Below are 144,179 nucleotides of genomic sequence, written 5' to 3'. Positions count from 1 at the left end.
CAATAAGAAGTCCTATCTCAGAAAGGTAACTAGATATGAAACTATCCATTATAGCCTGATGGGCTCTTCCAAACTCATGGCCATGCTAGTAATTCTGGATAGACTCAATGGGCTTCAAAAAAGAATAAAAGAGGAAGGAAAGAAGGATGGAAGGGAAGGAGGGAGGGAAAAAAAGAGATGTATGAAACTGTCAAAGAACACTTTCTATTAAAATTTCAAAAATTAGGTTGAGAGCAATTGGAGAAGACTTGTGATGTCAATCCCTGAATCACATAGTCAGGCACACACACATTCACATGTACCTACCCCCTACACACACGCACATAAGTGCACACACACACACACACACACACACACACACACACGCATACACCAAGATGTCATAAGTAGAAAACACCAAAAACCCCACTCCTGACTTCACTGAACAGATTGGAATCAAAATGCAGACTAAAAATATTGTTTAACTTTGTGTCAGATTATTTGCATGGGTGTCTAAGAAATCTGAAGAATTTGTTTCCTCTTGTGCCCCAACATCCACAATATCTCATTATATAAATGCAAATATTTAAAAATAAAGAAATCTGAAATACTTCTGATTGAAACATTGAATAAAATGTACTTGACATGTCTTAAAACAGGTAGACAGCTGAACATTACAAGAAAATATGAGCCAGTGGTGATATGGATTCTCAAAGATGGGGAACAGTTCCCAAAGCTCGTGCTTGTCTATGTGGTCAGCAGCAACTTATTTCCCACAATGTCTGTCTTTTAATAGTCAATATTATGAATGCACTTCATTAAGCTAAAGCCTGTACTTCCCACTGAAATAAATACAATAAAAGCTAAGATCTATTGGCAAGAACATCAGCCAATTGTCTACTATGTATTCTGGGGTAAGTATAAAGAACCAAAGACAGTTGCTAACAATGTTTATCTGTAATGCTTCAACAGCAACAGATACGCAAACAGCAAGCAAGCTCAAAAATGACAAAATGTGTCACTGTTTGCCCTGAACTTTGTTCATCTAATTTACCACCTCCCAACGGCCCTTCAAACACAAATAAATATTTCTCTCTGATGGAAAGCTAATTTATTTTGAACTCATCTGGTACAAAAACAATGCTATTTCCATTTTCACTTCAAATTGTTTGCTTAAAACGCAAATCTAAGACAACAGCTTTAAAGGTAAGCTTGTGTGGACCGCATAGAGACGCGAACAGTCCTAAGTGAAAAGTCCAGGTCTACGTACATTAATTACACAGAGTAGATATTAGGAAGCCAGCCCAGTAGGTGGATATCTCAGAACATATAACATGACTTGCTGACCACGCTGTCAGACGGGTTCTAAGCTCCCTGTAAAACAATAACAATTGTTCCACCAACAAAATTATCGCTTACAGAAAGAGCGATCTGATGAATGTCACCTCAAATAAACAATAGCAACAAATCAGATACTAAGACACTGGTACAACTTGAGCTATGAGAGTCAAGGCTATTTGTATACTTTCGTCTCATCCTGTATCTCTGGAACTAGAACATTCCTGACCCAGCAAAAGTGCTTCAGAAACGCTGAATGGGCTAATGAAGAGCTTTGGGGAAGTCGCTTTCAAACAGCTCCCTTCAGAAATACCATGATTTCCCTTTCCTTCCTGGGAGTCACACCTGCCGCTTGAGCAATTTGCATGAGAAAGAATGTCCTGCTCGGTGAGAGCCCTTCAGTCAAGGATCCTGTGAGTCCCTTCAATCAGTTAAACACAAACTATTTCTGTCTTTTCAGGAGGAAAGGGAAGTCAGCTCCAGGACCAAAGAACATCAGTACTAAATAGTAAGCTCCGGAATCCTCCTGCTTTCCCCAGCTGTGTGGCCTTGAGGTCTCAGAAATAACCAACTGCTAATAGACCTCAAGCATTTCTGTAGCTATAGGAGGTCAGAGATAGAGTCAACAAGGAAGGGAAATAAAGTTGAGAAACGGTATGTGTGTTTTTCCCTTCCACAGAAAGAAGAAATCGCCTTTAATTTGCCCACACACTATATTGTGCCTTAAAAGATCAAATCAAAGTACTTGAGAATGGTTGCCACATAAAACAGCCGATAGCATCTTTATGCAGCCAGGCTCATGCCACTCTATTTCAGTAAATCTGCAGCTTATGAAAAAGAATGTGCAAAAAGCACTGGGGGAGAAGAGAGAGACGGGAACGCCCAGCCGCTAATAAAGAAGCATCTGACATGGAAGACAGGAAGAAAGTGGCCAAGGGTTTTAAAATGTGATCCAATTCAGAACGCTCCTCCGGGACGTCACTTTAAAGTTGAATCAATGTAGAAGCTACTGGTTTTTGTACTTGAGCCCCCAAATTTATACATACAAATAAAAAAAATCCTTCTGCTCAATTTTTAGCTGGTAGAGAAGAAAACAAAATGGTGGTGTGGAGGGGAGGAGTGGGTCAGTTTTAATTCCATTCTTTTGGGGATGGGAAAAGATTATAAACACGAGCTGTCGGCTAATCATTTGTTCTGAACAAACAGAAATGAGTGTTTCAAAGAGTTCAAAGCATCTTGTTTCATCAAAAGGAAAAACAGGCTGAAAAAAATACACTGAATTCAGACAACAGCACAAATGCTCAGGGGATCAACAGGTTGGACCATCCCCCTCTGTGTATCCAGTGACCCTGTCTTCAAGGTCGACTAGCCCGAAGGATTCACCAAAGGGTAACAAATGTTACTGAAGACTGGCTTTTTTTTTTTTTTTCAAAAAAGGAACAGAAAACAAAGCTGGACAGCTGGATTAGAAGCCCATGTTGGAGCAAAATGCCCAGAAACAGCACAGTCTAATAATAAAGGTATACACCGGCTCAGGAGAATAGAAGAGAGAGGGCTGCCAGCTATGCGCTAGGACACAAAATCACAATTCTCCCCTGCAGGCTCTTTGGTAGTATGTCCTGTAATAAGCTAAAATGATTGCAATGAGAAATAGGTAAAAGACAATAACATTTAAAAACCATATGTCAGTGTATTAGTAAGACTTTCGTACACAGAACTTCAATTTTCTGGTTAAGAAACTCCTTGCCTGCTTAGACCATTTATTAATCTATTGATCCGACTGTTGGCCACAAACTCCTCAGATTCTACCACGGATCTTGAAAGACCTCTTTAGGCTGCCGACCTTCCCACCATGATTCAGAGCCTGCTTTAAATGCGGAGGCAGGTGCATTGCTGCCATCTGCCTCTGCGAATGAGGACCGTATTGGTGAAGAGCACAGCCTCCAAAGCCTTGCGAGCTGGCTTGAAAGGTGAAATGTCTGCTGCCCAAGCCTGGTGGCCTGTGTTGGATCCCCAAAACTAACACAAAAGTAGAAGGAGAGAATTTACTCCAAAATGTGGTCCTCCGATTACAACACATGTGTTGCAGCAATGTGATACATCCCACCCACCCACCCCCCGGCTCCACTTAATTCCAATAATTTTTCAAACATTCTCTTAAAGGATTACAGCATCCACTCCATAAATGTGAATACATATGCCAAAAGGTGTGGATAGTAACGCAGGTCACAGGTTTGGTGAAAACAGGGGAAGTGTTTTAACACATTCTGTTTGCCTCTCCTTAAAATCCTTGCAGTTCTGTCCCAGGTGTCATGAAGGCTTGCAGGAGCCAAGAACTCATTCTTCTACCTGCTGAGTTTTACCATTCAATGTAATTTCAAGAAATAGTAGTAAAAAGGGGGAATGTGAAGTCTTTACTAATTCTAGAAATTGTATAAGAACCAGTCACCTGGGGTTTCTTGATAAAACCAATTTGGAGACTATTACACAGACCTGAGAACCAATGAGTGTCCTTCTCAAGTTCTTTCTCATAATGGGGTCTATAGACAAACTTCCGTGGTTTCTTATCCACTCACAGGCGGCATACCATGTGAGGACAGTGGATAAATGGAGTATTATCCCGCTAGCTTCCCTTTCACTGATTGGCGCACCAAGAAGAGAAAGAGAAACACAGCTCTCAGCAGCCATAAGAGTAGGGGCCCAAAGAAAGTTTTAGAAAAAGAAAAAAGAAAGAAAGAAACAGGCGTTTCTGCACACAGTGTTCTCTGTTCGCAGGGAAGAGAGCATGCCTTCTCCGTCATAGGAAGAAAAGCCCCCTCTCTCATTTCCAGATTCTCTTAAACTATTACGTCAAAGACCAGGAAGTTGGTCAGCAGGCATACCTAGAGAAGAAGACTACTGGTGCCCTTGTTCTCCTCCCTATGACATAAACAATTCAAGCATTTACCCAGAAGTCCTTACAATGAGCCAGAATAGAACATTAGCTAAATAAGCCTCACCGAAGCTGAGAATTCATCATGATTCTATAACTCATTTCAAGTTAGGTTCTAGCCACGCCATCTGAGTACTGCATGACAAGGTGTACATTGCACACAGATATGAAAATGCCCCATTTCAACGTGGATCTTCCCATTCCTGCATTCCAGAGGATGGGAAATCAAAACAAATCTTCCACTGAAAGGCTAGAGAATGGAAATCAAAGTTCTCTGGGGCCTGTGTTAGAGAAATAGTGATTCCCCCAAACTCTCTGGAGCCTGTGTGAGAGATATAGTGATCCTCCAAAGTTTCTGGAGCCTGACATGGAAAAGAAACTTTGAAATTTTAAGTAGAATTGGAGTATAATAGAAATTATCCTTAATTTCCTGAGTGGACCCAATGTAATAGTCACAGTCTGTGGGTGGGAAGGAGGAATCTGAAGCAGGGGAATGACAGTGTAGGAAGGACTTAGCCTTATGTAGCTGGTTTGGATAACAGAGGAAGAAAATAAGAGGTAGTGAGTATAGGCAGTCTCTTTGAAGCTACGGAAGGTAAAGAATTCTCCCCGCAGCCAACTCTAGGCAATGGTAAACCTGCTAAAACCTGAATTCCAGCATATTGAGACCCATTTCAGGCATATAGAAACAAAAGATAAACGTGGCTGCTTAAAGCCATGGCATATGTAATTATGTCTTAGGTCTGCCCAAACATGATTAAACTTTTTTCCATTTCACATCTTCTGTCTCAGCCAGATGCTGCACACTGGGAGGTAGGGGCCACCTTATTCTAAACAGTTATAGCTGTTTGCCCCTCTCTGGCATGGTGTGTCAGGAAATCCAACTTTCTTAGCTCCATTTCCATGAGATTTGGAAAAGAGTTACAGCAGCACATCAGTTCCTACACAGAGTTGGCAGATGACATAGGCCACCATTCTGAGGTAGCTCTCGTGTACAGAGCTGCTCCCAGCTCTTCAGACGTGAGCCAGAGAGTACACAGTCCACTGTGCTATCTTCCTCCAACAGTCACAAAGGCAGGCTCACTTTTATAGATGCCTATACTGTCTACATAGTGTGGCAGGAAAATAGGACAGAGAGAGATTTCAGAGACATCAAGGTTAATGTACGAAAGAAATCAGTGCCTGGCAGTGATGGCACACGTCCTTAATCCCAGCACTGGGCAGGTAGAGGCCAGCCTGGCCTACAGAGCTAGTTCCAGAGCAGCTAGGTCTGTTACACAGAGTCTCTGTCTCAAAAACAAAACAATACAAAACAGTGACCGAAGACTGATGCCTCTCCCCTCGCTTCAAACTACCAGTAAGAGAACACATCATGCTCAAGACAAGCTTACATCTCTAGATACGGGAGGGTAAATGACTCATAAAAGCTAACCATACTTGTGGCTGAGGGACCATCCAAGTTCTTAACCTTACATTTCTAGCTCTGTCCTATTTCCTTTCTCCAGACTACTTCTCTCTTTCTTAATAAACTAACTCGGCTTCTAGCACTGTACACATGTCCCTGGTCCAATTCTTTGTTCTGGGACATAAAAACCTGGAAATCTCAGCTCATGCCCTCTGGGTCCAGATCCCTGCTTGTAACAGCAGGGTCGAGATCTAATGCCAGTGAAGACATCTCCTGCTGAGAGCAGAACTATGACTTTCTGATTTCTTGAAAGAAAAATAAATGTCTGTTGCAAGCCTCTCCAGGAGGGACAAGTGCCATATCCTGCCCTCTTCCAAGTCTCAGACACTCTCTTTAGCATAGCCCCTCTGAAAGTTTCTCTCCATTGTTGAACTGTGCATTCCAGAACCAAAGAGTGAACTGTGTGGTCTCTGTCCAGAGACTCTGTCTCTTATGAGGCTTACCCACATTTATACGTCAGATCTACCTCCATCCCTTGTTTCCTTGAGACTGTTTAGTCTCCACTCACAGCAAGAATCCCAAGCACATTTTCCCCTCCACATTCATGGCTTCCGATCCTTCCTCTCACAGTCTGTAGATTTAAGGGACTTTTGTCTTATGGTCATCTTGCCCATCGTCTCCATCGGTCTCTGTTTAAAAAATCCCCTTCAGCAAATTCCCAGATGTCAAAGCATGCATGGGTACAGCAGACAGGTCGAATCAACATGCCCAGACCGCATGCTCCTGGCCACGCCTCCCATCCTTCGATGCTAGTGGTTTTTTCCAGACTTTAAATAGCTTTTCTTTCTGCAACCAAATTTATTTCTTCTATCTCTTCTCTATCATAGTCTCTAAGTCTCTGAGGGATCTCTTTTCTCTTTTTTCATTTTCTTTCTCAGTAGCTGGATGAAGGTGAACAGACTTTAACCCACTTTCAAAGTTCCCTCTGTCTCTTCTACACTCGTGTGGAACCAAGCGTGGCAGCTGGATCATTAGCTTTGCTTCCTTTCATCTTGCTCTTGGGCCAATCGTACATGCCTCCGGGTCCTCTCTTTGTGCAGGCAGATATTGCTTCCCCAAGGGTGAGCAGGGCCACTTAAGGTGAGTTTGATCTCCTGGAATGGAAAGCAAAACGTAGAACCCATCATCCTCCAACTCACTTGAAAATCCAAAGAGGAAGAAAATTTTGCCGAAAGCACTGAGGTCCATGCTGTGGTCTCCCACTAAACAGGGATACCTGTCAGACATATGCAGCTATCGTGCCTCCACCAGATCCACTAAATCAGATCCTCTGAGGGCGGATCTCCAGCCGTCACTCTTTTTTTTTTTTCAACAAACCTCCAGGCAATCCGCACTAACGTTAAAATGAAAGAGGCACCGGCCTCAAACTCATGAAATACTAATGGAGCCAATGGCTTCTGCACTAGAAGGGAACACAAATGTCAGAAGGGAGGAGACACACTCCAAGCCTTTCCCTTTATGGAAAGAGAAAAAAACAGCACCCATATCCATATCCTGTGTCAGCTATCACATGCACTACACATTTTCCATCCCATAGGATGATCCTATAGAGTGAAAAGATGGATGAGAAATTTAGAAACAATTCCAAATTGTTGAATCCCTCTCCTCGCTGCTCTCTATTTCCCCATTGCTACCAAAGCTGTTATTCTGAATATTTTACTGGCTCGGAGGTTGTAGTTAGCTATTCTATAGGGTGAAGTCTAAGATACCTAGAACCTTCTCAGCTTAATGTACAGTCTTCCTGGATTCTGTGCCTCAAATGAGGATGGGGGCTTTGAGAAATAAAAGCAAAAGGACCTCTCTCATGCTTCCTTAAAACGGAAGCCCAAGGAAGGAGTTACAGAACAACTGTTGAGCTACTTTACCAGATGTACATGCATAACAGCCCTGAAGTGGCCTGTGCATCTGCTTTTGCCAAGGGCCACATGCAGGGCAGATACAGGAGTCGCTTGCCGATCTCCTGTTGACTAATCCTTCCCTATATACCTGTCGATCACCTGTTGACTAATCCTGCCCTATATACCTGTCGATCACCTGTTGACTAATCCTGCCCTCTATACCTGTCGATCACCTGTTGGGTAATCCTGCCCTGCATACTTAAGAGCGTGAAGCCCAGCATGTGCTGGAATGTAAGCAAGTACTGACTAATTAAGGAATGATGTCCTGATGCCGTGGTCGTAGTTTCCATTGTCAAACATTGCCACTGCAAAAAACTTCCGTGCCTCTCTCCTCAAAACATTCCAACGTGTCCCACCATGATAATATTTTCTTTTCCCATTTCAAACGCAATGACGTCCACAGTTGTTTTTAGGGAAGTATCTAACTCTTCCGTGATGTCATCCTTGAAAGGTGGAGCCCAGAGGTGACTCAGCATTGCACCTGGAGGAACGAGGCCAGGGAGACTCTAAACTCATGGATAGATATATCTTCTTTCATTATCGTCCTGCCCGAGCCTTTTTTCAAAGGACGGGCTTCTGTCTCTAACAGCAGATGGCCTCTTAGCTGTGTCATGTAAAGGCATAGACACAATCATGTCATTTCTAAATTTTACCAATTTTTTTTTTCTCCTTCTGAGTCTCAAAAAAAAAAAAAACCCAAATTCTGTTTAAATGACTTATTACCTTATTTCCAGATACTGTGATAGAAACTGTGCCTGGACAATGGCAAAATGAAGATGACCAGGACCCACTCAGACATTTTACCTGCATCAAAGAGTTTAGGAGCCCTTTGGAGAAAGCATTTGTGTTAACTTTACTAACCTTTAGAAATGGCTTTCCTTCCATGCACAGTGGTTTTTTTTTTTTTTTGTTTTGTTTTGTTTTGTTTTTGTTGAGTACAACAAAAATGAAATGAAACATAGACATTTCCTAATACACTGAAGTCAAAAGACAGCATTCCAATTCGGGTTTGCTACTAGCTGCTCCATGGCTTTAGGTAAAATAATCGACCCTGTTAAGTCCCGAATTTCTTCTAGCGAAAAAGGAGACAAGAAAGTAGAAATGTCTGGTCTTTAGCTGCCTTTGCTCTACATAGTGAAGAAGGGAGTGAGTAAATGCTGCACTGAACTCTGGAGACTGAAATATGCGTTAGTCTAAGGTATATGGTTTTCGTGCTGGGCATTTCACAGTTCCAAGATATTTTGCACACACACAATTTTCTTTCTCTCCTTCCATTCTCACACGTGTGTGATGCACTTGTGTGTTTGTGTGTTTGTCTTTGAGTGGACACATGTTACTGGTGAACATAAATACATGTGTGTGCATGTGGAGACCTGGGTCTTAAGATGAGGATTCTTCCTGTCTCTCCTCTACTTCATTCACTGAGGCAGGGGCTCTCCGTCAAGCCGAGAGCTCACCAGTACGAAACTGGGGCTTACTTTCGATCTGGGAACTGTGTCAGCTTGGGCGAAAACATGGCCCTGATTTAAAACACCCTAGAGTTCGTGGCTGTTGACCAGCACGATGAGTGTTTGACTGTCTGACTATGCACGTCACAGACAATGACAGACAGCATGCAGAAACTCTCTCATTTTATTTTGCAGCTTCAGCTAATGCTGGTAATTAAGATTCACTGCCTAATTAACTTCAAATGGCTATATAGGGAGCAACATGATTCTGTTATTTTCTAAATATCAAGGTTTATTCTTACACTAAAAACCAAATTACGCATAATGGAAGGTCTCTTTGTTCTTATCACATTGTCTGTGAAGTGACATCCTTATAGAATTATACAATATCAGTGCCCTACCCTCTGTTTACAAGGCAGAGCTAAGAGGGTCCCACAGGTTAATGATGGTACAGGCCTCACATGTACTTGGTGATGGAGACCTGCCTTGAGGACGTTCTCACGGTAGCTTAGCTCTCTTTCAAATCAGCCATTGAATGTACATCTAATCAATCCTGTATGCGTCTTACAGACAGGTTTTATTTCTGTTTTTATTATTCATGATTTATTGATTCTAAGTTAAGGGTCTTCTTCACACTGTGGCAAGGTTGATAGAAAAGAAAGAAGATTCCTTCTTTTAAATTTTTTCCTCAAATATTTGTTTATTTTTCATAATCTACCAATAAGTCAAGCTAACACCCTGTCCTATTGCTTAGGAAGTAATGAGTTATTGAGGCACTGGGATGGCATACATTAACTCGGCTATCTTTTTCCCGGGGTTCATGACACTCGGAACAATTTATAACACAGCATGACCAGGCAAGCACTGTCCTCCCTAGATCACTGAAGGGGCCGGGCTAGCCCCAAGTGATGTTCTGAGACCTGAGACTGATGGAGATCAGGGAAGGGAATTCAAGAGGAGTCAAGAGTATCAAGGACCAGGGAAATTGAATCTGAGCTATGTCCCAACATCACTGGAGAGAAACCAAGTGGGAGGGCTGTTCCCTCAAGAATAAATTTTAAGTGTTAAACACTGTGTAGATTCTGGAGAATGAAGTGTGAAGAAATGGTAAGTCCCTCTCTGTCATGTTTAGAGCTTTCTGATTTGTTTACTACATCCTGGTCCCTTGAGTTTACCTTTTGAACAGATAGAAGAGAGGTGGAGGTTGAGTAGCTATCTGCATGTTTTTCTCTTCATTCTTTTGCAAGAGATCAATCGCAAAGCAGTCACACTGTTGACAGAGATGCATGCAGGAGCCATGCTGGTATCCTAAAGGTGGCCTACACAGATGATGGTCCTCAGATTCACTCTTACAAAAGAATATTTAGTTGAATCCTTAGTATTTCAAAGTTTCCCAAGGAAAAGCTCATTTTCCTACAGGAAAGGGGAAAGATCCTAGGTTCCTGAAAGTGGGTGTTGTCTGAACCTGCCTGGGCCACTGGAAAGTGTAGCTACACTGCAAAGTCCCAAAGCTCACACCTAGTATTGTGAGACATAGCATATTATAAAGTTAGCCTGGGCCCAGCGGTAGACACACCTTCAATGCTCCTACTCATGGAAGCCCAGGCTTTTGGCTTCAAAGACCTGGCCACCACCTCCTGCACAGTGCCCAGCTCACACTAGCATCCCACGCCCGGTAAGTAGCAGCGCCACTTTTGCTTGGCTGAGCCTAAACTTCTAACAAGCTTCCTTAAATCAAAGTAGTTTCTCCAATGGACCAATGTCTCTCCCTAAGTACAATATTAGGAGCAGGAAGCCCCAAACTAGGCCCTCTACTACAGAGACTGTTGATATATTGGCCTGTGTCCATTGAGAAAGTAAGACTTGCTCCAGGTATTTTCTCTGGATACAATTAACCAAGGTCTTATTCTTCTCAACTTCGACTTTACCAAAGCAGAAATAAAACTCCTTTCCCTCCCATCAGTATCACAAACTTAGAATGGAGAAAAAGATACTGAGAAGATTGAAAAATCAGCATTGTTATGGCTCCATGTGATTTTAAATGTATAGTAGAGGGTGTTTGAACCATGTGTTTGAAGATTTGAATTGCAGAGGCAGAAAAGGCAAAAATGAGTGAATTACCTGATTACATGGAAGTGATCAGTTTCAGAAGGAAGACAGTAATTAATGTATTTATTAATCAATTAATCAACATACTAATTAACAAATTAATGAGTGTATTATCAATTAATTAATTATGACATCTTCTAAGGGTATTTGTTTAACCATTGCTAACCTTTAAGAAGCGCCATTCCCACACCAGCTGCCTAACCGCAGGTCATTCTCAGTTGGTGGGAGGAAAGCAAGCATGATGGCCGCTCAGCGGATCAAAGTCACCATTTATACTCCGTAGGAGTAAACAGAGCTGGTCACAGCAATGAGTTCTAGGATGGGAGTATAATTGTCTGGGAGGTACAAAGGGGGTGGTTATTTGTGGGCGGTGAGATTCATAAGCAGGCCACAGTCTTCAGGCCTAACTATGTTTATGCCTCCAATTAATCTTTAAAGATAAAGAGCTTTAAAGAGCTTTCTTTCAGCTCTAGGCAAAATACTCAAATAGGGAAAAAAAAAACCAGATTATAAAGCTTTCTGTCTGACTCAAATAATGGCTTTGGTTTTATCTAGCTCTTAACTTCCGTCAGCCATTTAACTTGTCTATAGATGCAGGGGTGACCAAAGTCTGTGGATGCTAACAGGGACATACATCAACAGAGTGGTGAGGGGACAAGGGAGATGGCTCTGTGGGTCGGGCCACTTGCTTGGTCAGCATGAGGACCAGTTTGCATACCCATCACCTATGGAAAAACCTGGCATGGATAAGGCTGCAGAGCCAAAGTAACTCTGTGCTAGTAGCTAGAGACCAGCAGATCCTCAGAGCTCCCTGGCTAGCCAGTCATGCCGAAAGAGCAAACGCCTTGTGTAGTGAGTGGCATTGCCTCTGGACAAGAAGGTGGAAAGCCTGTAGAGTAAGACACCTAACACACCTAACATCCTCCTCTGACCTTCCTGGGAATTTAAAAAGGTATGTACATCTGCACAATTACAGCAGCATACTACAGAGAGAGGAGGAGAGAGACAGAGACAGAGAAAGAAACAGACAGAGAGAGAGAAGGAAAGATAGGAGGAAGGGAGGGAGGGAGGGAGGGAGGGAGAGAGGGGGGAGGGAGGGAGGAAGGAAGGGAGGAAGGGAGGAAGGGAGGAAGAAAGAGAAAGTGCCTTCTCATGAGTCTGATCCACTATGCCCAGGGTAAACCCTCAAATTCAGAGCAAGTTGTTGCAATGGAGTAGACTTCTGCTAAGCATCTTTCTGTGTGTGGAATGGCATGCTTAAGTGTCAGTCTGTCGGTGGATTGGCATGCCATCTCTTCGTCTGTCTGTCTGTCTGTCAGCAGACTGGCATGCTGTCTCATCTCTTACAGATCACTTGCATGATAACACTGTAAAGAGTGAATTACTTCCCCAGTGTGGAGATGAGGACAGAAATTCTGCCTGCTGATCATGGTGACAGACGCTAAGGTCTGAAGCCACCTTGGCTTGTTTTTTGGAAAGCATCACAAAGAAGAGCCATGCTTGCTAACACAGAGATTCATATCACAAAGATCAACGTGGAAAACAGGGTCATTTTGAGAGAGGTATAAGCATGACTCCTTAGCAGTCTGGAAGTGTAGGAAGGACACAACATGAAACCATCCATACAGAGGCTTGCCTGTACAGGCACAAGGCAGGGAAGCTGAAGACACAGAGTTCTTAGACAAATTTAAAATGTTGCTCTTTATCCTTAATTAAAGAGAAAAGTTAACAGCTCAAGCATGTTCTATTTTTAAATGCCCTTCACACCTCGCCAACTGATCTGGAGAAATCTCCAACTCAAAAACCCTCAAAATAACCTTCCATGTGAGATGGTTGTATTTTTTTATTAAAAGGCAGGTGAGGAAGAATCCAGCCTGAGAGGAAGGTTTGATGAAGCCTTGTGAACCCGGTACCACACAAGAAAAGAGCACCAGCAAAGACTATCCCCCTTCCTCAAACATATCAGATGTAGACATCGTGTCTTGGGAAACTCGGGGAAGAAGCACTGTGACGCTGCGTTAATTGTTGAGCCTTATCTGCTCATCACTGGCTTCTCCAGCAAACTCTCCAATGTCAAAGGAAGAGGTATTTTCATCCCATGTTTTATAAGTTTCTTAACTTGTAGAGAACTGGTTCAAGAAATAATATTTGAGCTCTCTAGGCTAAAAACAAGTCACTAGAAGCCTTTATTTAATTTAATAGGGAAGAAACATTGCTAAGAGCACTCGATGAAGCTAGTCTTTGAAAGAGTAGAAAATTATGAGAACATATTAGAAATGAACAACTAAAATTTAACCTGTATAAACATTACACAGCACTCGCTGAACATAGCGGACAATGAGGACTACTGAGAACTCAAGAACAATGGCAAAGGGTTTTTGATCCTACTGCACATACTGGCTTTGTGGGAGCCTAGGCAGTTTGGATGCTCTAGACCTGGATGGAGGTGGGTGGTCCTTGGACTTCCCACAGCTCAGGGAACCCTGATTGCTCTTCGGGCTGATGAGGGAGGGGGACTTGATCAGAGGAGGGGGGGAATGGGAGGCGTTGGCGGGGAAGAGACAGAAATCTTTAATAAATAAATAAATAAAATTACACAGCAAAGGGAAAATTATGGAAACAAATCCCTGGAGTTTATTTATGTACAGACGCACATGCTGTGTAGAGTATGTGTGGAGTCCAGGGGTCAAGGTCTTCACTTGTACCCCACCTCTTTGTAGAAACAGTCTCTCACTGAGCTTGGAGCTCACCAATTCAGGCAGACTGCCTGGAGAGCAAGTCCCAGGGACATTCCTGTCCCATTCTCCCCAGCCCTCTCACTCACAGGTGCCTTTTGCCATACCTGGCTTTTTACAGAGGTGACTAAGAATTTTTTTCAACTAAGTCATCTCCTCAGTCCCAAACTCAAGTTTAATGACAGAAAAATTGCTAAGTAAATTATGTTCACTCTACATGATTTGAGGATAAGACAGGGCAACCGTTATGGTTTGTTTGTCTGGTGTTGTTACAGATAATATTCTTACTCTGTGGCTAACACTGAAGTAAAATTTACTATGTGGCCTTGGCTGGCCTCAGACTCATGGTGACTCGCCCCCTGCATGCTGGGATTTTAGGCAAGAGCCATCATACCTGGCTTCTGATTTTTTTTTAATCATGGAAGAAAATATTTACAAGCTAATATTACAGGAAAGACACAAATCACATATCTTCAGGTAAGGGAGATGAGTGAGTGGACAGATGGATGATGGAGGGAGAGATAGTTCCATGGGAGAAGGAGCAGAAAAGGAAATTACAAAGATCTTGGAGTAGGATTTACCTTAGAGTTGATGCTTCCAAGATCAGTTTTTATGTTTTACTCTTTTATTTCTTTAGTTCTGCTGTGCCTTGATCTAAAAGCAATTTGAAGTTGCTTACAAAATATATACAAGATAAAATTAAATTTGAGAAAATGTAAGCAGGTGGGGAATGAATATAAGAAAGATAAGATATAGCCGGCAGGGTGGCTGGTATATGAAATGCATTCTGTGAAGCCCTACAAATCAGAGAGGGATCAGTCATAAATTCACTCCTAAGCTTCCTAGCCACCAGTACAGAAATGGAGACACAATAGCCTATGTAACTCTGGAAGACAAAACAAGGCATTAAAAGGACAGTAACAACAATAAACCGTGTTATTACATTTTAGAAAACAAGGAGCAAGTGTTTCCCATGATGCTCTTGCTCAAGAGGACATTGCAGACAGTGATGAATGGCAGGGGTAGCGCTTGTTGACCTCTCTAGCCTAGCCAATAGCTTACAACATCTTCAGTCAGTAAGTCCTTTGTGTATCTGAAGGCAAAGGGCCAGACTGCAAGAAAACACAATAGCATCTACACGGTGGATGGTTCTTAATCGTTAGGCCCTCTGCTAAGTGACTTCCTGAATTCCCTTGTTTCATCCTCTCAGACTCTTCTCAACATCATGGCTATCCCTTATAAACATAAATATAGGCGTGGAGAATAATTCAAGTTCAATTAGCAATCAAGTGGCTGGTCCACATACCCATCCTGGTTTACCATTCTGTTCTATTGCTTCACAGTCCAGGGGAGAAAAAAGGGAGGGGTGATTTTTCCCTACAAACCAATATCACAATGTTGAATGAAGCTCAATGAAAAGAGCTCATGAGCAATCATTTTCCTCTTTCTATTTTTGTGATTTTTCCAGTCATTTGCCAATATCTACAGTCACTTTAAATTACCCAACTTTAGGACCCTATGGCTGCCCAAGTCCACTTGTCTCACTTGATTTTGAATTGATTCTCAGAGTTCCTGAAGCATGTCTTTCTTTCCACCTTACAGTGGGCATGGGTACACAGAGGTGAACCTGGTCCTTATCATAAAATTCCTACAAATCACGTGGAAAGACTGTCAGTCACATAAGGATATCTGTGAGCTCACTGCTCACCATGAACTTAAGCTCCCCCCACTGAGGGCCTGCATGTGTGTCTATGTGTCTCTGTGTAGCTGTGTAGGCAGAGACTGCTTTCTCATTTCCTGGTCACTCCGATCCGATTAATCACACAGAAACTATATTAATTACAATATTGTTTGGCCTATTAGCTCAGGTTTCTTATTAACTAACTCTTACATCTTAAATTAACCCATTTCTAGTTATTCTGTGTGCTGCCACAAGGCTGTGGCTTACTGGGTAAAGTTCCAGCATCTGTCTCCTTTGGCAGCTACACAGTGTCACTTTGACTCTGCCTACTCTCCCTCTATGTCCCTTCCAAATTGGCTATGTTATGCTCTGCCATAGGCCAAAGCAGCTTTACTCACTAGCCAATAAAAGCAACACATATACAGAAGAACTTCCCACATCATCTGTGTGTGAGCATATTGCATGTCCATTAGAGTCCTATTGTGTATATCCACACATTTTCATGTGGAAGCCAGAGGAGAAATTTGGGTGCCCACATTCCCCTGTCTGGTCTCTATTTGAATGCTTTGAGATAGAGTCTGTCACTGAATCACAAGCTCAGGTTTCTTCAGGGCTCGCTGGCCAGAAAGTTCTACAGATCTGCTTACTTGAAACCCCATGTACTGAGGTTCCAGGCACATGAAGTCTTTGAACTCAGGCTTTGAACTCAGGTTATCTCACTTGCAGAACAAGCTCTCTTACCCACTGAGAGCCATTTTCCCAGGCCCATTTACATCAGGACTCTTACTATGGAGGAGGTGCCTCTGCCTCCCTTAAAGGACTTAATCCTAACCATACTGTAACCTTAATCTATATCATATTATACCCAGTATATAAAGGGAAATAGCAAATCCCAAGAATTTTAAACAAACTAGCCAAAACAAGTTAGTAGAACTGGTCATGTTGGTTGGAATTAAGCACTCTTGGGAACTTACACCTGCAATGCAAACAAGAATGTGTTTATTGGGGTATTTCCCAAAGCATGTCAAAAGCAAGAGGAAGTATGAGCAGCATTTGACCAAGAAATTCCCTTTGGTAGGCCATTTTAAGAAGTCAAATTTAATTCAAAGTAGAATATAGTGAGTAGGGTATTTCCTGCAATTTTGTTTACAATATGGCAAGAATGGAAACCAAATACCCAAAAGTAATATTTGATTTAAGTATATTGGGATCTATCTTTATAATGAAATAGCATACATCTATGTACATTTTGTCTGTCAGAAATGTTTATTAACTTCACAATATTTTTATTTTAGACATTTAAAATGAGAAAGTTGGGCTTCAAAATAATTTTTATAACATAATCTCATTTCTTCAGTATTGCAAAATGTGTAAGAGAAAAAAAATCATATAATATAATTGCTGAATGTTGATGTTTTTCAGGAGTAAGACCTCCCTGGGAACTTTAGTTTCTTCTCCTTACCTGTCTATATTCTCTGTGTGTCTGTAATGAGCATTCATTGCTTTGTAGAGGAAAAAAAGAGAAACAATTTCTATGTGATGGAGTTATGATCATGCATATCAGAAATTTGGTTTTTCAAGTCTATCTCTACAAGTGAGAAGAGTCAATATGTGACTGAAAAGGCTGATCGAGCTGGTCAGTGTGATCAATTACATTTGTCCATGGCAATGACAGAGAAGAGCTAAAGATTCGAATGTCTATTTCACTATGTTGCAGTTTACAGAAATCTTCCCCCCCCCTCCTATATGTGTGTGCTGTATGTATATGTTTACAATTGTGTATGTTGTATGTATATATTTACAAATGTGTGGGGGTGTGCTTAAATATGCAGAAGCCAGAGGACAATGCCAGTGTGATTTTTTTTTTTAAACAGAAAGGAGGAGGAGGTATGAGATTCCCCCTTTGCATGTTGTGAATATGATTGGTTAATTAATAAAGAAAACTGGCTTGGCCTGATAGGGCACAAGAATAGAGGTAGGCAGGGAAAACTAAACTGAATGCTGGGAGAAAAAAAGAGCAGAGTCAAGGAAAAGCCGTGTAGCCCAGCCAGAGACAGACACCGGAATTTTAGCCAGGAAGTCACAGCCATGTGGTCAAACACAGATTAATAGAAATGAGTTAAATTAATATGTAAGAGTTAGCCAATAAGAAGCTAGGGCTAATGGGCTAAGCAGTGATTTAATTAATACAGTTTCTGTGTGATTATTTCGGGAGTCTGGGAAGCCAGGAAACAAGCAAGCAGCCTACTTCTTACACCAGTGTCCTGCTTGATCACTAGCCAGCTTATTCCCTTGAGACAGGGTCTATGACTGAACCCAAACCCTACCATGTATTTAGTGAGATGGACTAACCAGCCAGTGATTCCCCAGCAATCATCCTCTCTCCACCTCCATTGCCCACCAAGCACAGACAGCTACATCCAGCTTTTCTATGGGTGCTTGGGATTCACACTCAGGGCCTCCTGATTGCACAGCAAGTACTTTGGGAGGCTGACCCATCTCTCTTAAACTCCAGACAACCACCTATGTAAGTGTGGGTCTATCCCTCCGGAAAGGCCCACTTAGAGGTTCAACGGCAACAACAAAAGTAACTCCAAGGTTTCCCTCTAAATGGCTGCATGTTAAAAATTAAAGCCAGGACTGAAGAGAGATGTGGGAATAAGTGCACTTTTTATGCTTGCAGGAAATTTCCTTTCTTCTAACTGTTCCCCCTCTTTCCTTTCGCAAGAACACACCTACTCCAACACACGCAAAAAGTGGTTTATTATAGCTTTTATGCACACAGAAAGCATTTGGTAATCAAAGATAATTCTTCTCCCACATGAATAAATGCAATCCGGACTTGTCTGTCACTAAAAGGCCTCAAAGGAATGGGAGACATAAATGGGCATGATTTTAGTTCTAAACTGTTTTTAAAATATGTTCCAGCACGTTTAATAACCGAGGGAGCGAATGCCTGTCAGCACATCTCTTTCCTGAAAGCTCGTGCATGCCTTGCTGAATATGAAGATGAATCCTGGCCTTTCATCTAAAACAGCATCTGATAAAGTAAATGTTTTCAGTTATCCCCTTTCTCTGGGTCTGAGGAAGTCTCATCCTTTCATGTCCGTAATAGAAAGGCTTGTCACTGGAAACCACAAATATGAACTCCTTTGCTTGGACTCCCATTCACAAGGTGCCAGGTAGTTCTTTCCTCTTGGTCCAGAAAGAGAAAGGAAAGAAATGCTAGCTCCCAGGGAAAATGTCAAATGCTGGGAAGTCACTGCCCAAAGGCTACTGGGGGTGTGATTCCCACTTCACAGTTTCCACTAAGTATTGAAGGATTTGAATGTCCCAGTTCAGGGTTGCCACTTCTCCCACTGCAGTTGGCCATGAGCCCTCTGTGCTGGAAGCTGCTTACTGGACTTCCTGTATACCGGCCCTCCTTTGCCCTGGTCAGTGGCACATTCCAGAAACACTTCTCTTCCCACCTTCCCCAGAAAAGTCACTACTCCATCTCTAGGGGGGCTTCCAGTAATTTCCAGAGGATTCGCTTCTTTCATGATCACTCTTATCTCAGTTTATATGGATTATCTCTACCAGAAAGCAACATTTCTGAAAGCTAAGTCTAAACAGTAATTCTTCTCCAACCAAACATTTGGCGTGGGTCTTGTCTCAAAAAATAAGAATTCTATGGAAGCTGCTTATCCAGCTCAGAAGATTATTTTAGATGATTGGAAATAGTGAGGAAAAAGCAAAAGAGAAATTAGGATACAGAAAGGGAATGGACACGGTGGAAAGGGATTCATGAAGGGATAGACCCACACTGATGGATCAGTCAGTGTAATCGTGAGGACCCGAGTTCATATCCTCAGCAACCAATTGGGCTGCTCCCAGATAAGATGGGAGATTACCATCTTAAAATAAGAATTTTGTGGCCAAAGTTTTCTTCTACATTACATGCATTATTATTGACAATAATGAAGAAGTAAAGAGGATGGTGGCATTAAAATTTCTATGCCCCTAGAAGAAAGTACAGTGCTGAAACATCTATAGACTAATCTATAAACATCTATATAATTTCATATATATTATAAAGAAGCTGCTAGTTAGTTCCCGGCTGCTTAGCCCTAAAATAATTGCACAGATATAAAACATTGCTTGGCCCGTTAGCTCTACCTTCTTATTGGCTAACTCTTACATCTTAATTTAACCCATTTCTAGTAATCTGTGTATCATCATGTGGCTGTGGCTTATTGTGTAAAGTTCTATCCAGCTCCAGTGGGGCTACATGGCTTCTCTCTAACTCCACCTCCTTTCTCCCAGCATTCCGTTTAGTTTTCCCCACCTAGCTTTGTTTCCCCACAGCTCTGTTACAGGCCCAAAGCAGTTCTTTTATTCATTAATGGTAATCACAGCATATAGAGGGGACTCCCACATCATATGTAAAATAGTAAGATAAACTTGAAATGCTGACAATTAGTGTGTTAGCCTAAGTTTGATAATCATTTACAAACATCAATATAGTTTTCCTCACCTTGAATACAAACGCACTGTGATGTTTCTCTAAGTATATTCCATGGAGTAGGTAGTGGGAGAGAACAAAATGAAACAGTCCCCTAGTCAAAAGATTTTTAAATGAGGTATTTAGAAAATTGCTCCTTTGCCATACTGTCAATGTCTTTAAAATACTGTTGTATATTTGAATACCTACTACTGTAGATTATTTCCCAAATCAGATGACTATAAAACCTCTTTTTGGTACTTATCTCCTAGGAGTAGTGTTCTTAGAAACCATTTTAGAAAATGAAGTTCCACACACTAGAGGCGCTATCACGTCTCTCGCTGATGGAGAAAGACTGCCAAAACAATGAAGAGCAGTTCCACAGGGACCTCGTGCCACCAACGCCAAGCAAGGCATCCGGCGTTTGCTCTTTGCTTTCCAATCTATTTTAAAATAGTCACATACAGTAAGTTAATGCTTCACCTGTAGCTCCAGATGATCCTAGGTACAGAGCAGATATCAACTCTTTTTTAATATGAAAATATGAATTGTTTACCAAGAAATTTATGCTGGATAAATAGAAATTAAAATATTCTGGATGTGTTGAGTTTATCATAAAGTATATTTAAGGTAATCTCCCTCTTTTTATCATCATCATTTTTATTTTGGTTCTAGAAGATTTAAAATTATAGATACAATTTGTTTTGTATTTTTTAGATGTTCCTCTCTGAGTTATTAAATCAGTTGGCTATTTCAGAACACCTCAGATTTTGTTCATCAATGCTCCAAACACTTAAAAAAATATTATTATCACTACCATCTTCACATCATTGTGTGTGTGTGTGCGTGTGTGTGTGTGTGTGTACAGTAAGACCTGTGCACGGTGCATGTGTGGAAGATATAGGACAACTTTCAGGAGTTGGTTCTGAAGGGACACCAGCCCACTCTAACATTTGGCTCTAGCAGGCCTTGCCCTTCTCCCCCACTCCCTCTGTCTTGCTAAATACTGTTAAATTACATTCCTAAATCTACCCACTAAGGTCTAGTCCCTTATTTGGCTACTCACGCTTCCTGAGGATGGCTACCAAAGTATAGAAATCAACCCCCCCTTTGATTCACCTAAATTAACATGTCCAAATAAAATAAACACCTCATCCTAACACGGTGTTTCCTCCTTTACCTTTCTAAACTACCACCATCCTATGTGTCCTGTCTGTCTCCTCTCTATTCAGAGGCAGTCCTTTGTCCCTCTGTGACAAATATCCCTGCCCCTTTCCCTTGTCCCCTTCTCCCTCACCCTCTGTCTCCTTTACCACTTCATACATGCCTGTTCTAACACAGACCTCCCTTTGTCTCATAAGAATAACACCTGCAAGGTGCTTTGCTGGCATTTTTCTGCCTGAATCAGAAAGCAGAAAGTTTAACTTTTCTTCCCCACTCAATAAAGAATCTCACTGTGAAAACAAGTGTTTGGGTGGGTCCAGGAGGAAGCACCCACTGTTCGGAGGTCTCCTTCAGATTTTTTCCTTCCACCTTTTAGATACAGGATCACTTTTGTATCTCTTGCTGGACTACGTACTCACACAGTAAGCACCTCCAACTCACTGGTCCCTAGCTCTAAACCTTTAAGATAAAATGTTGGGAGAGAGATGACATTTTAGAGGACCTGAGGCATACATGGTAACAGAACCTGACCAAAAGACATCACATATAACACTCTATGATTAGAGGAAGTGGAGGCTGGGATACTAACTGAGAAGAACAAAATCTCTCAAAATGCTGCTGAGAGCAGGTGTTAAAATAACGGAGATAGTCAACTTAGAAAGAAAGAGTGTTTAACTCTGGCTTTCACAGACTTCACTGTATAGCTTCTCGGCTCTGTTGCCTTTGAGTCTGCAGAGAGGAGAACATCACAGTGGGATGACAGAAGAGAGAAATCTACTATGTCCCCTTCAAAGGAATGTCCCCAGTAGCCAGACTTCTTCCCTTTGGCCTCTACTTCTCGAATCCCACTTCATCACAATTAGCCATGTACTAGGACCCAAGCCTTTCACACAATGGTCCATGAGAAAATGTATCCAAATCGTAGCAACTTGATTGACTGGGTCAACAAATTTCATGTGATTTGTTCCACGCTTTTATGTTCATTTTATGGATGTGGGTATTTTGTTTGCATGTCTCTCTGCATGTCACATGTAACCCCCGCCCACAGAGGCCCGAAAAGAGCATCATATCCTCTGGAACTGGAGTTACAGACAGTTGTGAGTCACTATGTGAGTCCTAAAATATAGCATCTGTATCCTCTGGAAGAGTAGCCTGTACCCTTAACCAGTGAAGCATCTTTCCAGACCCCCCCCCCCATTTTATTTTGGAAATAGGTATTCTCTTTGGGAATTTTTGGGAAAGGTTTATTAACTTCAGCACAAGCAGGAAAAGTAAGTCGTTAAAATAAGGGAAAACAGACATGTTTCTGGTTGCTTGCTGGTGCCTGAGTCTCCCACCTGTTCCCTCGAGCCTCCTATGTGACTCAGGCAGAAAGGAAAGGAAAGATTTCACTCATGGAGGAAAAGAATGTTGGCAGAATCACGAAAGGACCTTTTAGCTTGCTGAAACCAGTTCTGCTTCAGGAGACTCCTTCTCCTGACCTTCCCCTTTTGAAAAAAGGAAGGAAGGAAGCGAAACTCATTTCAGATGAGTTGGGAAGAGAAAATGCCCAGACAAGGAAGTCTCTTTACATATTTGGATACCACATAATCACAGGGCCAAAATACTTTCAATTCCTGACACAGTGTCAGCAATATCTGAAGAAGGAAAAGAGGAGAGAGTCATAGACGGCATCCTGAGCCTGACTTTCTGCAGCGATCTGTTTAGAATCTGAATGAGGAAAATCTTAGGAGTCTTTTGAAGAATACCAACAGGGAAACAACATTGGATGCCATTTGCTAATGTGGAAAGAATTTGTGGGCACATCAGTGAGTACAATCACTCTGCATGTGGAAGCATGTCTAGGCTTTCCTAGGCTTCCCAAGTGCTTGTAATAACCACTCCCAGTTAGGGTAGAAACTAAAAGCACCTTCATCATTTTCCAAAGCTATCCCAGGAAAGTGGCACTGGGTCCTTCCTGTCCCCTCTTCAAAGTCACATAGACTATGAAACTCCCAGCAATATCCACCCCTCTTCACAGGAAAGATGAAGTCAGAATGAGAGGAAAAGGCTGATTCTCAACAGTCTTTAAACTGCTCCATGGGAGAGCTAGGCTAGCATCCTTCCCAGCCCTGCAACTCTTAATCCATTACACAGTACTGTGAGTTTGTTGAAAGAAGAACTGCAAAGGCTCATGATCCATCCTGGAGTCATCAGACTGATTATCTAGACTTCACTGCATCTGGTTCACTTCAAGGAAGGATCCCGTGGTGTCTAACAGAAGACTATCCATGGCTCTGAATTTTCATGGTCACAAGTGATAGAGATCAAACGTTTATGTCTGATGTTCAAACCCATTTCAAATTTTAAAGAGAGCGAAAGAGATAGAATGCAAGATGGAGTTTCAAGTGAATTATAGTTTTTAACATTAAAAAATGTTCAATATCTGTTTCATCCAACTAATCACTGCATGAGCTCAGCCTTGACATCTGAAGCAATTTCGGCTTCGCTTTGAATGGACAAAGCTCTGCTCAATTGTGACCATTAGGTATAATAGCCTCAGAAAGTTCCTGAAATGGATCCTGCCATTTCACAATAAAAGATAATGATTTTCTGCATTACGGTTTAACTCACTACAGTAAGATGTATTAAGGATAACGCATGGTTGAGGTGAGCATACCATGGAGGTTTAGGGGAAATCCTCATAGCCACTAAATACAGAATTTTTAAAGGGTAACTCTGGTTATGTAAATTAATACATTCAGACATGCATGAAGAAAAAAATATGCTTCTCCCTCATCCGATATGGGAATTAGAAAAAAAAAATGACAGTTTTGCTATCATTTCCTTCAACTCCTTCATTTTACACACTGGGATATTGAGATTCCACGTAGGAAACAAGCAAGCCTCCTCCCCCCAAAATAATGCTAGCCATTTATCACAGAGTGGCGCAGTATTGTAATTAGGGAACGAATCTTAAGGGAATCAGAAAATAAGAATGGCTGTTTACCTCCATGAAATGTTGTGTAGTTTAATTTGTTATCTTTGTTTCTTTTGGGATACTTTAAAGTCATGGGTAGAACAGGTGTTGTCTGTTGTTCGAGTTGTTCAATCTTTTCTCCTAAAAAATGGAGTCAGAAAGAACGTTCCATCTTTTCCAAATACATATTTTAATTAAAAGAAAACCACAGCTGTGCCTCTTGGTCCAACAGAATGTCCAGGGCATTCCAAACAATATCACGTATCAATTTGTTTACCTCAAAATGGTCAGTTTCAGAGCAGCCTGTGGAATGTTTACTGACCACCCTCCCACAGTTGTTTAAGGATTGGCTAGTTGCTTGGTTACTGGTTAATTGGTTGGTTGGTTGACAGTTTGGTCAGTGCATTAGTCTGGGCTGGCAAGAAGAACAGGGCTGATATATCGGATTTCTTAGAGTGACTTACAGGCGGTAGTCCCAGGAATCCAACAACTGATGCCTCCTCACAGAAAGGTCAAGGATCCAGTAGTTGTTGCATCCACTAGGCCAGATGTCTCAGCAGTCTCAATCTGGTCCTGGGGTCCTAGAGAGTTTCTGTTCCTTGATCTACATTGGAATCCCAAAGATGGAGGTTCTAATACCAATAAAGGAATAGCCCAGCAACAAGAATAGATAAGCCTGCCAGCATGAGTATGGTCAAGCAGGCAAGAAGCATATGTCTTTTCATATGGGCTACAAAGAGAAGGCATGGCTTGGATTTAGAGTCAGTCTTCGATCTCAAATGATCCAATCAACAAATGTTCTTCACAGGTGTGCCCAGTTGTGTGCATCTCAGTTTATTCTAGATGTAGTCAAAATGTCAATCAAGATTAACCATCACATTTGGTTCCTTGGTTCAGTTACTAGTTATTCTCTACTTGTCCTGCCTACTATTTTGAGGTAAGGATATTAACTCTCCAATTGCATTAAATTTGAAAATATCCTTTGAGTATCTCAGATGTGAGGACATCTTCAAGGCATAGTAATTATTCCACATAAATAGTCCAAAATGACAGATTAAAATAAACAAGCAAGTAAGCACACCTCAAAGAATCAGAGAATTGATCAGGAAAAAAAAAAAGATTGTAGAACTCCAGGGAAGGAAGTCCTTGGCAGAAGAGCACAAAAGTCATTGAGTACTGATGGATTTACTTAGATCCTGGGTCTAAGGTGAAGGCTAGAAACATAGATAAGGTACTCAACTAAAATCAACAGGCATGTAACCCCACAGGACTGTGTGACCAAAACCTAATAGAAGAAAGACAGAACAAAACAGAGTTAAAGGAATTAGAGAGAGCTCATACAGACTTTAAAACAGCCACCGTGAATGTGCTGAAACAATACAGGGAAATGTAGTCACATTAGACTAAGTTTTCATCACAGTTATAATTGGTTCATAAAAATATTCAAACATTTAGAGAGGAAATAATATTCAAATGAAATCTGATCAGAACAGTAAATAATAGACTCATGGGACAGTCTATTTGTTGATCATGCTGGATGGTACTGTAGGAAATACAAAAGACAATATGCTCTATTAGAACTAATCAGTTTAGCAAGCTACTGGCGATGGTGTTCTTATAAAAGTCAATTGTATTTCTTTACATTAGGAAGAAATGATAAAAACTTGCAATTCAAAACCTTTAAAGATGTTCTTCATACTGTCTCTTGGAATTCTAGGTGCACTTGAATCAAAAACTGTTAAGCCATTAAAGAAGGAGTAAAGATTGTGTCCCTGTGACATTGTCTTTATGAGGCTAAGGCTTGACTGGAAGTGACCAAGACAGAAAAGTAGAGAGCTCTGGACACAAACACCATTCTTATAAACTGGCATTAGGTTACTTATCCTACCACCCTTCTATGCCTGCCTTCTTCCTGGTCCTCATTAAAGCTTGTCCTTTTTGAGCCTCATTTTATATAGTTGCCCCATAAAACCAACCACAACATCGTTTTCAAAAGAAACTACGAGTCTTTCAAGTAACAATTTATGAGCCTCCTGAAAGTCACCATCTTATATCCTCCATATCTTTGTCACCAAGGCTCAATGTAATGCTAATCAAGGCTTGTCACCTGAACAGATGAGTGCAGAGACAATGAAAATAAAAATTTCTGTTCAAAATAAAATTACTAAGTAAAAAGTATAGAAGTTAAACCAGTAGGAAGTAAAAATAAGATAGGGAAACAAAAGGTAAACAACTAAATAATGAAATAATGGAGATTGATGTGGAGGTAAAGTAACAAGAACTCTTAGGTTAATGTGGCATAGTGGAGCTGGTTGGCTTCTATGAAGGAAAAGGACATGTAAAAAATGGGCACAAGGCCCTAAAGAGATGGTTCAGCTGTTAAGAGCACTGGCACTCTTCAAGAGGACCTGGATTCAATTCCAAGGACCAACACGGTAGCTTACAGCTATGTATAACTTTGGACACAAGGGATCCGATGCTCTCTTCCTGCCTGCTTGGGCACTGGGCATATATGTGGTACACAGGCATACATGCAGACAAAACGCCCATACTCATACAATTTTGGAAAAAGCGTGAGCCAACTCAATTATCAGAATCATTTTCGTTGGATCCCCCTTTCCACATCATACTCCTATCTTGCAAAGTAGACCATAAACTCTTGGAACTTAGGTTCATTGTTAGTGCATTACAGTACCGATGCAGCTATAATGTCACTTCTCTAGAGCTCAATGTTGCTGAGCCATATAAGGGGAAGAAGCCAGCATCCCAACCAGCTGGCAGGGGAACATCCTGGAGGTTTTTTTTGAATCAGGAGACATACTATAAAGCCTCTTCTAATACACTTAATTCCAAATTGGTGAGAAATTGAGTTTACAGTTTGGATACAAATTGGATACATACGCTAATTCTGTTCACTTTCTGAGCACCATGTGGCACATCCAAATCCACCCATAGGACTAATAAAGCGAGAATAAGACTGATCTCCTGAGGATGGGGTTAGGTAGGTAGTTAATACAGAGCATCAAAGTATGCAGTTTGCTTAAAATATTTGTTCTTTTTGCTTTATAAAAAGTGTTTGGATAAAATGGCATCAACAATTCAATACAGGACTCATAACGCTAACATTTGACTTAATGATGGATGACTTATCATTTCTGGATTTTACAATATTACAGTGCAGTATACATTCAATACCAACTATCCTTAAACTGTGATATCTTCCAAGACCAGTGATATGTAGGATGAAACCTTCTTGATGGACATGGATTGATGACAACGATTGATGGACATCTTTTTAGCACTGGGTAGCAGTAATGAGTCAGTCCTATGGTCACCAAGGGAACTACAGATTCCCTATACCACACTGTGTTGAATAGTGGGAGCTACCTAGTGGGATAAAGGAATTTAACTCTGTTTGACATGTTAAGGGTATATTGAGACAGAATCCTGTTATATACTGAAGAGTGTCTGTTTTAAAATTATTGCACTTTCTTGAGAAATTCCCTCTAAGAGGCAAAAATGGATATTTTACGCATGCCTTTTCATCATTAATGCGATCCATAACATCACTTTTTGAATCTTCTTTCTCATTTCACTAACTCTCACTGTCCATTATTAAGCAAATAATTGAACACCTCAGGCTAACTATCAGGTATAATTTCTTTGCATTCCTAATTCTTCTAATTTCTTTGTGTTATAAACTCTGCATTTCCTTTCCTTCTCCAAAATGAGATGTTCTTTCTCTTGAAACTCAAATAATAAAGAACAATCCACAGCTTTTCCCAGACCATTGAGCCTAATTGAAAATTGTCTTTGCCATAAAGACAAGCAGCACCTGTTTTTTTTTTTTTTTTTTTTTTTTTGTGACATGTCACAGTGACAATGTATTTTAAAAACAACCTTCAGCTCCATTATGCTGCCAACCGCAAGGTACAATGTGGCAGGCACAGGTCAGCTGCAGACCTAGAAAAGAAAAATGAAAATATCTTCTGGAGGAGGTTAGAAAAGCACAAAGGAGAAAGGACATTGAAGCCAGTGTCTCAAGGCTGACAGAGACGCCCCTCACATATGGCCCTTTGATTAGGTAAAGATGCTCCCACTACCTTATGATTCACTGATCCACATGTCTTACTTATCAAACTAAAAACAAATTGGAAACTTCTCAAAGGTAAGATCTTCAACTTCCTCTTGCATTTAGCCTCTCTCGAAAACATAAAAAGGTCACAGCACTAGAATGTCATCGAGAGGGGAATAATTAAGGACGAAAGAGAGACAGGATGAGAACCAGACATCATGGAATTTAAGGGTAACCAAGGCATTCTTTATATATATATCAGACTAGGCTCATTTCAGACCGGGTGGCTCTCAGAAGTCCTTCAGAGCATAGCCTTAAGTTCTCCTCTGATGCCTGCTTAGAAATTAATCAAGGGCACCTACTGTTGGATCAAGAAGTCAAAGTTCTATAGTAACTGCCATAGTCTGTGCAGAGAACAATGCAGTCCTCCTTGATCTCTGAAAGGCCAGAGTCAATCCTGGGACCAATACAATGCTGAGCCAGTGGAGAATCAAATAGCATCGCTTTGCTATGAAATAAACAGCTCGTATTTATTCATATGCAGTTGTTGTTTTCCTCTCTCCTTCTACATGTGCTACAATTCTCCCCAAACTAATTACCTAATTACAGATGGTGAAAGTATTTAAAGGATTAAGCTGAGATCCCTCACATGTAATGTGGAGGTAGGGATGTCTATTAACTGCTCCACTGAAAAATAACCTACCCCCTTTCACTGCTGCTGACTCATTCATTAATCTACCCTCCACCCATATGTTTAACCAGCTTTAATCCCTCTAAGGGACGACTAAATACTACCAGCCATTTATACTAAACACTTTAATTAATCACGTTAGCGGCCATGTGGTGACCCTCTCCACTTCTGCATGCCACTCACAGTTTCCTGGGGGGAAAGAACCAGAACACACTTCTATCCAGGACCACACAAGGCACAGAGTCACCGACCTCTCAGACAAGAGAAGTCGAAACGTGGCCACGTTCTTTTGACATGAGGATGTGCTGTTGTTTTTATTCTGCCCCGTGGTTTGCAAAGGAGAAGAGTAAAGGATGTAGATAAGGATAAATATCCTGCTTAGAAGCATGGATGCTCCCAATGAAAGTCTGTGTATATCAACCAGCACCCTGGGGAGAGTCATGGCTCAGAGAAAGGGGGTGATACCATACGAAACAACTCTGAAACGTTGGGAATATGGCACTTACATCCATATTTCACATGTGCAAATCACAGTTCAGGGGACAGTGACACTGGTATGGCTTCTCAACCGCGAATTCCAGCCCCTTCACGTGGCTTCATACCCTACCACGAAAGGGAAGAGAGTCAAAGGCAAGAGAAGTGCAAGCTGGCTTTATAGTGCTTCCACCTGGGAGGCCAGTTGTCACCTTGAGACAAATCTTACAGTTCTGCTCAATGACAAAGAAACCGAGATACACTTACGTGTGCAGAAGAGAAGGGAAAGGAGATGATATTAGCTAATACTAATGTTCATCTAAAAACATGGGGTCCATTTGTCTTTATCAACTATTCATTGATTACTGAAATTAATAGCTTACTTTGCTGCAATGCAAGCTAAGTTATAAAGAATGTCATGTGTATGGGCGTGCCTGAACACATGTGTTATATAAAAATGCTCATGTGGGGCACATGTATGAACTCATACATGGATGCCAGAAGTCAATGAGGAGTGTCTTCCTAAACTGCCCTGTACCTTCTTTATCTCCCTGAATTTGGAGCTCATTGATTCAGCTAAGCCACCTGGCCAATGCCTTCCAGGAACCCACCAATGAGATCCAATTCTGCCACCCAATGCTAGGGTTCCAGGTATCTGTCAGGCTCAGCTTTGTCCTGAGGACTAGGGATCCTTTCCAGGTCCTCATGCTGCAACTGCAGGCACTTTAACCACCATGTTATCTCCCCAGCCCTGGCAAAGACTTTTCTACTGCCGAATGTTTCATTTGTTTTTATTTTGTCATGTTTCTCACAGTAAGCATGAGTAAATTTTGAGTGGAAGGGTAGGAATTTGGGGAGGAATGCCCCCTCTACCACAGTTGTGTTTCTACTGTATTGTTTCCTATCAGCCTTCTCAGTTTGGGTGCAGTGTAGAAAACTACAGAAACATTCTGAAGGGTTCTGTGTGGCTTTCCATGGATGGGGGAGGGCATTCTTTTCAGTAAGATTTCACTTTGCTGATCCATTGGTTTCTGAGATGCTAAGCTGCTCAGTGAGTCTGAGTCTCTTCTACAGGCCTGGCATGGCAGGTACACTTGGGAGGCTGCTAAGGAAGGAATTTGTAAGAAGCAGGTAGGAGGCAGAAGTTCAGCTACAGACCAGGTATACATGTTCAGCAGTTGGAATGATAGGAGCTGAACCAATTCTTTCAGCAGCAGGGCTTGAATGATTTGAAGAGTCAGTAGAAGAGCCAGGAAGCAGAATATGGGTTTAAAGAAAAGGGTAGGAGCCAGGACATAACCACTATGCATTTTACAGAGTGCTGGAAAAATCCCTTCCTCTGCTCTAGAAAAAGAAAGAAGGGAGGAAGTGAGTAGGGATGGAGAGATAGAGGGAGGAAGAAAAGGAAAGGAGAGAGGGAGGGTGAAGGGAGTAGGGAAGGAGGGAGGGATTGAGGATAGAGGGAGGAGAGGGGAGAAAGAGGAAGGGAAGGTGAGAGGAATGGGGAGGGTGAAGGAATAAGGACTTTTGAAAGATAAAAAAGGTTGGGGAAGAGAGGGAGGGAGGGGGAAGACAGACTAGGAAGAAAAGAGGAAGTGCGGGAGAGAAAAGCTGCCTCAAACATACTATATGAGGACAGCAAGGCTTGAGGGTGGGGCTAGAACGTACAAAACAGAGTTTCCTCCGATTGTGTCATTTTCTGACTTAGGACACTTTAGCACATGAGGTCTGATGGAGAAAAGAGAACCATCACTTTGGATGATGCACTCAAGAACACTTACAGAGTCGTTAGCTGTTTCCAGGCCTATCATAGGCTTCCCCAGAGTCATCAGACACTTTAACATCTGAAAAAAATGTGACAGACATGGGAAGATATCCAAGTCAGCAAATTATCTTTAGATAGCTAATTATAAAGTAAGTAACCCCACCCAGCGTGCCTTGAGAACCAGAATTTCATACGTGCCCCTTCCTGTAGTCCTATCCTCTGGACTCCGCTGTTCTGCCATCATGCGGATAACGTCCTTGGCTCTCTTTGGTTTTGCCTCCTATGACCACGCATTGCCTTGCCTAATTATTCGAGCTCCCTCAACTGTAATTCTTCAGTGACCGCCCTGTCCTAGAGGTAACAAATCGAGAGCACAGATTTCAAAATGCTGGCCTAGAACGTTGGGAAATAAGGAGTGCGGAAGGCAAGCAGTTTCATCTTTAGCTTCTGTCGGTGTCCAGAGGTCTCAGATGTAACTGCCAAGTGACACACAGTCAAGGACTGATTTGGTGTCTCATCTATATATATGAGAGAGGGGAGAGGAGAGGAGAGGAGAGGAGAGGAGAGGAGAGGAGAGGAGAGGAGAGGAGAGGAGAGGAGAGAAGTAAAATGTCCAGACAGCAGTTATCCGGACAGAAGGAGACACTGACTTTGAGAACAGTCTGTGGGAGGGGCCTAGACCCTGGTTTATGTCAAATCCTTCATTTGAAAATCTTATTATTTCAAGGGGTTGTAAACAGCTTCATCCTGTCAACACAGCTAAGCTGAGCAGCTCAAGAAGCCCAGGCTTAGAAAGGAGCAGTGCATGACTCTTTCAAGGTCAAACACGCAAGTTACCACTCAAGCAGGAAATGGACCAGGTATGTAAAACCCCTTGAACATGTCAAGCGCCTAGCAAAAGGGAAGCCATAATGGATTTTCTTCACTTTTCAGGCCGGCCAGACCCGTTGGTTTACTCTCTGCTTTGATGAAGTTCTGGGAAAGCGGCCAGGTCACTTCGGGGATTTAGATAAAGCTAACAGAAATAGATCTGCTCTTTTCCCTAAGCCCAACTTTGAGGCTGGAATTGAGTAAGCCAGCCAAGGATGGCTTGCTGTCCTCAGACCAATGTACCAGAAGTCGCTGGGTAACCGATGATAAAAAATGCTTCACCTCTACAGTGCACACACCACTCTATACCTTGCAAGGCTCTCTACAGTTTACAAGCTACTGGCACATCCAGTATTACACATGATCAACATGTCATTACACTGGGAAGAGGCTAGGCTAGTATTTCATTCTTACTTGCAAAGGAAGTAACTGAATTGAAGCAAGGAGATCCCCCTGCTCCACTGTTATACTTTGTAACATACGATGGAGCTGGGGAGACAATGCCTCATGCTTTATTCTGTACTTCATCATTAGGTGGCATCGAAGGATGTTTTGAATTATTTGTGCCTCCATCTTCGTTCCTTTCCATGTGTGAAACATTGAATATTTTTTTTTAGAGAAAATTAGATTTAAACATGATTTAGCTTAAAGCATTTTTAGAATCGTTGGTAAATAGGCTACTATTCTAAAATAATTTCTGTAATGTGATATGCCTGTATATCCTACTCAGCATGTTTCAACTATGAGGGACCTTATAAATTATCTCGGCTCAACTCTCTTTTGTAGGGTGAGGGCTGAAGAAAATAAGATCAAGCAAAAGGGAAGTAAGTTTTCCCAGCTGTCAGAAATCCATGAGGGAGTCAGGATGAGGACGCATATTCAAGAGTGGTGATTCCAGGTCTCTTCTGCCCTAGTGACCCAAGTCAACCACCTTGTCTTCCATTAGAGAGGCACTCTGACCTGTGTGCACTTAAGTAACTCCCACAGAGCAGGCTGCCAGGGGTCCATCAGCATCCCTCAAAGTGTTCTATTTATTGTAGTGTTATGCAACAGAGCTCCTCATCTCCCTCAGTAACTCCTAGCTAAAATTTCCTCTCCTTGAGCCTTGTGTCCTCACCTGAAAAAAAAAAAATGCACCCGATCCCTGTGCCTCCCACACCATACGCAGATGGGAACAGGGAAAGGCTTTCCCTGTGTGCATCACCAACTACACTATGTGTGATTTCATTGTGCCCCAGGGCCGCTATGTATCTCAGTTTCCCTGTCTGTAAAAGGAGATCTTGTGCCTTTGTAAAGAACGTGATGCTCCTGTGGGATCTATAGATAGGAATACTGCCTCGTCTCTTCTAAATAAAACACGTTCTGCTTACCAATACCCCCATTGGTTGGTTATTCATTTTTATCTCATAGATCTATGTGAAACGGAGCTTTATTTGTTTAACTAGCATCACCTTTGCTCTTCTTGTGTGCACGGTACAATGGGAAAAGAAAACACACAGAAGGGGAAAACTGCTTCCCCACCTTCACAAAGCAGAGAATTGCAGGACAGAAGCTCATGAAACAGTGGAGGGACAGGAGAGTCCTTACAAAGCTGCCCAAGAATGACAAGCAATGTGCCACGTTCAGTACTCCTTTAAGAGACCAGATTCTCCTACTGTTGGGGAAGGAAAAAATAAAAGCGATTATAATAACTAGACATCTTTCTATGTGCCTCCTGTAAATGAAAATTTCTGCAAATAAGCCGTCTATTTAGGCATATTGACTAATTAAAATTTCAAAGATGTGAGAGGTTGGGATTTTGCAATTTCTAATACCAATTACTATTCAATAGGGACAATTTTTAGTGCTCTCTCTCTCTCTGTCTCTCTGTCTCTCTCTCTGTCTGTCTGTCTGTCTGTCTATCTAACTATCCACCCCTTGCCTCCCTCACTCCCGGATCTAAAGTTCTGATAAAAGCCAAACCTAAAATCCTGACAGCAAATTTAAAAAATAATAATAAGATGAAAACCTTGGGATATATGTATTAACTGTACAGAAGTCTATCCACCCCCACTGCAAGAATGGAGAATTATTTCAGTTTACATCTAAGGCCGTGTCTAAGATATTCTCCACTTAATATTTCCACCAATGTATTTTTAAATGGCTTGATTTATAACTTTCTATGTTCTGTTACCATAAAATTTCCATGTTCTTGCTTCCACATTGGAAAACAGAACCTAAGGTTGCCTAACACTTTGTTCCAGGGCCATGGTCACTCATGTTTTAGCTCCAAAATAAAACGTCTCTGATTCCCTTTGAGAGCTGTGTTTTTGTGTTGACACTCACTAGGAAGAAAGGGAATTCTACTCTGCCTGGTTTTTCTAGAAAGCCTCCTAGAGGCTTAAGCAAATTAAGACTCCCCACTTAGCCCAGTTACAATTGGCAGCTTTTATGAATCTCATTGTTCCCTTGGGCTTTACTTAGTATCTACACCTCCTGGACTTATCTTAGTTGTTTGTAAATCTTTGCTCTTGCTAGCCCAGAAAGATAGTAACTGTTTCGTTAATTTTTCACCCCTTCCTTCACCTTACAATTCACATGTATACTTTAACTGTATATAATAACCCTCAGGTAAATTTAATTTAATAGGTAAATTTAGTAAAACTGACTACTTGACAAAGTCAGACTTGTCAGTTTTCAGTTTGATTGCCCTTTCTTCATATCCCTATACCTCTATTAGGTATCAATTTAAACTAAGGAAGGTGGCTTGGAAGTTCAACCACAGATTATCTGGAAGATTGCAGAGGGAAATCCAGAATGCATTCTAACAACAAACAGATATATATATATATATATATATATATATATATATATATATATATATCACATACATACCATAAAGCAATCATGCAAAAGCCAGTAAGTAGGGAGTCTGGGTCTGGCAGAATGGGAACAGAAGTGTCTTAGTTTCTCTTCTGGTGTGAGCAAATTTTCTGATAGAATCAGTGTCTCAGAGTTGCAGGGTACAATTCACCACAGCAGGGCAGTCACAGTGGCAAGCAAGAGGTTCAGGGAGCTGGTCTCATCACATTATAAATGAACCAAAGAACAATGCATGCATGCATGTGTGCTTAGATTATTTTCCCCACTTTATACAGTCCAGAATCCCCTAACCAAGGAATGATCTCACCATAGTTAACATGTGTCTTCTCACATCAACTTAAGTCATTTAGACAATCTCCTACAAGCATGCCAGGACACTTGACTCCCAGTAATTCTGGAGTTTGTCTAGTTGATCCTAATCACAGGAGGTATGGTTTAGCTCTGTCTCCTCCAGGTACTGTGATAATCCTTTTCCAAGGGCATCCAGCCACACACGGATATCTTGACTGCAAAACTTCCCCATAGTCTGACTTCCTGTTCCATCCCATGCTTCAGACAGCTTCCACTTTATACCTGTGTTCATAGAATGCACAGTAACTTTCCAAACCAAAAAATGCCTCGAGCCTTTCCCCTAAATACCGTGATTTAAGTTTGGACAGAACAGAGGAGTGTTACCTTTAAGAATGTTTTAAGGTGCTCTTTGTTCTAATGTGTACTCCTGGTGAGACCCAAAATGTAGTCAGACACTTGTTTAATTCAATAGTAGGCAGAGTTCCAATAAAATACACTGGCAACTCAAAGCCAGCCAGTCAGAGACTCTGTGACTAAGACTGGCTCAAATCTCCTAATTCTGTTTCTTATTCCAGGTCCTCTTCATTAGGGGGATAAAAACAGAAATACTTTGAAAGTCTTAAGAGCATATGTTTGCCATAATCAGGAGGGAAGATTTCCCCTGAACATTTAACTTCATTGGGAAAGGAAGAAAATAAAAAGACACAGAAGACACAGCAGCTGCAATTTTCTATTAAATCATCCTGTGAATTAGGTTAAGAGTTTCTGCCAACAGCTCAGCCTGCAAGGAGACTGCTTGAGGGTCTTGGTGCATGGCTGCTGTCATCCAGATGGAATTTCCCTTTGCTTTCCAATCATTGCTATGATTATTTGTAATGTTCCTAAAAATCACTCGGTGATAATACTTTAAAAATCAAAGTCCCATGGATGTATGGAGATTTCATTGTAAAATAAACAGCAGGGCAGGAGCAAATGTTCAAGGTTCCATTTTAGTTAAGACATCTCCTTTTGATGAAGAGCCGTAAGAGCATTGGTTCTCAAACTTCCTACCATGCAACCATTTTATGCAGTTCCTCATGTTGTGGTAACCCCCAACTCTATCATTATTTTTGTTGCTAATTCATAACTGTAATTTTTACCACTGTTATGAATTGTAATATAAGTTTCTATGCTTCCGAGTGGTGATAGGTGACTCCTGTGGGAGAGCTGTTTGATGCCCAAAAGGGTTTGCAACCCACAGGTTGAGAAGCAATGCACACGAGCAAGAGGCAATTCGCACAAATTTTAAATTGGTGGCTTCACACCAACACAGAAATATTAAGGGGAAAGATGTTAAAAGACATTGTTACCAGCAAGTGGGTAAACAGTGGCCCAGTTTCCTGGAACCACAGAAACAGTTATCAAGGTGTTGTCTGGGATGGGCATTTCTGAATAACTAGGAGATTCTGGTACATGCCTGAATCTCCCAAATGAGCTTAACAGTCAGAAGCAGACAAGCTTCGTTCCTTCTGTTTTCCTTATAGTCACAAACACAAAGGATAAGTCAAATAAGTAGAATATGATTAAGAGTTTCTCAAAGTGCCATAATTAACACTGTCCATTTTCTGACCTGAAATAAAGAAGTAAAGTCAGGTACACGAGAGGATCCACTGTTATTTTTAAAGTAGGGGAAACTAGAAATAGGACAAGACTAATGCTTGGTCATGAACTTACCATGTATCTGAGGAGATCTATTTTCATTAGATAATAAAAATACATGATATGATTCCATTCAAAATGTATCCATATGGCACCTCAGCGACACAATCTGTCAGTGTGTGGTACTTACATAAAATATACGCAAGATGTATTTATGAATCAAGAAAGACAATGTGATTTTTTTTTTTAAAAAAAAAGTATCCATAATGTAATTTAGTTTAGATCCCATAAGATACCAAGAAGTGGGGTTTGGTTGTGCATGACAGATATACTTTGCTGTGATAATAATTTGGCTCCTGGCTCGTGGGAGCTAACCAGAATAAGGTTCATATGCTGCTTTGCTCTTGGTCCCTCCTACAAAGTTTAAATTAGAGACGTCATCCTCCGTCATTTACCTCTTTCAACCTCATCATATTGGAGTTCTTTCTTCAGGATGCGTGGACAGAAAGGGATGCTCCCAAGTGTCTAAGCCCAAAGTGACGTACATGCTCTGTTCTGCTCAGGCTCCCAGTGATGAGGGTCACGGGGTTAAGACTCTAATGACAGGAGATGAGATACACAATCTCCTTGCCTAACCAGGAAGGGAAAAGTCCGTCTCACAGAGGAGAGTAAAGGTGAGAGTCAGACACAGAAAAGAGCAGCATCATCCTTTATAACTCAAAAAAGTTTCCAAGGAGTAAGCGAAGAGTGGCTTTCAGGAACAGATTTAGTGGAGATGCCAGAGCCTACATCCTGTGGAAGGAGGACAAGAGCCCATGTGTAGGATATAGGAAGTAGGGATCTCTGATGTAGGAGGGTCATCTGTCTATGTGTTACTTTCATTGGTTAATAAAGAAACTGCCTTGGCTTTTTGATAGGGCAGAATTTAGATAGGCAGAGTAGACTGAACAGAATGCTGGGAAAAATAAAGCAGAGTCAGGCAACCGCCATAGCTCTCCTCTCTGAGATGGATGCACGTTAGAATCTTCCCGATAAGCCACCACCTCGTGGTGCTACACACATTAATAGAAATGGGTTAATCAAGATATGAGAGTTAGCCAAGAAGAGGCTAGATATAATGGGACAGGCAGTGTTTAAATGAATACAATTTGTGTGTTGTTATTTTGGGTGTAAAGCTAGCCGTGCAGGAGCCAGGCAGGAAAGAAAGCAGGCCTGCTCGCCTCTTCACTACAGAGCTCTTTTTTAGTGGGGGTGAAAGGCACTGGCGAACAGTGAGTGAGACATGGAAAAAAAGTATTCATAGAGAGTTGGCACTGGATCATATGTTGATGTGGAAAAAACGCGCAAAACCACATTTTGGGGGAGCAACATTAGGGCTGGGAAAATCACCCACTCTCTTAAACTTATCCCACAAACCCAGTCACCCACATAGTCACTAATCCACAGTGGTTATATCTTCTACCTAGATTTCAAACACACATACTCCTCTATGAGCCTACCACCTATGCTTTCTCCTAGGCCCTTAAGGTTGACTCACTGGTTACTGCCAGCTAAACATTTAAGTTCATGCAGGATTCATATATTAAAACAATAATCCTCATTGTGGTAGCATTTTGAATTTAGATGATGTGCATTGGAAGAACAATTATTATGAAAGTAGGGTGCATGAAAGCATTAGTGTTACTCTAACATAGAAAACTCTTCCCGTTCCTCAGTGGATAACCCGACAGCAAGTGAATGGCGATTTATAAGCTTGGAAATGGGTTCATACTGGACCAGGGTAGGATGCTATCTTGAAATCCAGATTCCTACACAGAAGTAAGTTTTTGTTGGTGACAAACACTTATGTGGTCTTTGGTGCTGCATTCTGAAGTGACTAAGACTCTGGTCATCTTGCCAATGTTCCGTTAGTAATATCAGGCCTCTGGTGCCTTTGTTTCAGTATACCTCGGGACACGTGGTATCCCAGAAGGTTCTTTCTTGATCGTGCCTACTCCACACTTACCCAGCATCAACCATACACCATACAGAATCACTCACACCTCCACAGATGTGACTTCTAGTCTGAGGTTGCCATGAGAGTCAATGAGAGCAAGAGCATATTATGACCGTCATAGCACCAGAAGCGTAGACGTCCAAGAGTCAAGGTTTGTGGGGGCCTGCATGTCCTATAACTTAGTAAAAGGACAGATAAGCCTGTGACACAGTGGGAGAAAGCCAGAGAGCACAGGGACAAACAGGGAGGACTCAGTGACAACTCATGCCACCAGAGGCACTCATCCATCATGTAGGTGGAGTCCTCTTACAATCCTAACTCAGAATTTAATACAAAGAAACGTCAATATTGAGCTTTGGAGTGGGCATTATACTATCACACCTTTCCGTTATTTCCTGCTCAGGAATGCCCTGTTTAGGTAACGTCTCTTCTCCAAGCAGCCTTATCCTGAATGCGCACACAGTTGGCAATTCCCTCCCTCCTCTGGGCTTTACAGAATGGCTCCCATAAGCTTCCTTTAGTCTGCATTTGTTCATGTCCTAGTGTTCTCTGCCCATGTAATGTCGGCTCCACAGAGATGTGTCTTCTCCACTGTGGAATGATTACTAATTATTATTATTAAAGATAATAGTGACTATTGTTAAAGATGAATGAGACAGAAGTCTTTAATTAGACTGAATACTTACTGAGACCTTCTTCTGATGCAGACACTGTGCTAAATAAATGAACATAGTCTCATATTTAATGCTGATTAAAGCTCCCTATAGAGGGCTATCATCTTCTGTATTTTATAGGTAAGGTGAATTAGGGATCAAGTATCTCATGCAAGCCTATACAGCTGTCAAGTAGCGAGACCACAGCTTCAAACTATGTATGGGAAAATAGGACCTTTGTGCTAAAGCCATTCTGTGATAAGTGAACAAGCTCTGATGTTAGGATCAGAGGCAAAGACATAAGACAATTAAAACAATATCAGTGCTAGAGGAATGATGGAGTGAGCACAATAGGATATACATAGATTCAGTTCCTTGCCCTTGGCAATGTAGACAACAGACTGAGTATGTGTTTGTAGTAGTTGCTAAGTATACATGTTTAAATAGAAACTGTATTAACTACTGGTCGTCTGTGACTAGAGTCAAACTTTGACATCTTGAAAACGTTCGAATACTTCATTATGAGAAAGATAAATGTTAAGCAAGAAACAAACAAATCACCATGAAGTGTTAGAAAAATATCCCATGGCACAGGAAGAAAGCACTCTGATGAACAATTATGGCACACATCCCTGCAGCCACTGTTCTTTTTGCTGCTATAATAATAATAATAATAATAATAATAATAATAATAATAATAATTTACCCACTTATATTTAGCATTAAAGTGTCTCTGTCAATAAATAATAGTTATTAAAGTCTGCCTCTGATTCTTTACTCTGTGGTTCAACTGGTAAAAGGAAGTCATTTGAAGGCAGGGAGTAGAGAAGGATAAGCAATATTGAAGGAAGGGGAGAGAGGAAGGAAGCAGAAGAAAAGGGGAAAGAAGAGGAGAAATGGGGGAAGGAAAAGGAGGTGAGGAGGGGAGAGGAGTAGAGGGAAGATGTTGGGAGTAAAAAGAACATGATGGGAAGAAGGGAGTAGGGAAAGAAGGCAGAGAGCAGGAAAGTGGGGAGGGAAAGGAATGGCTGGGAAGTAAAAGGGGCAACCTTGGCTGTTAAGAATTGCCAATTTAATTTTTTTGCACCGCTGTGTACTAACCTTCTGTCTAACTCCCTGATAGCACTCAGTGATGGGAATAAAAGTGTGATCATTGCAAATATCTAATGAGTCTGTACTCTCTCTGCATTCTCAGATGCAACCCATCAGCAGTGAAGAACAAAGCAGAGAGAGAGAATAGAAAGAGAAAGGGACAAAGCCCAGACTTGTCAGGCTGCTTTGGCATGCAAATTGTTATCTTTTCAAATCAACTTAGTGTGAACAAGTCTAAAATGACTTTCACTTCTGTTGGAGTGGACCAGAAATGCTGCAGAGCAAAATCCCAAGTGTTTACTGAGGAACTACCTCCTGTTGTTGCTGTACTGGAGAGTTCAAAACTGATTCCTACATATGATTTGTGCTTTGCTAGTGAGTGTAAAACACTAGACAGCATGCCTTGTATGCTATTTTAAATGCATATTCTTTCCTTTTCTCTTAAACTTAATTATTTTTATTTCATGTGCATTGGTGTTTTGCCTACATGTCTAGCTGTGTGAGGGTGTAGGATCTTGGAGTAGTTGAGAGCTGCCATCGGATGCTGAGAGTTGAACCTGGGTCCTTTAGAAGAGCAGCCAGTGCTCTTAACTGCTGAGCCATCTCTCCAGCCCCTTTGTAGAGTCAATTCTGAGATTGTTTCCATGGGTTGGGGATGAGCCTGGTAATCTGCATTTGTTGTTTTAGATGGCGGCAGTGGTAATGGTGGTGGTAGTAGTGGTGGTGGCGGTAGCGGCGGTGGCATTGGTGGTGGTGTGTGTTTGTGATCACTATTCTTAGTTGCCAACTGGACGACAACTGGAACTACCTAAAACCCAAACAAATGGATAGACTTGTTTTTCTTAATTAAATTATTTTCAGTGGGAAGATCCAACTTTAATACAGATCTTTTGAGGTAGAGAGATCCACCTTTAACCTGGACCACACCTTCTATTGGCAGCCTATATAAAAGACATGAAAAAGGAAGCCCTTGTCATTTGCCTGCTTGCTCTTTCTTTCATTGCAAGTCCGTTCCTTTACTGACATTAAACCTACTTCTTCAGGATCCCAGGCTATACTGAAGACCAGCTGAGGCATCCAGCCTCATGAACTGAACAATTACTGAATTCTTGTTCCATTGGTAGACAGCCATTGTTGGACTACTAGTTCTCTTCCCTTAGAGAATCTGGACTAATAAGGTGTGTGTGTGTGTGTGTGTGTGTGTGTGTGTGTGTGTATGTGCGCAAATGTGCACATTGTGCCCCATGGAACTCAGAGGAAAGAATCAATCGGTCTCTATTGTTGTCAAACTTATTCCCTTATAACAGAGTCTCTCATTGAACTTGGAGCTTGCTGTTTCTTCAGTAGGTTGGTTAGCCAGCACAAGTGATACTCTTGTCTCTCTACAGTGTCCACCAATCCCTACTACCTTACCAGTGTTACAATTGTACTGGGCTATGCCTGAATTTTTGTAGGTAATTTGGGGATTTGAATACAGGTCATCACACTTACTCAATGGTACTCTTGCCCACTGAACCATGTCCAGCATGGAGATTCTGCATTTTTCTCATCCATAAAAATGATGTCAGAGGACCATTTGAAAGCCCAATGGCTGCATATTGCATAGCTGTCATTCTTGTACAGTACCTATTTTAAAACATGTGTTGGATGTTAGTATGTTCAAGGTAGTCAAAAAAAAAAAAAGAAAATGAAACAACCACAAACACTGAAAGCATGGTGCTTAAGATAGAAACCATCATGCATGCATGAATTGAGTCTGGCCAATTCCATGAAGTTATAGTAGGTACCAAGTCTCATTTATGTTTGACAGAAGGCATGCAAATTTGAATATTTTGGGGGGTTTTCCCTCAAGGACTTCTTAGTCTGCCCAGGAAAATAAAATGAAATAAAAAAAAATTCATCTATGACATGCTTTTTTTTTTTTTGAAGAAGTTTTGAAGAAGTGTTTTGACATCTTTGACAGCTCACGGTCAACACACACTCCGTGCTATAAGAACACAAAGGATGGCCGTGGTCAGAATGGACTGAAATGACATAGATTACAATGTCTGGCACTTGAAAGAGCTGTACATGTTGAGTGGAAGCTGGATGAAGAAGGAAACAAAAATAAACAAACAAAAAGAGAAATAACTGAGGTATGTGTAGTTAACGCAGGATAACCCCAAAAAGATACAGGAAACCTGCCCCAAAGCATGCCTGAGAGTGCAAGAGGATACACAGGAAGACACACAAGAGTATGGAAAGACACACGAGAGGACACACAAGAGGACACACGGGAAGACACACAAGAGGACACATGGGAAGACACACAAGAGCATGGGAAGACGCACAAGAGGACACACAAGAGGACACACGGGAAGACACACAAGAGGACACATGGGAAGACACACAAGAGGATACACAGGAAGACACAAAAGAGCATGGGAAGATGCACAAGAGGACACATGGGAAGACACATAAGAGGACACATGGGAAGACACACAAGAGGATACACAAGAGGACACACGGGAAGACACACAAGAGGACACATGGGAAGACACACAAGAGGACACACAGGAAGACACACAAGAGGACAAACCTATGCTCAGTGTAGACATCCTTGCATAATACAAACACTGGAAAATATGAAACACATAACTCCTGAAGGCTTTTTGGAGACTATTCATGAGTCTTTAGAAATTCAATGGTAAGATGTCACTAAAGGTACTTTAATAAGAATTCCTTTATAGACAGGAATTGAAACTGAAACAAGCAAAAATAACAACAAATGGTGAAAGTCAAATTCAAACTCCCAACTAAGGAGAAGTAGAACATGTGAATGTTCATACATGAGAACAGGTGAAGGAAGCAGGGTTCTATGTTCATATATGAGAACATGTGAAGGAAGCAGGGTTCTATGTCCATACATAAGAATGGGTGAAGGAAGCAGGGTTCCTGTTACTCTTAGCCATAAGGTTACCCCACCATTTATGTAGTCGAAAAGAATAGGACAGCAGGGAGGATATTTAGTGAACATGAATAAGTTCATTGCAGGGGAGCTATGGGAATTTTGAGAGAACACTGGGGAGATCTGAGATGGGACGCAATAAAGGCAAGGCAGCATTGCAGATTCCTTAAATTCTGAGATCTATGTATTATAGATCAGTATGGGTGAAGGACCACCGCCTCAAAGTTATCTGGGTGATGTGAACTTGCTGGAAGGCCTCGGGGACCCCAGGCAAGTCAATTTTGAAAACAGGAAGATATTAAGAGAAAAAGAAACATAGAAACAATTGTTATTTTGAGATGAACAAACTCTATAGAGTAGCTGTTATTACAGATAAGCACTAATATTCCAGAGTCTTCACCCAATATGGTTTGTTTCTTTTTACTATAGTCCAACACATTTGGGAAAGGACATTATCTACTGTACACAGCCACTCAGGAACTATGGTCTCCGTCTGTCTAATGATGCTTCCATCTTTGGAGATCTTAGGAATTCTAGCATGGGTCCTTCAAGGATGATCACATTAACCATTCAGAAGATCAATCTGAGAGTCAGTGATTTAGTCTGCATCCATTCACACTGCATTCTGGGTCTTGGCATTTAGCAAGATGTCCTAAAGAAAGCAATGGGCTTGGTGAAGCAACAGCCTCTGCTCCCAAGTGGCTACAAAGTATTCTTCAGTACAGATCTTGGTAAGCATGCCAACTGCCTAAGAAAGCCAAGGACAGGAAATGGGACAGTTTATTTCACTAAGTGATACATGCTAAAAGTAGGACAGATAATTAAAAACAAGAGCATTGCTTAGCAGACAATGATAGAAATCAGTGTTGAGGGAAAACACACACTGCTGAGTCGTTTCCTCCAGAGTCAGCTGAAGGGATGACACAGCCTAATCCAAGAACCCAAAAACCCAAGGACCCAAGGATTCAGTCGTAAAAGCTGAAAGAAAGACTATTCTGGTGATGAAGCAGGAGCAAAGAGGGAAGAAGAAAAATGGCACCAACAGAAAAAGTAACATGCAGATATAGAACCATTAAGACTCTCCAAGATTTCCCTGTCTCTGTTACTCACACTTGAAATATTCATCTAAATGATTCAAAGTCTTCTGGATGCCCAGGTGTAATTAGTCCAAGGGTTCACATATTTAAATGCTCAAAGAGTTTTAGATATAGACCTGCTCTCAGGGTGCTCAAAAGGCTCTTCAAACCCTTAGAAGAAATTTCATTCCTTAGGTAAGGAGAGCCTTGGACACCTAAGCTGTAGCTGTTACCATAACTGAAGCATAGGATTCTCTCACTGATTCTATCAATAACAACAACAACAATAATAATAAAAATAATAACTAGATAGGAATGATGAAGGATCAGTGTGCCAGGTACTATACTCAGATCCACAAATGTGCAGCAGCCCCATGAGACAGATGCTATTATTATCTATCCTTTCATACAGATAAGAAACTGACAGCCAAAGTAAGCTTCCAAGTGTTGAAGCACAATTCAAACTTAGCTGACATCCAGTTGAGCTTTTAACTACTATCTTCCACTTTTGATGCCTCTGTAATTCTTCTATGTAGAAACATGGGATGTGGGCTTAAAAAAATTAACACAAAACAATTCACAAACATTATCTTCTGGTGAACATGAACATTTCTAAATGCTGGGTTCTTTCTATTTTTTCTCTTTGTAATTGTCAAAGTTTATATAGAACAGATTACTGATGGAATTTCCCCTCTGTATGCTATGAATATGTCTTATACCATTGGTTAATAAAGAAGCTGCTTTGACCTATAGCAGGGCAGAATACAGCCTGCTAGAGAGAGAGAGAGGGAGAGAGAGAGAGAGAGAGAGAGAGAGAGAGCAGAGTCAGAGAGATGCTAAGTAGCTGCCGAAGGAGACAGATGCCAGATCCTTACCAGTAGCCACAGCCTTTGCCAATACACAGATTAATAGAAATGAGTTAGCATAAGATGTAAGAGCTAGTTAATAAGAAGCCTGAGCTAATAGGCCAAGTAGTGTTGTAATTAATAAAGTTTCTGTTTGATTATTCATGTCTGGGTGACCGGGAATAAACAAGTAGTCTCTGCCTACACCTCACTTTACTCTTAGCTTCCTTCTTCCCCCAGTTTCATTATGTTTCCGAGGGCCTCCTGGTTATGTATTCTCCCTTGTGAATAAAGCAATCAGCTTTTCATCCTGACAGGGGAGAGCGAATGGAAGAGAGAAACAAAATATGCATAGTGGCATTTAAACTTTAAGGAAAGTGACACACTATTTTACATGAAATATCCTTGGAAGAGGTAGGATACTAAGAAGCAAAGAGCAGCCGTCTCATTCTGCACTCTGGGTGATACAAAACACAACAGGTAGGACTGAATGGCTTCTAGGCTACCCAGGTGTGTGATGCTGACCTTGGGAATGGAGGGTTAAAATGTAAGGTTATTTAAAATCAAAATCTGCACTGCTTTTAATGACTTCATCTCCTATATTTGACCAGAACCCACCTCCCCAACATTCCAAAGTCCAGTCGATAACAAGAACAACAGCACTTCATGATTTCAGAAATTACTTGTTAAACTCTCTTGACTTCCTAGCCAAGACACGAGTTGCTTGTTACGTATGAAAATATGACCAGGGCTATTGAAACCTGAAGTTAGTACTTTCAAGGACAACTTGCTTTCTAACAACTTCTATGTGAACTGTCGTAGTTACTATTCTATTGCTGTGGAGAGATACGATGACCAAAAGGCAATTTATAAAACAAAAACATTTATTCAGGGGTTAGCGTTTCAGAGGGTTAGAGTCCATGGCCATCATGGCGGGAACATGGCAGTAGGAACGTGTGCGTGGTGCTAGAGCATTAGCTTAGACTATACAACCATATCCACGAATGCAAGGAAAAGAGGCAGGGGGGGGGGGGCGGTACTCAGAGACAGAGAGAGGCAGAGAGAACTGGGAATTGCCTGGGTTTCTGAAACCTCAAAGTCCACCCACAACATGGCTACACCTCCTAATTCTTCTCAAACAGGTCCACCAACTAACCAAGAACACAAAAATATGAGCCTATATAGACCCTTCCTATTCAAGCCACCACTTGAACAATGGCCAATTTTCAGAAATGATTTAAGCAAAAACAACTATACAGACGGCTGATTTAAAATCATCTCTTTCATCAATACTTATTAAGTTTCTGCTTTGATAAATCACTACACTCCAGGGCAATGAGGGTAGGCAGCACAGTCATGAAAACAAAGCCAAAAAGAGCATCAAGTGGAGGCCATGCACCTTGGAAAGATCCGGGGAGACAGTTTAGCAGAGCGAGTCAGACATCGTGCGCCATTCTCCTATGAACCTGGGCCAACCAGGCAGCTTCTTTGAAACACTTGGCTTTTGTTGCTTTTTTTTTTTCAATACTGTGACACAAGATTTAGTCCGTCTACAAACACTACAGTTTGTTTAAAAACTAACTGGACTTCCCATAAACTTTGACTAGATTGTTGGTGCTGCCTGACCTTGGGATCCATCAGATAATTCGGGAAGACCCTATAGAAGTCTGAGGATGAAATGGTCCACTTAACCTCTCAGTGCAGAGAAGGTGGCCGCTGTGGTCAGTTTCCCTTTGGTTACTACTGACGAAGCCAATCCTGCGTCAGCCAATGGGAGGAAAGTCCAGAACTCAGCTGTGTAGTAGGCAGCCTAAACACACGTTCAGTTAGGCAGGTAAATGGAAACAGGTTTGTAATGAAAGGAAACGGGCTCTGAGTGTGTACCAGCTGCCCAAAGGGCAGAAGGGGGTACGGTGTATAGAAACATTGGCTGGAGTGTAAGGTAGCATTAAGACAGGAACCAGAAATCCTAAGAATTCTTCCATAACGAAGTCTGGAAAAATGTTAGCCTAGAAATTTCATTTACGAAGGTCATCTTGTAGCACCCAGTATGTTTAGCACGTTCATTCTCTGAGTTTCTATCCTCAAGGATTAACAGACACCTCCTCCGCAACCCCACCCCCACCCCAAACCAAACCAAGCCAAACAAAATTCCTTAGTTCTAGAATTGTGAAGCAGTTTCGGGCACCAGTAACAACTAGCAGCATTTGAGATTCAATCCTTTCATGTGAAATGGGAGGTTAAAGTCACAGGCCTTCAGGCAAGGGGACAGCTAAGGCTCAAACATTCTGGTAGCCTTTGACTCCTACGGGGGCTCTCCTTTTAAATTCAGGCGCCGGCGCTGGGTCAGCACTTTCGCTTGGCTCAAAGGACAGGCGCTGAGCGCCATTCTGCAATTCCTAAGGCGTCTGTGACTGACAGGAACAGAAGCGACTCCGCGACAGTCAGGAGCCAAACAAGACTCCGAAGTCCCATCAAAGCCCCAAGTGTTAGCCTCAACGACGCGGTTCCAGGTTCCCAGCCACTCACAGTGCCTGAATCATGCAGAGTTGATTTTTTTTTTTCTCCTCCACCCCCAAACTCAGCTTTCCTTCTGAAATCTGTCCCCTTGGAATACAGAACACGAACGCGGGCGGACTGTGTTCTCAGTTGCCAGGGACTCAGTTGCAAAGGAGCAGCTGGGTGCACAAACCACGCCCCTGGTGCGCTCCCCCACGGTGCTAACACCTACGCTCTCAAGGCAGTGAGATTGGGGAACGCGGGGGCTGGGAAGGGCGGAACATAAAGGAAACCCGCCCCTGATCCCACCCTCAGCAGAGATTGGCAGGGCTCGGGCGCTCGCCCCGGCCAATGGGCGCGTTCCGGGGCGGGCCTGGAAAACGGCTGTTCAGGCGATTTAAGAGTCGTCGGCGCGGCTGTGGAAAGCCGAGTGGAGCCAGGACTTGCCAGGTGGATCAGACGCCAAAGCCAGCGTAGCCACGGAGCGCACCCGCACCGCTCTGGGCACCTCACCGCACTGCTTGCCTCCGGGTAGATCTGAACCGCAATCCCACGCGCCTCCAGGACCCACTCGCCACTGCCGCCTCCACAGCACCCATGGGGACCTGGAGACTTTAAAAGGAGTTTGGGGTTTCGGGAGCAGGGAAATCACGGGTACGGATAAGCCGCTTTCTTTGCCTTAAAAAATGGTTTTTCTTCGTCCGATTGTGTGGATCGTGCGCTGGGGTAGGAAAGAGAAGGGCTCTTTGGGTTGAAAGCAGACCTCTTTTACACACACACACACACACACACACACACACACTCCGCACTAATACTCACCACCGGTTTCTCCTTGCTTCCCCCATCTCTTTGTTAGGTTATTTTAGACAGAGCTGCCTCGCCCTGGCGCAGTCCGATTGACTCTGCTAGCGAGAAGGCGAGCAAGGAAAGGGCAGAGTGTACCTGCCTGCGTGGGCAGGTGTGTCCCGGTGCTTGAGTGTCCGTGCATTGGCAAGTGTGCAGGCGTACGTCCGGAATTGTATAGGAATGGGGGGGGGGGAGGCTGACAATGTGTGGTCGCCAAGATGTGTCATTGTGGGTGTATGACATTAACACTGTGGGTGTATGTACCAGGCTGTCAGTGTCTGGACTCCAAGTGTGCAAAATGTTGCTGATGTCAAGTGAATGCTTTTAGCGAGTCTGTCATTGTGCAAGTCGCTGTCAGGGATGGGGTGTGACCCAGCGCAAAACGGGCAGGTGGGCTGCACAGGTTGGCAACCACGATGTGAGCTCAGCTTGCTCTAGCTTTGGGTCTTAGGGCTTCACTTGACACCCACCTTTCCGTCTGGGTGTCCATCTCCCACCTTGCCAGAATCTGCGCTCTCTTCGCCCACTTGAACCCCGCATGTTCTCTAGCCCGCCTGTGATTTCTCCTGTGGAAGTTACAGGGCAGGGTTCCCGGGCAGGTCGGAGGCTGGTTGAGAGGTATGGTGTCTGCTCTGGCCCTCCAGACTGGCGGCTTCTTCTGTGTCCCCTTTCCTACCCCAGGGAGGACCTGCAAAGTTGACAGGCGCAGGCGACTTTGGTGCCGGTGCTTAGCCAAGCTGCAGGCCCCTGGGAAACTGAACAACCTGGGAAGGGGACACCAGGAGGGTCATCCCGAACTCTGATGGTGTCTGTCCTCTCTCCCTTGCTAGATCTTAGTTCCTGGCCCTGGCCTCGCCGCGTCATTGATGGGCAACCAACTGGACCGCATCACCCACCTCAACTACAGCGAGTTGCCCACTGGGGACCCATCTGGGATTGAGAAGGACGAGCTACGGGTCGGGGTTGCCTACTTTTTCTCGGATGAGGAGGAGGACCTGGACGAACGCGGGCAGCCGGACAAGTTTGGTGTGAAGGGCCCCCCAGGTTGCAGCCCCTGCCCAGAGAGCCCCAGCCGCCACCACCACCACCTGCTGCACCAACTCGTTCTCAACGAGACTCAGTTTTCAGCCTTCCGGGGCCAGGAATGCATCTTTTCCAAAGTAACCGGCGGCCCTCAGGGCGCCGACTTGAGTGTCTACGCGGTCACCGCACTGCCCGCGATCTGCGAGCCCGGCGACCTGCTGGAGCTGCTGTGGTTACAGCCCGCGTCCGAGCAGCCAGCTCCAGCCCCACACTGGGCCGTCTACGTGGGCGGCGGGCAGATCATCCACCTGCACCAAGGCGAGATCCGCCAGGACAGCCTGTACCAGGCGGGCGCGGCCAACGTGGGCCGGGTAGTGAATAGCTGGTACCGCTACCGCCCGCTGGTGGCCGAGCTGGTGGTGCAGAACGCCTGCGGCCACCTGGGCCTCAAGAGCGAGGAGATCTGCTGGACGAACTCCGAGAGCTTCGCTGCCTGGTGCCGCTTTGGAAAGCGCGAGTTCAAGGCTGGCGGGGAGGTCCCGGCAGGCACGCCACCTCCGCAGCAGCAGTATTATCTCAAGGTGCATCTGGAGGAGAACAAAGTCCACACGGCCCGCTTCCACAGCCTGGAGGACCTCATCCGCGAGAAGCGCCGCATAGACGCCAGTGGCCGCCTGCGAGTGCTGCAGGAGCTTGAGGACTTTGTGGACGACAAGGAGTAGCCCAGAGCAGCAGCCTTCCGCGCTTTTTCTCACGTCCGGAGCTCCTTTCCTGTCCCCGCAGCTCTGCCCCCCACGCCCCCTAGCTTGCCAGTCCAGGGCCAGCCGCTGGAAGCTTCAGGAACTCACAACGGCACTGGGCGGGCACAGCTATGCTCCCCTAAGACAGCCCTTGCTGTTGGTGACCATGCCGGGGTGACCCAGCCTGCGCCTTTCCCCTGGGTTGTGACGGGGAAACGGGGAAAGGGCAAAGGGGAGCAAGGACACGACCCTTCCCGGGAGCCAATGGTCAGTGATCTTTCACCAGACAGGGCAAATACCCTTTAGTCACAGGGGACCGTCACCCCCCAGATGCGCACACACAGACCAGTTGGAGGTGAGAATTGTTCTTTTGGGGGCTCAATTGAACTCCCGAGGGGATGTGTCCCCGGATCTCAGAAACCGAGCCTGTCCTGTGTACTCGGGAGCATTTCGGAGACTCCAGGTTACCCTGAGGCTGCCAGGAACTGTTTTGCAGCTCTCCAGCCCAAGGTCTCCTGACAATGCATTCCAGACTCTGGGCTGAGCTAGATTGGTTTGGCTTCCCTGTTTGCACAGCTGGAAGCAGACGCCAGCTCCCGGACTGACCAACCCTTGACAGAAGGGAAGCCTTCTAGGTCCCTCTTAGAGGGAGGAGGGCCTGCCCGCTCCGGAAAAGGAGCTAATTCACCTGGTGTGTGGTCTCTTGAATGTAAAAAGGAGGAGGCTTTTTTGCTCGGAACCCCTTGATTGCTTCCCTCCTTGCTCCGAGTTTCAGAGAATCTGGTTTTCCAAGGGACTGGAGGAGAAGGCAGGGAGAATCTACAACATTCCAGAAACCAGCATTAGGACAGCCTAGCCAGTGTCTTTAGTTTGGCTTTTTCTAACTAGAAGATCTTAGAAGGCAGGGGGGAGGTGGAGGTTGTTTTTAAAACTGGAACAGCAGTTTTCCAACGTTGTCAACAAAGCCTACAGTGTCGATGCTTCTCTTGATCATATTTAGCAACCTGCTAATGAAATTTCAAATTGAAATTTTTATTTTCATGGCTTTAATCCATGATAGCTTAAATACTGGGGGCCATTAGGAGTGGAATTAAGCTAAGAGTTTAGCTGACATTGCCTTCACTCTGGTTTTTCTCAACTCTTATGAGAATTCTGTTTGGGGATATTATATTTACTTTTTTCCCCCTGACTTTTTGGAGTTGCCCTGTGATGGTGGAGCTGTTCATTCGTGTGTATATTGTACTGAATTTTTGTCAGTTCAAGGGTCTGCTGCTTTGGTGATTGCTAGCAAGTTCCATGAGGGTTCTTTTCTTCATGTTGTATATCATCATCATCATCATCATGAACTTCCTCATTTCATCTTTGCACCTCACCTCTTGGTCCCCTTCAAAAGGAATCAAGAGTTGGTGGGCTTTGGGGCCGCCCCTGTAGCCTGTCCTGCTGTTTATTCCTGAGAAGAGGGAGGCGCTCTTAGAACCAGGACAGAAGGTGTGTCGTTCCAAACACAGTTATGTGAAGCTCCTTCCTTTGGGCAAGAGTTGTGGATTTTTCTCCAAGGTCGACAGCCTAACTGGTCGTTACTTGATTCCATGTGCTAGACACACCTGAGAACATATACATTCTCCTGAGAGAGTTTGTCAAATCACGGTGTTTAGCTAATGGTTGTGAGCAATTGCATAGTAGGGACAGATGTGTCTCAGTTGAACAGCAAATACTACGTCCAAAGCCAGTTCCTTGGCGTTTGAAAACAATGCAATAAAAACTAGTGGAAGTTAGCAGACAGGGAAATGCCTTTCCCATGCTAAAGGGTTTGTTTCTGTTTTGTGGGGATTTTTTTTTTTTGTTGCTTTCTTTTGTTTCGTTTTGTTTTCATGTGGGATTCATCCTCTGATCTTGAGTCCAAAAGGTCAAATCAATGAAATATGAACTAAAGTATTTTTCTGAAGCCAACGGAGTGATTTATTTTTTAAAACTGTGTATGCTTTTCCTTTCAGCACATCCAACAGCAAAACTTCGTAACAACTAAACTTAACCTTTGCATGTATGGAGAACTGAAAGTCATTTCTTTCTCTAACTTAGTCTTTTGGCAAATGACAGATCGGTGTCCATAAACCGAAATTCTTTATTGTGTCTCCACACGCCATATCCTTTCCTGTGTCCTCCTACTGTATCTTGGCTCCTGCTGAATTAAACACCATCCTAAGCACTTGTTCCCTTGGGACTCCTTCTTGACATTGTGTCTTCCACCTGTAAGTGAGTGGTCAAAAGAAGCGCATTGGTCTCTATCAGGTCCCAAACTGAATTACTCCTTTTATGAAACGTATGCCATGCCAAGAAGGGACTGGTTCATCAGCTTCATACGAGCTGAAATTTGATGACAATGAAAACGAAAGCAAGACAGAAATACCATTTATGGTTAGATTGATTTACCAAGGACTTAGTGGATGATAATAGCTTTTCAAATTCACAATAAGAAAACAACAATCAAAAATTTTAAAGGGAGTTTTATGGTTTCTCATGTTCCTATGGAAATGATTGCTATCTCTTGGTGATTGTTAGCACAAACCTTTCAGAGTACATTTTAGAGAGAATCTTATCTAATTGCTTGATCAGGAAAAGGGGTTTCTATTTTATTTATTTATTTATGTTTGGTTTTTGGTTTTTCATGACTGGGTTTCTCTGAAGCTTTGGAGCCTGTCCTGGAACTCACTCTATAGACCAGGCAGCCATGAACTCACAGAGATCTGTCTGCTTCTGCCTTTCAAGTGCTAGGATTAGAGGTGTGCGCCACCACTGCCTAGCTAAGGGATTTCTATTTTAAAGCATTATTGAGGCTGCTGTCGCTAGATCCGCAAAATTTGAAGATCCTTTTGTAGCTGTCACTTGAGTTTTATTATGGGCGAATACTGTTTTCTCTAGAATGTACTAGTTGCAGGAATCAAGCCATGAGTCTCCTACCATTTGCAAAAGGACAATAATGTTTTAGTTTTAGGACAACATTTAGTTTGTTGTCCCATGATGCGGAGGGGGTGAAGCTGTGTTCTGTCCAACCCTCACCAAAGCAGAGGCCACCTCTACCTTTTCTCCCCTGCAAAGGGGCATATCTCCAAAGCAAACTACTATCAGAAAACAGAAATTTAAAATGCAGATGTTTCTCAGAGAGCTTTACTGCATTAAAAAGCAAGCAAACAACAGATGCGAAAGGTACAGTGGGCATACTTTTGAAAAATAAAGCTCTCGAATGCCATTACTCTTAAAGTATACTCTTTTGTTTGAAAAAGAAATCCTGTAGAAGTTGTGTGTGCTAAATTAAAAAGAAAAAATCAGCTGTACCAATGAGCTAAATTGGTAGGTATAAAATGTCCTTCAGTATTTAACATTTAAATGACCTTTATGACCACATGTTAGTAAAAGAATTACATATGCTAATCTGCATTTAGAAAATATAATAGTTTGTCAGACACAGAAGCAAGTTTTAAGTCCATTGATATTACATGATATTTTATGTTCATGTTTCTTTTTCCATATCGTGTTTCTTTGATGAACACTTTTGAATGAATAATGGCATTTTTCAGAAATGTATTTTTTGATATTTACAAAATGACGAATTTCCTGAGACCTCAGTTTATTTATCCTCATGCTCTTCCAGCATCCCCTGATGACTGTTTCTCTTCTGTTTTCAGCATCTCTAAGAATTAAAAGGGTCAAGTCACCTAACACAGAGAGTAAAGTAAAAATGAAGGAAAATCAATAGTACCTAACACAGCAATAGAAGGCCCCTAATTTTCTCTTCTCCGCATGCCTGTTTTTAAAGCTCCTTGCTGGTTTTTTGCTTTATTTTATGTTTGCTATTGGTGTTGAAGTGGAATTTGGGCCCTTTGCATGATGGAGCTGTGGCCCATCATGTCTTTTCTTACAACAGATGAAGATACTGGCTTGTGTTTGCTTTTGAGAGATGATTTGCCGCATGCAGGAAAGACTACCGATGAAAAGTGCAGACTTCCCTGCTCCTTGAAATGTTAAGAGCTTCTGTTGGAGAATATTTCACCTAAGACCCTGTCAGTTCATTTTCTTTAATAGTTAAAGTTTTAACTATTAGAGAAATACACATATGTGACTGTTCATAATGATATTCATGTACATTTCCATATATAGATTTCTGCCAATAGCTAAACATTTTGTCACACACACACACACACACACAGGGTGGATGGAGGGACACACACACAAGCCCTAAGATTTTTTTCTTTAAAGACTAGAATGAAAAGTAGCATAAAATTTATAAAAACAGAAGGCAGAATGTCCAGAGGTTAAGTGTTAACATATTTCATGCTTACTTGAGCAGCAAAGAGCTGTGGCTAAACCAAGCACAAACAACAAACTTAAACAGTTAGCTTTTAGTTGTCCCCCGCCCGGCCACACACACACACACACACACACACACACACACACACACACTGCCACACACTGCTAATTATCATTTTAATTTTGACTTGTTTGTTGAGACAGGGTCTCACTATTTGACTTGTTTGTTGAGACAGGGTCTCACTATATAACCCTGGCTGGCCTGGAACTTTCAGTGTAGATCAGGCTATTGGCTTCAACCTCAGAATGGTCCTCTTGCCTATACCTCTTGAAGGCTGGAATTATGAACAGGTACTGCTATATCCAGCTTAGTTTCACCTTTTTGACTAGAAAAACATAATCAAAAGCAAGATTCAAAGGAAAGCTGAAAAGATCAGGAGGGGGGCAACAGTGGAGGTTATGAAACGTAATGAGTTAATAAGTTTTACAATGGGGAATATCTATTCTCCATTCTAAATGAAGACAACAGAGGAAACCTAAGACCCTATTTTCTTACCTGTCAATACCGTATGAGGGTCTCTCGCTGCATGACTCAAAGTTTGCCTTGGAGGCTGTATGTTACCTCACTGGATGCCACAGTGTAAGTATTTCAAGTGTTTGAATATGTTGGGGGTGGAAAATGGTCTTTTCTGCCCTTGTTAAGAGGGCGAGTTAAGATCCATGCTTTGGGTACAGCACATCCATGGGAGCGGGCTGCCAGCTTCAGGTTTTCACCAGTTTCTCTGGTGTGGATGACAGCAGCTGGCACATAGTAGGCACAACAGGTGTCTTGATTTGATGGTTTTCAGTAACTCTTGATCACTCAGAAATTCAAAGAGCATACCATTTGCCTTAGGTATGGAGGTGGCATAAGCTTCCATTGCTAAAATTGACAAGGACGCCTCTGAGAACTCACAGAACTGCTCCTCAGGAGGCTTGGGCCCGAGGGCTTCATATTCAAGGGTGTCTGGAATATTTAGTTTTGCCTCTAGAAAAATCTAGGGATTCAAAAAATGTAAAAGCTTGTCTCTTGTCATTTGGTCATAAAGATGAAAGCAAACTATTAATTCTGACTCTGGCTTCTCCCACATTTGTCTCTCTCACCTCAAAGAGGGATTTTTCTTGCACACAATCACAAGATTATTCATTCAGAGGAAGTTATTATTGCAGCTCTTGCTACAGTCATAAGACATAAAAACGTTCTTCGTTTGTAGTCAAAGACAGAATGCAGACTTACCTCACTAGGATAATTAGATTTGATGCCATTTGGTCAGGGTTTTTTGTTTTGTTTTTTTAATTAAACATTACTCATTAGTAGACACTAAGATAATTGCTATGCTTGTCAGCTTTTATAATCCATTTACTTTTATATGTTAATGTAAGTTTCAAACTTAGTTTTATCTGAACAGTAGGTATTTATGAAATACTAGGTATGAATAGAGCCAATATCTTAATTTCCAGTTCAAAATAAATGCTCCGAAAGTCAGTGTAAGACAGGCACACACATATCGTCCAAACCTCTGGATTCTGAGTCAGGAAAAGTGTAAACTTGAGCCAGCCTGATCCACACTTTGAAAGTCCATCAAAACAACAATCCAAGGTTCAAGCAACAATAGTGACATCATATTTGATTCTTTTCTCTCTCTCTCTCTCTCTCTCTCTCTCTCTCTCATTCTTACTTTCTTCTTTCTTTTTCTCTATTTATTATTTTTATTGCTTCCAGCAGCAATTGTCTGTGACATCAATTCAGATATTAATATCCTGTACATGTCCCAGAGGGAAACATGAGAGTATTTCATTGTAAGTATACCGATGTTTGTATCAACAAATTTAAGTTATTATCAGTTCAGCTATTTCTCTGCCTCCAACAGCATGCCAGCTTTTCACCAAGTATGAAGCCCACTGTCTTCAGGTTTCAGATGCTCCTAAACAGTGCACACATCTGTGAGAGTCACTGAGGATAATTTTAACAGGCTGCAGTTCCCAATTGCACACTCTGTCTTTTGTTTCCGACTGGTAGCATGTGTCTGGGGTTGCAGGATCTGAGCCCAAAAGAAGCATGGCTCAGGATAGTACTGCAGGACACAGCTCACAGAACTATAGTGTGCTTCCATTAGATCTACATCCCAGATAAATGGCAAACAGTTGTTAGAGAATCTATGCGTTATATCTATGATACAGCTAACAGTAGAAGCTATGCTTAGGGAAACTAGATGGTAAGTGATCGCACCGTGCCCGGTCATATTCAGGAGGAAGTGGACTATCTCTAAGGAGTCGCCTTAGTGTAGACCCTGAGGTTCAAAGTTGTCAAACTAAGAGCAGACGTCCTACCCACAGTTCTAGGGCTTTCACACCTCTTACGTGTCTTTTGGGCCCAAACCGTGTTCATATGCAGGAATGAGCAGAGATTTCAGAGCCCTAGAAAGACTAGTTCACAGGCCTCATAATTACTGAGGGAGTTGCATGTGTCTTTGTGAAAGAGGATTGGCAAAAGGCTTTCAAGCATCCCCACCTACCCTCCTATTACAGGATATGCCATTGAGGGTTTTTTTTTTTTCTGTGTAAACATTTCCTGAATACAACGAGAAATACTCTACACCAGTAGTTTTAATTACATGTGTTATTTACTCAAGTTGGGTCCCCACCTGATACCCTGTTGTTCCCATGGCTTCTTCACTTGTCTCCCCTCCATGGTTCTTCTGTCTGAACACCTGTGGTCATGGTGATTTTTCCACACACAGTTTTGTTGCTCACAAAATTCATCACCACAGAGGCTAGTAGGACAATCATGATCCTATACATTATGAACCTGTCCCTTTCCAGCTGCATGTCCTACAGCTGTAAGGTTCAAGCCATCTACATTTTGTAGAACATGCAGTTTTATTTGTTTTTTTTTTTTTTTTTTTTTGGTTTTTCGAGACAGGGTTTCTCTGTGGCTTTGGAGCCTGTCCTGGAGTTAGCTCTGTAGACCAGGCTGGTCTCGAACTCACAAAGATCCACCTGCTTCTGCCTCCCGAGTGCTGGGATTAAAGGCGTGCGCCACCATTGCCCAGCTGAACATGCAGTTTTAATGCAGGCTTCCATGACATCCTATCCTGTCCATTTTACCAGGTCTCCCATCTCAGTTCTAGAACAACAAACCCATATTTATTTACCTTTCCTGACCAAGATCCACCCAAATCCATAGAGCAATTTTGGTCATTTTCTTCTGGCAATTTCCATTGTACTTTGCCTAGGACACTGACACACACTCTTTCTTCTGTGGTAAATGTCAGTTGGGTCTCTCCTCTCATGCCTGTTTGGTCTGCAGGGGACAAGGAGACCCTGTACTTGCTCATGTTGTGTAGCTGCAAAGTCTATCACTACCTAATTGAATGGATGGGAAATCCTGAGAAGGGCAGAGATAGTTTTCCATGGTAATAAAATTACCAAAATTTGAACACGAATTTCTGTGGGACTCTCTATAGATCGCTCAGTGAGAGACTACTTTCTATTCAGGAAACTAGCTCAAATCATGAAAGCTTCCTATTGCACTATATTGCAAATTTTACACTCTATTACAATACATTGCACTATATTCCAAATGGGTAAGAGTTTAGTTATATATAGTATAAAAGTTTCTCTGTCTTCAGCATAGTGATATATACATTTCTTCATGAATGACCTTCATGATTTTCATGCCTATGGGAATACACTCTTGGTAACTTAACTTCTGCCTAGGTTACACAACTTAACCGCAAATTTTATAGGCAACCAAGGACTGGATTTCAAAATATAGACATGAAACGAGAAATTTTAAATGTGACTTAATGGGCTCAAGACTCTGCCCCAAGATGTTCAGTCAGTATAGAAAAGTCTACTGAAAACCGAAGACCTCTTTGCTTCTTGCAAGGTAAATCCTTCCCAATCTTACCCCTAAGCAATTATACCTACATCATGCGTGAAAAAGGATAAGTCTACTTGCTTGACATCCCTATGTTGGTGGCAGGGTGTGAAGAAAATCAGCCTCCTTTGATTGATGTCATTTGGACCTGCAGGCTGGTTGAGCAGCTAGAACAATTTCAATTGAAGTTGAGCACTAAAAAATGTAGCTAAATTAATGTCTTATGAAATATATATGCTTCTATATTTAATATTTTTATCCAGAATTCTTAGGAAGAGAGCCCTGGAGTTTTCCAAGAAGTTATTATTCTCTTCGAACCCCTAGGTGTTTAATAGAATTTAACATGGTTTGGGTCAGGCTGTGGTTGTCAGTACCTAAGGAAAAACCATTTCAACTTGGTATTTTAAACTATATATCCTGTTAAGTGCAAGGTGGGGGCTACGTAAGCTCAGGAATGACATTTTTAGAATGAACTACAAATACTAATTTTAGATTTGAAATTTAAAGAATCGGGGATACTGGTGAGGCATAACTTTCTCCCAAAGACCAATTTCCAGTGAATTCCAAAGTAGACAGAGGAGGTTTTTCATTAAGTATCTTCACCATTCTCATTTCAGAATTCAGAATTTGGCCTTATCTGGGCATGATCTTATGAGACAGGGTTGACAAAAGAGAACAAAAAAAACAAAAAAAAAAACAGGCTATTGGTAAGTTCCACCAATGTCTATATACTAAAATAAATAAATAAAAAAATTTTTAAAAAGCCATCCAAGTGGAGCCCTAAAGGGCTTTCCATAACTTAATGCAGGAAAAAATGGCTCCTACACAGCACTAAAAATTATATTCTATTTGGTCCCACTCAACCTCCCTACAACCCTTACAACTTCTCTGACCTCCAGAGTATCATCCTGACCTATAACTACTGAAAGTCATATGCAGTAGACCTTACCTGACTCCCAAAACTTATCACTGTGTCTGGTTTATTTCTGGAGAAACTCCTTCTCCCCTACCTGGCCCTATTTCAAAGCCACCTCTGTTCCACATCTTGGTAAGATCCTGGTTTCCCCTCAGGGCTCTTCTATGGAGCTCCTCTTCCTGTCACTCCACTTCAATGGCAACAGGCAACATGAAATCAATAAGCCCAGTGAATCCTCCCACATTGAGTTCCAAGGACAGTTTATCCAAACCTTGAACATGTATTTTGTCCATATACTTTTCCAATTTTCAGGATCCAAGTTCCATCAAAGACAGTTAAGTTAATAGGAACCCGTTTTGCCTTCTGAAATAGATTTACTCTAGAGTCAGGACCTGGCACTGCCACGTTTGGTTTTAGTAGCAGTTATTAACTTATCCACATTTGATGCTCAGCTGGTGCTGATATGACTCAACTCCATTAACTTTTTGCAAAAGTAACAAACCTTATTATGACAACAGTAAATGTTATATTTATTTATGAATTTCTTCCTCTAGTTACTGATTTTGAGATAGGTTTCATGCGGCCCAAGCTTACTATGTAACCAAGGATGACCTTGAACTCCGGATCTCTTTCTTCTTTCTCCCAGTTGCTGGTATTAGAGTGTGTGGCTTGAGCCCAATCCTTCGTCTTCAGTCACATGATAACAAAGTTAGCCAAACTTCAAGAACTAAAACTATAAACAGGCCTCACATCCAATCAAGAGAGAAGCTAGTTATCAGGTAAACAGCCTTCCATTCTTACACTGGTGGGCATTTCTTACCTGGAAGGTCATCATTGTAACATGCGGGGTCCAGCACTGAATAAGGCTGGTGGTGTCATCTCTTCCCCAATCAGCAGAAAGCATCTTCTAACACCATGAAAGCTATCCAGTAGGGAAAATTTCCTGGTCAGTTTAAGACTCACTTCTCTGTTACTATTCAAAGTGATAAAAAATAAGCAACAAGTTTGTGCTCCGCCATCAGTGTCATAGCTATGGAATAAATTCTTCTCTCCTCAAGGCTTGGTGAACATTATAGAGAGCCAGAGAGTGAGAGAGCCAGAACACAGGGAGGGATGTTGGAAAAGGATGTGTTTTAGATGTGATACATCTGTTGCACACATAAATCCAAGCAACGGTAGTTATCCACCCAGTTTCTGTGCAAGATCAAGTGGCTTAAAAATTCCAACTTAGATGTGCTGGGGTCCTAAATGAGGCTGCTATTGGTGTAGTTGATGGCTGCTAATGGGGAAAAGGTCATTTTTCTTTAGGAGTGTGGACATTGGTAGATTCTTTGTGTCCACCTGGATGACCCCATACCTATGTGCATATGAATGGCACTAATTGGACTCTGATATTAATTGATTAATTAGAAGGAGATCTGGTGATCGAGACAGAAACATCATTAGCTCTAATCTACTACAGCCTAAAGCATAGCTAATTATGAAGGTACAATTATTTTTAATTCTATAGCTTCTAAGAAAGGGGCATAAGAATGTATGCATTAAAGGCATTGAAGATTTGAATGGTGTTTCCAAAATAATTACACATTTCTGATGGATTTTTAATAGTTTTGGAAAATAAAAGTAAATATTTTAGTCTTGTCACTTAAATATAATAGTCTATCATCTGATATTACTATGTAAAAGTCTATCTGTATCCTATTTGATCCTAAAATAGCTCAGAAGGAAGATTTAAGTGTACAGTGGCAAAAACCTTTTGCTCTTGAGCTATCACAATTACTATGCTATTAAGTACAATTTACCAATCAGTTTACCATGCACTGTAGACAGGATCTTTGATTGATAGGTAGATTGGTTTGTTTATTAAGACTTCGTTCACAAGAATGGGATGAATTGTGTAATGGAAAGATTGCAAATATTGAGGCTTCCTGGAGTTGGCTGAGTCCAAAGAAGTTATGAACTCTGAAGGGATAATCTCATTCAAGGAGAGACAGGACAGCTCCAGGATATGTCAGCCACAGTGAACTGGTCAGATGCATGCTCCAGAAAGTCTTTTAGGGTCAAGACTCACTAATCAAAGAAAAATCACTACTTGAATTGGATGGCTACTAAGCCAGAACTAGTTACTCTAAGAAGTGATATTGGCTCACAATTTATACAACCACTCAGTTATGAAGACCGTTATGCTTAATTCAAGATGGTCTCTGCTAAAGAAATCTGTGAGGTGTGATATTTTTTATTTGTCCGTAAATAAATACATAACTTTTAGATAAATCAAACCTAAGTCTGTTATCCAAAGAAACTAAGCTGTCTCCTATTTTGAAAGCAGCCCTTGGCAGGAAGCCTGAATTTCCTAAATGCCTCTACTAATTGCAGCAAATATCTCCATAAAAATCCAGACCATTGTATAAGCAAAAAGCATGCCTTCTTATATGGAATTCCCATTTGTTTAAAAAAAGGAAAATTTCATAATCCATGCAAAGGTGGAAAACATTGTCACAAATTCAGGTTCAAGTGTGCCAAGACTGTACTGTACTTCCTTCTATAGCAAATATTATGTTAATGAATTCCAAGGAAAACAGCTGACTTTATGTATTTATTTTAATAAGCCTGTGAAAACAGTCCATTTGCGGTCTAAAAACCCCTTGTCTTTTAAAAATGCTAGACAGAATATTTTAATAAATTAAATTTGTCTGCCTGTCAAATCTGTCAAGATGACAAGACCCTTCAAGGTGGGTGGCTAATATTGGAGCCCTATTTTTACATTTGGAATTTAATATGGGATACTTAGGGGAAGAATCCACCTATCAGAGTAACTTTAAGCAGCAAATTCTAACATAATTTTAACTCTCCAAACTTATGGGGCTAGCTAGAATGATTTTGCTTCCTTGGAAAACTCTATTATCTACAAAGGTATCTCAAATGTATTTGTTTATACTAATGAACTAATTTAAGAAGAGAAGTCCCCAGCATCAGGAAAGAAACTGTGGACATAGACTCGCAGATTTGGAGCTGAGGTCATCAGTTATCATCTTAGTGAACCTTAGGTCAGCTGGGAACTCACTGTCACTGGTGAGCAAATGAGAGCATTGAGACTTGGTACGAGGCCACTTCAAGATCACATCATGAACCTAAATAGATGACTTGGGATGTAAGATGTTTGCCATTCAACTATGAGGAGCTGAGCTTGACCCCAAGAACATAGAAAGACAGGTGCTGTGGCACATGTTTATATAAAAACACTAGGGCTGGAGAGATGGCTCAGAGGCTAAGATCACTGGCTACTCTTCCAGAGGTCCTGAGTTCAATTCCCAGCAACCTCATGGTGGCTCACAGCCATCCTTAATTTGATCTGGTGCCCTCTTCTGGCCTGCAGGCCGAACACTGTATAGATAATAAGTAAATCTTAAAATCAAACAAACCCTGAGGAGACGGTGACAAAGGTGTCCCTGGAGCTCACTGGTCAGTGGAAGGCCTTATCTCAACCAACAAGCTGGACGGCTATTGAGGAGCATGAGAGGTCAGCCTCTAGCTTCCATACAGAGACACACGTGAATGCATACCTGCCTACACCCCCCCCACACACACACACATGTCTTGCAGTTAGCCCACCACCATTTTCATCCAGGTATTCTAATCTGAAGCCATTATCCTGATTTATATGATTTCCTAGGATGATTAATGCCTCCCTTCTCCTTACAGAGAAAAATATAGTTAATATGTTCTGCTAATGTGTTAGAGTATTTATAGCAAACCTCTGGTAGACAGTGATTAACAGCAGTGAGCTCTTTTAATGTTAAAATTATATGTATTAGAGAAATGAGCAGTATGTACATTGAACATAAAATAAATCCTCATTAGAGTTTTTAAATCCAAACAAACCCTGGATGGACTATGTGATAGATATACAAAATCACCTAGGCTGTGTTGTCAGTCTCCAGTAAAATTTCCAAGTACAAGTACATATCAGAGTTAAAATAGAATCTGGCTTCTATATTGAGACTTTTTTCTTTTTTATCTTGAACTTCAGAATCAGAGATCCCTCTATTGGGTAATATTTAAAGTACCTATGTCTATCACAGTGGGACCAAGGTCTCAGTCAGCAGGTTTCCCCTGTGTTGTTAAAAATATTAAGTTGTTTATCATGTGCTGGCCAAAAGCTCTTCAAAAAAAAAAAAAAAGTGGAGCAGGGCCAGTGAGATGGCTCAGTGGATATAAAATCATGCCTGACCCCTTGAGGTCTAGCCTCAGAACCTTCAATGGAAGGAGGAAAACCATCCTGAAAAGTTGTCTTCTGACCTCTCCTAGTGTTCAATGGCATGCAAGTCCCCATCCACCTTCAAAGGAGTTAATTTACTAAGCTTTATAAAAATAGAAAAAGTAACTGCATATTATGCTTATAATTTCTTATATAAAGCTTTTTAAAAAGATTATTAAAAAGTATTATATGGTTTATATGGTTTCAATTAGTGTGTTGGAGATCCTAAAATAGCTGTACCCGAAGTGATAAGATAATTAGCACACAAAAATCAGTAGCCTTCCCCTATACCAATAAAAATGACACTGAAAGAGAGATCGGGAAGACAACTTGTTTGTTTGTTGAGATAGAATTACTCCATGTAGCCCTGGCTGTCCTGGAAGTCAATCTGTAGACTATGTTGGCCACAAACTCAAAAATCCACCTGCCTCTGCCTCCTGAGTGCTGAGATTAAAGGCATGCACTACCACTGACCAGCAAACAACTTCCTTTCTTAATAGCTACAAACAACGATAAAATCCCTCAGAATAAAACTGACCAATGAAATGGGACTTCTACTGCAATGGAAACTTTAAAACACGGAGAAAAGAAAGGAAAGTCAGCAGACCATCAAAAGCTTCCCCATGCTCACAGAATGGGGAGACAAACATTTTAGGAATGCTCATCCTACCAAAAGCCACCTAGAGTGTCAATGAAAACCCAGTAAAAATTCTAACGTCATTCTTCACAGACATGGGAAAAGAAAGAATCCAAAAATGTATTTAGTGCACAAAATATCAAAAAGAGGCAAAGCAATCGTGCGTGAGCAAAAAGTACACTGTGAGATGTATCACCATCCCTGATTTTAAACTGTACTACAGAGCCATAGTAATAAAAACAGCATGGTCCCTACACAAAACAGTCACAAAAATCACTGGAATAGAACGGTGAATCCATATATAACTTCATGCAACCACAGCTACCTGGTCTTTGACAAACATGTCAAAATATACTTTAGAGAAAAGATAGCGTCTACAAACAGTGCTGGGAAACCTGGATTTCAATACACAGTAAGGTAAAGCTAGATCCATACATCTCATCCTGCACAAAACTCAACTGCAGTGGATTAAAGATCTCAGCATAAGGCACAATATCATAAATAGCTGATAAGAAAACTATGGGGAAGCACGCTTCAACTTAGAAGACTAGGTAAGGACTTTTTGAATAGGACATCAATGGCACAGGAAATAACATCCAATGACTAACAGGATCTCATGAAATGGAGCAAAGGAAACTGTCAATCATATAAGCCAAAAAAATGGGAGAAAATCTTTGCCAGCTAAAAAGCCCTCGAGGAAGCATGCTGGTGAATGCTGTTGAATCCAGCCTATAAGGCACAGGCAGGCAGATCCCATGAGGTCACAGCCAGCCAGGGATACATAGTGAGACACTGTCTCAAAATAAAAAAGTGCTCGACACCCTCAGGTTCCAGGAAAAAGCATCTTAAACTACTTGCAGAGCTCATCCCACTCCAGCCCGAATGACTGTCCTCGGGAATACAGGTGACAGCTGCTGCTCGATGTGGGGGACAAGAAACTTGTCCACACTGTTGCTGTGAATGTAAACTAGTGCGATAACTTTGGAAATAGGCCTGGAGGTTTTCAAATAAACTTGAAATAGTATCACCATGGGACCCTTCTACCCAATCTTAGGCATATTCCCAAAGACTGTAGATCCTGCATCCGTGTATATCCATGTTCTTTGTTACTCTGTTCAGAAAAGCTAAGCAAGGGTATCCACCTGTGTCTATCATCTGATGATACATAAAATATGATAAATATGCACCATGGGATATTTTTCAGAGGTAAATAAGTGAAATAATGATATTTACAAGTAAATGGATGGAAATGGAGAAAAAATATACTTAGGTCACCCAGGCTCAGAAAGACAAGTGTTGTTCTCTCATCTGTGGCTGCTAACTTTCAAAAATATGCCTTGTGTGGTTAGCCAGGAAGTTAATAATGGGCCAGTAAGTAGAGAGATGTGTTTAGGGAAGTGGTACAGTAGTTTAAAGGGGAGATAACAGTAAAAAGAAGGGGTGCTGGGGGCAGCTAGTACAGGAAGGGGGATGGGAAAATGAAGGATCACGTAAAGAGTTCATCAATGAAGTTTGCATGAAGGAGTGGCATGGGGACCTATGCTCTCAAAACCCTTGTGAAAACATGGTAAGATGGAATAGTAGATGACATGTGATAGAAATATCAGGTTGGATTCTGAAAGCTAAGGGTTTAAGTGAGGATGAGGAGCAAAGGAATGGGAAATAAGGGGTAGCAGTAAGTTGACCCAAACTAAAGATATTTAAATAAGCTATGTGAAATTCCAGTAGTGTTTTTTGTTTTTGTTTGATTGTTTGTTTTTGTTTTTGTTTTTGTTTTTGAGACAGGGTTTCTTTGTAACTTTGGAGCCTGTCCTGTAACTAGTTCTTGTAAAACAGGCTGGCCTCGAACTCACAGAGATTCAACGGCCTCTGCCTCCCGAGTGCTGAGATCAAAGGCATGCACCACCATCACCCAGCAATTCCAGTAGTTTAAGTAGTTTAAGGAAGTAAGCTATATTTTAAAAAATGAAAAGGAATTTAAACATAGTACCCAACATGGATGAACACTGCTGCTCCCAGAAGACATGAGTTATTAAATTAAAATCTTAATGTCAAGTATCAGTTACATCCCTATAAGTCAATGGTCAAGGATGTCTTAGAGGTATCCAAGACAATGTAGGCTATGGCCATTACTCCTGTTTGCCTGTGAGGAGTCAGGAAGCCCTGAGTGAATGAATGGATAATGAGCAGATGATGTTGCTCGGTAAATAAATAGTCATGGTGTCAAACTTGAATTTCAGTATTTATGTTTATAACCTTTGATTTGTGCTGCTCTCAAGTTTAGTCAGAGAAGCAAAGGCTGTGTAGTAGCTAAGAACTGTTTCAATGCTGAGAATAGGGAGTGACATAAGTCTATTTATTCAATGTCTCCTCACAGGATCCAGGCAATATGGAGAAAGAGAGGACAGAATGAATACAAGAGCCAGAGAACAGGAATAAGTGCTGTGAAATTCTGGTTGTTCTATGACACATGAACTCACATCAGCTATGGATAACCATGTGAAACATCTACAGGGTAAAAGAGTTAAAAATTCCAGCATAGATGAGGGAAGGAATACTTCCCTATCCCTACCTGAGGCGGTAATGGAAGTTGATAGATGATGAGCTGGGTGTGTGTTGTGTGGGGGAGTGGGAAGTCAATTTTTTTTGTCAGTATGCAGCAACAGCTGTTGATAGGTTGCCTATGACTTCAAGGGTGGCCCCACATGTAGGTGCATATAGGTATTACTAACTGAGCTAGTTAGTTACCTTTACAAAGACAAGAAATTGGGAGGGAGATGAGAGCCGAAAGAAGTTGGGTATGGATATGACAAAGAAACACTGCACATATTATTAAATTTTCAAAATTAAAAATGTTCCTGTTCCTGCCCCTGAGAGCCAGGCCTGGTGCGAAGCTACCAGAAGGACCCCTAATGTGCACAGAGGCCTGTATAACTCAGCTAAGAGAGCAGTCCTGTGAAAGGCTGTAGTGAATCAATGTTTGTCTATGACAACTCTCCTGAAAGAATATCTGATGACTCAACGCATGGTATTTCCATTTTCGAATGAGATTCGCTATTGCTTATGAACCGTGGATTGACAAGAGAATAAAATAGAGTCCAACAAATAGAACCAAGTCATCAAGTCACTGAAGGAGGAAAAAGTGGCATAATAGAATGAACAAAGGAGTTTGGAAATGATGGCTACTAAACTCACTTGTTGCTTTTGAGGTACAGTTTCAGATGTTCTACTGGCTTGAGCAGCCATTCCCTCACTTTTTCATGGGGCAGCAGGTACCTGCAGTTAGTGTCTGTCACAGTGGTTCTTAACCTGTGGGTCGGGACCTTTTGGGGATTGAAAGACTCTTTCACAGGGATTGCCTAAGACCACCAGAAAACATAGATATTTGCATTACAATTTGTAACAGTAGCAAAATTACAGTTATGAAGTATTGTTGAAAATACATTTATGGCTGGGGTTACCATGACAGCAGGAACTGTATTAAAGGGTCACAGCACCAGGAAGAGTGAGAACCAGTGGTCTATAAAAGTTTATCTATAGTGTTTTGTATATAAAATGCCTTTTATGTGTTGTTCCATGTTGATAGCAGAGATTCCCAAGTCCTTCAGGGTGTGACCACATGAGTGGAGGGTTGTGGGGGTGTTATACAGAGGTATACAGAGGGGATTCTGGGGGAAAGAGTAAAGCACTGAAAAGTGAATAACATGATTAGCACCTCAATACAGAAAATTTCCTGATTGCAATAGCCGACGCTACTGCTCATGGATGCTCTTAAGACATGCCTTTTCTATCCTGTGATGACAGAATAAAAAAGTTACTTATGAACCAAGAGACAGAAATTTGCCAGACGCGGGATCTGCTGGCACCTTGATGGTGACTTTACCAGCTTCCTAGAAATGGGAGGCATAAATGTGAACTGTTTATAAACCATTCAGTTTGTGGTACTTTTTACAGCAGTCCAAACAAACTACAGCATTGATTTGAGGGTTGTCTAAATGAGTCCTCCATCATGCCACAGTGAATTCCCTACTTTGCACCACAGTGATCCATCTCTTTTCTATCAGATTGATTTAGTCAAATCATCCATTTAATATCCTGCTTCTTAAAGAAACTAGCATGCACTGGGGGCCCACCCTGCCCAGAAGCTCAGTGGCTTTGTAGTTTGTCCTGTTTCCTTATGCTTAGAAAAACTAATGCAGACCATAATTGCCCACATTTCTTAACATGTTTGTATTCACACTGGAAATAATTTTTCTTTTTCTTGGTATAATCTGCCTTATATTTTTGAAGTAATACTTACTCATTAAATTAAATTTGAAAGTTGAAGAGAAAGAAGAAATTGTGTATAGTCCTGCCTACTATTTAAAATCATATTCATGTATGTGGATCATTCTTTAATAATACTTCAAAATATTCCTTATTTTCGATTGTGCTCATAAAAACAATTTTATATCTTACATTTCATTTCTTACTATACTGCCAGTGTCACTAATGTTAATACAAACTTCATGTAAACATGATTTAGTGGCTGCAAATGATTCTACTAATGGATATCCCATGGTTTATTTAATCATTGCATTCATTATTAAATATTTGCATAGTTTATACAACTTTATACTGAAAAATGCTGCTGTGAATATCTGGGTGAATACCTTCTCTTTATTTTTAGTCACCCCATCAGAATATACTTCAGGATATGGATTTATTGCATAAGGAGATAATATGAAAGACTTAAGGACTAGATAGATAGATAGATAGATAGATAGATAGATAGATAGATAGATAGATTTTTTCAGGAGTCTAATATAGGCTTCTATTTATTAAACATGTTCTTTCTTGATTGATTTCCATTTCCAATTCCCATTTCTACCAGCCTTCATCCTCACCAGAGGACTCTACCCTAGTTCTTGCTATGCATTTCCTGTGTTATGCATAAATGGTTTTGCATAAACTGTATATGTACACAAATAATGTCATGCTATATACTACATATTTCTTCCTTCTTTTCCCCATAACACTAGGTTTTTAAGAGCTATCTAGTTTGTTCTAAGGACATCCAAGACTTCTGAAGGCTGCATGCTCAATTCTGTGCACATAGTGTGAGGTACTTGCCTATTCTTTAGCGAGTGGAATTTCACAGACTGTGCCCAACTGGTTTATCCAACACCCAGGGGTAAATTTCCCTGGATCCATTCCTCCTCCATCCCCAGGATGTAGGGAACTGTATAGCTATACAACTGTATAGCTGAGACAAAAGCATGGCAGCTGAAAGCAAAGGCCTGATGGGATTTTTCTCTGTCAGCAGGGCCACTGCTGACAGACTGGGTCAACAAGTTCAGGCCAGTCTGAGACAAGCTTGCACAATAGCTGTGGGCCAATCAAGCTTCCTGTCTTCCTTCAAACAGACCAAACCTAATTCAGTTGAGGAAGACTCTTCAGAGACTTAAAAAAACAAACAAAGAAAATAGAGCCCCAAGGAGAGCTGCACTTCAGTCTCTGGAGTGTTCCTTCTGCTATGAGTATTTTCTATCTATATGCTTGCCTTGTCTGTGTCTCCACACCCCTCCAAAAGCCTTTCTTGGCCAACAGAGTCTGTCTGCTCTTGTTTACTGCACTCAAGGACTTTATTGATGCTACCTGTTGCACTGGAGATTATTTCATTCCTTTTAAATTATTTAATAGGCAGAGAAAATGAGCACTATCAGGAACCCTAGACAGTAACAGGTCAACTCTCCTTTTGAGAAACTGTCCTCTGTGCATAAGTTTTATATATTTGCACCAATGACATAGTGATATAGTGAATTTGACCATGTTGTTACTATGGGATAGAACGTATCAATATCTTATTTCACCAACCATCATGCCTAGAAAGGCCCTCTTTTGATCAAATTATCTTCTGCTTTCATCTAGTAGGTATATATTTTTATTTGTTTAGATCTGAAAATATAGTTTATTCTAGTATAAGGTGTCTGTCTTTATTATTATAACTATCCACTTCAGTAGCCATCTTTCTCTGAAAATTTAAGATGTTTCCTACATTCTAGTCTATGTATATGAATATAATTTTTATTTTTGTGTGGATCCCAACCCCGTGATTTGTATACACTTAGCATGTTCTTTCTACTATAGACCCCATCCCATGGACTGCTACACATTTAGTGTGCTCTTCCCACTCCTGGATCCCCTTCCATTGGCTGGCACACACTGAGTGTGTTCTTCTAACTACTGGACCCCATCCCATGGACTGGTTCATATCTTCCCACCTCAGTTAATCTAATCTAGATGAACCCACACAGATATGCACAGAGGTTTTGTTTCCATGGTGACCGTAAATCCCACAAGACTGATGATCAAAATTAAGTACCACATTTGCTTACTCATTTTGTTTAACTATGCTGGCTAAAATATTAAACCCAAGTTAAGTAGAAGTAACGGCAACAAGTATCTTGGTATTTTTCATGACAGCAAAGGAGTAATTCCTAAAACTTGAACACAAGCCTGAGGTTCTTCACAGGCTTTGAGTGAACACTCTTTATAAAGGGAGTTCTTTCATTTTCTTTCCAATAAACACCAACCATAAGGTAAACTGTAAGGAATGCTGGGAGTAAATACTGTTATAACACAAAGCACCCAGAATTCTCATTTACTGCTGATGGTTATTGACAGCAGCCTCTGGACCATGTCTGCAAAGCTTCAAAATGGCCAGCTGCTGTGAAGAAGTTCTCAGGTGTGCATCCCCAGCATCTATACATTAGTGCACCCAAAGATACGTAGAGGACTCTGAAAAGTTGTATTGTTCGACTCACCAGGAAGCTGTGGACAATAATTTATACACTATAGAGGATAAATAATGTATTCTATGTTCAACAGAGACATGCATTATTGCTATGAAATGAATAATTTTATATTCAGGGATAAAGACAAATGTTATTAACATAATATTGAACAAAATAATAAATACATATGACTGTTTACTTTAAGAAAGTGACTAAATTACTCTAAGATGCTATGTGTATAAAGATCATAGCTACCTTTGTATCATCTTAAAAGATTTATTGAATGATTTTATCTAAGCTAACTTAACTGTTGAATGTGAGGGATATTAGGAGGGCCTCGAAGCCATTTGATAACATTCTGTTTCTTGATCTGCATGATTATTATAGAATTGTGGTTTTATCTGCTCAAATAAATATGCATATTTTAAAAAGTTTAAGCTTATTGAATGAACAAATGAAGTGATGGTTGAAGTGTGCTGTAAATTAAACAGAAAGGGGCTCATTCTACTGTGAAATAAGGAACTGTGGTTATTTTGTCGTATTTTGTTTATTCCTTATTCCACTTCTAATGAGCTATGAGATTTTTCTTTCTTCTTTTATTTTTCTTTGGCAAGTCACTTCCTTAATTTGGATTTCTGTTCCTAATTTCTCAGAAATGAAGGTTGAACTAAATAATCCTTAAGTACTCCCAAGTCCTACAATTCTGTAAAATAAGAATTCCCACTGAAGTTGCCTAAGTTTCTTGTATTGATTATTTGGGAAATCCGATGTTTTTATTCTTTAGACTCAAACATCACCATCCTGATTTTCTTTCATCCTTTTTTTGTGACTTCCTCTGATCCTTCAACATAAGCAGCCCGTGGAAAATCAATAGTCACTTTTCTCCTTCTAAATTAAGTTCTTTTTCTGGCTTATATGATCTCTTGAGAATATTGTAATCTGTCCACAGCGCTAAAACAAAAATACCATAAATTAGATGCATTATGAAGAACAGAAATATTTTTTTCATCGTTTAGAAGTTAAAAAAATCCACGATCAAGGTACCAGCAGGCTGGATGCTTAGTATGAGTCTCTATCCCTGAAGGGGCCACCCACAAATTAATCTTTCATGAGTGACAGGAGGGGGTTCTCTGATATCTTTTTTAGAAAGAGTTCATGTCCCCAAATGGATGATCTTACCATGGACCCCATTACTCAACACTATCGTCTTGAGATGAAGATCTTACGAACGCATCAGGGAGACAGGGGCATAAACCTTTAGATTGTGTCCAAAGGTTTCTTCGACACAAGCCTGTATCCACTTACTTTGAGGGCTTGCAAAATTGAAAAGCAGGCCATAGTGACTACCTAAATGATCAATTAATTGTGTTAGAATACACATACCAGATCATGGCACTGTTCAATGAGAACATCAAAGGCTCTGCTGTTGGGTCTCAATTTCAAGGATGGCACTGAAGATTTGGGGTAAATAAATCAAACAAATCTACTGTCTTTTACTTTGAGAACTGAGCTCTATATTATTCTAACCACTGCCCCTTCCTACAATAAAGTCAGTTATGAAGTTGAACTGTCTGCACGTCTTCCCAGGAGCAGTGTCTAAGCTTTCCTTTAAGCTGAGTTTAGTCAGGTGACCAAGTTCTGACTAATAAAATGCAAACCAAAGCATTGTTCAATTCCCTGTGTTCCTGAAGAGATGGGGCATGCCTGTCCATTTCATGCCTCCTTTCAGACCTTCTGGAATGGGGATGAGAAAGTATGCAGTTTAAGACTGAATAAACAAAGATAGAAACACTAGGAATGTTGGAGTTGGACTTCATGCAAAATCTATGGCCTATAGTTAACAGAGATGATTACATCTGGAGAGCACAGTAAAATAACATCTATCACCTTGTGAATCATTGTTATTTAGATTTTAGACACAAAGTCATAAAACCATACCCAACCTGATATACTCCTTGATGGGTTTTTGGACCCAAACTCAGGGACTAGGAAGCATCTATGATACAGATACTGGACAAGGCTTTTAAAAGCACGATTAACATTCAAAGCCTCCCATGTATGTAGCTCACTCTACACTGCAGAAATTACAGCTTTCTGGAGGCCCAACACTGTGAGACAAAGAAGATCAGGGTTGGACCACAGTTTTCAGGGAAGTCACAGGAAATATTTGGGAAAGAGGGCAATTAAAAATGTCCAGGTTAGTCATCTGAACTCATGACAGTCATTCATTAGTGAACAGCATAGCAGGATTCCTTGCTCTGGAAAGTTTCAAGTGTTTTGAATGTCTCCCTTGGAGAAGCAGTAGATGAAAGAAATGATAAGACAAAGAGAAAGCGGAGAGACGACTATCTAGAGAGAAGAAGAGGACTGTAAACAGTTTAGCAATGCAGAATTAATTAGTCTTCGGTGCTGTGGAATTTACAAAATTGATCTGCATTAAGTATAATAAATTCTCAAAGGACATAAGCATCTTTACTCACATTTCCCCTCTGCTATTATGACCACAGAGGGAAAAGGACACAGAGGATATTGTACTCATTAAATCTGCTATTGATTCACCATTTATTTTATGCTGCATATTCTCTGAATAGCTGGGTGAACAGAAAACAACGTTGGCCATCATTATGATTGCCTAAGAGAAACAAAGAGTAAATAAACCAAATGTGTCATGAAGAGTTGAAATGGCTGAATTGCTGCTAAGTGCAATAATTATCACTGGGGAACCAGCAAGGGAAAATGGATATGGATGAGAACTGTTTTTCTCGAATGGAAGGTGGAGTCTGCCTTTATAATAGTTAAACAGATTTGAGCTAAGTGAGGGAGTGGCAGATAGCCATAACACAGAGATGACCTCCCCAAGCAAAGCATTCAGTGGCTGCAAAGACTCTGGGGAAGAGCTCTTTCAAGTGCAGATGGCATCTATGCCAGGATTGCCGCTGTCCTTCCCTCTTGTGCCAAGAAAGTCAATGTTGCTATTAATCTATGTAGTATCCACAGAGCTATGGCTGCATCAAACCCCTGCTGAATCCCAAGAGTAAGTCTAGGAGAAAGGCCAACTACTGTGCTGCCCTGCAGTACAGCCTTCTGACTTCTAGCCCATAATCCATATCCTTAGAGACATGTTGTGGTAGACTAGAGACAGGGCAGACTGATGATAGTGATGGACACACAGCATCCTTCAGATGCAGAGAGTGGATCCCCAGCTGTATATTGAGATCACCTGTGAAGACGTCAGATGAGTTTTCCATTTCAGTAAACTGTTTTACTGTGTGTTTGTAGACTCTGTAGTAATGGACTTATTTCACCCATGATAAATTTGGTTTACTGTACTTTTTACTTGATGCAACTAGTTCGTAATGCATTGGTCACATTGATATTTTCTTATTGATCCAAGCAATATTTTGAAATATGAGCCAAATTTTCAGATATCCTATAGATAATTATTGAGTTATTTTTTTATTTTTTTTGTTTCAGCAAAGATTTTATGTAGAAGAATTAAGCAACAGTCTATGCTAAGACTATAAAAATTAGAACCATGGAACTGCATTTATTAGACTGTCTATATAACAAAAATTTTATGCAGCATAGCCATGATTGTATCTTTATTTGTAATTGTCTGTGATACAAAGGTGTAATGGAATAACAAAGAATCATATCTGGGTTAAAAAAATAGTGAGACAGTGGGAAAATTTACTTTGAATGGGAAGCTAATGTAATTGAGTTCTACCTTTGCACTGTGTGCATATTTAAATCTTCAACTATAGGGGTTTATAAATCTATTTCATAGCTTTAATTTTATGTGGGGGGGTCTTAAAAAGTTTTATTAAACATTTCTTTCTTTCTTTCTTTGTGAATCTATCATATGAACTTCAAAAGAGTGTTTGCTCTACAGTTGTTTTTCACAAGGCTTTTTTTCCTTAGTGATTTTCTTAATGTCAATTAGTAGCAAGCCATTTAATTGTGTTACTCAAATTTTTCACATCCTTACTGTTAATGTGTCCTATGATTAAGAAAGGCCTTTTGTCATGATGAAACCTTCTCTGATTCCTGTGTCCCCTTCTTGAGCATTTCTTTTGTACGTCAGCAGCACTCTTTCTCATGGACAGTATTGCTACTCTGGGACTTTCAACAAGGCATTTTAATCTAAAGGTTGTGTATTGTAAGCAGTATTATATAGCTATATTTTTATATTTAATAAATATTTTCTAATACTTTGAGTCTTTTATGCAGTGTCTTTCTGCTGTGGGACAATGGTCTGTACCCTGTCAATTGTATTTTAATAAAATGCTGATTGGCCAGTGGCCAGGCAGGAAGTATAGGTGGGGCAAACAGGCAGGAAGTAGAAGTGGGACCATGAGAACAGGAGAATTCTGGGAAGAGAATAGATTCAGTCTGCAGTTGTTACCCATACACAGAGGAAGCCAGACACAGAGCAAGCAAGATGTGACTGCCTCGCCTAAAAAAGTACCAAGCCACACGGCTAACAAGAATTATGGGCTAATATAAATTATAAGAGTTAATAAGAAACCTGAGCTAGTTACTAGGTCAACCAGCTCATGATTAATGTAGACCTCTCTGTAGTTTATTTGGGACTAAACAGATGTAGGATCTGGTGGGACAGAAATATCAGTCAACACCTTTCAAAGATACCTATCCTCCACTCCTCCCCCCAAAAGTCCATTCCCACCTCCATAGTACCCAGTTTGTATCTTCTTTATAATTTTAATAACAGCTTGAATCCATTTTGTGCTGTCTGTGCACTAGTCAGCATGGAGTCATCCACTGGAGGATGGTGGGTCTGCCAGAATCTACAGCCGTGAAGAAAACTGACGCTTTCCCCCAGAAGTGAAGGGCCCACAGCACCTCAGTGCTATAGCTATTTTTGAAAACTCATTCTGAAGATGCTGCTTCCTAACTGAAGCTGTTTATCACTTATATTCAAATGTCACTGTTGATCTGGTAATGTTTTAAATTTACTCTCATAATTTAAATAAATGCATGCAGCTCTTTGTTCCTTGCCCCCCTCCACCCCCCATCGCGCTCTCTCTCCTTTTTTGTGACAATCTTTTTTACAGTTTTTTCATTCTTCTGTTTATTTTTTTACCTCTGTATTTTTACATCACACCCACAGCTTGCTCCAGTGAATAATGTCAGGATTTCACATGGGATGAACATAATCTTTTCTTGTGTCACTAATAAACGCAAACCCTCACACTTGTTCCATTCTTGGCACTACTGTTGTCCCAGATTTCACCATTAACCCACTGCAGAGCTACTCAGCCATTATTTTGCACTGAAATAATCAAATCTTTTAAAATGACTTTTTTTTTCTTTTTTTTTCGAGTCAGGGTTTCTCTGTAGCTTTGGAGCCTGTCCTGGAAACTAGCTTTTGTAGACCAGGCTGGCTTCAAACTCACAGAGATCCGCCTGCCTCTGCCTCCCGAGTGCTGGGATTAAAGGCGTGCGCCTCCACCGCCCAGCTAAAATGACTTCTAAAAGCTTTTATATTCATAATCTATTTACCACTCTAAGCCCCCATTCCTTCTCACAGACAACTAGTTCCATTTGGTGGTCTGTTTTGTACACAGAGCCTTCATAAAAGCTGCTGGGATATAGGGCTACTCGTGACATATTTTACAAAATCCATTTCTCCTTCACTTGTGACATATATCTTTGCTGGATAAAACTTTAAAAGCTTCAGCAATTTGTAATATGCTTCCCTTTTATTCCTCACTCCATTCTGTCACCCAGTTGTCGTTCTTATTCTAAACACAGTGTATCTTTTAATCTACCCCAAGTCTCTTTCAAGATTTTTTAATTAATGATTTCTGAAATTTGGTAACAATATACTTACATATGGATATGACTTTCTTTGTGTTTTTCTTTTATGAACTTCACAGATATTTCTATGGTTTCTGATTTTTGATGATTGGAAATTTTTCATTCTTCAGATATTTTTGACTTTCTATGTTTTTGTTCCTTCTACTTCAGTTATGTGTGCATTAGCCTGATAAATTCTTACAGGTCATATAGTTAATTTCATAGCTTCTAATTTTACTTTCTCTTTTCTAGCGGAAATTATTTTTAACGTTATATTAGTTCTTTAGCTAAAACTCAGGTATTGACCTGTCCATTTAAGTTTAAGTTTACCATATACATACATATGTGTGTGTGCTAGTTACAATTTAATTTAGAATTTTCAGTATTTTCCATTTGTACCGTTATTGTCTCTGTAAATTCTCCCATCCTCCACATAAATCATTGGTGGGTAGCTATTACAGATCTTGCTTCTCTAGGACTAATGTTAGATGCTGTGATTGGCAGTAAATGCTCACACACTCTCTGCCCAGCTTCTCACGTTCCAGGGTCATTTCAACTTTGGAACTTTAGAATCATGCCTCCAACAGCTTGGGGACCAGACAAGATTTCCAGGGACGTGCGCATCTGAGTTTTAGGGTCGTCATGGTTCCTAATTTCTTTCTTTAACATCTTCCCCTCAGTTCTCAGAAGTCAGGGTGGTTTTGATCTCAGATCCTGACTCCTGGAAGGCAGCTGCACTGTCCTTGAATTGTACACCCACATCTACAGAGTCTGAATCTAACACCGGGGAAAATGTTATAGAAATATAGCCTTTGTGAAGTTTTCTCCATCCAGAGGCTGAATCCTCTCCTAGTACCTGCCCATTTGAGGTCACTATCATTACTGACCTGCAGTTACTTCCCCTCTTCCATATTTTATAATTATCACCAGCTGGTGCATTGGTTCAGTCCAACTATCCTGTGATACAGGATTCAGGGAGTCAACATTAATGGTAGTTCTTAGTAGTAAAGTCTCCAAACTTTTCTCAAGGCTTGTTAGTATCTGAGGATGAGCCTCTACTATGCATCCCAAGAGATGTTGGTGCAGTCTGCCGGGTGTTCTAGATTTCCATTTAAGACACTGAGAGCCCCATGAAGGATTGTGGGGGGTGTCTCAGATAACTTCTGAATTTAACCTATCAGCTAGGGGGACAGGATAGGTAAAATGAAGACCATTCTTTCTTATCACATCTTCAAAGAGAAACTGGTTACTACTGAGGCATTAGCTGCAACAGAATTATACCCTGTATCCTTTTCTTCTTGGCCAATAAGGTGAAGCCCTAACCAATGGCTTGTAGAAAACCAGCTAAGTCATCCTAATGAACCCTCATTGAAATTAGTAGGACACCAACCTCCTTGTCAGTAAAAGCTATCATAGTTTTATACTGTGATTAAAGCTCACTTAATTTAAATTCTGATTTATCATATCTACCTTTTTTTTGCAAGGCCAGGTTGAGTTCTTAGACTTTATATCAAATTAGAAGTTTAAATTCAAATACAAGTTCAAGACTAAGCAGAGATACTCAGAGCTCTGCATACCTGGATTTTCTTTTTTTTAGGGGTGTGTGTGTGGGGGGGTAAAGGTCTTTTAGAACAGGTATTATTGAATTTAAAACCTTAAAAAAATCTAAAGATTTTGCTCTGTGGCATTTTTACAATCATGTCTTATTTTAATCCTTTTGTCTCTGTGCTTCACAAAATTATAACTGTTCAGGCACATTGCTTTAGATTTATGTTGGGTAATTGTTTTCATATCTGATGAAAACACAATTTGAACCCTGAACAATAATTACATCCTTTTGCAGACTTCTAGTCAGACCTTGGCAGTGCTTCTCATATGTTAATATTATGAAGACCCGATATAAATAGCTCACAACATTTTTTCTTCAATTCTTCCACATTCTTTCTTTGAGATAGTCTCTAAGAATGATGCTGCTGGACAAAAATTTCTACACATATTGCCTGGCAATCTACTTACCTATTCAAGGGGTCCCAACTATTACGTTTAACAACCCAGAAATTTTAATTCTGCCTAATCTCACTATTTTCACCCTGTAGATTGCCATCTTCAGTAAACTTTCCCCTTTGGCCTTCTTGATTTTCTTGTATATTTATATTCAAATTCAAATGTCCTTTATAAAGCCCCCATTGAGTTTTCACGGGTCTTGGTAGCTGCCATACTCCATCCTGCCCTTCTAGCACCACTGATCATCACAAAAGTCACCTCTATTGTAAGTTTGTCTCTTCTTTTTATCCCCCTGCACTGCCTGTCTGTAGTTTTATTAAAGTCTTAATGTCCCCCAGTAAGTGATACATAAATGATATTAAACTAATTTTGTCGGTAAACTTGAAATCCTTCTAACAAACATATTTCGTACTACCTGGCTGTGCATATGCCTAACATTTTATTTTCTTTGCCTTGCTTCATTGATTCAAGTTAAACTTCGCCAGTGGATATTAAGATGATCAGGCATCTGGACTTACTTCTCTAATGATAAGAACATTTAGTAAAGTAAGGAAACTTTAACCATTGGGAGGTATGTGAGAGAGAGACAGAGACAGAGACAGACAGAGACAGATAGACAGACAGACAGACTGACAGACAGACAGACACACACACACACACACACACAGAGAGAGAGAGAGAGAGAGAGAGAGAGAGAGAGAGAATAAGTATGTGTGTGTGAGACAGACATTTAAGGAAAGTATGTCACCTCTGAGGGATTGTTATCCTATTTGAACTTCAGAAGTAGGCAATCTTCAGATAAATACCCTACTGCTGCCTCTCCCCCAGGACAGTCAATACGATACTTGAGAAAGGCTATTATAGGTGCTGAAATGAGAAAGTAAAGATCCTTGGCTGCCTGGCTATACTTGCCATTTATTCAAACCCACTCACGAGCTCTTCAAAATTCATTTTGATAGCTACAGAGAATTAACTGTTACAAAATGACCCATGTTAAGTGGAGCCACAGCAAAGAATAGGGAAGGAATATAAAGAGCACCTTTTCCAATTTTCCTTTAAAGACAACGCATATTTTCCCTGAAATTTAGAGAGGGAGAAGGTAGGAATTTTCCTGAAGCCACAATCTACAAAATTCACTGATTTTTAAATGAGAAAGGAGGAATTATACGCCTCTGGAAAAGGAAAGATTCAAAGCTGTTGAAAGAGAATAGTAATCACATAAAAGGTTTATATCAAAGCTCCAGAGGATGGAGTCAGAGAAATTACATTTTTTTGAAAGTGGTTATCAAGAGATAGCACCTTATGGGTTCAACCACAGCAATAGTATCAAATAAAGAAGAATAAAGAATTTAACATTAAGTAACCTTTGATGGCGCTGATTGAAAGCTTTGTGTGTTGGTGTCTGTGTTAAAGGAAACGGAATTAACTTTGAGTGTAGTTGAGGGATGCTCAACTCTTTCTCTTTAGCATAGTAGAATGAGCAGAAACGCAAGGGAGCTAGTCAGGGCTGGATATGGGCATGTCCAGGGTGGGCTGGGGTGGCATGTCTGGTTCAAAGTATGTAAGTGACCTGGGCAAGCTACAATGTCTGGGTTAAAAAAAAAATGCCAGGCACAATTTGACAGCCAAAGTTTGAACAGTTTGACATGAGTGAGGTTCCAAACCCTCTCAGATCCAAATTTCTGAGCTTGGAGCTGCGGATCGGTGGCTGGAGAGATTCGCAGGGAGCCGCAAAGTCAGGAATAGTCAGGGAGTGGCTGAGGGCAATTGCCTGACATAGAATTGGTTTTCAAGCTGTTTTCCATGTTCCAGCCACAGCTTGAAGCAAGGTTTCAGAGCCAGGAATGGGTTGCATAAAGCTTCAGTAAATATTACCAAATCTTCTGCCAGACTGACTTTGCCAGTCTATATTCCCACCAACAGTGAATGAGCACAGTTAACCACTACCTTCACTCCTGGCTTGAAGATAAACCCTGAATATCTTTATTTTATTTTTGGCCAATGCCTGGCAAAGAAAAAAATTGATTCTTTGTTTTTAATTTGTTTGTTGTTGAGTTATTATTATAGCATACCTAGCTCTATATCCTTACTTCACACATAGTATCTGCTGACTCATTCTATTGCTGCTTCGCTCTTCATAATAATTTCTATAGATTCTAATTTTTAAGAGTGCAGCTATTACCTTGTTGAAATTCTCTTTTTGAATGGCCACGTACATTTTGATTCCTGAAATGACCGTTAACATAGAAACAATGAAGGCACCTCTTTTAGGATTTTTTTGTCCCTGAATTGACAGTTCTTTTTCCTTTTCCCATGCCGGGGCTATGCAGGAATGCACTACACATGTGTCCTTTAGTTTTGTTCGTTTCTTTCTTTCGTTAACTTTTGGGGGTTAGTCTTTGTTTTGTTTTTGACTTAAATTACTTAGTTTTTGATAATCAGGTACTTCTCTGTCTGAGTGTGCCATTTTGTTTTGGCAGGAGACAGGGGTCTACACTAGTCAAACAGCCCATTCATTTAACTGGTTTGTGCTAACAAGACTCTTTTTTCAGAGTTTAAACTACATTGCAAACTCAGCGAAAGGACCAAGGAGCCCATTTTGGATATGACACAACCAAGAACAAGGTATCTGCATTCACACTGTGGGTGTGTTCTGAGAAAATCTCCCACTGCCCCAACTGGGCTATGTGGCGTAGACCCCCACAACAGTAGCTCCTTCCCCAAGACACCATTCTACTCTCTGATAAAAATTGTGTCTGTAAGACAAAACTGAAGGCTAAGGTTCTAACATCAGTCAAAACTATATGATGCATTGCTTTAAGTGCTTCTTTAGACACATCTAACTGAATTTTCACAACATCTTATAATAATATTATTACCACTTTACATACAAGAACAGTGGGAACCAGAGAGGCTACGTCATTCCCTTATATCCCAGAGCTGATGGATGACTGAAGAAATGCTACCCAAACTGTCAGGCTGAAGAGGTCTGTGCTTTGAAGTCCTGTGCTGCACAGCCCATGGGCTTAGGCTTCCTTTCTCTGTGACATAAACCAGAAGCCAAGGCATGTGCTGAATGAGTCCATTTGCCCAGTCCCTGCAAAGGCTCTAATCTAATTTTTCTAAAGTGCTACTCAATTTTCTAATGCCATTTATCCAATAATCTTGCCTTCCTTATTGATTTATACCATACTAATGCCCCTGTGCATCAGGTAGGTACTCAATGAATATTGGTTGGATCAATAGCTGTGAAAGGGTATTTGTAGACTGTGTTCAGGTCCATTGTCAGCTTTGGCATGTCACGAGATAATGTCTGTTGCTATGCAGGAATTACTGTCAGAATCTAGCTACTTTGCTCAATATGATCTATCTCCAGTAGGCATCTCCTAAGGTCCTTGAAGGGGCTATTTTGCTTCCTAGTGTCTGGTTTAAGTTTAGGGGATAGAGGAGGGAGGAGCATTGATTGGCAGTATTTATTGTCTCTGCTTCCCAGCCACATGGTTTTTTATTAGTTTGTCCCCTCTAAGAGTTAGGCTGCTGTGGGTGTTCCTTTTCTTCCTCCTCCTCCAACTCTCACGGATGCTCGCTCACTGTTCTTTCTAGTATAAGGATGCCCCACTGCCCATGGCCTTTTCCCTGAACTTTCTATATAATTCCATGATAGGATCTCCAAAATCTGTCCATACTTTCTTAAAAGACCCTTTAACAAAGTCTCCTCAATTTAGCCACCTTTTATCTGCCAGTGTGAGTCGGTAACATGCATAGTCTAGACTATTATGTCAAGAAATCATCAAGATGTCTTCAGACTTGAAACTCTCTTTGCTCTTGGTCTTCTGAGTTAGAACAGTTCTGAGGTATAAAACACATTGCATTGAATTTTTAAAGTTGGAATACAATTAAAGCAAAAACTCATTTCAACATTGTATTTTCTCAACCAAGGGAATGAAGTGACTGTATAGTCATCTCTATGTCTTCTGCACCCCATGCAAACACCTTGTCTTCTCACCGTTCTACATATTTCCTATTACTTCTCGGTATTTCAGTTTCCTTAAAATTAGTTTTTCTAAATAATCTATCTAAATAATCTATATTCTGCGCACTGGTGTGAAGGTGTCAGATGCCCTGGAACTGGAGCTCCAGATGGTTGTGAGCTGCAATACAGGTTCTGGGAACTGAAACCGGAACCTCTGGAAGAACAGCCAATGCTTGTAACCACTGAATCACCTCTCCAGTTCCATAACATCAGATTTGTTATTGGTGTTTGATGTGTTGTAGTTTAATTTTCTCTCCTGTAGCATTTTTATTCTTCTCTTATACAATACACCCTCTTCCCCAGATCATTTCCTCCTCCATTTCCATTCCGAATGAAGCAGGCCTTCCAAGGATATCAACAGAACATGGCATAAGAAGACAATAAGCTAGGCACAAACCCTCATATCAGGGTTGGGCAAGGAAGCCCTGTAATTTTTACCTAGTTGTTAAAGGAGGCCTCTTGTTTTGTTCCCTGACCACCTGGCAGCTCAGACCCGAAATAACCACACAAAACTGTATTAATTAAATCACTGCTTGGTCCATTAGCTCTAGTTTCTTATTGGCTAAATCTTACATATTAATTTAACCCATTTCTATTAATCTCTGTATCTCCACATGTCTGTGGCTTAATGGCTAAAGTTCCGGCATCTTCTCTGGTAGGGCTCCATGGCTTCTCTCTGATTCTGCCTCCTTTCTCCCAGCATTCAGTTTACTTTTCCCCACCTAAGTTCTGCCCTATCAACAAGCCAAGGCAGTTTCTTTATTCACCAATGGTATTCACAGCCTACAGAGGGGAATCCCACATTACCTAGTAACATCTAATAGCTATATAAGCAGTTCAACTTTTCAAAATCAAGCCATATTGCTAAAATTATATTTTTATTCTAACGTTGTGGAGTCTCTTGAATATTCCAGATACTGGGCTCTTTGATCACTGAAATGCTTGTTCATCATATGTTACTGGATTATCTAAGATTTGTCAAACTAAGAGGCAAGTTGGGACAAGCCACCTATGAAAATAAAGGGTTTTTACAGATAAAATGATAATTGTAGTCACACAGATTAAGGACACACAGACAGTGACCCATACTCTCATTTTACAGATTTTGCAAAACAAAAGGCTTACAGCAGACTCCTTATAACTGTACCGGCCTAAAAGAATAGCACAGAACGTTGATCTGCTACTCATGTCTTGTATTCAGGTAAGAATAGTAATAAACAGGGACAGGACATTATCAAGTTATTTATTATTCTGATGGCATCAGGGTTTCTACAAAGCACTAAGTTGAAGTGGTTAAAGGTTAAATTAACTGAATAATGAAACATTGGGAATCAGGGACAGCATGACCACTGTCCCACATCCAGACCCCTTAGGCCTGAACAGAACTTAGGGGAACATTTTTTTTAGCCTTAGTGGCTTCGTGAAATCCTGTGATAATGAGGTTGTGTAGCCTTGACCTACTCTCAATTTTAATGGAAAAGCCTCTAATGTATCAAGTGATATACAATTGGTTTTTGATTTTTACATGTTCTCTATATTACTGCAGAAATGCCTTTAGAGTCCCAGTTTGCCCCACATTGTTGGGAGGGGTTGTTATTTTTACTCATTCATCTGAAATGGGACATTAATGCCATTAAATGATATCTCAGCCCCCTTTGAAATAACTGACAAATATTTCCCTTTCAATCCATGAATTAGATAGACTAAAAATAATACAACAAATTTCATGGAAGAATTTTATTATAATCATACAACCCATGTGGTCACATTATATTAATCTTTAGGCAATTTTAGGTGTCAGATTCTTGGCATTACTTAAAGGTTTTTCGTTTCTTTTCTTTCTTGTTTGTTTCCAAAAATACAGGTGACTCATAGCTTCATTGTTCTGCACTTGTCAGGCTTGGGTGAAATTGATGTGTGGTATTTCGAGCTTTCCTGTGCCCGGGAATAATTTCAATAGCATAGAAGTTGAGGGAGGAGAACTAGACAGATTATGGATGGACAGCCACCTAGGAAGAAGGGCTGTGACCAGGTAATAATGATAGCCAGTTTCCAAGATGGCGAGCTTCTTCCTCACCCTCATCTTAGACACAAGCTGGGCTACTAAAACAAAGATCTCCCACCAGCAGCACCAACACCATGCTGGTGTAGGAGGTCCTTCTGTATTTGTGTTGCTTTCATTGGTTGAATAAAGAAACTGCCTTGGCCTTTTGATAGGGAAGAGCTTAGGTAGGCATGGAAAAGAGAACTGAATTGTGGGAGGAAGAAGGCAGTGTGGCAGATGCCATGAAGCTCCTGTCTGAGACTGATGATGGTTAGAATCTTTCCTGGTAAGCCATGACCTTGTGGTGCTACACAGATTATTAGAAATGGGTTAGATCAAGATGTGAGAGTTAGCCAATAAGAGGCTAGAACTAATGGGGCAGGCAGTATTTAATTGAATACAATTTCTGTGTGGTTATTTCGGGTGTAAGCTAGCTGGGTGGGACGAAGAAGCACCCCCCCCCTCATTTCAGCACTATGCTGATTGACCAGGCTGCCAAACTCAAGGCCTGTTCAGGTTGCATTTATACAATAGCTGTAGGCCAACCAGCCATACTGTCTTTGTTTGAACTGACCATCTCCAACCATCTCCAAATTAGAGAGGAAGACCCTTGAAAGACTGTAAAACCTTCAGCCCTCAAGGAGAATGTAGGTGTTTCAGGATCCTGTGTCTAGGCTCTGCTTAATAGAGATGGTCGTTCTCTCTGTCTGTCTCTGTCTCTCTGTCTCTCTCACTAATTGCCCCCGTGTGTGTGTGTGTGTGTGTGTGTGTGTGTGTGTGTGTGCGTGTGTGTGTGTGTGTGTATGTGTGTGTGTGTGTGTATCACCCCTAATAAAAGCCTTCCTTTTCTGGTGGATTCTTCCTGTTACACTTGAGAATTTCCCCTCTGCTACCTGTCACCCTTGATATTTTCCTGTCAGTTAATTCTTTAACTAGCTTAGAAGACAACCCCAGTCAAGACCCATAAGTCACAGAATCATTCCATAAAAATATGAAATGCACAAAACTGTGAGAACCTGGTGTCAATCAGCAGCACAATTTCTCAGTCTTTTTATTCCATTTTTATTCATTTTTTTCATTCTTAGAATATATTTGATCTCTTCTGTTTACACACACACACAATTTTTGTATATATTTGATTCCCACATGCATTAACAAAGTTCCATTTTGGTTTTTTCAATAAAAAATTATTTTCAATTTATCCATTCTTCTCTTTGGCTTATAAATTCTTTGACTTCTATGTATGTTGCTTTTTCTCTTGCATTTCTTTATTCTTTTATTGTTGCTACCCATAATAAAACTTTCTAAATTTTGTGCTTAATTAACTCAATTTGTTTTCATTGTGCTTGATCTTTTCTGTAAGGAAAATATTCTGTATTGTTCTTTTCATTTTAAATATAGTCTTTTCCATATTCTCTACTTTGCCTAGGAGTTTTTAATGTGTTTTAAATAAGCTTGTTGCATTTTTGTTTTCATTTAAGTAGGAACTGCTCGGGTTTTACTTTTAAGTAGTGTTATCTTTTCATTTGTTATTGCTAATTTTCATTTATGACTACAGTTAGACCATCAGGCAAAGAGATAATAAGCAACATAGTTTCTTCTGGGGGGAGCTTATTAAGAATTTATTCAGTTTTTCCCTAATCCCCAAATGGGCCCCCTATCAAGAGGCCTTTTTTATTACTTTCCCCCATCCCACCCCCAAACTGCCTCCCACACCTAGCCCACCTAACCCACCCTATCAAGTTCCCATCCCCCCACCCCAATGCCCAGTTTACCCCGGAAGATGTTTTATTTCCCCTCCCCAGGGAAATCCACCCATCTCTTTTATGACCCTCCTTGTTATCTAGCCTTTCTGGGGCTATAGATTATAGTTGATTATCCTATACTTTACTCCTAATATCCACTTATGAGTGAGTACACACCATGCTTGTCTTTCTGGGTCAAGGTTAACTCAGAATAATTTTTTCTACTTTCATCCATTTCCCTGCGAATTTCATGAGGTCATTGTTTTTTATAGCTGAGTAACACTTCACTGTGCAAATGTGCCACATTTTCCTTATCCATTCTTTGGTTGAGGGACATCTAGGGTGTTTTCAGGTTCTGTCTATTACATATAATGCTGCTATGAACATAGCTGAGCAAGTGTCCTTGTGGTATGACTGAGCATCCTTTGGGTATATGCCCAAGATTGGTATATCTGGGTCTTGAGTTAGATTGATTCCCAGTTTTCTGAGAAACCACCATTTCAATTTCCAAAGTGGCTGTACAAGTTTTCACTCCCACCAGCAATGGAGGAGTATTCTCCTTGGTCCACTTTCTCTACAATATGGGCAGTCATCAGTGATTTTGATCTCAGTCATTCTGACAGGTACAAGAGGAGTACAGGTGCAGGAAAAGTGAATGGGGAAGGGCTAGATGGGAGGGGACAGCAAGAGAGAAGGGAGGGGAAACTGTGGTCTATATGAAAAATGCTAATTATTTTTCAAAAGGAATTTATTAGGCCAGAGGGCTGGCTCTGCAACTAGAAGACTTTATCCCAAGGCATGCGTGTGTGATCCTGAGATACATACGGTGACAGGAGAGAACCCGCTTCTGGTAGCTGTCCTCCGATCCTCACATACATACCAAGGAATGCACAGATACACACACATACACAGACTTTCATATGCATGTCATGACATACATACAGAGAGAAACAGGCACTAAATAAATAAATGTAAATACGGTTTTTTACAAAATTTATTTGCAACTTCCTAAGTTTGCATAACTGATTACCTATAGGCCATTTAATGATTTAGAGTGAAAAGCTTAAGAAAGACCTTTGATAAATATATTTATTTCTTTAATTTTTTGAAAAGAAGAAAGACTCAGTAATGGACAATTCACCCCACTAATCATATCTTCCTTTCTCTACCCCTAACACATGTGAGTACCTAACACATTCATCATGTGAGCACTCAACACTCACTGTACAAGCACCTATTACTCATCGTGTGAGCACCCAACACTCGCTATGAAAGCATCCAACACTAACCCTGTGAACACCCAACACTCACCATGTGAGCACCCAATACTCCTTAGGTAGGCACCCACTGTCATGGCTGGCTAGAGATAGCTAGTGATCTTCACTTCACCAAAGAATGAGAAATGACACTTTATAAGCTGTATCCCTTGTCTGGAGAGGTCCTTGTCAGTCTTCAAGAGAAAGAGTAGAAGCAGTCTCCTGTAGCTACTACGGCCATGGACTTCAATTAGACAAAAATGAGCAAGCAGTTAGAAATATGCTGTCAACAGTTTAGTCCTACATTAATGAGAAATGTTATTTAAAACTGGACTTTGTAAATTATACCAAAATAGTATCTAAATTTATAAAAAAATTCATCCTTACAGTTTTATACTCTCGAGAGATTTGGGAAAAGGTACTTGCTCCTCTATTTGTTGATGCCACTCTAAGAGATCGGTGCAGTTGGATAGGATCTAATCATTTGGTAAATAGAAAGCATCAGATAGCATGGCAAAGTAAGAATCAGAGAGCAAATACCATAACTTCACAAAGATAATGCAGCAGAAACAAAATAGTAAATAAATAAATATCCGTGGGCTTGCCTTGTAAGCCTGGAGAGTCATACCTTTGAAAGAGCCCAGACTCCACTTGCAACCCTGCTTTAGTCTGTGCTATTTTGATTATACTTCTTAGGTCCAGACTTCCCCTAATTATCCCATTGGGTGTCTGATGGCACCCAATGTCACTTCCCCATATCAAGTACAGTTTTCTATTTTCTTACTATCCTGGCAACTTCACTGATGGTATCTGGCCTCCCTGTGAATCTAAATAGACTTTCTTTAGCAAATGACCTGTGCAGATGGACAGAACAAGTAAGAGACAAATACGGACAAAAAATTCACGGACTGGTGGAAACTTGGTTAACTAGGGTTCTAGCCAAAGATTTACAGGCTTGTTCTTAGGCAAGATAGGACAAAACATATGGGTGTGGTGTTCCAGTCACATCTGTATAATAAAACAACCCCAAAGAGGAATGAGCACACAGCCAGCCAGAGGGGCTCTAGTTCATGGCTAATTCTAGAAAATAAAAACCTAGATAATAACCTGGTGCTTTCGGGTGTTACCACCTTCTCCTAGGTCCTACTTTTTCTAAGTAGTTGACCATAATCCCGGTTTTAAAGCTTTATTCTTTAACACATTCTAAAATCACTTATTCTGCTTGTAATGGAAGAAAATGTAAGATGCAGGAAGTAAGAAAGACTCACGTTGACAAGAAAGCATAAAGGTTGAATTACCATGACTGGATCCCAAATGATAACATAACAAAAAGTCTAACATTGTTTAAGTAAATGAGAACAATGCCACTTGAGTTCCATGTTGTAATCTTTATTGGATCATTGTGCTACAATTTTTCTCATTAAGTAAGAAATTTATGCCTTAGTGGTCCCTTTCATAACATTTGCCCTCTCTACTTATTCTCTACTTATTAATACTATTGTCCCTGCACTTCATTGCAGTGATTAGATTTAGAAGGAAACACATTACATTTTGCATAGAAATGCAGGGAAAGGAAGTCTCGGGAAGGGGGGAAAGACCCACCTAGTTTTCCATTACACTAAAGTGCCTAGAACTGTGGAGGATAAATACACAAGGCACTGTGGGCCCTGCAGCTCAGTCTTGTGTCACCCAAGACACGAGATAAGGCTGTGCAAAACTGATACCTGAACCAGAACAGATACTTCAAGATTCATTGCTCGACCATATAGGCTGCCTGTCCTGTCCACCTGCACTTCTGGTGACAGAATATCATAACTTCCTAACATAGATGATTTGAATGCATGGGAAACCATTCATGAATCAAGCTCAGTAGACTTAGAAAGCTTTCTTCCTTCTCCCATATTTTGGTGCAAAAGGGAAGGATGAATTTAGGCACATCTACAATTCACTGGAACCAACCAAAAACTTAAACAGGAGTCAGGATAAAAATGTAAGTTCAATTGCTGATTAAACTGAACCAGAGAAATCGATCTGGACATATGTTATAGCTTGTTTTTTTTTTTTTTGGTTTTTTTGTTTGTTTGTTTTCTGTTTTGTTTTGTTTTCCCCTGGGAGCCCCTCTTCATTCCATCCTTACAACTAAATTTACTTACTTCCTCCCACAGGGACCTGTCAGAGAATCTAGGGTTCTCCACCTAGCAAAGAGCTTTTCAGGATGACTAATCACGTGGAAGAGAAGCTGGAGACCTATACATTCCACAGGGAAGAGAGAAATGAAAGAATTTTTCATGTGGTGACCTGTTTCTAAGTTGGGTTAATCAGGTCAGCCTCATTTCCTCTGGGGATAAAAGAGTAAAGTGTATAAAATGATAGCTATCTTTTCCTCAGGCTCCCCGAACTGGAGGATCGTTGCACACAAGCCAGCAGGACACGCTAGAGAGGAATGAGTGAATATACTATTATTGTCTTTCACCCATCTCTTGACACACACCTCTACATTAAAGACTCCATGGCGAATTCTGGAGCGTCCCATAAAAACTCTTGAATTTTTCAGGATGTAATGAGTTCAATAGGGGTAAAATGACTAGCAGTGACTCTAGGGAGCATAAAATAATAAAATAATGGTGGTAGTCCGTGGTAAAACAGTCCCTAGTCAGGAAAAACATCCTCCGTCTCCCACCCAAATCTCCTTGCCAAATATCAAGGCAATGCCTGTCTATTCATTGTTTCCAAGTCCCAGAGATCAACTCCAACTTGGAAGGAACACAAATAAGAAGCTATTTTCTCTGGGATAAAGTATGTGTATCCTATTTGTCAAGACTAACATGAGAACCAAGACAAATTCTCCATCCAACCTAGGAGGAGTTCTGCCATTGCCATGTTTCCAGTCTCCGTCTGTGCCATCTCCTGGATTGAAATAGAGATGGTTACAAGGAGGTGATGAACCTAGTGAAGGTTTTATATGTAAGATATAATATAACTTGACGAATAATTTTCTCATTGGTGTGACAAAATAATTGACAAGAAGGAACATAAGGGAGGGATGATTCTCTCAGCTGAAGGGTGGAGGGCATAGGACATTAGAGCATGAACCGTATGATGGGGGAACAACCTATGGCTGCGGCAGTAAGCGTGTAAAGTTGTTTGCTCACCTCTCAGCAGGTACACAAGAAGAAAGACTAAGGCCTGAAGCAGGGCTATGCTCTGACCCTCAAGCCCTGGCTCCTAATGATTTCCCCCAGCTACACTAAACCTCTTAAAGATTCCAGAGCTACCCAAAGGACCATGGCCATCTAAGTGCCAAGTATTCATACAAATGAGCTTGGGGGGTTTTATGTCCAATGATGACACTTCTGTTTCACTCTTTTAGAACAATGTATGTTCACAGAAAGGTTAGTGGGGTGGAAAGACCTTCAACAGAGGTAACAGGACACCTGGCTTCAAATGTCTCTTTCATTTTTGGCTATAACACCTTGAATAAGACATTTCATTTTTCTTTACATTTCAGTTTTCTTAACCATAAAACCAGAGGCTTGAAAATATCTGAGATTTAGTTTTGTGCATTTCTTAGATCCAGTCTAAACAAGCCACTGGGTGTGGAAGGTACATATCTGTTAGGTGTAAAGAGCTCTAATAACATTATTTGTGCAAGCTCACTTATTACCGAGTGTGCCCATTTCATAAATGAGTAAACTTGCTCTCTTAGTGGATGAAGTGATTTTTGCAGAATGTGTGGAGCTGGGGTTAAAACTGTAACTTCAAAGGTAACTTTTCAGACACCCATCTAAAAATAACCTGTGCACTATTTAAAGTTTCACAGCTATGCTATGTAACTGTGCTGCTGTGATCCCTACTACCAACTGTTTCAAAGACCTCTTTTCAAATGGGCAAATTGTAGCTTCCGGGTGTAAGGTTGTTGCAAAGATCATGAAGGTCATGGGAATCGGGGCTGCCATAGCTCCAGGTGGCCCTTGGGTGAATGCTCCAAGGCTGCCCATCTTCTCGGAGACAACCCACACTTGGCCACTTCCACCACAGCACATTGTTCCTCAGATAAATGCCAATCACTGGGGCTACTTCTGACTCAAACCAGACAATCCCACTCATTTCCTGGGATGGAGATTTCTAAAATAACGCCGTGCTTTGACACAGTCCTATCTTCATGAGGCAGTACTTACTGCCTCTTTGATTACATCATTCAGACACAGCTGCCCTTCAGAAAGCAACATGCCCAGGAGAATCAGACATTGGGCGGCTCTAACCCAACCAAGAGTGGTGGATGAGAGCAATGAATGACTGAGTGCCACGGGTCCTTATCATGGGGGTGGGGAACTTGAAGTAGAGGGAGGAAAGCATAGTTTAAAATCAAGCAGTGGTGGACATAGCACAAACAATAATAACGCAGAGACAAATATTGGGGTTCAAGATGATAAATCAGAGAAGTGAAACAGCCAACCACTAGAAAGAACTTTTACCTCTATCAAATCTTCAGAGCGAAAGGGTGAGATCCTGTCTCTGTGAATCCTCAGACTCCACATTCCAGTGAGTTCCTATCTCTTCCCCCTTTATATTCCTCTCTCTGCCCAGCCATACAGCTCCCACATCTACGTCTCTGGTGCTGGGATTAAAGCTGTCTGACTCCCAAATACTGGGATTCAAGGTGTGAACCGCCACCACCGAGACCTGTTTCTGGATCTATCTGTGTCACCCAGGGTAACCTTGAACGCACAGGGATCCATCAACCTCTATCTACCAAATTCTTGGATTAAAGGCGTGTGCCACCACTGCCTGGCCTGTATGACTGACTAGTGTGGCTACTTTGCCCTCTTGTCTTCAGGCAAGCTTTATTTATTAAAACACAAATAATATACCACTATAGGTTGATCCAGGATAGGAAGGATCTTCTGGCTCACAGACTGGTGCTTTTCCTATTCAGTCATCTGGAGATCTCAGCAACAGGATGTCTGATTCCATTGGGATACAGGATTTACTGGAAAAGGAATCTACCCTATTTCTCCATTCCAAATAAAGATATGTAAGTCGTAAGGTTCTAACAAGCACCTGATCTAGTTAATGTTCATAACCATATTACAGAAGTCTTTTGGTTTGTTTATTTGGGGCAATAAATAATGCCTAATTCAACAGCAAAGATATCCAGTTTTGTTCATGTTCATATACAGACTAGTTTGAGTGTGGTCATATTCCACAGAGTTTTTGTTTTTGAGACAGGTCTATCTGTGTAATAACCTGGCTGTCCTGGAACTCACTCTGTTGACCAGGTTGGCCTCACAGAGATCTGCCTGCCTCTGCCTCCTGGGTACTAGGATTAAAGGCATGCACCTCCACCACCCGACTTTGTCACCACCACCCAGCTGTGTCACTACCCCCGACTTCCACACTATTTTCACTCAAGGATCCAGGATGTGGCTGGTTATAAAGTCCTAACCTCTGAACATCTACTATCTAATTTAGTAATACAATCTGTTCAGAAAAATTCAGGCAAGGTCACTAGGGTAGAAGTTCAATGCAACTTGTCTGATATTAATAAAGAGAGAGAGAAAGTATGAACCTACAGGCAGATACACATGCAAGGGGAGCACCAACCAAATAAAGATGAAGGAAGAGACAAAGTTTCTGCTGATGAGTGCCTGAGAATACCAAAGACTTCCGGTCAAATGTTGGAATTCAGGAAAGAAACATAAAATAGATACTGACCTCTCAGCCTTGAGTAAAAGCAGTAGCCCTGTAGACAATGTCATTTTCCCCCAGTTGGAAAACATTTCAAATCACTTATTTGTTTTTTAGATTTTTTCTTTTTATTGAAAAAAGAATTTTTTATTGAAAATAGAATTCCCACATAATATATCTTGATTATGCTGTCCTTTCCCTCTACTCCTCCCATCCCCTCGCTCTCTCCCAACCAGATCCCACTCTGTGTCATTAGAAAACAAACAGGCATTTGAGGTATAATAATGGAATAAAGTAAGATAAAACAAAAAAATCACACACCCGAATTGGACAAAATAAACAGACAAAAGGAAGAGAGCCCAAAAAAGGCACACGAAACAGAGACGCAGTTGTTCGCACACTCAAGAATTCCATGAAACACTAAACTGGAAGCCATAATATAAGGAAAAGAAAACTCTTTACTCTTTCCTCCTCCTCTTCCGTAGGATTCAATGAGACATGAAGGGAGGGATTTGATGGAGGAATTCCATTAAGGGCTCAGTGTTCCAAGGTATATGCAATATCTTAATATTGGTCTTCCACCTTCCTAAACCATGAGATAATAAATGTCTAGTGTTAAGTTTCCTTGTGTATGGTACTTTGTTAAGATACCCACATAGGCTCATTCATATACTGGCCTTATTGCAGAACAAAAGGAGAGATTAAGACAAAGCCAAAGTACATGGCATCTTCCAAATCTGCCTATACCCAATGGAACAAAGCAAACAACTGAACTTACCCAGATGTCAATGGGACAGACAGGCTCTTTCTCATACAACAAGTATTTTCAGAGGGAGGTACAATACAACAGGAGCAAGATTTTGAGCCACAGTTCCACGTGCCACAGCAATGTCATGATGGCAGACAGGTGACTATTGGGGTTTCTTGCCCTGAAACACTACAGTGACAACTAAGTCCTCGAAGAGAATTACCCTAGCAGACCTGAGGTCTCAGCCTTCCTAATACTGAGATCTTTAATACAGCTCCTTGTCCTGTGGTGACCCACAACCAAAAAATTATTTCCATTGCTACTATATAACTGTAGTTTAAATACTGCTATAAATTGCAATGTTAATAGCTGATATATAGGATATCTGATATGTGACTGTCAAGTTTGAGAACCACTCCAGCAGAACTAGTGTGTGACCCCAGATTTTCAGTCTCAAACTTATGTTATTTCTATCTGAACTTGGAATTTCAAGGGTAACCATCCCTACTAGTCAAAACTGTGTCATTCTGAAAAGTGCTAAGGTATTCTCCTTCTTCTCAGACACTTGATGAGAGAGCATAAAATTCTTTCAAAAGTTAAGGAAATATTTGAATTTACATCATTATAAACACACAGTCCTCTTTTGAAGATGTATAGATTCTCATGGTATTAAGTGATCTTTTCTTGGTGCGAAAATATATGAATTCAATGCATGTCTGAGTGCTGTTCTGTATTAAGTAATTTTGAATAAACTTGATTAAGATGGGAAAAGTTTAAAGATCTTTGTTGCTGGGCCCTAACAACTTCCTTGTGGGGAAGGGTGAGAAGGCGCAGTGTCAACATCTCAGATTCCAGGAGTCAGGTAGAAGGCCTACAACAGACTTACATATTTAGCAACAAGGGACAACTATATGTGCTCGATCCACTGACAGTCGACATTACATGGTGGCCGAGCTTTATTGGCCAGGAACAGTCAGGACCTCTGATAGCACCTGTTTCTAGGCTGTCAGGCAATATTTCTTAGTTCCCCCTCATTGATTAGGCAAGACCAGGATCTCTGACAGCACCAGGAAGACTCCAGGTTTGCTCCTTTTGGCCTGGTAGTTTGTCATCAGAATTTTAGAGATGCCAGCTCTACTCCCTGTTTATAACTTTATGAGATCCAAGGGCTACCATGCCAGGAACATAGGTCAAGCCTTCTACAAGTAAGGCTTGAGTTGCAGCACTTGTAGAAGTTGAAGGGCAGGGCCTGCCTCCAAAGACTACCAACTGTCTCTGTTTGTCTGGGACTGAGGAATTTCTGAAGACATATTTCAAGCCTGGGAAAAGAAGAGTCACTGATTACACCAACCTCAATCTGTTCATTGAGTTGAAATATAAAGTGTTTACATGGGAAGCCCAAAAAGACAGAGGGCACTATATAGAGTCAAAGACCTGCAAATTAACATCATGTAAAGCTTATTTTGACACAGACCAACCAAGCCCAAGCTGGTTTTACTAAAACTGAAGTGTTCCAAGGATGTAAGACCTTCCATCTGAAAGTCTAGACAGTACTGAGGGAACTGTCAGAAGGTGTTATTGTATCTAATACTTCAGTTTACAAATAAAAGGGGGAAAGTGAGTCCCTGAGAGAAATGAGTTCTCCAAGGTCACCACCAAAATAAGTGTCAAACTGGCAGCACATGGGGGCTTCCTACCTCCCAGCCTAGTGTTCTCTTGAAGTTTAACACAGAATTTTATCTATCCTAAGTGTCTATTTATTTACACTATTCAAGTAGGCTTTCAAATTTACTTTGAACTACTTGAATAGCCTGAGAAGTGTACTGCAAAATGGGAGACTTGAAAGGTCCTTTTCCTAAAAGCAGCTTGCCAATGCCAAAAATGCACAACCCTTCTCTACACATCAGAGTGAATCTTTTCTAATGCTTTCAGACCTAGGAAATTATAGAGCTCTGTGCCAAGCAACATAAGTAGAGGGGAAAGCAAGCTTCCCTTTCCCCTCAAACCTGTGTCACTTTCCCCTCTTATGGCACACTGTACCAGGCAGATACACAGACAGCTGCCCATCACAAACCCAAGGACATGTTCTCTTCAGCATACTCAAATTCAATGCCATCTGCCCTCACATATCTTGGTGTCTGTTTCAATTCTAATGATTTGTCTCCGGTGCTCAGAATGTGCACTGCCAAGATTTCTGTTCGAAGACTGATATTTTGTAGTATAAACAGATGCATCTTGTTCTCAGTCAGTGGTGAGCTTGAAGTATAACTGCAACACTTTAGCCATTGAACATTGGTCAAATGGCCCAGTCTCTGTATCATTTATTTTTATTATCTATAACACTGTTCTTAGATTGAAAACATCATTGTAATGTGTGACATATTATTGGGATATAGTTGTTTTGTAATAATTGACAGATCTTGTTGCTTAACAATGAAGTGTTGAGATAACTAATCTACAGATTTCATAGTCATGTAGCTATGAATTTGAATTCTAGAGATCTATTGTTAACTAACAGTTCAACCATGATCAATGTAGAATCCCTAGGAATCAGTTTGTCTTTGATGTGAAGGGTAAAGTCTTCATTCTACAAGATTATTTGTTGGAGTTGCTACAGGACTTATGGTCACTCCCATTAACAATATTCTAACAAGATAGTGGTAAGTTAGAATTTAGATGCTCTGATTTTGCTGTTGACAAACTCTCTTCCATAAGGGATTTCCATGGAGAAAGTACTCACTGAAAGCATAAAATACCAAGTAAACACCAATACTTAAATTTTTAAATTCAAATTCTTGGATCAGAACCATGAAAAGTTGAGCTCTTTGTTGTTTGAGCATTAGCTAATGCTCATACATACTTCCTCTTTGAAGAACTGGAGTGGATCTAAGCCCTCATTCCTTCCCCCCACTCTTTCTCTCTCTCATCAGTGTATTTGAAAACATTGCATTATCTTCTCCTCACACTTTCTGGATGTGTTACTAAGCATCAGTTCTGATGCTGCAGTCATACCCAGTAAAATAAGAAAAAATAAAAAGGAAATAAATATACAGTGATTCAAGGCCCAGGTAACTCCTGACTGGTAAGGACTGTGTTCTCAGAAGCAATTTACCCTATTGTCATTCTGAGTGTAATATATGGATACATGACTTCTGTCCTAAAGGACACCTCATGGTAACTAACTAGCCACAGGAGCACTAACAACCGTAATCTTGATTGCACAATGAAGGACTGGGTAGCAGGGAGCTTGTGCCAAAGGCTGTCTTCATACTACCGAGTACATAACTTTGCATTTCTGTAGCTGCAAAATAATCTGGAAATGTAGACTTTTTCTCTACAACTATCTCTTAACTTTAAAATGAAACCTTTGACTTTGTAAAAGACTTTCCCCTTCCAGTTTACTGGGCATGAGTTAATGCTCTATTTCCTCTTTGAGTTGTTTATTTGTCTCTTGTAACTGAGATATTGCTCAGTGAGAGACAAAAAAAATGGGGCATGTGAATATCACTTTAAAAGAACTTGGCTCAGAAAGAAGACATTTTATTTGGGTATGCTGATGAGTGTGTGATGGTTCTGTTTCAATGAATACAGAAAAACAGAGAGTGTATAACCCAGCAGTTAGGGTTATAGGCTTCTTCATAATATAACCTCATGAATCCATTATCAAAGACTTTCCACAGAAAAATCTGCCTCCAGCGTCTACCGCATTTACTCTTACAATGCCACAGAGCATCTTTCTGTCACCGTAGTACTCTTTAGTCATATCTCTTAGAATATCAGTTGAATTCTGGTCCGTTGTGTTCTTTGATAACTGGTTCTACTGAATGGCATGGCAGTTAGTGAGCTGCATCATATATGCTTTCTGCTTGTCACAGACACGCAAGAGTCTTAACTTAGCACTCATATAGTACATAATTTTATTTCTTTCTAAGTAGCTATCATGCAATGTCTACTTGGATTCATTTCACTGATGGGACACAATAAACTCAAGTTACCTTTATGTGGAAATCACACCTTCTAGGTAGAAAAGTAATTGCCCATCACAGACTACATTGGATGTAGTCTGTCTGCTTTATTAAATTGCCTGCACTGCCGGATGACATTCTACTGATTTAAATATTTGAAATATTCAGATTTTGCTGCTGTATATAAGTACTCCTCCCTAAAAATTAATTTAGTTTGAAGTACTAGACTTTAATAACCTATAAAATGCAGCAGACTGCACTGTCAGTTCCATGTGTAATCTTCAGAAGTCACAGAAAACAAGGCAATCCTGGAACTAACATCCCACAATGACCTTGAGATGGTTTCAGTGAGGCTGACAATATGGCTTTAAATGCCAGTTATCCTCCTAATTTCAAATGTGGAAAATAATCGAGACTAAAAAGCCAAGACACATCTTCAAAGACCATTATTTTCCCACCTCATTCTCTTTGAGGAACATCTGAAAAATTTGGAGCTCATTCAGTTTGGGGCTTTTTTCTGTATTTGTTGTTAGAATGTGAATCAAGCACTTTCGACAATCTCTGTTTATGAAAAATGACTCATAGTTTTCAGCAAAAGTGCCAAGCTCAACTGTGCACAGCACAGTATTTGGAAGAGAAAGCTAAATTTATCCTCTCCATGAAGAAATGCAGAAAGAAAGAAGGGAGAAAAACTTTGCTGTCCAGAATTTTGCATCCACGTCTTGGTGGTCTATCCCTAGCCGTGAAGGTAGTCAGAAAAAAAAAGAAATGAACAACAAAAACAAAAAGATAAATGCAAAAGGCATTTTAAATATATTCCATTAATGAGCTGAAAACATTTAAATTATCTATGAAGGAAACAAAACTGACACCTTTATTAAAGAATACAGTATGTGAAGTGACCTGTTCTACAAATTTGTAACCTTGAATTACATCCTAGATCCTATAAAGAATGATTTTCAATGCGCTTATGAGTGAAGCTTTGTTGTGATATTCTTTTAATCAGCCAACAGTGGAGGCTTTCCAGAGAACCCAGGCGGGGTGATGAGGACAGAACGGGGGCAAAGACCAGGTCCTGGTAGTCTCTTCTCCCACTCTCTCTGATGAGTGACACCTTGGACTTTAGTATTCCAAATATCAAATCCTCCCATGGAGAGGTGCTATGTAGCAAGGCTGTATGCAGAAGAGAGCAGTATCTGGCTCATCACCTTTTAGCTGCCTGCATATCTTCATACTTAAGGTCCTCATTTGGAGCTCTGACATCTTGTCAGTCTTTACAATTGTTTTGTTGTATATCCACTAGGGCTTCCTAGAGATAAGAGATGAGCCTTGCACTTCCACCAGTCAGTCTTCAGGAGAAATAATTCTCTACCTGGTAATCATTATAATACATCTACAGTGGTCAAATGGGGTGGGGGATACCAGCTTAAAAGCTCTCCCTGAGTTTGCCTGCAAAGAATTCCTTAATGAAATCCTGCAAGGAAGATGATATGATTGTGTACATTGATGACCCCAAAAACTCTACCAAAGAACTCCTACAGCTGAAAAATGCCTTCAGTGATGTGGCAGGATACAAGATCAACTCCAAAAAAACAAAAAAAATCAGTAGCCCTTCTATACACAAAGAATAGAGAAGCAGAGAGGGAAATCAGAGAAACTTCACCTTTCACGATAGCCACAAATAGCATAAAATATCTTGGGGTTACACTAACCAAGGAAGTGAAAGGTCTATTTGACAAGAACTTTAAGGCTTTGAAGAAAGAAATTGAGGAGGAGACCAAAAAATGGAAGGATCTCCCATGCTCTTGAATGGGTAGGATCAACATAGTAAAAATGGCAATTCTACCAAAGGCAATTCATAAATTCAATGCAATCTCTATCAAAATCCCAACAAAATTCTTCACAGACCTTGAAAGAACAATAATCAACTTTATATGGCAAAACAAAAAACCCAGGATAGCCAAAACAATCCTATACAATAAAGGAACTTCTGGAGGCATTACCATCCCTGACTTCAAACTCTATTACAGAGCTACAGTAATGAAAACAGCTTGGTATTGGCATAAAAACAGAGACGTTGACTAATGGAATCAAATTGAAGACCCGGATATTAACCCACAAACCTATGAACACCTGATTTTTGACAAGGGAGCTAAAAGTATACACTGGAAGAAAGAAAGCATCTTCAACAAATGGTGCTGGCATAACTAGATGTCAACCTGTAGAAGAATGAAAATAGATCCATATCTATCACCATGCACAAAACTCAAGTTCAAATGGATTAAAGACCTCAATATAAATCCGACCACACTGAACCTGATAGAAGAGAAAGTGGGAAATAGACTGCAACACATGGGCACAGGAGACCACTTCCTACGTATAACCCCGGCAGCACAGACATTAAGGGCCTCATTGAATAAATGGAACCTCCTGAGACTGAGAAGCTTTTATAAAGCAAAGGACACTGTCACTAAGACAAAAAGGCAACCCACTGACTGGGAGAAGATCTTCACCAACAACGCAACTGACAAAGGTCTGATCTCCAAAATATATAAAGAACTCAAGAAACTAGACTGTAAAACGCTAATCAACCCAATTATAAAATGGGGCACTGAGCTGAACAGTGAATAAATGGAACCTCCTGAGACTGAGAAGCTTCTGTAAAGCAAAGGACACTGTCATTAAGACAAAAAGACATTCTACTGAATGGGAGAAGATCCTCACCAACTCCACATCAGACAAAGATCTGATCTCCAAAATATATAAAGAACTCAAGAAACTGGACATGAAAATTCTAATTAATCCAATTAAAAAATGGGGTACTGAACTGAAAAGAGTATTCTCAGCAGATGAAGTTTAAATGGCCAAAAGACACTTAAGGTCGTGCTCAACCTCCTTAGCGATCAGGGAAATGCAAATCAAAACAACTTTGAGATACCGTTTTACACCTTTCAGAATGACTAAAATCAAAAACACCAATGATAGCCTATGCTGGAGAGGATGTGGAGTAACAGGAACACTCATCCATTGCTGGTGGGAATGCAAACTTCTATAGCCACTTTGGAAATCACTGTGGCAGTTTCTCAGGAAATTAGGAATCAATCTACCTCAGGATCCAGCAATACCACTCTTGGGAATATACCCAAGAGATGCCCAACCATACTACAAAAACATTTGTTCAACTATGTTCATGGCAGCATTATTTGTAATTGCCAGATCCTGGAAACAACCTAGATGCCCTTCAATGGATGCACTTTATCCATGGAAGAATGGATAAAGTGTGGACTAGATACACATTAGAGTACTACTCAGCGGTAAAAATAATGACATTTTGAATTTTGAATGCAATTGGATGAAAATAGAAAATATTATCCTGAGTGAGATAACCCAGACCCAAAAAGATGAATATGGAATGTACTCACTTATTAGTGGACTTAGCCATAAACAAAGGACATTAAGCCTATAGTTGACAAGCCTAGAAAAGCCAAATAACAAGGTCAAACCAAAGAAAAACATATATAGATCCTCTTGGAAATTGGAAGCAAACAAGATTGCCGGGCAAAAGTTGGGAGCGTGGGGGTGGGGATAGGGGAAGGGGAGAGTGGGAGAGAGAAGGGAAAAGGGAAAGACTGGAGAGTGCTTGGGGAGTGGGAAGATGGAGATGGAGGAAGGACAGATATAGAAGCAGGGAAGAAGATATCTACGTTAAAGGAGCCATTTTAGGGTTGGCAAGAGACTTGGCTCTAGAGGGGATCCCAGGTGTCCACGGGGATGTCCCCAGATAGGTCCTTTGGCAGCAGAGTAGAGGGTGCCTGAACTGGCCTTGCCCCACTATCACACTGATGATTATCTCGAATATCACCATAGAGTCTTCATCTGGCGACAGATGGAGATAAAGTCCCTCATCAGAGCAACGGACTGAGCCCCCAAGGTCCAGTTGAAGAGCAGAAGGAGGGAGAAGATGAGCAAGGAAGTCTGGACTGCTAGGGGTTGGTCCACCCACTGAGATAATGTGCCTGTTCTAATGGGAGTTCTCCAAATCCAGCTGGACTGGGACTGAAAAAGCATGGGATAAAACCGGACTCTCTGAATGTGGCTGAAAATGGGGGCTGACTGAGAAGCCATTGATAAAGGCACTGGGACTTGTTTCTACTGCACGTACTGGCTTTTTGGAATCCTAGTCTATTTGGATGCAAAGCTTCCTAGGACTGGATGGGGAAGGCTTGGACTTCCCACAGGGCAGGGTTTCCTGCCCTCTCTTAAGGAGGGAGGGGGAGGGAGGAGGGTGAGTGGGGTAGCTGGAGGGAAATGGGAGGAGGGGAGGAAGTGTAAATTTTTTGAATGGAAAAAAATAATAATAATAAAAAAAGAAATCCTGCAAAGAATTCCTCATACCAAGGGTGCTGGGCAGGGGCTGATTCTTTGAAGATAGTTTTTCCTAAAGTATAGGAATATTAAGCCCTACACTTAGCAGATTACTATTCAATTAAAAATTATTCTATCCTAGACTGGCAAGATGGCTCAACCATCCAGATACCTACTGCACTGTTGGAGGCCATGAGAGTTGAAACAGGTAACAACCAGTATTTAGGTGTCAACCTGCCAGAGAAATGATTCTCTAATGGAGGAGAGTCTCATCCAGGCCTACAGTACCACCAACTCTGAAAACCGCTGTTCATGTCTGTAATTTCATATTTTTAAAACAGTTATGGTGCTCCCCAATACCTGTAGTGTAGTGTGCAATTTCATATGATATATATGTGTAATCTCAAATTGCATCTCAATATCATGTAGTAGCATTTCATCTGTATTTTAATAAATTAAACTTGCCTGAGGATCAAAAATATAAGACAGCTACACTCTCCAGCGTTATAGACCAGGCAGTAATAACACACACCTTTAATCCCAGAAGACACACTAGCTTGCCATAGAAACCCAGAGGTAGTGGTACATGCCTTTAATCCTAGAACTAGAGACTATTATAAAATGGGAAGAGACAGTTCTCAGGCTCAGGCTCATTCTGAAATCCCTGGAGGCAGGATGTTCATTTTCAGACTGAGATCAAGGTTAAAGCCAGTAACTGTTTTTTTTTTTTTTTCTTTTCTGGTCTTCAGGTTGGTTTTACTTATTAAAATACAAGTGAAATGCCACTATAATATTATGGGCACATATATCTGTGAATGATCAGGAAGATGATACCTCATTAAGCTGTATTCTTTAATATATAGAAAACATACTAGGATATGCTTCTTAACCAGATCTATTGCTACATGAGTACTGTAAGACACTTAAAAGCCTGCTTTGATCCCTTTACTCAGACTAAGACAAGAAAACAATAATTTCTCCCCAGTCTAAGACAAACTACACACAATTAACTCGTTTTCATCTCAGAGCAAATTCAAACGAGACTAGATGTTTCTGTATGTAGATCATAAATGAAAAACTTAACAGACATGCTCAAGGTCAGAGGTGCAGAAATCTAACACAAGGCTACTAACACAAAGCAACCTGAAAACATCAGGCCAGTTCTTTGCTTGCCAAGTCTGGCTGGTAAAAACTTGACTCTCTGTGCAGATCTCTCTGCAGCTTGTCTTACCTGTGCACTGTGTCCCTGGCGTCTGGTCACAGTCTTACACCTGGAACCTTGAAATCTTTCGTTGCCATGGTAAATGGCTCAGGTCTTTATTATTTACCCAAGGAATGTGATATGACTAATGATATAACTTGGAATTTTCTTGTACCTTTTTTCCTATGGCCTAAGTCTCCTGTTTAAAAAAAAAATGTATTTAGGCCAGGTGAGCAAGAGAGCAAGAGAGAATTGGAAGAGAGAATTGAAACAAAGGAGAACTAGAAGCTGTGGAGGTAGAATTCAACCTAGAGAGCAATAAAAAGCACGACCCTCGGATTGTGTTTGTGACTCCTTAGATACGAAGGTAAGCTCAGTTGCGCTTCATTGTGATCTTCTTCTTCGAACCCTGGAGGTGGCCTTGAAGAGCTGGACTCTTAGGCTACCATTGCTGTACAAGCCTTGGAAACTGAGTTTGATCCCTGTAGTCAAGGAATGAAGAGAGAGCAGACCCCGCCAACTTTTCCTCTAACGTCTGCACACACGCATGTGCCCCCACATAGTCATCAAACACACAGTAGTGGTAACAGAATGTAAGATTTCTGTTCCATCACCTGAGTCATACAGGATCTCCTTGAACAGTGTAACTAGATTGCATTTGACAGGATGTTTTTTAAATTTGATTTCTCTGACCTTTACTATAGTTCCAGGCTATAAAAAGAGATCCGCCCTCTGTTTCTGTAAAATAATCCAGAGGATAAAGCTTTCTACACAGAACTTGGCCTGCCGTGCAATTGAGTCGCTGTTCTTCTTGTGTCCAAAAAATTTCTTAGACCAAACTGGCTTCTTAAATTGATGAAACTCTTCCACCATGGAAGGAAAATACATGAGGCAGAAATTTGCACTTCTGGACTATGTAGGATTAGTCATGTGGTCCGAGGTGAGGGCTATGGATGGGGACTCAGAACCGGGGTCAAGACTGGCTTACTTGTCACCACAGATAAGTCACTCTCAAAACTTTGTTCATAGAGATCAGACATAGTGATAGTTGTGACTTCTGTTTTGTAAGTGCCTCTACACATACCAGGGGATAAAAACCATCAAAAACAAGGCCAGTGACTTCAGGGCCTTTGAAGTCTTAGATTTTATTGATCTCCACAAGACCTAGCATAAAGCAGACCAGTCAAAATTTTGAATAAATGATCAAGTGCACAAAAACACGCACATCGACTGGTGAGAGGGTCCAGAGAGAACAAAGTCCAGCAGGTGAGAATATTCTCTTTATAATATCTCACCTACATAAAGGGCACACCATGTGCAGAGTAGCTGCCTGGAGCTCTGTGATACATAACAACCTAACCACCTATACTCGGTGACTACAAGAGATGAGATGTGAACCCGGGTTAGTGCAGTTTCAACTCTTTAATTAATTTTCTGCAATTCACTAAGCACAAGGAGCAAGGAACAGCAGATTCATACCACCAACCAGCTACCCAGGCAATGTCCCCTACATTCTCTTATTACAGGGTTTGGAGTTGGGATTCAGCAGGGCTTAGACAGTCAATGAACACTTTTTGGTATTATTATTTTCATTTTCCCTGAAAAAAGTAAAGAAAAAGAAACACTTGTGCCTTTTGTGACACATCCATCAGCTATTACACCTCCCTGTGAGGTCATCCATGGACTCACAGCATCTTTCAAATGCACTCAAGACTTCTTGGTTGGCATTTACATCTTTGTTTCTGTTCCTATCTTCCCTCATGATCATTTGCAACCCAAGTATGTAATCAAGCCAATGAAAAACTCTTCTCTCAATGTTTTAACCAAATCTTCACTTTTATTCATTTATCACTCACTTTCATTGGTACACCCTTAGACCTTCTAATGGTCAGTGGCATACTTCTCCCCAAATTCCTATTGTAAGCCGTTCAGTCTCTGCCCACATATCTTTACCCCACATTTTCTTTAATGGTGTGACTCCAAAAGCTCTATGACCCAGCCAAAAGCTCCAACCCAACACCTTTCCTCTCTCCTATCCTCATACCTATTTCCTTACTTGCCAATTGACCTTTGCCCCACCATTGTAATACTTTGCTGCAAAAACACTCAATTTATCTAATCTAACTCTCAATCTATTTTATACGCACATTTAAGTAGCTACATAAGACTAAACTGAGGTCAGGGGTAAATATGAACACATTCAAATCTTTCCATCTCAATTTAAATTCATGGTCACAAGCTTCAAATATGGCATCAATGATGGTGCCCCCAGATGCAGATACAATCGCATTCATATTCTTATGCTCCAGGATCATGACTTCACCCTTTATGCTTCTCCACAATCTTCAAAACACCTTGGCCGTTGACATGCGCTGTATGCTTCTTCAAAAAGACTAAAATAACCACAAGAATTATTGCATTATGCACATGTATAAATCAACCCAACCTCACTCAGTACTTAGTTATAGATGTCATAGGAATTTAACACGTAGTATTTCATGGAGATTGAATAGACCTGGACAGACCACAGCTTTAAGCACTAACACCATCCTAGGACTAAAATACCAGTGCATCTATAGACCTATAAAAATGTCCCTTCCCTTTACTTAGCAACAAGCAAGCTATCTGTTCTAGCTTAGATCTTTCTCATCCTTTAGCACAGGAATCCCCTTGATTTTTCTACTCCAAGGGGTCTACCCCATTCTCTTCCATATTCTCATTGGTCTTGTATAGACCCCATTTCTCATATGAAGTTGGTTGTCTTTGTCAATACACTAGAATGCAGTCAGGGATTTTAGACATAATACTAATCTATGTTTCCACATTCTCTGTCTCTGAGTTTTCTGTTCCTCCTCACACATCTGTCTTTTGTCACTATCTTCATCAGCTTCCTTTGTTTTTCTGCCCTCTCCTTTGAAAGCCATTGTCATTAGGCTTTCCTATCTAACACAGCATGGAGACAGCTGCTGTCGATATCTTCGTATTGCTGAACTCTGGGTCCAGTTCTCTGTCTTAGTGTTTGACACAACTGATCACATCCGACTTTCTGAAGACAGCTAATCACTCCCCCCATTCAAGCACTTCATTGAGTTTCTGGATATAAATATATGATGAAAAATGACCACTCTAAGCTCATCCACATAAACAATTTGTCTCCAGACAGTAGCACTGTTTAGGGAGCCCATGGAACCTTAGCAAACAGGTCTCTCTCAAGGAATGGATCTCTAGGGTGTGAGGCCTGAACTTTTATGGCCTGGCCCTGCTTCCTGTCCCCTTTCTACCCACTACCCATGCCGTCTACCCACTACCATCATGCCTTCTCCACCAGAATAAACAAACAGAAAATTACTCTTGTACTACTTCATAGTACAATTACAGCTACTTCATAGCTGAATTCTATGTTCTGAATTGTAATGTAAATATATGTGTGTTCTGATGGTCTTAGGCAACCTCTGGTGAAAGCATCATTCAACCCCCAAGGGAGTCAAGGCCCACAGGTTGAGAACCACTGCTTTACAGTATAAGAAAGTAATTGATACGGTACTTGCATAGTCTTCTAATTGCTAGTCCCATAACTTCTTACTCTTATCAGCCTAGTCTCTAAATACTGGCATGTTCCAGGAATACTGTTATTGCTCTTCTGTTTTCAATCCATCCTGTACCCCTTAGATGACCTCATTCAGACTTAGGACTTAAAGTAGAATTATATATATATCCTGGTTATTCTCAATTGTATATCTCCCACTAGATTTCTCCTTTGAGTTCAGGATACATATATCAAACAGCTGCCTGCATTTTCTTATCTACTTACCATCCTAAAATCATTGTGTTTGGTAAAATGAAGTCATCCAGTTTCCTCTATGAACCTGCTGTCTACCATGGCTTTCCAGTTAAGGCTGATGATCTCTCCATTCTCCCATTGCTCAGTCTGGCTCGATCTTCTCTCCCTCTCTATACCCAACTCATCAAAAACTCATGGAGGATCCCTGTAAAATATAGCTCAGTTCTGCAACCCCTTATGTTTTACCAAAAATTCTTCACTAGATTCCCAAATTGTCCCCCAGCCTTTCACCCAGCACTCACTCTACTTTCAACCTAGCAGACAACTTTAAGAATCACTATAGAAACATTGACGTGAATGGGTTTCTCTTAACCACACAATCTCTAAATTTGTCTTTTAAATTCCTATAAAATCAAAACATCCGTGGAAGTCCTCATTCCCTCTGGGTCTGTTGGCCACCAGGGGAAGAAGGGAAAGAAAGCAGCTGGGGCAACAGAAAGCTTTGGTGGCCTGTGTGCATGGAGACAGCCATCCGGGAGACAGATTTCAGTGAATTTGTTCAATTTTATTCCAGGTTATAAGGAATGTATAGGGTTGAGAAGCCTGGGGACAAGCCCTAATTTGCATTAAGTGGCACACTGCTATCATAAGTCTTCATACATGGTAATAGGATCCTATAGCGGAGCCCCTGGTACAAGTCTTCTCAGCAGGGATCTGTGCCAAAGGTTAAACTAAATATGGATCAGGCATCTGGTTTTAGAGATAGGCCAGTCCTGCAAACCCAGGGACATTCTCCAGATAAGGGCAGGTAGAGAGCAGGAAGCTTTGCTGGAGGGAGGCAGCTCCAGAGCTCCATTTTGCTGAGTTTACTGAGATAAGCTAGTTAGGCCATGAGGAGGCTGCGGCCTTTGACCAGACAGCAATGTCTTCCAACACTCTTTTGCGGAGCATCAGGGCTTGCTCTATGCATTGCCTTCAGGAAGCATACAAGCTAATAATTGCCTACTGACCATAAATGTATTGAGCCCACAGACGAGCCTTAGTTTTCCCATGTTCTACAGCTTATAGCAGAAACAACCTTGACATCCAGAGTCAAGGAATAAGGCACAATGAAGTGTTTTTCTCATTATCCACATAAGTCTCTTGCTTCAGAAAAAAAAAAAAGTCTTCCACTTAAGTTTTTCATACCCTTGTTGCTTTTTCTCTTCTTCTCACAGCTACTCATTGACCACACGAGAACTCTAGAGTTTACTCTGCATGACAAGAGGGACAGAAAATGGAGTGGCAATTTCCCTCTTGTTGGATTTTTTTTTTGCTCCTTATCAAACTGGCTTATCCTTTTCTCTAAGGATTAGTCCTCCCTGCCTACAATGGGGAGGGTGGGAGGGTATGATGTGTGTTAATATCTTTGTTAAGTTTAAAATGGGAAAAAGAGAAACTATACTCTTTTCTTACTTTTTTTTTTCCCATGATGAAGTTTGATTCATTGTCATACAGAAGGGACACATATTGTAGGGTCCGAAAATTTAATCCTCTAAATAATATATTTTGATTTCCCACATGACCAGTATCCCATATTTGCTGAGATGACTACTTCTCTGACAAGACTGTAAGATCTTTGAGGGGAGAGCTGCTTCGTTTCCTAGCACCCGGCTAATAATAAAATTTCGAATGTACACAGTTACTGTTGGACTTAGGAGTGCAGAATAAAGGAACTGAAGTCAGGAAAGAGAACAGAGTCTGACCTCAACAGAGGAGTCTGCATTTATTAGCACACACAGCAAAAGCAGCCTCTCTCCCATAAGAATGAAATGTCTGCTAAGGGAAGGCAACTAGGCTGGGTGCTTATAGGGGTAGCAGGGGACTTGGGTATGGGAAGTTGATAGAGTGGGTGAGGGGGGTGTATGAATAGTTTGCAAAGCTTCCTCCTCCTCCTCCTCAGCTTGTCTGTTCTGACAGAGTAATTTTATCTTTAGAAACTGCTGGCCCTAGTATGTGGGACCTAGTTGACTGATAGCCATTAGGCAATGACAGACAGCCTCAGTCAGTACTTCTGGTTTCTGTGGCTCGGGCAATCTATCACCTATCATGAAATATTGATAATTATACCTGCCCTACCTGTGACATGGATACAGATCAGTAAAAACAAAGATGAAATAATAGTTTGGATCAGGAAGGAATTGTAACCATTGCCATGTCTCTACATATTGCCAACGATTAACATATTATTCAATGCGCTTCATGACTACCTTAGGAACTGCCTGTCTTCCCCATTTGTGTTTGTTTGCTCATGATAGGACAGGCAAGGACGTGAAATGAGAAGCAACTTGCTTTACTTTACAAAGACACTAAAGAAACGGAGCTGGGCTCGGAATCTGATGTCAAGATGCTTCATTGGAAAACATCCTTCTTGAACTGAAATTTATTCTTCTGCTTTGCCTCCAAAAGATGTCGTTTTGAGTCTTTTATGGAACAGCTGGCAAGCGGCAGTGGCTGTGCACTGGGTCTCCATGAGAATACCTACAAATACATGGGAGTGTTCACCTTTCGCTTGCCTGTTGTTACAAATTTGTCTTCATCTCCCAGAACACCGGTTTACAAATTTTGCCTGTGCCAACCCTCACTTCTTATTGGCGCCCTAGCAGGAAATCTTGAAGCATTTTCTGAAGACATCAGATCGCTGCTTGTCTAAGGTTGCCTGACTTGTGCGAACCCTTTCTTTGCATTGAAACTATCATCCGTGAGGTTTACCTCCTACCAGCTCATCAAAAGCACATGGAATTCACAGTCCTTTCTATACTGAATATTAAAGTCGCTAAGAAAATTTGGAAATCAGGTAAAATGAAGACTGGCGAAATTCAGAGGGAATTTAAAACATGACCCAAGGAAAAGCAGCCTAAGGAAGAGGAACTGATTGTTCTGTATGAATTCAGGAAGTAGAAATAAAAGGACTGTGGCACATTAAATAAATAAATTATTAAACAATTATTTACAATTGTTTTATAAATAATCAAGCAATTATTTATACAATTAAATAAACAATTAAATAAAATTGATGGTACATACATTTTGGCTCAATAAAAAGAAGAATTTAGAATGTTACAATGGACTAAACTTAGGATAAAAGGAAGTCATAGAGTTTTTCTAAAGAACTAGGGAACACTGGGTGAGCATGTCATCGAATTTAGGTACTAAACTCCACCTGGGTCCCTTGAGAACCCCAAAGGAGTCCCTGAATGGGTTTCAGAGGAAGCTAAAGTCCTTAAAATTCTGAGTATGGTTGCAAATGTCTGTTGTTCAGAAGAGAAGGTTTAACGTTTCCCTGAAATTGTCAAAAATCTTAGATTAAAAATCAGGTGACAATTCTGTTAGGCACAGAGCCATCTCATTAAGTTTTGATTCTCAGAGGATTTTATCTTGGAAGGAAGGCAGAGTACTGATTCTGAAAATTGCTCATCATCTACCATTCTTTCTTCAAATGAAAGGCAATAAAAACAAAGCAAGGGAATCTTTGGGAAATGTAAGCAGTGGCTCAGGATCTACGGACAAGACAACAGCAAAGAGTATCAATTAAAACCAGCCTGGACTGTTTCCCACACTGGTGTGTAACATAACAAGGGGTTTCTTCTCAGACAGACCAACTAAACGAAAGCCAGACTCTGGTTCTTGTGCAAAGCGCCCCATCACTCAAGAACATGAATTTCAAAAAGCTTGCCAGAAGAAGAGTCTCCTAGAATGGCAAGGGCTTCTTTCGGTTTTGGTTATTTTTATTTTTTTATTTTTTATTGAAAAAAAAATTTCCGCCTCCTCCCAGCCTCCCATTTCCCTCCCCCTCCTCCCGCCCCTCTCCCCCTCCCCCTACTCCTCTCCCCCTCCCTCTCCAGTCCGAAGAGCAGTCAGGGTTCCCTGCCCTGTGGGAAGTCCAAGTGCTCCTAAACGCAACTTCTTCTGAGAAAGACTGGGAAATTAAAAGTATGCCGGGAACTTAAACGCTGACTTTTAAAATATCTGCGCATAAATGAACATATTCTAATTTGAAAATTCAAAACGCAAAGCACGCAGGCTGCCTTCCCTGCTAATGTTCTTCAGAGTGATCAGACAACTGGGTTTTTAAAGAACTCCCTCCCATGCAGCTCCCCCAGCCCTCTGATCCAGGCCCTTCTCTTTGTCTGAGGGTAGGGCCCCCTTCTCTGATTTTGACGTGATTGCAGGGGCACCCACAGGCTGCACTTTCCGGATAAAGACCTTTCAGCCCATTCACAAAATTTACATGACAAAATGGAAATAGATTTCCTGAGCTTTCAGCTTGTGCCATAGATTTAAAAATACACCCTCATTTTTTGTACATTCATTTGCATTTTAAAGAACTTTCACTTTTATGCACCCGGGAGGGTGACTCACTTTCCTAATCTCCTAAGATTTCTTGAAAGCCTTTTTAAACCATAGTCATAACAGGAACGCTCTACCACTAGCTATCTTAAGGAGCTTGCTTTTTGCCCAATGTATCCATTAATTTTACAATAAATAATCAACATATTTAAAAAGAAAATTGATTCACCCTCTTCCTTACTGAATAGCATACTTCTTTTAAAACTAAATTTTATGTAATATCAGTCAAGGTCAAGATCTGGAATTTGAGAACAATGTTGCTGAATATTTCTCAGTCACAATTAGCAAAAGGCTGGTAAAAAAATTAACTGAAGCAAAGCAAAAAAAATACATCTTGAAGAAAATATAAAATTATTATTTTAATCTATTTAATGAAAGTCAACAGTAGCATGAGACTTACATCACTGTGGGAAGTCACCTAGGGATAATTCAGTGATTCCTCATTCACATAGTAATCTTTTGTGGATGGTAGTCCTATTTAATTATAAAACTAAGGCAAGCCCACTGAGTGCTATATTTATCTTTGATATTCCTAAACGAAGTACAAGGGGCATGAGTATGATGAGGTATCAAAATTCCAAAAAGGCAGGACTAAAATAAGATCTCGGGTGAACTCAAAGAAGTATAAGCATTTAATTCTAGAAAACATTGTTAAATATTAAAGAAAATAGATAAGGGCTGGCAAAATGGCTCAGTTGCTAACATGCCTGCCTTGCAAGCATGAAAACTTGAGTTTGATGCCCATAACCTATATTTCAAAAACATCAAGTAGGGTGACATGCTTTTGTGGTGTGACAAAACTCTTCCTGAAGAGAAACAACATACACAGACATGAAGACACGGCAAGCCACAGTACAGACAACACCAAAGTCCAGGTTGCTTTTCTTGGTCTCTTCAAAACTTTCCTTAGGCCCTACTTCCTGGGAGGTATTAGTAAATATTTGAAGAGCTGATTTTTTTTTTTCTTTTGCTGTCTCTGTTTGCCGTTCTGTAATGGCTTCCATTGACTCTGCAGTCAGATAATGTCAGGATAGAAATTTGCTGGGTGTCAAAACTTCCTCAAATATAACTTCATAACTATGTGGAAAAGGGAATTATGAATAAAATATTTTCTTATTAGCGTGATTTTTAAATATTTCTTGGTACATATCATTATTAAAATTTCAGTTATCATTAAAAACAAGCTGAATCCTATTATTAAATTTTTAAACATATGTGCATCATGAAGCCTAGTTCTTAGACAATTCTCTATTTCCCTTTCCCATCTCCCTTTTCCCTTATTGCATTGTCCCCCAAAATTACTCTCTCTTGTCCCTCATCCCTGTAAGTTCTTCTTCCTCCATTGTAGTCTGTGAATATCTCACTAAAGATGCGACGGGCATGGGTTAGTAATATATAATTTTATCTTCATCCATATTAATGAAGAAAAGAGTTTATCGTCTAAAAAGTTAATTTCTCTTTGCAATCAGTCTGCATTTCGAGAAGAGGGAAGACCTTGACAATGGGTCAGATTTGTAAGTCTTGTGTGTGTTGCACCTCTTCATCATGACCTGAGTCCAGTCTGATGTCATTCAACTCTCTGGGTAACTATCATATCATGTATTTCCTCCTCAGAGAATATCCTCCTACTTTATAACACACACACACCAAATTGTTTTCATTGCTTTCAACGCATGTGGTGTATGGGTGAATATGTGGGGTTATACTTTACATGTAGAAGCAATACTTTTCTACCTCTTTTTCATTGAAAATATCATACACTTGGTAGTTATATTTATGGTAGTAACTTGAAAGGATTTTCTATATAGGTACAAAAGTCTTATTCTTTAATTAACATTGTTTATAATTTTGAGTAGTTGTCTGGTCCTATTTACAGTATATAATTTCTCTACCACATTGCAGTTCAGGATCTAAAGTGTACAAAACTGTATTACTACATATTTCCTGCCCACATTTAGACAAAAGATGGTAGAATCAGATGGAAGCAAAATAGGTAAGAGGTGGGTGCTATGTACTACCAGAAATGAAAGCTAGATCTCAGCCACGTGTTTTCTGGAGCCTGTTCTCATCCTGTGGAATGACTACTATGCTTCTGCTCTCATTTCAATAAATCTATACTTTCAGTACTAAAAGGAGGTGGAGGAAAAGATATGGGATAAGGAAAGAAGGAAGAAGGAAAAGGGGTGGAGAGAACAAAGAGGAGAGAGGGGAAGGAAGGAGGAAGAAAGGAAAGGAGAAGGGGAAAAAGGAAGAGAAGAAGAATGAAAAGGAAGTACAGAGCCAGGACTGTGGCCCATGCTCGGTGTTTCTTGCATGATGCAGGTAAATTCTTTTCTCGATCTTTAGCTCCTCCATGTCTGCTCTCCGAAATGAGCTGCCTGTCTTGGGCTACCTGTGCTCACTACAACTACAGCTTGACTGAGAAACCCAAACTATCACATTCTCTGTGCTAGACTGACCTTCTCTACCCAGAATAGATTCGGGACAAAACAACAAACTCAGATGGCTTTTATCCAGTGTGATCACTTCCTGGCTCACCAAACTGTAATGATTTTTATGTGAAAATGTACAGATAAGAACCTTCACACAAGACAATAATCAACTTTATATGGAAAAACAAAAAACCCAGGATAGCCAAAACAATCCTATACAATAAAGGATCTTCTGGAGGCATTACCATCCCTGACTTCAAACTCTATTACAGAGCTACAGTAATGAAAACAGTGTGGTACTGGCATAAAAACAGAGAAGTCGACCAATGGAATCGTATAGAAGACCCGGATTTTATCCCACAAACCTATGAACACCTCATTTTCGATAAAGGAGCTAAAAGTATACAATGGAAGAAAGAAAGCATCTTCAACAAATGGTGCTGGCACAACTGGATGTCAACCTGTAGAAGAATGAAAATAGACCCATATCTCTCACCGTGCACAAAACTCAAGTCCAAATGGATTAAAGACCTCAATATCAGCCCAAACACACTGAACCTGATAGAAGAGAAAGTGGGAAATACCCTACAACAGATGGGCACAGGAGATCGCTTCCTATGTATAACCCCAGAAGCACAGACATTAAGGGCAACATTGAATAAATGGGACCTACTTAAACTGAGAAGCTTCTGTAAAGCAAAGGACATGGTCACTAAGACACAAAGGCAACCTACTGACTGGGAGAAGATTTTCACCAACCCCACAACAGACAAAGGTCTGATCTCCAAAATATATAGAGAACTCAAGAAACTAGACTTTAAAATGCTAATTAACCCAATTAAAAAATGGGGCACTGAACTGAACAGAGAATTCTCAACAGAAGAAGTTCAAATGGCCAAAAGACACTTAAGGTCGTGTTCAACTTCCTTAGCAATCAGGGAAATGCAAATCAAAACAACTTTGAGATATCATCTTACACCTGTCAGAATGGCTAAAGTCAAAAACACCAAGGATAACCTTTGCTGGAGAGGCTGTGGAGGAACGGGTACCCTCATCCATTGCTGGTGGGAATGCAATCTTGTGCAACCACTGTGGAAGTCAGTGTTTCGGTTTCTCAGGAAATTCGGGATCAACTTACCCCTGGACCCAGCAATATCACTCTTGGGAATATACCCAAGAGATGCTTTATCAAATGACAAAAGCATTTGTTCAACTATGTTCATAGCAGTATTATTTGTAATAGCCAGAACCTGGAAACAACCTAGATGCCCTTCAATGGAAGAATGGATGAAGAAAGTATGGAATATATACACGCTAGAGTACTACGCTGCAGTAAAAAACAATGAATTCTCGAATTTTGCATGCAAATGGATGGAAATAGAAAACACTATCCTGAGTGAGGTGTCCCAGACCCAAAAAGATGAATATGGGATGTACTCACTCATAATTGGTTTCTAGCCATAAAGAAGGACCACGGAGTCTACAAGAGGTGAACCTAAAGAAGCTAAGTAAGAAGGTGAACCCAAGGAAAAACATATAGTTGTTCTCTTGGCTAAGGGAAGTAGACCAAATTTCCGGGAAGAAAATGGGATCTTGGGGATGGGGTGGGATGGGAGTAAAGGGAGATGGGAAGAGAAAAGGTAGAAGGGAAGGAGGGGGGACCTGGGAAACAGGAGAATTGGGATAAAGGAAAGGTGCATAGGGGAGCACGGTACCACAATTCTTGGTTAAGGGAGCCAGTTTAGGGTGGGCAAGAGACTTGACCCTAGAGGGGCTCCCTAGTGCCCAAGATGAGGTTCCCAGTTGGTTCCTTGGGCAGCTGAGGATTGGGAACCTGAAATGACCCTATCCTAGAGCAATACTGACGAATATCTTGCATATCATCATAGAATCTTCATCTGGTGATGGATAGAGATGGAGACAGAGACCCACACAGGAGCACTGGACTGAGCTCCCAAGGTCCCAAGGAGGAGCAGAAGGAGGGAGAACATGAGCAAAGAATTCGGGACCACGAGGCGTGCATCCACCAACTGAGACAGTGAAGCTGATCTACGGGGAGCTCACCAAGGCCAGCTGGACTGTGACCGAAAAAGCATGGGATAAAACTGGACTCTCTGAACATGGCGAACAATGAGGGCTGATGAGACACCAAGGACAATGGCAGGGGGTTTTGTTCCTACCTAATGTGCTGGCTTTGTGGGAGCCTGGCCAGTTTGGATGTTCACCTTCCTAGATATGGAGGGAGGGGGGAGGACCTGGGACTTGCCACAGGGCAGGGAACCCGGACTGCTCTGTGGACTGGAGAGGGAGGGGGGGGGTAGAGGAGTGGGGGGAGGGGGAGAGGGGTGGGAGGAGGGGGAGAGGGGTGGGAGGAGGGGGAGAAGGGTGGGAGGAGGGGAGGGGAGGTGGGGGGCTGGGAGGAGGTGGAAACTTGTTTTTTTGTTTATGTTTTTTTTCTTCTTTTCGCAATAAAAAAAAAAAAGAACCTTCACACCGCTCTCAGGTATGAGGGAGAAAGGAGAGAAAGGAAAATGTGGGAAGGAGATGGATTTTGAAATAAGAGGACTGAATGACTATTAGGGACAAATATGATCCTGCATGCTTGAAGCTTTTCAAGTGTAGAAGATGAGCTCAACAGGGGTTGCAAAGAAGTTGGGGGTGGAACTTTGAGAATAAGTAAGCAAATTTTCTATCTTGCCAGCCTACAAAAAGATGAAAGAGGTTCACTAAGACCCACCTCCATAAAGAAGATGCACATATTATACATAGATTCAGTTCTTATGCTGTCAGGTGTAGGAGGAAGGGCTGCTTGTTGGTCCTGGGCTGCTTAGAACCCCAAAATAATCATACAGAAACCATATTATTTAAACCACTGCTTGGCCCATTAGCTCTAGCTTCTTATTGGCTAACTCTTACACATATTAATTTAACCAATTTCTAGTTATCTATGTATCACCATGAGGCCATGGCTTACTGGATCAAGTTCTGGTGTCCGTCTCTAGCGGGGCTACAAGGCTTCTCTCTAAACTCTGCCTTCCTCCTCCCAACATTCAGTTTCGTTTTCCTCATCTAGCTCTGTTCCATGTGCAGGCCCAAGACAGTTTCTTTATTAACCACTAGTATTCACAACATACAGAGGGAAATCCCACATCAGAAAAAGGCCCACCCCAGGAAGATCAGCCTCCATAAAGAAGATTCATGTATTATACATAGATTCAACCCGTAGGCTGTGGGGATTAGAGAACACTCAGGCATTTGAGGTCAACAGTGAGGTCCTAGCATCTAAAGGTTGGCAAAAGTCAGGCTTTGATTATGTGGACATTTTCCATGGCACAGGTCTCTTGTGAGACTCTGACAGATTTCTGAGTTATTAGAAAATATCAGGGAAGACCAAATTCCTGTGGAGCCATTTGGAAGTAGAGTTGAAGGGATGAAAACGTTTTTATTTAAGGAGCAAAATAAAAGGATTTGGGTCAAATCCTAAATCCATATGTAGTTTCCGTGATGGCTCATCTTGATTATCAAGTGAATGAGCTGCAGACTATCGCAGGAGATAGGCTTCTAGGCATGCCTGTAGAAAATTCTCATAAGCTTAATTGAGGGGAGAAGTCTTGCCCACTGTGGGTAACCATTCCATGGGCTAGGATGCAATAGGGCCTTCTGGTGCCAGAAGCCACAGTTGTACCAAGCTCTCACTTCAGAAGTAATATAGAAGCAATCTGGGGGATTGCTTTTGCAAGAGAACTGTAATCTAACATTTACCAAAAAGGTTTTTTTTTTCAGATATATGTTTAAATATCTGCATTTGTTAGTATTGGAAAATCATTCTAGGAGAATGTATGGTTTGAGACAATTGTATCCTCAGCAAAGTACAGGCTATTCTAGACACTAAGATAATGCCTGTTTTACAAACTACTGGATTCTGCAACTCTGGTTTACCTAATAACTTTAAATACTCAGGTCATGAAGCAGCTTAATGTATCTACTGAGAAGAGAAAGAGCCCTTAATTGCATTTTATTTTGCCTCCCCCCAGACTGAAGAATTGGAAGAAGAACCCTAATGGCTTCCTTTGAAAGACCTGATTTTCTTACATTTAGGGATCGCTTTGATATAAATGGACTTCATATGGCTACTAATGTTTGTTAAATACATTGCATTCTAGAAGAAAATGAAAAGGCAAAGAAAGTAGCCCAGAAGAAATTTCACAATGAGTTGCTGATAAGATACACAGAGTATTTCGGAGAGAATCTTTAGAGTTGGCAGAATTAAATTACTGCTCTGGGTATCTATTTTTTAAGGAAAATGTGTATTTGCCTAATCCAATTTCAACATAATTCATATCCCTGTAACACTCGGAGAACACTGGCATATGGTTACATGAGATATAAATTGAGAGTATGATTAAAAATCACTGGTGTTTCGATTTCAATTATAGCTCACAAAATAGACTCTGGGGAAAACTGTACAAGCAGGACCACAGCCCACTGCAGGGTGAGAGTACAGAAAAACCTTCTACATATGCAGCCACACGCACACCCACATACCCTTTGTCGTGCTGACTGGGCACTTTATCCCCTAGGCAAAATCCTGGCACTGGCCTCTGGGTAGTCAGCCAGAAATACTTGGTTTGACTGGAAGCCAGAGCCCAAAGGTTCTCAGTAGCCATCTGTGAATGTATACACTGAACAAAAGAACAGTCCAGATTTCTAAAACTCTGGCATTGGATCTGGGATGGAGTCCCAACTTTCACTGTTTAAGTCTGGCCAGTTGGTTCATCTTTCTTTCTTTGTTAGCATAACCTTGAGGGAGAATTTTCCAAACGTTGTGAGAAACTATGACTGTCCCGATGCATAGTAGATATAAATCATAATGATTTCATTTAACACAAATCTGAGCCACCGACACCATTTGTTCATCCTTGAAGCATCGGGCAGTCTTAGGGATGCGCTGAATGTTCAACCTTTAAATGCTAACTGAAAACAAGAGTCAAGCTTCCAGTTCTCTGTGCCTAACCCATCTTTAACTCATCGTGGGGATATCACTCTCCAGTGATATGAGGGGAAAGGTGAAGAGGAATCATTATGGATTTGAAGAGCAAACATAAAACCTTCCTTCCTTAATCTTGACAGATGGGAATTTCAGGTTCCTCATTTTGCTTTAAGGACCTAATAAAGAGTTCATAAATCTCAATTACTTCTATAGAGTTAAGGGCAGCCGCAGGCCTGCTTAGCATGATTCTAATCTCTGGACAGCCTCGTACCTTTATTAAAACACTGGGGGGAGGAGAAGGGCTAAGTCATCTATCAAACTTGAGCTGACAATACGGCCTTAAAATTTCCTTCTTGTTCTGGTCAAAGCAAAGGAGGAGTAGAGAAGACCAGAGCACCATGGCACACACTGAATTACACACTGCAAGCAACTTGGGCATTGGCCTTAATGAGTCCTTAATGTTGGCCAATTCCCATGTATAATCAACGAAAAATCAACTAATCAGTATTTATGCTCTGAACAAAACTTATTGTCTTTTCTTCCCCAGATGCTTATTTTCATGTATATCTGTTCATATGAAGTGTGTGCATGGGTGGGTGGGGGGGTGTATTAGTATCTGTCTGTATTTTTTCTCAGCTTTCCAGACATAAAAACATCACAGAACCACTGCATGATCCCTTGCACTTCATCACTCCCAGAACTCAATCAGTTCCCTTTCTAATGGGAATAATGTCAGTGGTTATCAACCTGATCTTAAAGGGGTCACCTAAGACCATCAAAAAACATAGATGTTTACATCATGATTCAAAACACAAAGCTACAGTTGTGAAGTAGCAATCAAAATAATTTTATAGCTGGGGGTCACCCCAAGAGGAACTGTATTTAGGTTGCAGCACTAGGAAAGTTGAAAACCCCTGCTCTGCATCATCACTCAGAATTTCTAAGGTCTGTATTTATCCTCTCATGGGTCCACCTCCTACTTACCTTTGTGGACTTATTTCATAGGCGATCAGTCATTTTTCTCCTGCACACCCACATTGCAGCACAGGCTGTTTCCTTTACCTGGGTACTTTAACTTCCAACTCTAGTCCCATCTTCTCCCAGTTAATGCGACCCTTGCATCAACCCAACACAAATGCTAAAGTCTTTTCTTGGGAACTAAACTTTTTGTTCTCTGCCATCCATCATGCATGTACACTGTAACATGTTTGACTTCATGCCAAACTGTGTGGTACAATAGAAACAGCAGGTACTTGGAAGCCAGATGGCCATAGTCATGAACATAGCTAGAGACTTGGAAAAAGTCTCCAAACATCTCTAAAATCTGAAATTAAATTTTTAGACTCAAACTAGATCCTATAAGCCTAAGAATGGAATTGCAATGCCTATCTCAAAGAAACATAATAATCAAATTAAATAAAACATATTAGATATATGTAAGTGGGTGACACACTGCAGACACCCGAAACTGTCTGTCATTGTTACTACTATTAATCCTGTACTGTATGTTTATTGCCTACTAGTAGAATATTAGCCCTTAGATCATGAGGATTATATTTTGAACAGCTTTCTAGTCCCTATTGCCTTAAGCCCAGTGATTTTTCAAAGCTTGCCATGCTACAAACATTCAATAAATTCATTTTGAGATCCTCTTCCAAGACCTTTGCTGCTGTGATATGTTGCTTAGCACAGTTTGGAAGGTGCCAATCCCCATAATCAAGATACTAATCATGATAATTCACAGGATTTCTTTTGGATAAAACAGAATAATCTTTATAAATTGTGAAGCACCATAAAATGTTCAACATGCTTTAGAAAAAGCAAGCTCTCTGGAAGAGATCTGAGGAAATGGACATGTTCAAAGGGAGAGGTAGGAAAGTATGTGAGGGAATTGGGTGGTTGAAGTTAGCATGTGCACTGGTTTCTCTGTGGCCCACGGAGAGACAGCAAGAAGTCCCGCTGAACTGCCACCCTGCCACCGAGCTGGGTTGAAGACCAGCCACCAGCAGCCCACGGTTATGCTGATTAAGCAACCCTGGCAGATGGGGAACTGGTGGTGAACTCAGCAGAGTCTCTGCAGGTGAAATTCAATACATAGCGGTCTAGAGCCAGGAATGCTCACAGGAATTCTATCTGGACAACATGGAGAATATGAATTGATTATCCAAATTGTGTAGTAGACAGAGTGAAGCTCTCAAAAAAAAAACCTTTATTAATTGAAACTAGAGTCTTAACTAGTCACTAGTTTTTAATGTTACATAAGTGAGTATATTCAAATTTGCCACATTACCAAGATAGGCAAGAAAATCAATATGTGCACCTGTTATTTCTGCGATAATATTCTGCACGATTGAGTGGGTGATGGTAGGGGACTTTAGGAGTGTTTCAAGGTATTAGCTGAACCTTGTAGAGATAAAGGTTCCTGTTATGAGTCCTGAAAGATCTACTTTGTGGTAGAGGGATGAAGATGGCCTCAGCAGGAGCAAAGAGATAGGGTACTGTGTTAATTGCAACCATTGACTTTGCCGGCTGAGGCAGACTCAGAAAGGAGATGCGGTTGGTGGGGGAGGCAGGGTGCTCTCTAAGCAGGAATGTGGATGGGCTTCTGTAGGAAGGCGATAAGATGGCTTTAAGCATATTCGAGTTTGAGAAAGACTGTAGGAGATGAAGGCAGTAGGTGTTCTATCCGGCTTTGTTAATTAATAAGACAATGGATATTTAGAATACATTTGAGTTCTTCAAGTATCCTGTGCAGGGTAGGGATTACACACAGAAGTTATTTCTCCAGGGCCGGTATGGTATGTGGTGGTCAGCTTATGCTCCTCAAGAAAAGACTAAGTTGAGCTGTGCAGAATCCTCAAAGGAATTGGGAAGAAAAGAAATCTGAATATTTAACCTTTCCAAACTCAATTCCTTATCTATGCCATGCAGACAGTCCTAAAGCTCACCTTATGTGATTATTCGGAAAACATGTAAAATGTAACCAAGTACATAGCTCATAGTGAAGTCTTAATCAACAGAATCCATTCAGACAGGAGAAAAGTACATTTGTAACGTACTGGAAAGTTGTAGAGCTTTGAAATAATATCGTATAGGACGTACTATGTGCAGGACTTGTTACAAAGTGTATTTTATACATTTTGGTGGAGTATACAATCCACGTACCAGTACCTTGCTTTATTTGCTGGTATAGTTTCTTTATTTGTAATTCACCCCATGTGAGTACTAAATTCACCCATATGGGTGAACCCTGGTCCCCTGGTAGAGCACCAGGCACTCTGAACTATCAAGCCATCTCTCTCTATCCAGCCTTTACTTCTTTAAAAAATTAATTATATTTTTAATTCATGTACCTGTGGGTATATGTATTATATAGAAGGGTATGTGCCGTTGTATAGTACATGCGTGGAGATCAGAGGACAACATGTAGAAGTTAGTTCTCTCCTTCTGTCATATGAGTCCCAGGGACTGAATTTAAGTCTGCTTGGTGGCACAAATACTGACATCTCAAGTTTCATACAAAGTAACATTCTCTTCTTGGCTCCATGGTACATGTGCATACATGCAAAAAGACATATACCCACATATACACAAAATTAGATAAATCTTTAAACAAAAAGAGGCTAAGACTGAAGAAAAATTCTAATTCCAAAGAATACTGTTTCAATCACTATTTTATTCTCAGCTCTGATAATTACTTGCTTAACAACTTGGGCAAATTTTAGCCTCTATGAACCAATGACATCATTTGCTTGTTCTATCCCTGAGCGCATTATGGCCTGTATTTCCCAGTCTTCACTGCAGTTAAGATTGGCCATGTGACTGGGTTCACATCAATGTCTGGCTAGAAGTAAAGTATGTTGTGACTCTCAAAGAAGTGGCTGAGTCTGAGAGGTTGCTGGTATTATTTAGTGTGAAGTATGGTTCAGAAGGGTATGCCAGTGAACCCAAGTCAAAACTGAGCTGTCTAAAAATAGGGGAGACATGAATATTCCCCAGTGATGTGGAGATCTTTAAGAGTTGAAAAAGCCAGCTTCATCAGTTTTGAAATATCATGTTATCTCATAGATGCTGTTGCCCAGGTGACCCTTGTGACATCATCATGACATGAACCTGTAAGCTTGATACTTACACCTCTTTGTCAGTAGATAGTAGTACCTAGTAAATGTTTCAATTAGAAGACCATTAATCACAACTTGAAGACATAGCATGTAGAAAACACTGACATGCAAGCAGTTTCTATCCACAGAGAGACAAGCCTTCTATAAGATGAGACTCCAAAACTAACAAAAGCGTTCATATGTAAGAAAGTCTTAAAGATGACAGTGCATTAGTTGTTTTAATGAAATGTCAGACTACTGATATTTTTGATGGCACAGAAGCTATTTCATGGAAAAACAAAACAGAAAAAGCAGATATCCGCACAAGTCAGAAATTGACGAAAGTACCTTTGAGCATGAAACAGCTCTGAAATGATTTAACCAATTAACTTGATTTCATGTTACAAGTTGTGTATCTATAAAAGATCAAAAACAGTGATGACAACTTATGCTGGAGAGGTTGTGGGGTAACATGAACACTCCTGCATTGCTGGTCGGAATGCAAGCTGGTACGGCCCCTTTGGATGTCAGTGTGGAAATTTCTCAGAAAATTAGGAAACAACTTTTCTCAAGATCCAGCAATACCACTTTTGCGTATCCAAAGGAGGGCTCAATCGTGCCACAAGGACATGTGTTCAATTATGTTCATAGCAGCATTGTTGTCATAGCCAGAACTTGGAAACAACCTAAATGCCCTTTGACCAAAGAATGGATAAGTAAAATGTGGTACATTTACACAATGGAGTACTACACAGCAGAAAAAATAACAGCATCTTGAATTTTGCAAGCAAATTGATTGAGCAAGAAAACATAATTTTGAGTGAGATAACCCAGACCCAGAAAGACAATTATCACATGTACTCACTCATAAGTGATTTTGAAACATAAAGCAAAGAAAACCAGCCCACAAATCACAATCCCAGAGAACCTAGACAAAAATGAGTACCCTAAGAAAGACATACATATATCTAATCTACATGGGTAGTAGACGAAGACAAGCTCTCCTGAGTAAATTGGGAGCATGGGGAAATTGGGAGAGGGTTGAAGGGGAGGAGAGAGGCAGGGAGCAGAGCAGAAAATAATCTAGAGCTCAATAAAAATTAACAAAAAAATGATGTATAATATAAAATACATGTTTTGGTTTCTTCTGCAACCCAACTAAACAAGGCTCAGCACCAGAAAGCTTGCGGTGGTGGGGCATGGAGTTCCTGGGAAACATCAGAGAAAATGCAAACAGTATTAACAAACATACCTGGAGAACAGTCCGAAGATAGTGTATTTTAGAGAGGTGCTGACATTTGAAAGAGCCTAATAACAGAATGAATCTATCTGTTTTGTAGTTTTGCCTAAGGGACGGCCTCAGCTTTCTTGTCCTAGACCTAAAAGTAGTGTGCCTCATGCCCCCACCCCAGGACTGGAAAGAATGAAAGCTAATGATTTGCATGAGCCCAATCAGTTAATTGCAAGTGTAGGGCCTGCGCCAGATCCTTGGATGAACCCTTATCTTTGCTTTCAACAGAGATCACTCCAAGTAACTGGGCTGAGGATGAGACAGTTGACCCCAAGTTGAGCTGCCAACAGAGGGTCTGAGCCTAACCAAGTAAACTTCCAGCTAATCTCTATCCCTGAAACTTCAAAACTTACACAGAAAATAAAAATTCTTTGAACTACAATATGGCAGAATATGGATGTTTCATCATCCAGAACAAGCCATTTCCTGGTTATAAGAGTAAATTATCTGGCACACAAAGGAAAAGGGAAACATGGTCCATCTTCTAGGAAGTAAGTCAGCAAAGTATACAAAACAAACCCAGGGATGGCTGAATTATTAATAGCCTGGAAGTTATGGATATGTTTAACATTTCTTAACAGTTGTAGAAAAATAATAAATGAAAGAAAAAAATAACATTAAGGATTTCTGATACACTGTTGATGTCAAGGTAAATTAGCATCTCCATAAAAGAAATCAGTATGGTGTTTCGTTAAAAATGAAAAAGTGGAAGTCACGTGATCAAACTCAACTACTCTTGGGTATGTGTTAATGGTGATTGAGTGCGCTGTCCTGTATAATAGAATAGAGCTCTGTTGGTGGCTCCATTTGGGGAAACTTAGGAGGTGTGGCCTTACTGAAGGCAGATTATGACTAGGGGCTTGAGTTGAAAGCTGAAAGACTTGCACCATGAGTCCCCTGTTTTTTGTCTGTGGTTCAAAATGTGAGCACTCTACTCTCACCCCCGCTGCCTGCTGGGCAACCTGTTACCTGCTGCACCATCATGGACTATTACCCATCTGGAACCTTAAGCTCAATAAACCTTGACTTCTCTGATTTACCTTGGTCTTGGATTTTTATCATAGCAATATAAAAGGAAGCAGACAATATTCCAAAGGACCAATTGCAGCACAGCAGAGAGAGAGAGACCCGCACTATTAATTGCTGCACTATTCATATATCTGAGTCATGAGGTCAATCTAGGCTTCCATCAACACAGCAATGAAACAGGAAAGTGTTCAGATATTGTGAAGACTGAAATGCCATTTGCAGGAAGAGAGACACAAGTAGTGAGAAACACATTTAAGACAAGCATATTTTTTCACTTATATGTGAAATATAAAAGGAAAGACATGAAAGTAAAGGGGGTCAGAATGTAGGAAGAAATGTGAATAACAGAAATAAGTGAACTTAAATACTTGCATTAAGTTTGTCATGATAAAATTTCTATTGTGATTGTTTGCTATACAATAAGAAATGAGGAGTTATAAGTCTTTCTCATAGCATATGAGCTCACTATAATCTGGCTCTTTCCAAACAAATTTTTCCAATGGATTAATCATTGAATAGCCGAGACATTAGAATCTGCAGACAAAGATTTTAGATCAGTCATAATTTATTATGTTATATGTAAAACATAATTATGCTACATAATATATATATATTAGAAATACATATGAGAACTGTAACAAAAGGTAAACTACTGAAAAACTACCTTGAGAACTAACAAACACATGCCTGAAACAGAACATTTTCTGAATGGGCTTAACAGGTTCAACAAAAGAGTCATAGAATTTAAAAGTAGATTAACATAAATTACCCAACATAGACATTCGGGTGGTATGGGAGGTCCTTCTGTCTTTGTGTTTCTTTCATTGGTTAATAAAGAAACTGTTTTGGGCCTGTTGATAGGGCAGAACTTAGGCAGGCAGGGAAGACAAAACTGAATGCTGGGAGAAAGAAGGGCAGAGTCGAAGAGACACTATCTGCCGCTGGAGATAGATGTGCTGAATTTTACCTGGTAAGCCACTGCCACGTGGCGATATACATATTAATAAAAATGGGTTAAATTAAGATGTAAGAATTAACCAATAAGAAACTAGAGCTAATGGGCCAAGCAGTGATTTAATTAGTACACTTTTCTGTGTGGATATTTCAGGTATAAGCTAGCTGGGTAACTGGAACAAACAAACAGCCCTCTCCTTGCAACATAAAGGGGACAAAAGAGTGGAAAAAATATCAACAAACCCTCTGAAACTTTTATATTTCAAAAATTTTTAAAAAGTAATTGAAGTTTCCAAAAAGAGGACAGAGCATCCAGAGACAATTCTGTGGCCACACACATTAGAGAAAGGAATAGCTATAGATTCAAGATGACTCACAAGAGGGTCAAAGATAAAGGGAAATGAGCCTTTGCTTATTCTGCTCAAACCAGTGGAAGACAAAAGGAGAGACAATCTCAGGAATATCCAGAGGAAAGAGGAATTAAGCATATGGAAATAATGTTTACATTTATCAATGAATTTTCATCAGGAACAACAAAATAAAGAGAATAGATCGATCATAATCACTAAAGAGCAGAAGAAATTTTAACCCCAAAGCCCACATCTACAGAAAATATACTGCAAGTATGGAGAGAACGAGGTAAGTGGAAAGAACAGCTCAGGGCTTTGTCTGCCACCGGAAGTGAATTACAGCAATGCTAAGTGGCGTTCTTCAGTTGAATAGAACCAAATGCTAGATGGAAATATAAACCTTGGAGAGGAATGTGGAGTTCCAAATCCAGGAAAGACATAAATGAGAAGCTTTACTTTTCTTTCTTTTTCATCTCAAATACACGAGACTGTTCATCAAAAGATTCCATTGTCTTTGAGGGCACTAGTGCACTTGTATAAAATAGCCCAAATACTACTGATCATGGTTTCTACATCCTACATGAAGTGGTACAAAATTAATTCTAAGTAGACTTCTGAATTGGATGAATCTCAAAACGTTGAGAGGATGAAACAGAAGAATTTAAAGCCACCATATCAATTTAAAACATGAATTACATTTATGAAAATCTTTTCATGAAAATAACTCAAAGCCACACAGTCTGATTGGTAAGTTCTAGCAAACACTGAAGGAAGAAATAAGATCCTATGTCACACAAACTTAGGAGGTGGGAGAAGTTTGTCTCTACTCATTTTTTTGGCAAAATTTGTCAAAGAACTTATAAAAATTATAAACAAATATTCCTTGTGAATATTATGCAAAATTGCATAAAATACTTAAAATTCCAATTGCATGATTTATCATTACCAAATTGGTTTTATCCTAGGAATGAAATTTGGTGTAACAGTTTACAGAAAGAAAGAAAATAGACATTATCAATCAATGTATAAAATACTGACAAAAACCTATCACCTACTCAAAATATAAAAAGTAATTACAGCATAAAATTCATTATAACTAAGAATGAATGGAAACTTTTTAAAATTATGATAATACATACTGGGGAAGCTTATTCATAACCTTATACTGAAAAACTTTGTATCAAAACTTAATGAAAAAAAACAAAGAAATAAGAGAGTACCCAGCTCATCATTTCTATTCAGTGTTCTGCTGGCAGTACTAGAAAAAGTGCAAAAATGCAAAAACAAATTTCTAGTAGAATAATTGGCATACAAAAAGGAAACAAAAGTGCCCATATTTGCAAATTACATGTTTTTAATGTGGAAAAATCCTACGTAAGCTACCAAAAAAAAAAAAAAGAGCTAGTGATGTTGATTTAGCAGAGTATCCTGGGAAGTGGTTAAAAATGAAGCTTCAGTGAGGAAAAGAATTAAGGAGCCTTCATGAGCTCAGCAGAAGTAAACCCATGACCTGTCCGCACATTACAGAAAGCAGCAGGATGTGGCTCTTTAGACGTCTTCTCTCTGCTTTTACTGTTTAGTCTTTCTTGGCACTATTCTACCTCTCAACTCTCGTTTGCCTGGATCTTGGCACATACTACTCTTCGTGTCTTATAGAAAATATATAGTCTCAGTTATTAAAGCCCAAGCTGGTCTCATATTTGTGGCAATCTTTCTGCAATCCTCCAAGTGCTATGATGTTTGGCTTGAGCCACCATGCCAGGTAAGTCAAATCCTCCTGTTCTTTTCTCAGGGACAGTAGCCTATCTGTTGTGCAAGACTTTTCCTGAAGAAACATCTGCCCACCTCAGCTAGAGATGCAACAGCAGACGAAGTAACAATTACACCAGAATCCAGCTTGGCGAACCAATGAGTTTACTGCAGTTGCTTAGAGCAGTATAGGTAGAAAGTTACTTATAGGAACAGGGACAACTCAAAGACAGCTCTGTCGCCAAAACTCCATCTCAGCCTGTGTGACATCTCACCAGGGCCACATTCCTGGAACTCTCTGCATGGCTTGAAGGCAGCTCTCCTGGTTAAGAGTCTCTCCCCTTTTCCCACAGTCTTTATTGCTTATGTAACTTTGAGAAAGATGACACCTTGTGAATCTTGTTAGTTTCGGGGGCTTTTTAAGACTTGTGAGTGAGTCATTTGCTGTCTGAGGCTGGTAAATGTTCATTGTCCTTGGAAAGAATGCTTTAATTAGAGGAAAATTACTATACAGAGACATCATATGCCAACTCCAATTTCAGTGTCAGTCTTTGGTAACATTTTCCATCGCTGGTAGTTCATTTTGAGGATATTGAGTTTAAGTCATCAGGTTTTATATCTGACATTTATTATTACACCACAGGCTCTTCATCACACACATAAGACAACAGGCAATTAATAACTATCCTTGGCACATCACTTGGTCTCTCTAACATCACACATGGTTCCATCTAAACCTGGTACTTGGGCCACTATGAGGGATGTAAACACTGAGTCTTTGTGTTTTGATTTATAGCAGGGCTAAGAGCATGTAGTGTGCATTGGGAAAATGAGAACGTCAAACCTTAATTGAATTATGTGATCTCAGGCACATGTTTTAACTTTCCTACATAGTTTCTTATTTAAAGTATCAAAAATATCTCTGATTCACTAAAACAAAAAAGCAAAACCAAACATAATTACAAGTTTTGTGCAAGCTCAAGGCTGCTAAATACATAGAGTACTCACATTATTACTTTGGGTTATAACTATGACCCTATGACCCCTTTGCTTGGAAGTGTATTCATTGGTTGCTACTGGAATTGATCTGCTACCAGAAGAATATGTGACCAGTTTAGAGAAGAAAGCCTGAATTCATACTTCCCAAACCATAAAGTAATGACATTTTATTTAAACTAATTAAATGACTATAGAAAAACTTAGTAATACAAACTTTCAAGATTTTGATAACATTGCTTTCATGTTAAGTTGAACAACACCGACGAACATGCCAAGCTACAGGTCCAGGTATGCGGTTATGTGGTTCTTTCCCATAAGAACAACCTCAGAGAAAATAGTGCAGAAATTACTTTGTTTTTTAAAGAAATATGCTCATCTGTCCAAAGTGTCATTCTTGAAAATTGAAATATGTATTTTATTAAATAGGAATATATATTTATGCATATATAATAAAAAGATTAACAACGTGATAGATTCCATTCCTAGTCTATTTCCTAGTAGTACAGTATTGATGACTAGCTCTGATATTGGATTAAGACTAAGCAGTCTTTCATGCAGTCAATGGAAGTAGTTTTCAAAATATATTCAGACTACATATTAGAGAAAAACTGAGACTTATAATTGTGTTACTAGTCAAATCCCGAATCATTTACTTCCTAGGTGTGAGACATAGGGATACAGCTCTAGCCTCTGAGCCTATGGTAAGCAGGAATATAGCTACATCCCTGCAGTTCTCTGAATGTGTGATGTGAAATAGTGAGCATAAAGCAACAAGTACCCACTGTCTACTGGATATCTCTGGTAATGAAATACCTGTACAGAAGATGGTCAAGTTCAGTTGTACTTCAGGGAGGAGGGAAGGCATGTAGACTGTTGGATCCTTCTCATCTTTGGTCTACATTTACCTCCAGACAAGAATCAGACAAATATCCATAATAATCTACCATATTTCTTCTCCACTTCCCCTATATTCCTTAACTTTGCAGAGCCTTATAGAAATATCAAATGGCCATGGCCATAGAAATGAATGGCCTGACCCCAAGACTTCTTAACCTAGCCAAACGGGAGTTCCTAAACTGTCACGTTCTTGCTGGTTGCCAGCAAGACCATCCTCCACATACTTACTAGTTGCAGGCATTCATTACTAACCTAAGTATTGCGTTCTGATTTGCTTTGGTTTTATTTTATTTCATTTTTAAATTTTGTGAGTGCTTTTTCTGCATGTATCTCTGTGTGTCATATGCATGCAGTTCTACCCATGAGAGCCAGGAGAGCCTTGGCTCTCCTGAGACCAAAGATATAAAATGTTAAAACTGTCTTGTGGGTACTGGAAATCATACCTGGGTCCTCTGAAAGAGAAGTCAGTGCCCTTAACCACTGAGCCATCCTTCAGTCTCATAAGTAATAAATTTTAAGTTATATACTTTCTTTTGTGACTCCTATACCATAAAATAGGTCAAAAATTTGAGTCCTGCATTAGGATGGTGGTTCTGACAGGGAGAGAATGACTTTGCCTTTGTCTAGGCTTCTTTTAGGGTGAATAGGATTCATATCTAACATACCTCCTTTAAAATACTAATCAAACATTGAGCACCTTCAGCAAGACCCCTTGACACCCTGCGCGCTATGAATTGAATTCTCTCGGTAATAGAAAACTGAACCAAAATCGTATTGTCATATCAAATCCCATTATTTTTGCTCAAGTTCAATTTAAAACAAAGGTCAATTGAAAAGCAAAATGAAACAACAGCCAAATGAAAAATAGAGGAGAATTCTAAGCTGGGAAGGCACGTTGTGTTAACTTTCAAGGGCCTGGCTATTTCCATCCAGGTTTTCGTCTGTATCAAAGAATGTCTGAGGGACTGTTTTATATTTCAGGTACCCTTGAAGGTTAAGGGTAAGTAGTGCTCCCAGTAGACAACCCCAATCAATTCTGTGTGATTGATTTGGTCTATCCAGTCCAGAACCAAGCATTTCTGTTTCAAAATCCTCTCAAAAGGGTCATTTACTGATATAGTTTAAAACTATGTTTCCATATTAGTTTTCCCAAGCTTCTGTGAAAAATTGTGTCACCTGTTAGCCTACTGTTGAGTGGAATGTTTCCTTGTGCAATGGTTTCTAATGCACCAGCTTCCGCCTCTGTGTCTCTTATAGTCCATGTGTCTTTTCCTTTCTTTCTTTCTTTCTTTTCTTCCTTCCTTCCTTCCTTCCTTCTGTTCTTTCTTTTTTATTCTTTTTTTTTTTACTGGATTTAGGTTCCATTCTACTTCTCAGAAGAAAAAAAAACTCATCTTAATCATATATACAAAGACCTTAACTCCAAAGGAAGTCAAAGTCTAATGTTCCTGATGGACATTGATTTAAATGAAACATGATTCAATACAGTACTGTTTTTCCTGAGAAAAATGAAAACACTTGTCTGTAAGATATGTTCAACATAGTTGTATCCACTGTGATTCTTTAAGCCTTTCTTATGTCTCCAATAAAAAGACTTCTGCTCTGTGACTGGAAACTGCCGAGTGTAATCATTTTGTAGACTCTTCGTGTTGACCTTACTCAATGATTTCTAATAATAGGAAGCATCTCTCTCCTGATGCCCATTGTCTCTACTAGTCTGCTCTTTTGCTTTGGAAATTGGAGGGAGGAGAGAGAGAGAGAGAGAGAGAGAGGTATCAGACTCAACAACAGCATTAGATTGCTAGGGATCACTAAGAGTCCTCATTGATAGCCCCACTGTTAAGTATCTCCATGGGAACCAAAGCAATGAATGCTGCTGCTTCACATAACAGATTAAAAAGAACTACAGTTATTTTCCATTAAATCTAAACATGAAATATTTCCTTCAATAGCATATTCAGGATGGCAAAAAATAGTTGAATAGATTGGCAGACAATATAGTTTTTTAAACAGTTTACATTTTTTAATTCAGTTGAACAAGACTTTGCAAGCAGCTATGATGGGTTTTATAGGGTAGACTATTGTTTGTCTGTGATGGATGTACAAGGAATTAATCCAGTCTATAAAATATGCTAATACCTAATAGTCTCATGTCCTATAATTCCAAATCCTTTAAGTTGACCACATCTTCTAAATTTGAAGATATTAGAGATCACATATGGGCCAACGAGAAAAGAGTAGTCATGATAACTGTCATTATATATTGAGCATATGCTATTCTGTGGCCGTGATTTATATTCAGCAACCACTCTTACATTCTTACACCCAACTCGCGAATCAAAAATCTGTGCATTGGTGTTTTAAGTGAAGAAAGTTGAGGTTACAGAAGGTGTGCTTTCCCTCTCATGCCTCCCTGCTTCACCATCCCAAGACAGGTGTGGAGCCACTGCTTCCTCATGGGTATTATGAGCCAAGCAACAACCAATGCAACATTGTGGCATTCATTAACTTTATGTTAGTTCCTTTTTAAATAGTCAGGGCAAATTACTCAACTTTTCTGAGCCTCAGTTTCTCCCTTTCTGAATGAAAACTGTAACATTTCTCTTCAGGATGGTACACAGAATTAGTCTAGCAAGCTCTGACAGGTGGCATTATTCTTTCTATAGACAGTATTCTATAACTGGAGTACTCTTTAGCAGAGGTACTGTTCTCACCCTCATTTTCTATCCCCTGACTCTGATCATAGTGTTCAGGGAATCAGGGGATGGGGTGCTGGGGATGAGAGAGGAGGGACTGAGGACCACTGACAAGCTGCAGCTATGGTAGTCACATTATTACTATAGCAATGATTCTTGTATGATGCTTGCATTTCTGGAAGTGGTTGAGGATAATAGGGAACTTACAGCAGCATTTGTAGGACCAGAGAGGGAACCTTTCTGGAGACAGACAACAGGATCCCAGCCACATGCCTTGAAGGCATCCCAGGATCTAGCTGAGAGAGTCCTTCTTAACACATAGATAAAGCTTCAGCTGGAATCAGCAATATATACCACAACAATAATATCTGCAATGAGAAGATTATTTGAAAATTGGTCAGTTTTCAACCAAGAACTTAGAACTGGAAAAGAGCTGGCAACCTATTGGTCACACCCTTTCAGTAAGCCCCTGTCTCCCAAAATATTTACATTACAATTCATAACAGTAGCAAAACTACAGTTATGAAGTAGCAACATCAATAATTTTATGGTTGTGGGTCATCACAACTTGAGGAACTGTATTAAAGAGTCTCAGCATTAAGCAGGTTAAGAATCACTTCGATAAGTCATTTACCCTATATTCATTTTATGGGAAAATCAACTATAACACAGTAGACTGGTTTGTCAAAAATAATCATATTTAATTAGACAAAGAAAGATATAAAAAATAGGTTCCTTTTCTACATAGAGAAGATATGAAGACATTTTTTTCTGTTTGGGGTTTTGGTTTTTTTTTAAAAAAATCTTGGTCCCACAGGAATACAAGATGGATAATTCTTTGTTGTGAGGAGAGATAGTGGGCACACTGTAGAATTCTTTGCAGCACCTCCACACTCAGTGGTTGCCAATAACAACCTTCCCAGTTTGGAAATCAGGAATATCTCTATATGTTGTCTGCAAATGACGTCACTCCAATTGAGAACCTCTATTTTTGTAGCTTATTTGGAAAACCAAAAGGAAGTTATGAATATGCTTAATAACGAGCTGTTGCTTAGTGAAAAGCAAATGCCAGCACCACTAGAGTTTGTAACTTAGTAAAAAGACTCTGACATCTACTCTTATAGCAAGTATTATTGTCAAAGAAAAGCCCAGGATGGAAGAGTGAAAACACCTTTGTATGGAAGCTATGAACTCAGCTCCACAAACGTGAGATGACTTCTCCTCTGCCTGCACATCGTCCCCTGTCTCTTTCTCATCCCCAAAGTAGCCCCACACCAGGGAAGGCTTTTTGAATTCCACACTCTGATCTGCAGTAGGTTGCTTCTCCCTATATTCCCAGCATGTCTCTTCTTCATCAATGCATTTACATTAGTCTGCTTACAGACCCACCTCCCTCATAAACAGGGACTTCAGCAAGTGACCTGCCTCACATATCTATGTATGATGGTTATAGTTCATTGCCTAGATGGTAATAACATTTATCGCCTAGGTGAATATATTAGCAATAGAATGGTTTTAGAAAGGGAACATTTGAGAAGGCTACAGATTATGCTTACTTTAAATTATTACTAGAGTCAATCTTTGAAAGCCTAGAGAAACAAAAGTCTCTGGATTTAGCTGGACAAGGAGCATGCCTGCAGGTGACTAACACCGCATCAGATATGAAACACCTGTGAAACATCCCCAGAGTTAAAAAACCACACGTGAATCAAAAATTAATATACGAGATTCTATTTCCCAGAGAAATTTCTGATCAGAAAACCTAGTTCAAGTAATACCGTCATTTTATGCTACTGTTTTAGGAAGGTCTATCTTGTGCCCTGCAGAGCATTTTCTGCTGAGTGGGAAATGCAAAACTGGGCCAGGCAGGGGCTATCTGGACCAGCGGAGGCCAAGTGCCACCACCGGGCTCCACTTTTAAGCTCCCTCTGTGCAGTACTCACAGAGCTCACAATGCTGAACAAGTATTTAAAGAATATCTGTTTGAACAGAGAGCGAGGCATCCAGCATGGTCCTAATTTTAGTTCAAAAACATCACTATAAGTTAAGAAAAGATGCAAAGGTTGTGTTTGAGGATCATTAACAACAGAGAAATAGAGAAAGGGGCACTGTTCTGGGGATGTTGGAGTAGAAACACAAGAGCTCCCTTAGGCAGAAGGTGATCAGGTGGAGTCTTCAGTACTCCATTTTCTTAATGTGCATTATGCTTAAGGTGCATCATAATGCTAGTTATGTTTTGCTTACATAGCTGCTTAGCTTTTGTGATACTGAATCCCTGGGCAATATTGACTTCTGCTGGAGTTTGCCTATAGGCAGGACATTGGTTAAACCAAAAGAAAGCCTGGAAGGTAGCTCAGTCAGGTGATGCAGGTATGAGGGCTTAAGCTCTAGCTCCAGAACCTACATTATAAACAAACAAACAAAACAACAGCAAAATAGGGATTGTGCCACATGCTCATAATCACAGTGCTGGTCACAGAGGGATGGACAGCATTCTGGAACTGACTGGTCCCTACCCGGGAGTACTGAGATCCAAGCTAGTGAGACAACCTGTCTCAAAAGATGAGGTTAAGGGCTCCTGTTAAACAACATCCAAATTGACCTCTGGCTTTTATATTCACATGCATGTACACACACAGGAAGAAAGAGAGACAGAGAGATACAAAGGAAAGAAGGATGAATGTCTGGCTTTGCTAAGAGTTTTATCCTTCTTGGATAACAAGTCCCATTGTTTTGAGCTTCAATATCTGAGTTGATAAGACAGGAGTCGACTTTTACAATAATCAGCTCTGTGGCAGTAGTAAGATTGAGTTTCTTGACCTGGCTGATGAAGGGACACACGGGACCTCAGTGGGCTTGCTAATGCTAAGAGAGCCTGTACTCTGTCGTCATATCCATCCTGATGATGGTATATTTCTTCCCAATGTCTCCATGGAGCATTAAAACATTGATCCTTGGGAGCTAATCCAATTGTTGCATAACAAATCGCAATTATAAATTCCTACGTAATGTCATAACAGCCTGAGTTCAATCCTAATTTTTCTTGCCAAGTAAACTTTCATGACTATCACCATGATTGTTTTTCTTCAGCAACTGCTTCATCCAGAATACACGGGCTCTGAGAGAGCAATGCATCTTAAATCTGACAGACACCCAAGACAACTCACTTGAAGTTTTGGTGACATTGATTTTTTTTAAGTGCCATCCTTCCCAGGATTCTGAGAAATGTTCTGATTTTGTCATTTTAAATCTGTCCTTTCTCTACAAATAGGACCTATTCATTTGTGATTGACAATTCTTGGGAAACACAGAAGGAAAACTTAGACTTACTAATGCATTTTTAATATTGATGGGGCACTGGCCATCTGCCTATGCTTGGTTTACTGTTTATCACTTGTTGGGGCTCAGAATGTAAAATGAGTTCTATTTGAAAAATGTCTAGTTTGCAAAAAGCAGAATAAACATTTCGCCCCAAACACCTAGCAAGCGGTTATCTCCAAATACCATTCTGTGTGTAGTCAGCTGGGAAGAGCTATGAAAACCTGAAATAAAAGCACCAGCCTTCTGAAAATATTGATACCGTATGATCAAGGCCAGAGAGTGAATGTAAGGACTGAAAATGTCTGGGAAGCTTAGACTTTCTCACCTGCCACCTTTAAGCATTGTCTTCTTCCAAATGATGCTTGAATTGGCTTTGTTCCAAGGGAAAGGGAGGGAACTGTGAGGCACATCAGCAAATATGCAAGCATCTCACAGAATCCGGTGACGAACTGTCCCATCACCATGTTGACAACTGCTGCCTTCACTGTGAGCATCTGTCAGTCAGCTCTCGGCATTACAGATGCATGCCTGGCTGTGGAGCTTGCGCTTCCCATCCTGTTATTCCCTCGGTACCTATAATCGTCTGCAGAGCATCTTTGTGATTGTGCATCAGCATGGAGTTGTCAAGAAAATGGCCATTCTTCGGAAAAGAAAAGATAATAAAGCTTGCAGTGGTTAGGGGGGTCATCGGGAAATGGCGGGCACAAGTCAAACTACTGGACATAAAAACAGAGAGGCAGCTGCACCTCTCCAGTGTTGGGCCCATGAAGTGCCAGGCACATCTGTTAATGCTGGTTTGGTTTCTATAGCAAACCTGTCAGAGTCCTCCTCCAGCAGTTGTTAAGTGCTGCCAAAGCTGTCTTTCAGCCACGTAATTAAAGTGCTCGTGATTCTCCACACCACACCTCATCAGAGAAAATATTAAATTGTGGCAGGGAGCATTGAAGTATATTTTCCCATGAAAGTCATCTATCGAACAGCATAAGTGTAAAGGATTTGATTTTTATTTTTAGTAATAATTGGGTACTTTTATTGCATTTCGGATTTAAAATTATGCCCTTATGCAAGGTCTTATCTTTAGTCAGTAACCAGCAAAAGGTGGCTGTATATAAATATAGAAAGACAAGTCCAAGAAACTAAATTAAAAATTCTCCATGATTAGTCATAAATGGAAGAAGCAAGGCCTAAATCTGGAGTTTCTACTGCTAAATCTTATCATGAAATATAAAGTTTAAATAAGTAGAAAATACTACTAAGTAACTGGGGCTCTCAAGATCATAACATGTTTGCTAGGTCTTGTGTTGTTCTGTGAAGATGAGTTTGGAATATCTAATTAGGATACTAGAAACATTATTTTGTATTGTAATAGATGCCCACTTCAACATGGGTGTATATATTAAAGTACTGTATTTAAAAAATTTCCCTCTCTAAAAAGTATTACAGACATTGCCTTAGTCAACGCTTCTATTGTTGTGAAGAGACACCATGACCACAACAATGCTTATAAAAGAAAACATTAAATTGGGGTGGCTTAGAGTTTAGTCCATTGTCATCATGGCAGGACATAGTGGAATGCACACACAGTGCTAGGAATAGGAGCTGAGAGTCCTACATGCTGATCCACAGGCAACAGGAAGTGAACTAAGTGTCACACTGTGTGTAGCTTGAGAAAAGGAGACCTCACAGCCCACCCGCACAGTGATATACTTCCTCCAACAAGTCCACTCCTCTAATAGTGCCACTCCCTATGAGCTCATGGGGGCCAGTTGCATGCAAACTACTGCAAACATTTTCACCATAGGATGAGGATTCTGATGAAGAAGAATGCTTAAAAGAAATCCCACACTAGCTCAGAATTGAGAATAATAGATGGTTATTTATTTAGACTCACAAATCAGAATCCTCTGCTTGTACCAAGAATAGAAACCGAACCCCACAGCTGAAAAAGAGAGCAGAGACATGCTCTACACATACAAAGGGACTGGAGTCACCAGGTTCTGCTAATAATGCAAGAGAGCCATTCTGGATGACACACAGGACAAGAAAACTCTCAACCCCAGAAAGTCTGTACCTGCTATCTTCCTTCCATTTCTGACAGATCACAGACCCAGGAGCCAAAGTAGACCCATGCCTGTGTCTCAGGATCTTTCACTGTTGACCTTTGTGACTGGTTACAGAAATGAGCATGAGCCAAACACCAAAGAAAGTCTTCTGAGACTTTTCAGCTTTGGCAAGGGTAAAGAAACACTCCACCTACCAAGAATCTCAGCATCTAGGGTAAAGAAACACTCCACCTACCAAGAGTCATAGCATCTAGCAGTCATTGTTTGTCCCCAAAGTGAAAATAACACACACACACACATTTACATGCATGCACATACAAATAGAGAATGAACACAAATGTTTTGATTACATAGTCTACAATTCCAGAGTTTATAAAGACAATTCAGACTTGAACATATGGACCAATAACGCTCTTTTCATTCTAGCTAAGTTTTCTTTGAAGTTGAGTCATTTGCAAGTTTCTGAGGTTAAGTGAAACACTGTAACTCAAGGGAAGATAGACAAGACAGGGAGACCTGCAAAACACTAAATTATGAAATGGAGAAACAAAAAGTAAGGGGCATCAAGTTTTCTATAGTGTATATCAAAGATTTCCAAAGCAATCTTTGTAAAAAGCAAGAGAGTAAATATTTAAAGCTTTTGTAAGCTGTATAGTCTGCAATTATCCAGCTCTGTTACTGGAACATAAAGGCAATGAAGGACATCTTTTTTAAAAAAAAATTGAGCATGGCTATGTTCCAATAAAACTTTATTTATAAATAAAGGTATGAGGTCATCAGATTTAGCCTGGAGCCCATATGTTTCTAACACTTGCCCTGCAAAATTCACTTAATACTAAGTTTATCAGATTTCTCTGATCACAGTTCTGAGACTGTCTTGATATTAAAGAGAAAAAAGTATTTTTTATTGAGGATACAATCATCTTTGTAGTAATGAGGCAAAAAGGCCTGCTTTTTGTCCCATCCAGCTCCGCATGGCTAGCTTAGACCTGGAAATAATAACATGGAAACTGTATTCTTTTAAACACTGCCTGGCCCATTATCTCTAGCCTCTTACTGGCCAACTCTCACATCTTGACTAACTCATTTCTAATAATGAGTGTAGCACCACGAGGTGGTGGCTTACTGGGAAGGATCTTAACCTGCGTCCATCTTGGAGAGGAGAGTTATAGCGTCTGCCTGACTCTGCCTTTTTCTCCCAGCATTCTGTTTGGTCTACTCTGCCTATCTAAATTCTGCCCTATCAGGCAAAGCAGTTTTCTTTATTAATTAACCAATGAAAGGAACAGATAGATAGAAGACTCACCTACATCACATCATTATCTTTTTGCTTGGAAAAGGACATGTCTGATTGTCCATTTAAAGTAAATGCCTGTTTCATATACTGTTTGGAATACACATCAGTGGGTATTTAGCTTCAAGCATTAGGTGTGCACGGAAATATCAGGAAGTCTGTTTTCTGGCCCCTAACGTCAAGGTGTAGAACCCTGTGATGCCATATACACTGAATAAATGCAGACAATGAAACTTCTAGCTTCCTTTTTCCTTTGACGCCTGTAGCACACAGGACCATCCTTTCCACTCGTTCAAACTTTACTAGAAATTGAACTGCCACGAAAATGATATTCCTAGTTCCTTTATCAGGAAGTGCACATCTGAAATCGAGAAACTAATGTTTATTCCAGAGTCGATTGACTAACTCTGTTAGATAACAATTTTGACACAGTTCATCCAGGTAGTATATAGTCTTTAGTAGATACATCACACATGCAGTGTGGTCCTGAAGGGTAGCAGAAGCATATATACCAGGCAGCAGCTTGATAGTCTATCTCAAAGAAGTTGCATTTACCCCATGCCTACGTCTTCCTATATTTTCTGTTCCATTTGCATGCCTTTTGCCTTCTGTTCAGCCTTTTTCTGTTCAAAGCTATTATGCTAGATTTTCCACTTTGAGCATATATCTCTGCTTCTCTAAATGCCACGTGCTCATCTGAAATAGAGGAACTAATTTCTTACAAAGTCTCTCAGATAACTATGCTAGTTAAAAGTTTGAGACAGTTCGTAAGTGTAATATCTAGCCTATAGTAGATAGTCCATACATGCAGTGTGGTCCTAAAAGGTAGCAGAGATGCCAGAATGAATTATGCACCTTTCATAGCCCTTGACCTTAAGCCCCCACAGAGAGATGCTCATGAATTATTCATGTGTTTGTAGTTTGTTTGTTGTTATTTTCTGCATCTATAGCCTGGTTCAGGATTGATCCAACTCATGCTTAAGATGAACCAGAGTGCAGACAGACACAGGCACGGGTATTTTTCAAATACACAGAGCAGCAGATGTATGGAGTTAGATATTTTGTCAACATAGAAATCGCTTTTCCAAAGTGAGTTTCCCCTTCCAAGGATAGTGGCCCCGTTTTCTATAATTAAACTACCTGACATATGTTAAACTCTCTTCTGTGACAACTTTCAAGGGAAAATGTCCTCTCTTTGAAAGCCAGCTGGTATTAAGCTGGGAGAGGAATGGTGCTCACTGTCTCTCAGAAGGCCACTTCTCTACTTCAGACCTCACCTCCCTTGAATAACATCCCGGCTGAGGCTGATATACATGGCATGATGATGACAAGGGGTTTGAGAAAAGAGCTCCTCAGAACAGTCCTGTTGAGCTTGAATGGGTGGAGAGAGGTGGACAGAGAGTCAGGGGGCAACACAATGAGGGGCAGAGATCAGAAGTATGCAAGTGGGTAGAGCTGAACCTCACAACTGAGAATTGAGTCAGCACCACAGTCTCAAAGCATGGTGTTAGAGAAGGGGTGAGTTTCCAAGGGATGTAGCTCAGATGCCTTTGTATGTATACCTTAGGTACAATGAGCTCAGCTCACAGCTCAGCAAATCTGCACGACAGATCCTACACAGCCACTTAAGTGCTTTGTGAAGTTTAGAAATTTATTTTATCTCCCCAGGCTTTAGCCAACACATCTTAAAAATGGGCACAACACACGACATAGACATCCTTCCCAAGATTTTTGTTGTTATCAATGAGTTTTTATTTTTGGTTGTGAGCCACGCCTTTAACCGCCGAGCCATCCCTTCAGCCCCATCAACGAGTTTTTAAAGATGGCTAATGTCTAGTGTGATCAGGACCTGTCCCTGATGCTTCACTGGTTTGGGAACCTATTCCTCATGCTTGATTACCTCGCCCAGCCTTGATGCAAAGAGACGAGCTTCATCCTGCCTCAACTTGATGGCATGCTTTCTTCAAGTCCGTGGGAGAACTGACCCTTTCTGAATGGAGACAGTGGAGGAATGGATGGGGAGAGGGGAAACAGGAGGAGCGAAGATAAGGGAAACTACAGTCAGCTTGTGAAACAAATGTTATTTAAATAAAATTTTAAAAAATAAAATAAATCTTGAAAATAAAAGAAAGAAAGGTGGCTAATGTCATAGGGCAAGCCCTCAACAAATGACAGTGATAGTGACTTTGGCAATAAGTCAGATGCCACTCTGCTCTGTTCTTAGACCCTTACTCCTGAATCCCATGACATTTACCTGGATTATGGCATTATGATCCTTCTAGTTAGACTTTCAACTTCAAGCTCTCTCCTAACACAATCTATTCTCAGTGACATTCTCCCTAAAATATACCTTATTGCTTAAAACTTTTTACTAGCTTTCCACAGAATAAAAAATAAATTTCAATATAAAGTTTGCCTCCTTGTATGATAAAGTCACTTGAGAATCTTAGAGACCTCATGACAACCTCTATAGTCACCTATTTTCCATTCTCTACCAGGGGAACCAGTCCACCCTACTTCCCAGCTTTGGCTCAAAGAACCCAGAAATATATTGCTGTCCTTTAAGCCAATGGGAATTGTATTTTTTTTAATTTATTTATTTATTGTATTTTTACAAGGGAGAGCTTTAAATATTTCTTCAAGTAAGATTCCTTCAAGCTCAACTGTCACCTCATTCCTCCATTTGTCATTCATTTACTACACATTGGTTGGCTCACCGCTGTGTCAGAAGCCATGCTGGCTAATTGGAAGAAGATAAAAATAAAGAAGATAAAAGTTGGTCATCATTCCTGGCATTTGAGATGCTCGGGCTGATGGAAAACAGGAGAGTGTGGTTTCTCATTAACTGTCATGTGGTAAACACAGCCACAGATTGTGAAGGTGGAGCCAAAAAGAGAAAAGACAAAAAAAAAAAACAAACAAACAAAAAAAAACAAAACCTGCCTAAACTGCTTTGGAAGCTCATTCCTTTCCCATGGCATCTTGCAAACTGTGTGTGTGTGTGTGTGTGTGTGTGTGTGTGTGTGTGTGTGTGTGCACGCCTGCACATGTGGAGAATCTAAGCTAATGTCTGTTGTCTTTTCAGTGGCTCTCCAACTTAGCTTTTGGGATAAGGTATCTCACTGAACCCAATGGCTACCCTTCATCAACTAGCTTATCAGCAAACTCTGAGGACTGACCTTGCCAAATCTACCACTTGGGGTTACAGACATACCCTTGCTTGAGTCTTTTGTATGGGTGGTGAGGATTTGAACGCTGATCCTCCTGCTTGCACAGCAGGCACTTACAAATAAAGCCATCTCCCCAGTTCATCTTGCAAACTCTTTGGTCACTTGCCTGGTGACTGTGACCACGTTCTTGTCTTTACAGAGGTGGATGTACCCTGAGTTCACTCTTCTGAACTTTAGACCCACAGCTAAGGCCCAAGACTAAACCAGGGTCAAAGAGGGAAGAATATTGGATTAGTCAAGGAGACCCCTAGTGACAAGATGGCTAGCCAACAGCGAAGCTCCACATAAACATAAAAGCTGTCATACTTGAATGAACAAATCTTTCAAACATAGCTGATGTCCAAGATGGGAACACTT

At 40.6% G+C, this 144,179-nt stretch overlaps 1 protein-coding gene across 1 annotated transcript; it reads left to right on the top strand.

Annotated features, from left to right (window-relative positions):
* The first annotated feature begins 48,370 nt into the window (after positions 1-48,370).
* On the top strand, positions 48,371-52,780 carry LOC121432428 (protein LRATD1). The gene is made up of 2 exons (XM_041630394.1): positions 48,371-48,619; positions 49,642-52,780. The coding sequence occupies exon 2, from the start codon at positions 49,678-49,680 to the stop codon at positions 50,554-50,556; it is 879 nt and encodes a 292-aa protein (XP_041486328.1). The 5' UTR covers positions 48,371-48,619; positions 49,642-49,677; the 3' UTR covers positions 50,557-52,780.
* Positions 52,781-144,179: the final 91,399 nt, after the last annotated feature.

The sequence above is a fragment of the Microtus oregoni genome, unplaced genomic scaffold (genome assembly GCF_018167655.1).
Source record: "Microtus oregoni isolate MIOR12 unplaced genomic scaffold, Mior012 000034F_ref0000314, whole genome shotgun sequence".
Taxonomy (NCBI): Eukaryota; Metazoa; Chordata; class Mammalia; order Rodentia; family Cricetidae; genus Microtus; species Microtus oregoni.
The sequence above is the reverse complement of the archived record's forward strand: the minus strand, read 5'-3'. Positions and strand labels throughout refer to the sequence as shown.

Excerpts from the sequence above, each read along its gene's own strand:
- LOC121432428 (XM_041630394.1), top strand. The coding sequence starts at position 49,678 with ATGGGCAACCAACTGGACCGCATCACCCACCTCAACTACAGCGAGTTG.